General features: G+C 33.9%; 1 protein-coding gene and 1 non-coding gene across 2 annotated transcripts; both read left to right on the forward strand.

Annotated features, from left to right (window-relative positions):
* Positions 1–16,539: 16,539 nt before the first annotated feature.
* LOC126021195 (small nucleolar RNA SNORA51) lies at positions 16,540–16,668 on the forward strand. The gene has a single exon (XR_007499799.1). It is a non-coding gene; the product is annotated as a small nucleolar RNA SNORA51 (small nucleolar RNA).
* Positions 16,669–41,066: 24,398 nt separating this feature from the next.
* On the forward strand, positions 41,067–105,614 carry CDH19 (cadherin 19). Its single transcript, XM_049782178.1, has 12 exons — positions 41,067–41,176; positions 58,997–59,278; positions 61,585–61,879; positions 70,434–70,553; positions 71,757–71,921; positions 72,545–72,726; positions 73,573–73,826; positions 78,273–78,394; positions 90,204–90,325; positions 98,290–98,404; positions 100,801–101,052; positions 104,897–105,614. Exons 2-12 carry the CDS (start codon positions 59,102–59,104, stop codon positions 105,385–105,387), a joined length of 2,295 nt encoding a protein of 764 aa, XP_049638135.1. The 5' UTR covers positions 41,067–41,176; positions 58,997–59,101; the 3' UTR covers positions 105,388–105,614.
* Positions 105,615–144,179: the final 38,565 nt, after the last annotated feature.

The raw sequence follows: 144,179 nt of genomic DNA on the forward strand, positions 1-144,179 counted from the left end.
AATGCACCTGCACCCTAACATAGGCTGTATAAGCTCCAGTATATAGAATAAGCTCATGGGGACAAGGTTCCTGTGACTTCAGCTAGTGCAGTGTAGAGCTACAAAATAAGAGGATAACTTTTAATGAGCTAAATTGTACTAGACATACTTATGTCCTTGACTTGCTCAGGAGATGCTACTAGATCACTTAAACTCATGTCATTCATTTCAATTGTGAGTTTCTGAACTTGTATCTCTAAGAGATAAAACTAACATTTGAAGAAATTAAAACATTCCATTTTCTATTCTATGTGTAACGCTGGTTATGGACATATATTTACATGATGTAAACAATTGAGGCATGCATTTACACACACACTTCAGTCAGGGTTTTACATATTCAAATATATTCAAAAATGAAGGAAGGTATTTCCATCATAAAAAGACTTAGGTTAATATAGTATATATTTATTCACAAAATGGGTTATTTCCCAACTGGAAATAAAATAAATCTTTTGATAACAATAATGCTAATTAATGTATTCTGGCTTATGTGTTCACATTTATCATAACTCTTACAATACAGGCTGATTTACCATCTTATAATATTAATGTATCTAAAGCATAGTAATATTATCTAGCACTTAGTCCATGTTACCTCTGTATACATATACTATGTAAATTTTCTATAAAATTATATTTTAAGATATAACTAGCTGCTTTCTTTCTGACCTTAGTTTCACAACTTGAAGCTGAGTCATCAAAATTGTTACGTCCAAAAACTAGGTATCCATGTTTCTCCTCTCTTTTCCCTACAAAAAATTACAACTCTCAGTTCTCTCTGCAACAAAAACTAACATTGGAATGAACATTCCCTATATTTCTGTATTATTAGAGTTGTCATTCCAAATCCATATCTTTTGGTTTCTACTTTTATTATTACATTCCATAATTGCATTAATTAACTGTCAAATATTCTGTGCTGAAGTTTTCCATAAAAATGGCTTGCACACACATAGGATGCTTTGAATATTCTTTCCAAATTAATATCCTAAAAAATGACACCCCCAGGTTAAAAATAGTCTCATGATAATAGATATTCTGCCAAACAAAAGTATAAAAAATGTCAAAATATTTTGAAAGATTTTTGAAAGAACTGGAAAGGGAAAAACAAAAAATACTTTCTCTAATGCTTTTTTGTTTTGTTTTGGGCCCCACCAAGTGATGCTTGGGGATTATTCCTGACAATGCACCCTGGAATCACTCTTGGTGGTATTCAGAGGACTCAATGGGATGCTAGGGATGAAATCCAGGTTAGCTGCATGCAAAGCAGCACTACCTTCTATACTATTTTTTCCAGCTTTATGTAATTCTTAAATACTCCTTATAAATACATTTATAATTTTATATCTGTTCTTTGGTTATATATATATATAATAGTTTGCTTTTGAAACATAAGTAATTTGAATTTTGATGAAAAGCTCTTAGCTTCTAAAAGAAAAAAATATATGTATATATATGTGTGTGTGTGTATATATATATATATGATTTTCAGCCACAACTGGTGATCTCAGGGGTTACTCCTGGCTATGCACTCTGAAATTGTTCCTGCCTGGCTTGGAGACCATAACGGACACTGGGGGATCGAATTTGGGGATAGAACTGCAGTCCGTGTCAGTTTAATCCGTCTTCTGTGGTTGGTGGTCTTGGTCTTTGCACTGATCCTAGGATGGGGCCTGGGATAGCATCTTTCTTTATGTTTCCAGAAGACCCATTCCGTTGGAATTGTCTCAGACAGACCTCTGGAACTAGAGATCTTGGTTGTTGTGCAGGTCGTAACTCAAATCCTAGACTAGGGCTTTTTTCAGCACAAAGACCAAGACCACCAACCACAGAAGACGGATTAAAATGACACTGAGGGAACAGAACTTCTAGAACCACAAAGAAAGACTTCATCATAAGTTCCACTCCTTGACCTGTGCAGATACCGTGATCTCTAGATACAGAGGTCTGATTTTATCACACAGGACAGAGCAGAAGTCTTCCAAACACCACAAAAGCACCAAGGGGACAGTACATGAACCTGAAAGGAGTCTATAATTAATCCCATGACAATATACTTCAAGGGTGGAGAAACCCTGTATCTCTTAGACCAAGGGAATTCCTTTCCGAATGACCCCAATATTTACTGTGCCTGTGCAGGAGGGAAGAAAAAAAGAAAAAGAAAAAAAGCACAAAACATTTTTATTTATTTATCTAATTTTTGTCGATTTCTTTGTTTTAGTGGGGTTATTGAAATTGTTGTCTCCATTTATATTTATTTATTCTTTTTCTTCTTTTCTTCTCTTCCTTTATGTGCTCTGCCATGTTTTTTTTTTTTTTATCTCAAGACCATGGCTTCTATGTGGTGCTTATCTTTATTGTTGGAGTGCTCACTGGATATTTCATTCGACAATTCTTTTTTACTGTTGCGATGTTTCACTTTCTTTTTACCCTTGATCTCTCAAACCTAGGGTGAGAGCCTCTAGAAGAACTCTGCCCATTTTTAGCGTATTTGGTTTTTTCCCCAGTTTATTACTTTTCTCTTCTTCAAACAAAACCATATAACTTGAACTATCTAGTCCCACCTCCCAATTAGAGGGGGAAATAAGGGAGGTACCGAGACCAAACAGGTGTAAGACCACTAAGTAGTAAGCTAGGCACAGAGGGGACCACTTATTCTAGCAGTCCCGAGGGGTGAGGGAGGAGGATATGGGGAGGTAGGACGGGAACGGAGGTGGAGGGAGGACAATTCAGTGATGGGAATTACCCTGATTTTATGTTAATATGTACCTAAAATATTATTGTCAATGATATGTAAGCCACTATGATTAAAATAAAAATTATATTAAAAAACGAACTGCCATCTGTCCTAGGTTAGTGCATGCAAAGCAGATGCTGTACTGCTTGTGCTATAGCTCCGGTCCCCCCAAAATTTTTATAGAATATAGAATAGAATTTGTATTTTGTTGTAAATGTTATTTCTACGTTATTATGTTAACTTCAACCAAGAGGAATTCTTTTCAACTCTTAAATCAGCAATAGATATAAAAATGTGATCAAAAAGAGAAAATAAAAGCTAAGAATACTCCTTCAGAATTTGCTATATATCGAAGACATCAAGCATGCACTCTGCTTTTTGACAGACACTCAGGGCAGATGAGGTAAAGACACACTTTGCAGTAGAATAAAGGAAAAGCTTCAATTGGGCTCTGATTGGAAGCACTGAGGAAGTGGTAAACGATGAGTCAAGCAAGAGGCAGGTCATTTTGTGATTGGGGAAGTATAGTTGGCTTTTCTATGATTGGTTCAGAGATTGATTGCAAGGAGGGGTAAACATTAAGCAAACAGTCTGTCATTAAGCTAGTTCTGACTATTGGGGGCATATCTCTCTGTGGGGGTTTGACTTTTCTACTGATTGCTGTAGACTAGAGATTAAGGATTATTGTTTTAGTATTATATAGGGCCTTGCCTTTGTCTATCAGTATATTTGCTCTCCTAGTCAATAAAGACTATAATTTAGGGGCATATGAATGCTCCAAGAAAGTATTAAAGAATGGGCAAAAACGATTACAGAAAATTTTTCTTTAATAGAACTTAATTGAGTTCAAAATAGAAGAAAAAACTAAGATATCATAAAATTAGGGGAATTCTGTCAAATAATGGAAAACGTCTTTACAGTCATAGACTAGTGCTCACAAAGACTGATAAAATAATATGGAATGTGGACAAATAAAAACTTCTTAGTGTCATGTAAAGCAATTAAGGTGTGTCTATGCTGAGTTGGCTGGGAATGCTAAAATAAGGTCAAATGAAGTCTTTTGAATAAGAAAAGAAAAGGGGCAAATATAATTATCACTGTGTGTTTGATTTTACTAAGAGTACTAAGGCATTATTGAAGAAATTATAGAAATTAGTGTTTTTTAAAATAAAGATTCACTCTATTTTCTGAAGAATATGCTTGAGAAGGGTTTGAATAGGAAGCTCTTAAAATTTTGCAACATCTTTAATCAAATATTAAGAATTTATGTATGTTAGTAGAGAATAAGAAAGGCAATACTTGAAAGAAATATTTTTAAGTAGTAAAATGAAAATGAATACACTATGGATGTTGCACTGTAGATTCTGCTGAGTAATTCTGGGAGAGATTATTGAGATTATTCCATTTTAAGTGTATTTCACATATATTGATGGTCCAGTGTATATACATCAGCTACAATAGATAAGGAACACCCTTCCTGTGAATCTCAGCATTTTAAACAGTTTAGTAATGTTATTTTGTATCCTGAAAAAAATTTCATTGATTTAATAATACATTAAGAAATGGACATTGAATTGAGTCAAGATAGCATCTAAAAAGTAATTACGAAAAGAGAGAAATAAAAGTTAAATTAAATATAGATTACAATGTATAAGAATTTGAATATAGTTATCAAAGAGGACAAATAGTCATTCTCACCAGTGTTACAGTCAGTATGAATATAAGCTACAAAAACAGGTATAAGCAGGCATGCTGTTTTTGCAACAATAAAACAGCAATGTGCAGTATTGCCATAGTTTACTTCTATCTTCAAAATATTTTGAGAAAATGAAAATGCTTTAAATGGAATAAGTTATTTTCTTACCTCAGCTTACTTAGGACTGATATTTCTTCAGTATATACATGTTCATATAAACACATATACATATAAAAACTCAAATATGTGCAAAAATCTGTGAAATATATTTAAAATCATGTACAGATATATTTTAAATAGAATAGTGTTCCAGAATCCAAAAAATAATATAAGCAACAAGTCCTGTGGATATATCTATTTCTAAAGATATATATACACACATAAATACTTTTTCACAAGAATTTCTTCGAACTGAATTGCAAAAATGAACACCTGTAATTTCAACCAAATATTCAATTTCCCATATTGAATCAATAGTCATATTAGTAGACATTTTGTTTCTTATTTTTCTTTCTAGCACAAATAATATTGAGAATAGGCTCATTGGCTTCTCTGTCGCAAATATACATATGGGAGATTCTACCCAAGTTATCCTGCTTTCTAAGTTTCAAAAGGCAGCTTAGGTAGAAAGAGCTCAAAGGATTGGAGAATATGCTTCACCTGAGAACAGACTTCTGCTCAATTAGTACTTCCTCTACTGATCTTTCTCACATACAGTTCTTCTCATTGTCTTTTCCATTAGAAGGCCCAAAAGTGCAAATCCTTAGTACAGAAAGACCAACAATTAGGAGCTCTAGAATGTTGGATATTAAAGCCAAAGTTCAGTCTTGAGTTAAAGCTCTACCAATTATCAGCACCGATGGTACAGAGCAATGATATAAGTCTGATCAACAAGCAAATAGAAATGATTTTTTTTTGCTAATTACTGATCCCTGAGACTTCTCTTTCAGGGTCTGGTTAAATAGATAAATTTGAGTGAAAATAATAAAATAAGACAGGACAGAGATATCAGAAGAATCATCAGAGTGTGTGTCTTACATATTCAAGTAAACAGGATTTGAATTTATCTACCATGACTGAAGATGAAAATGGGGTGTTGAAAATTTGTTGTAAAAAGAGATGGGGAAATGTGAATTTTTGACCAAATAAAGTATAACCAATGCTCTATAGAATGCATTACTTGAGATTATATTCGAGAATATGAGATGTCAACAATTGTGCCAATGTTTTCTTCAATTGATGTGTACTTTTTATCAAGAAGGAAAAAGGAGTTAGACTTAAACTCAGTGGGAGCTGCATGGGTGAGTGTGGATAAATTCAAATTTCTATGGTTCAGCAGCTTGAGTGATAAATGACAGGAAGACATAGAAATAGGGATTGGCAAAAGAAGAAGCAAAGAGAAGGATATGCAGAGGAATGATCCAGACTTAAAAGAAGAAAGAGGTATGGTTTCCCAGAGAGGAGGTAAGAGAAATGGGTGTCAAATCAAAGCATCTCAGAGCAGATGGTGTCCAAGATCATGAGGTTTTTGGAATAACTAGGGAGTTAGGGCAAGGACTTCAGCGCTAACATTTTTTGTAATTGTTACAAAACCTTCAATGTGACTGGACTAGACCTCTTTTTCACAGAAAATAATTCTCGATTTAAAAGAAACTGTAGGACTTGAGAGAGAGAGAGAGAGAGAGAGAGAGAGAGAGAGAGAGAGAGAGAGAGAGAGAGAGAGAGAGAGAGAGAGAGAGAGAGAGAGAATATACAGTGGGATGGACAATTCCCTTACATGTAACTAACCCAGGTTTGATTCCCAGCACACACACACGGTCCTCCAAGCTCATTGGGTATGATCTCTGAGTGGAGAGCCAGAGTTAATCCTGAGCACCACTGGGTGTGTTTCAAAAGCAAAGAACAACAATAAAAATAATTCTAGATTGTGTTACTAATGTTACTAATAGCAGGGGAATGTGTAAAAAAAATCCTGATCTTTAATCATACCCAGAAATATTCTTTGTAAAACTTACCTTTTGAGATATTCATAGTACAGTGTCCTTTTTCTACATTGAGTTTGATCGTGGCTTATCATAGCTTTCCTTTAATAAAATTATCATTAAAATAGAAAACTGACATTCTGGAATGTGCTCACCATCGATACTGGAAATTTCAGAAGTAAATACAAAAATGAACCTCTATGTGATTTTAGATATCTTCAGTTACAGCATCTTATTTCTCATTAATTTATAGTTTGGAATATATTTGGAAGGAGTGCTGCGGCACACATTTAAATGATTTTCTGACAAGATGAGAATTGGACCCATAGGAAACCCATGAAGGGTGATGAATTTCTAATGTTAGAATGTTTGTTGAGCTATGGATAACTTGAGCTTCTCTAAATCTCTCTTTTAAAAATTTCTCTTTATAAACAAGTAAAATTTATATTAGCATACAACAAAGCACTCAATAACAACTGAATTGAAGCCAGGCTTTCAGAATGTATAAAATATTACCACTATTTCCAAATGGGAAATACCATGTTAAAAGTATATCTGGAGCATACCTCAGCAATTTTCAGAGATTTTTCAAAGTGAAAATAATTTTGTGTATCAATGAAAATATTGTCACAAGAGAAAGGTTTATATTTTCAAAAAAATATTTTGAGAATTTTTTAATTGAATATGGACTTAATTTTGATTTCAGTCTAATTAACTTCATGCATCTGGTATTAATAATTTTGAATATTTTCATAGAAAATGAAGCATAAATTTATTTATGTTTAAAATATTCTTGATGTTTTTGTCCTTTAAAGGCCCTTTAATATTGAACAGATATATCAATTTAATTAAACAGAAATAGAATCTTTAATACTGAAAATATATTTACATGATTTCAGTGTCATGTAGTGTTATAAAATTATTGTACTAAAATTAGTCACTATAATCTTTGGAAATAAAGAATAGAACTCAATGACTCATTCAATGATACATTCTTCTTTATCCCAGTGATATCACTGAATACTCATGTGGCATAATAATACTTGTGCTGAAATAAAAGAGCAATAGACAGATACATGACTACAATTAAACAGTTAATTTAGAAGTCTAAGAGTGTCATTCTTGGTTTTCGTTGAGGAAAATAGTATTTTTTAATTCTTTAAAGAATTATGAGTGGGTAATATGTGAGAGTGAGACAGTATATATACAAGAAAAACGATTTATAATTATTCTGTTAAAGTACAGAATTTTCAGAGTGAATTTAATCCTTAATTCAACTTTTAAGAGTCTAAAATGGTGATAATTAACCTTTCACCCATAAAGCATAAAGGCATATACATATTAACACACATACTTATAATTTCTTATATATGTATTTATCTAAAGGTAAAATAAAACTTCAACTTTACTGAATTAAGTTTTAGTGGCTCCATTAGCTTTGTTTTTCAAAAGTAAAACAAGCAAAATTTGATTTTCTTAATCTTAGTACCTTCAACGGTCTTCAGTTTTGCAAATGCTCAGCTGACCTGCCTCATGTCTCAAAATAAAAGACTGGTGAAATAAATTACACCAATGAATTGGAAAGAAGAAAAGCCAATTTTATGGGTTAAAAAAAGACTTATCTGTCTGAAGTTTGAACACATTTTCTCTGTCTCAATCAATAACAGATCAAAGATATTTCTACTAGAATGTGTCCATCAAAGCGTGAAGAGAAAATTATGTATTCTGTGTGACTTTTTAGTACTGGACATGTTTTCTGGGTGGATTACCCTTGAATTATTGTGATGAAAATAAGAGATGATAGGTCATTCACAATGTAAACAACAGAAAACAAAATATTTTCATCAAAATATGTCTGTTGAATGTTACCTCCAATGCAAAAAAGTTGAATAGAGCTGTATAAATCAGAATAAGTGAGAAATAGGTTGCTTTCTACAGGAGAGGCCAGCAGAGAATTCTCGGACATTTTTGCTAAAATCTAAAGAGAGGTAAGAATTTTTGTGAAGAATAAATGTGTTTGATAGTTGATAAAGGGTAAGAGAGGTGGAGGCAGTGAGGAAACACAATTTTTTTTTGTTAAGTAATGGAACAGATAATTACTCTGAACAGAAAGTGAGAAAATGAGGGTGGGCTGGAGTGAACTACTGGGGGCTGAGTTGGTCAGGCAGGGTAGGAACTCAGAGGGGATGCTAATTTTGCTTTTAGTCCTAATGAAAATAGAAAGGTATTCAATAATGCAAAGATCACTGAGGTGTGGGGAAGAAAACAAAGGAAGCAGAAAGGAGTTCACTTGAGAGGTTATGAGCACTGCACCAATGAGCTAGGAATAATTCAGCAATAGTGGCCAAAGTCAGAAAGATTTTGTTACTGAACATATGTTTTATTTAAAAATCATACTGTGAAAGTGTGTTCAACATATCTCGTGTTAAACAACATTTTCTATTAATAAGAGTGTTAATTTTTATATTGAAAATAAGAGTATCTCTGTGCCATTTTTTTTTTTAATTTGGATTAGTTTGGGACTACATTGGACTGTGCTCAGGCTTACTCTGGCTCTTTCAGAGATCATTCCTAGTGAGTTCAGGGGAACATGTGGTTTGCCAGGGATAGAATGTGGATTGGATATGTGAAAGGCAAGAAATCTACGTGCTACACTTGCCCTCTGGTCTGGTCCCTTTGTGTATTGATGCTAACATATTATTTTCATGCACTTAAAATTGTCTTTTTACTCCATAGCTTCTTGTCAGTCATAAATGAAACTTGTCATTCAAATCACCAAGATTGCACTGACTTGGACACATATATTATAAATTCTGCTTAAATGGGTTTCAAATTCCTTTTATCAAGCTCCCAGGTCCCCAGAATATATAATATAAATTTATATCTTTATAAATCCTATTTTTAAATAAAATTGATTCTATATCTAATGAACCAACAGTTCAAAACCATAAGACATATAGGGCATTTCAAATATAGGTAGTCAAATATACTTCTAGCAATATATCATTTCACATGGCATTTACATTACTTTGTTTTTAAAATACATAAAACTTTACTTACTTGACCATCAGTAATTGTCCTATGGAACATTATAAAAACAAAAGTCAAACAATATCAGAAATATCTATGAGCCTCAGGCAAACCTAGATAACTGTTTCAGAAGGTAGATTCTATTGTTTAGCTGTTTTAAAATTCAACTTTGAAAAGGTACTATGGAGAACATACATTTACTTCCAGTTTTTCTTGAGATTTTTAATTTCAATTGAGGATAATTAATATTTTACTAGTGAATAGTAGGCAGTTTCATGATTTGCCTGTCGAAATATTATGCAACTAAAGAATATGTCTATTTTGTTTAAGCTTTACTATTACTTAAAGTATGAATCTTCTCATCTCCTCTCTATTTAACTTCCTCTCCAAAGTCGGATTCTCATGACAGAAACATATGAAGCTAGAAAAGTGTTATAAAAGGTATAGTTCTGCCTTGCATGGAACTGACATAACTTTGACAGATACTTTTCCATATACCACAGGAGTGCCTCTGAGCATAAGGAAAGGGTAAATCTTGGGACTTTAGTGGTGTAACTCATTTGGAGAAGAATGGAATTTGGATTCTCCAGGATATAAATTAAATAGGGTTAAATTCTACGCTGATAATACAGCTGGTAGAACGTTTTCTTTTTAGAGGGTCAACCCAGAATCCCTGTGGTGCAAGGAACATTAGGAATGAACCTTAAGTTACAGAGTACTGAGTAGGCTTTGACTACCACTGGATATGACCCAAAACTACACACATAAAGCCGTAGAAAGGAATTTAGTGTAAATCTGAGGTACTTAGATTAAAAAGTAAGTAGAATATATGTAAATTCAAATTCCCAAACATTTAACATGGGTAGGCAATTGTTTAGGATAGCCAATTCATAGCACCAATGGAAACCAGTAAATTTGTTTAAAATGAAAAAAAAAATACAAAAAGAAAAATAAAAGCAGTTATGCCAAGAGAAAATGCATTAAGTAGTCTATTGGAAGTACAAGGATAACAAAGCAATCAATACTTCAAAACATTTTTGAGATCGCCCAGTGGTATCAAATCCCAAGTACCACTGTGAATATGTATTTATATTAAATTATTATTTTTCTATTAATTTTATCACATTTTTGCAACTTTAATAATATAAATCTGGGCCTGGAGCATTAATAAAGCAGTGGGTATTTGACCTGCAAGAAGCTAACCAATGATTCATACCTGGCACCCTATGTGGTCCCCTAAACCCTACTGAGATGGTTCCTAAGCACAGAGCCTCTGAGTAAGTGGGATTTTGCATACCCTAAAAAAAAAAAAGCATTCAAATATCATATAAGATTCTAAATTTGTTAAAGCAGGTATAGGTCCAGAAATGTTTAATATTTTAATTTGTGAGATGTGAAATATAAATTTAGATTCAAGGGATGTGTTATTTTTTAATTGGATACAGACAGCAGTGTTTTATTTTTTCAAAACAAACATGTTATTATAGTTACTGTAGCCAATAAATAATTTCCTTATATATAATATATATGTGTGTGTTCTGCTACATATTCTCATATAATGAATTTCTCACACAAGAGAATTTTAGTGCTGGGAACCACGAGATAGTACCATTGTGTCAAATATATTTCCATTTTTGGCCCTTTTCTTTTGTTCTTCTTTCCAAATTGGAATGTCTCTGATTTTAGGAAAAGCTAAAACAGACAGCTTGGGTCTATTGTTGAAATATATAAGATCTCTCTCTGACTATTGTATTCAATTGGCTCAGATTGGACTAAAAAATTGTGGAGCTTTTTAATTGTTTGTTTTGTTTTTTTGGTTTATGTCTTTTTGTTTTTTGTTTTTGGGTCACACCCGGCAGTGCGCGGGGTCACTCCTGGCTCTATGCTCAGAAATCTCTCCTGGCATGTTCGGGGGACCATATAGGATGCCGGAATTTGAACCACCATCCTTCTGCATGCAAGGCAAACACACTACCTCCATGCTATCTCTCTGTCCTCAAATGTGGAGCTTTAAGAAGGGGATATTAGTAATCATTGTTCTTCAAAATACTCTAGTCCCTTGGCTTGACAATTAAACAAAAACATTTCATATTTCACAATGTGAAATGAACACTGATTGTCAGTTGATTCTGTTACCTTTCTGCTATGCTTCATAGCTTCTCTCTCCTACAATTGAAGAATCCAGAAAAGTTCATGGGTTTGAATATCTATACCAATCTCTCAATCTCTGTTCTTTCCATAGTTTTACTCCTCCAAGACCAATTGCTTATAATCAGTTAATCTCTGTGTTTGTTGCTACAGCCTGTAAATTGTTGAAAGCTCTACTGTTTCCTCAGCCCTTTGGAAATCATCTGATTTAGTTTTTGTCTGCTTACCTTTGCCAAGTAATTGATGAAAGAGAATTTTATTAGAAAATGCTGCACGTGGGGCTGGAGCAATAGTATATAGCAGGTATAGTATATAACAATTGCCTTATAGTTTCCTCAATTAAGTCATTAATACAGTGGCTGAAGCTCTAAAAAAAAAACAATTGCCTTATAGTCAGCCAACCAAGATGTATTCCATATGATCCCAAGGGAAAAAAAAGAAAAAGAAATAAAAAAGAAAGTAAAGAGAAAGAATGGGAGAAAGAATAACGAAAATATGAAGAAAAAAAAACAATTGCCTTATAGTCAGCCAACCAAGATGTATTCCATATGATCCCAAGGAAAAAAAAAAAAAGAAAAAGAAAGAAAAAAAAGAAAGAAAAGAGAAAGAATGGGAGAAAGAATAACAAAAATATGAAGTAAGGAAAGAATGAGAAAAAGAAAAAGGGTGGAAGATAAAAAGAAAGGGTGAAAGAAACAGTGTAAGAAAAGAACAGAAAGCTAATGAGAAAAAGAAAAAGGGAAAGAAGAAAGAAAGAAAGAAAGAAAGAAAGAAAGAAAGAAAGAAAGAAAGAAAGAAAGAAAGAAAGAAAGAAAGAAAGAAAGAAAGAAAGAAAGAAAGAAAGAAAGAAAGAAAGAAAGAAAGAAAGAAAAAGAAAGAAAGAAAGAAAGAAAGAAAAAGAAAGAAAGAAAGGAGAAAAAAAGAAAGAAAGAAAGGAGAAAAAAGAAAAAGAAGGAAAGAAATGAAGGAAGGAAGGAAGGAAGGAAGGAAGGAAGGAAGGAAGGAAGGAAGGAAGGAAGGGAAGGAGGGAGGGAGGGAGGAAGGAAGGCAAAAGCAAGGGATGGAGGAAGGAACGAAGAACAAAACAGATAAAAAGAGAAATAAAGTTGCAAGGACATAACAAGGTTCAAAATAGTCACCCAGGTGATCTTCCCTTTCTTTGAGGACCTTAATCCTTAATCCCTCGAATCTTCACTTGTTTCCTTGCAAGCTGACATGTGTTCATTGTTCTATGCATTTATTTGCTTCCATAGTACTCATTCAAGGGCAAAAGTATACTCCAAAATACTCCACATTCACATATGTGTGTGAACATCCCTCCAATACATTCTGCCTCCAAACTGCTTGGATTGATGGTTAAATTGCCAACATGCAGCCCCATTTCTGAGTTCTGGTCAGAACCTCAGACAGATCTGCTCAGTGAGATGACACCTTGTCCTTTAAATTCCCACAACCATGAAGTCTTCTAAGTTCATCTTTGAGTGAATGTAAGTCACATAAATTAGCCCTTCTCAGTATGTTTTCTACAACTTCTCTTTGTGATGGTTATAATACAACTGGCACCTCTCAATCAGGTAAATAATGCTTCATTTAAATAAAAGGTGTTACATCTACCTTTCTCAGGGGGTGCACTTTAACTCCCAGCTAATGCCAATGTCAATGGGGTCTCCTACTTATCCCCAGTTTATGGTTTGTAGAAACTGCAGCATTGATGTGTTTGCTGTGATGATGGTGATAAGATGTCATCTGCTCCCCAGAGCGTATCATATTTTTCAGGTCATGGGTAGAGAAGGTCACATTGAATCCATCTGTTCAGTGCTGTGTAAAGTGCCATTACCCATATTGAATCTATCCAATCTAGCTTATCCCTGTTAGAAAACACTTAGATTTGCTCTAGAAATAAATGTAGTTCTATTAAAGTTTTGTAATTGAAAAATATTTATAGGAGAGAAATAAGTAATCTTGAAGAATAATGCTTTCTCTGGGTACTAAAATATCTCTATTTTTCAGTCAAAAAATATGACAACGTGTCCACTTGCCAATTGGGTTGATGTTACAGCTCTTTTGCTTTGTCTACTAAACTATTTAAGAATTTTTCTGATCATTCTAAATAGAATCCATATTGGCAATTCTACTATGTCACAGTGCAGGAATTCAGAATTAACACTCAGATAGGTTTGGTCTATGCTCAATAGTGGTTAATGTGATTTTCACATGGCAATATATTATGGATATAAGTTGGTGCATTAATTGTCAAGGAGGCCAGAGTGAACCTACGTTGCCCAGTGATGGAAAATCATGCTCAAATCTTCTACTCAGGGTGCTATTGGCCAAATGCGAAAAGGCAATTTTCTTATATCAGATTATTTCAGTTTTGGGCCCATGATGTTCTGTACTCTCTCAATTTCAGACTTTTTTAAGGCCAGATTGATAGGACAGCATGTAGGTTGTTTGCCTTGAATGTGTATGACCTTGGTTTAATATCCAGCATACAGTATTGTTCTTTGAGCCCACCTGGAGTGATCCCTGAATGCAGTGTCAGAAGTAAATCCTCAGCACTATGGCTTGTGGCCCAAAAACAAAAAAAAATTGTCTCAAAGTGAGAGTGAATTGAATACCCAATATGAAGTATAGTAGATGCAAGCCGTGGAGGCTAGAATAGGGAATCTGCTATTGGTCTGATGGATGTTGGATAAAGCTGGCTTTTCTTAATCAGCAGAGATGGAATCTCTACCATGATTTGGCAATAGTTTTTGACTTGCTGTGAGAATGTATTCACTAGAACTCAGCTCTGATGTTTCTTTTAATATGAACACCCTTACATCTATTAACTCTCAAATGCTCTTATCTATTCAAGGCCAGCAAATATAACTTCTGAAAATGCTAAAGTTTGTCCTGTATCATTAGTGCTATATCCAGAAGCCATCCTTGACTTCCAGTGTTGGGTTAGACAACTTTACATTTTATATAATACTTTTATTTCAATTTTAGTGATGATGAAAAGGCCATACAGAGGGTAAATTACACCCTAGAAACCAAGAAGAGCCCAGGAGAGATAGAAGTGAGGGGAATGTAGTCTCATGTTTGGGTAGAAAAGAGAGGGACTCCAGTCACCGTGAACTTACCTCTGAAGATGCTCAGGGGTTAGGTTCCTGCAGGGCTTGAGACCAGAGTCAGTTATCCAAGCTCAATTTCTGGAATAAATAGTTGAAAGAAATGAACAATTTTTTTCATTTTTCAGTAGATGAAAACAATGAAGCTTCTAGTAGATAACTAAGTATTAAGTGAGACCAATTTTCAGACTCTTTTCCATATTTCCTGAATGACCAGTTTTACACACTGATTGCTGGGAACCACACACATCATAGGGACTACCATGAACACCTTTTGGGTGATTGGTTCCCAGGCATTCCATGGGTTCATATGCCATTAACTTTCATGGGCCCAGTCAAAGATGTGTTATACTGTAATTTTCTTTTTTACTCAGGAATCACTGTGCAATGTTGCTTCGCGCACAATATTTGAACATCCCTGTTCTATACATTTTTCCTTTACTTTTCTATTTTGGGTGATGTTCATGTAAACCAATTTTTGTCACTTTTTCTGGAAAGAGTTATCTTACACACAATGTAGCATATTGATACTACATCTAGAGCATTAGGCCCCTTAGTATTTTCCCCAACATTTTTCATAACTGCAGCAAAACATCTAAAAACACTGTCATGGCTTTGGAAATAATATGTTCTGTGAGTAATTTACATCTAAAATAAATTCTTCTTCATTTCTACTTCTTTAATATTTGTTTTAAGTGGGGACAAGAAGACAATATAAGGTTTACAAAGTGTTTGCATTGTACACATTTACCTTGATTTAATCTCAGTACACATATGGTTCCTGAGCCCTATTAGAAGTGATCTCTAAGCATAGAGACAGGTGTAAACCTTGGGAATAGCAGATGTGGCCAAAACCCAAAAGAGAAATGAAAAAAAAGTTCAAGTTATGTTTATTCTTTCTCATTGGCTTTCTGATACATATGAGTAATTATACTTGTTAGTGACACGATAACTACTGAAAAAAATGTTCAGAACTCCACATTTCTACACTTGTCTGTAATATGGACTATAAGTAGTATAGAGTACTTCTTGTGTAGATGTACTTTCACTCTATGTGTATCTGTATCAAATACCACTGTCAAATTGCATATAAATGTAATGCTGATCAGAAAGATATTTTTCTTTATTTGCATGGATTTAAAGTTTAAAAATATTTTCCTGAATTTTCCTACCATTTACTTTATCATATACCTTTATAATTTATCTCATTTTACATATTTCATATTAACCCAAAAAATACAATTGAAAGTTTGGTAAGGTGTCCATCTAACACATGCACACATGGATTCAATCCCCATTTGATTCCGTAAACACTATTAGGAGTGAATCCTGCGCGCACAATCATAAATAAACCCTGAAAACTCTCTGATGTGAACCCCAACTTAAGAGATATAATTAAACAATGCATTCTGTATTATTCTTGAAATTTTCTGCTTGTGATACATTTTCAAAGCTCAAATCAAGGACAATTTAAAAATTAGCAGTCAAACAGTTAACTTATTTTTAAAATAGAAATGGAAAAGCAAAAGTGTCTTCTCCTTAGCAGGAGAAATAAATGCACTAATACAAATTTTGTAATGCCTACATGGTCAAAACTACTGAGGTTGGCCTCCCAATTTTTGGGGGGGCCACACCCATTTGATGCTCAGGGGTTACTCCTGGCTACGCGCTCAGAAATTACCCCTGGCTTGGGGGGACCATATGGGATGCCAGGGTATCGAACTGCAGTCTTTCCTTGGCTAGAGCTTGCAAGGCAGACACCTTACCTCTAGTGCCACCTCGCCGGCCTCTGGCCTCCCAATTCTTACCACAGGCTGTGTTCTTTATACTGACTATAGAAAGAGGAGGTACAGTAAATGCACCCATATACACCTCAACCCAGGCCCTTTGCCTGGTCTGTATGTGAATTGGGGGACAAAAAAATAATTCATTGAAGCACCATGATTACAGGAATGTTTGTAGAAACCCATTTCAGTCATGGAATGTACACCACCCTTTACCAGTGTAACTCTCCAGCCACCAATGTTCCCCATTTCTCTCCTGTTCTACCCAACTGTCTTTGGGACAGGCATTCTATTCTCTCTCTCTTCCTCTTCCTTTTCCTCTTCTTCTCTCTCTCTCTCTCTCTCTCTCTCTCTTTCACTATCATGGTAGCTGTCAGTACAGTTAGTGTTCTAACTGCAGTCACTACCCTTTTGTGGCAAGCTTCATATGAGGAACTGGTCTGGCCCTCATCTTAATTGTCTCTGAATATTTTTCCATACTGTCTTTTATTTTTCTTAAATCCCACAGATGAATAAGACTATTCTATGTCTAAAAAAAAAGAAAAAAAACATCAAAACAACAAAAAACTACGGAGGTTTAGAAAGGGAAAATGGATGAACCATTTGCTATTCCCTGGAGACTTTTTCTTGAAAAAGGGTACATTAAAGGGTATAGTTATGTATTTCCTATTTAACAAGAGATTTTCTGCATTATGTAGAGACCTTTTTATCCTAACCTTTGCAGATGCAATGACTGTTCCAGAATCATCTTGGTTTTCTTCACTGGCATGGAAAAAGGATGCAGACATCTGAGAGGAACCCATGAACTCAGTAGAGTTTCTGCTGAACTTCAGCAAATGCCTCAGAGAACTCAGTAGAGTTTCTGCTGAACTTCAGCAAATGCCTCAGACAGTCCCACAGCAGAAATGATTAACCAAAGGCAATAATGATATTTGTCTGCAAAAACAACAACAACAAAAAATGCTGGAAAATCATTTTGAATATCCAATCAGTTCAATACATATATCATCCCTTGAAAACTGTTTTTTGTATGAAACTTACAGTTTTATAAAACATTTAGTATCTGTTTGTAAAATTATCTTGTTCTTCTGAAGTATTTATTATGTTGAGCTTTGATGCTGAGGAAATACGTAAAGCTGCATATTAATAAGTGTAGCATTTAGTTTTAAATGGATATTTTTCTTGGATTACAAAAAAACAATTGATGGGAAAAAGACTTGTTCAAGATCGACTAGATAAGTCTACTTTTTAGTTCTACAACTCTCTAGATGAAAAAGAAAACTCCTAAAACATTGCATTTGCATAGGTAAATTCTACTAAGCATAGCTGTAGCTATACCCAGAATCAAAGAGAATAAAACACTACATAGAGGTGTTTGAGCAGATGGAAATTTAGGACTATATCCAGCTCTAGACAGAGCAGGGAGTTGAACTTGTATCTCAAGAGGTATGTGCCTTGGCATCTGTACTCTCTTGGGTGTCAATCAATAATCAGGCTTGGACAAGAAGGATCAAGCCAAAGTTACTGTGCCCACTACCCTGTAATATCCACTGTGTCTCTGACTTAGTGGAACCCATTGGTTTGCATGACTAGAGACAGTGAGCTGCAGGAGGAAGTTGTTTACCTTTCATGAGGTAATATTTTCTAATCTAATTTAGCTCAGGTTAGAGAGAACAACACATTTAATCAAGCAAAGGGGAGACAACTAGAAGCATATTATACCAACAGCTTCAGAGAAAAATAGATCTGGGGGTGAAGGGTTCTGTCCTCAGAGCAAAACTCAAACTTTATTTGGAAGCATTCCCCCTTGTCTTTCCAGATGGGCAAAAGAGAGAGTTCAGAATTGCTGCAAATAACCAAAAAATGGTGTGTGCTCCTTGAATTCTTTCCAAATCTAAGAGCCTGATTCGAACTCTGTACTGATTCTGTGACTGTTTACTTTGAGTTTTGAGAACAATTTACCTTGTTCCTACATAGATATTAAGACAAATAGGAGTGACACAAATAGGAGTAGGCACAATGTAAACAAAAATAATCAGATAGCTCTGCAACGTTGGGAACAGTGGTTCCTGGCTGGAAATTGTGTGTTATTTCCTCAAGGAGGAAATTTCCTTGAGCCAGTCTGCATGGGGGAAGGGGGGACTTGTAGCGCAGGAAGCAGTGTAGGGAAGTTATTACTATTGGGCTTCTCAAATTGCAGCTCTTTCAGGTATCTGATATGATTTTACTGTCTTGCTCCATTGATGGCATTAGAAAATGTGAACAGTGGTGACATTTGTCAGGTCCAGGTGGAAATTTAAATAAAACTAGTGGACAACCCATCAGTCTTTTTCTACCAGTCCTGTCAAGTAGTATCAATTCAATAGAGTGTCTACCACAATACGTTGGATTCAGGTGATAGGGCCAGATGTATAAAATTCAGATATGGGAAAGTAGCATTGCTTTTCAGCCACTAAGATTTCACTTCGTTGTCAAACTAAGCCTTACTTAGTCTGACATAATACATATAATTAGTTACTGAAAATGTACTCTCAATCCAATGAAAAATAAACATTTTTATTCAACGCTGTTTTTGCACTTGTTTGTTTAGCCATCAGTCCTAAGCTAATATTACTTTTCAGTCTATAAATTTACTTCTTGATTTTCATAACATATAGAGGAAGCAGTTAACATATGATTTATTTTGTTGTGATCCATATTAAGGACCTGGATATTTTGCTCACTCAATTTATTCATATGGAAAATGTTTTTTCTATAATAGCAAAGGAAAATGTTGTTATATAAAACAGGAAATCAGAATATATGGTGGACTCTAATGCTAGCAAGCTTCCCAGATCCCTGCATGCCTTGACAACTTTTTTAAAACGTTGAAATAATACATTTTGTATTCCTTTTTGCCCCCAGTGAAAATGTGTTTCTTAGACACATAAAGTACCTAGATTTTCAATTTATGTGTGTTTCCCAGTGAGAAGCAATCAGTGAAGCAGTTTTTATCTTTTTGCAAAAATACCTACCCAGAGACTATAGAACAAAATATATAACTTGCATTGTAGCTATCAATTTTATCGGTAAAGAAAACAACTACTATTCATGGATTTACGTTAGAAATCTTTTGGTACAGATTTTCTTAATGTGAAAATGTTCTTCTTGGGATTTTCTAGAAGATGTATGGAAATGGAAAAAAAAGGAAGTGCTTGGATGTAAATCAATCTTTACAAGGAAATCACTTCCTTTGAAGCAACTTATGATTTACAATATATAATGCACTCAACAATCTACTAAGAAAGAGCAGGACTTCTGAGCATTGAAATTGATTCCAGTCTATCAAAAGGCTATTATTTTTGGAAATTAATTTTATATTTGTTATTAATAAAATCATATGCCAAATAATATTTGAATAACTAGATTTTGCCTTAAAAACCTCTACAAATGCTCATTATTTTGCCTGGACAGATAATGATTATATATTCAGGAATTGACTATGGTAGAATTATACAATTACACTCATTTGATCTTAATTATATTTCCAATTTCTACTTGTTATTTGAACAAATAATAATTGTTATTGAACAAATCTCAGTTTTACATGCAAATGAATGGAAACATGCTACATTTAGTTTTTCTGTCGCATTTTCAAATAATTTGTAAAGAATACTCCTATATCTGATCTTAAATCTACATGCTAGATACAATATTAATAGGGAAGAAAACTTGGCAAAAAACCTAGAATCTTTGGAAATCCCAGAGTTGAGATTATTGTTTTGTCCTAAAATGCTCCCCTTTAGGAAAGCAGATATGGCTTCGGGCCAGCATTATAAAAATATCTGGGGCCCGAAGAGATAGCACAGCGGCGTTTGCCTTGCAAGCAGCCGATCCAGGCAGGACCAAAGGTGGTTGGTTCGAATCCCAGTGTCCCATATGGTCCCCTGTACCTGCCAGGAGCTATTTCTGAGCAGACAGCCAGGAGTAACCCCTGAGCAACGCCGGGTGTGGCCCAACCCCCACCCCCAAATGTTATGTAATAATTTGTTGCAGAAAACTGCCTTTAGTACATCTTATAAGCTTTTCTATTTTTGATACTTTATTGAATAACCTGTGCTGCTACGGAAGCAACTTAATCCTTTGTGCCTTCCAAGTCAAGTGCCTCTTAATGGTTCAAGTACACACATCAAAACTAATGAATTAAGGCACGCATTCTCCTATGCAGGAGGTGTGATGTATACCTTTGTGAAACACCTGGTGCTCATTTTAATATGAAGTGCAAGTTAAGTTTATAAAAGTACTATTGACTATAAAGCAAGTGCTTTTGACAATACTTATTATCAAGCACATCACCATAAATATACACTTACAACACAGGGAAACACTTGGGAACAGAAGTGTTTTATTATATGTGAAAGAAACATCTCTGGCCACTCTATTAGAAGACCTAAGTGCTTGCCTTTCGAGTTTCAAAGTAAATTCCAATATTTTAAGTTTACAATTTTTAACGTTCTTTAACATGAAAAATTTTTAAGTAAAGGCATGCTTATACCCTCCTCATTTTTAACTTGAGTCTTAACACTGTCACAAGAAAAAACTTTTCCTATCTATTTCCTTTATTTGTCAAACTTAAAGTGTTCTTTCTTCCCATCATCCACCAATATATGTTCCAGAGTTTGGGATGGAAAGTGATCATGATCCTGGCTGGTTACAGGGACTTAAATAATAATGGTAAGAAATCTTGGGCTCCTGGTCAAGTTTTTGAAGATATGAAATAAAAATTATTGGGGCTTGAATAACAGTACAATGGATAGAGTGTTTACCTTTCTTACATGACACTGCCCTGGGTTCAATTCCTTGCATCCCATATCATTCCTAAACCCTAACAGCTGTAGTTCCTGAGCACAGAACAAGGAATCAATCCTGCGCACCATTGGATGTGGCCCCAAAACAAATGAACACAAAAATATTGCTGATAATACATTCTTAGCAGTTTTTTTAATCCACCCATATATAAGTCAACTGGTAATTAGGTTCATTATTTGATTCTATGAATATCACTCATTTCTTTTGAATCTCAGTAGATGTTAAAAGACAGCAAAAAATAATGTCTTCCTGAAAACTCTCTGAAGTGTGATCATGGTGACTGGTTAGCAGAATCCCAATGAGAGAGCAGAGTGAATTGGCAGTTCCCACTAATATCCATCACCATGTTGTATCCAAACTCAAGGTTCATGCAGGCTGTCATTTATCAGTCGTTGACTTTGGCAGAGCTTATTTTTCAGATCCATTTCCAGCAAATTCTTTTGACAAACAGTAAAAATTTTCCAGGAGCTCAACCAAAAATTTGTAGTACTGGATTTATACCTGAAGTCTTCCATCCCATCTTCTAGTTCTTCCTTTTCCATTTTAAAGCCACAAGGCTCTGCGGCTACTTATGATTCTTAACATTTGCAAGTACTTTTTAGCAGGAGAAGTCAGCATATCTAGTTCCAACTTGCCATTTGTCTTTTAGAAAAAGTCAATTAAGGGTCGGAGAAGTAGCATAGCTGTAGGGTGCTTGCCTTTCAAGCAGCTGAACCAGAACGGACCTCGGTTCAATCCCAGGAGTCCCATATGGTCCCCCAAGTCAGGAGCGATTTCTGTGTACGTAGTCAGGAGTAACCACTGAGCATCACCAGGTGTGGCCCAACCGCCCCCCCCAATCAATATATGCTGCATATTTCTGTCAACATCTGATTAGTATCATTCTCTGGACTTCTCACAGGCTCTGGTAGCTGCAAAGGGCCGGCATATATCAAAGTTGAGTTACGTGCCATAAAATATTTTCAGGTATATAGTGGGATCTGCATGTAAGTCTGTTGGTATCTTGAATGAACATTCCAACTGTGTTAATTTTTTAAATGCCCTTTAAAAATATACATTTTAGGCATGCTTATTTAGTATCTAAAATTTATTGAGCAAGGCCCCATATTCTAAAAGAGGCCACAATGGCTTAAAATATTTCCATTCAATCCTGCATGGAGGATTCATAGGAATATGAAAATTAAGTAATATTCCAGTGTGCAAGAGTTGCTGTTGAATATTATTCTGGTTTGGTGGAAGGAAACTGTAGATTAATTAACCCTTTCACAGACCATATAAAATATATGATTTTCCCCAAAACTCAATACTTTCTGAATATTTTTTAAAATATCAGACCAGTGTATTACCCGTGTATATGAAACCACTCAGTCCAAATAGCCATAATTCAGATACAATGAGGAGTTACATTATTCAAAGATTTTGCATTGGATTTTGCTTACGAATGTAAAATTCTCAAATTCCTTTCCCTACTTGAAAGGGAAAAACAAGTAAGCAATTGGGCAAAAGGGCAAAGGAGCATCAATTTGAGGTCACAGCACAATTGTGTAGTAGTGAAAGGAAACAGTGTGTTTAGAAGAAAAAATAAATTTCTCTTTGGGCAATGATTATTAGATTTTTATAATATAAAGTTTTCAGCTTGGAAAATGGGGATTTTGTATAATGTAATGTTGGAAAATAATTTCATCAATAAGTATCAGGCAATGGTAACAGGACAAAATTTATACAGAACAAAATTTATATTAATATAATAAAAACTCAACTAAATCAAAGGTAATGAATAAAGGAGATCATTGTAACATATTATGATTATGTAGAAATTGTTGAGGCCTATGAGAATTACCTAGGAGAAACTTGTAAAAGTTTCTTGAAAAGCTCAGTAAATGGGGCTGGAGAGATAGCATGGATGTAAGGCATTTGCCTTTCATGCAGGAGGTCATCGGTTCGAATCCCAGCATCCCATATGGTCCCCCGTGCCTGCCAGGAGCTATTTCTGAGCATGGAGCTAGGGGTAACCCCTGAACACTGCCTGGTGTGACCCAAAAACCACACACACACACACACACACACACACAATCTCAGTAAATACAGTAACTATGCATCAACCTAAAATGTTATGATACAAGACACACTGACTTAATATTGTTCTATGATACTACATAAAGTGCTGTGTAAATGCATAACACTTTTGGTATATATACAAAATGGGATGTCCTACATTGTTATGAGGAAAGATAGTACTTTTCAGTACACTGCAACCTGGAAGGAATAGAAGGGAGTGAAATGAATCAAAAAGTAAGAAAAATATTGGCTGCTCTCATTCATATTTGAAAATGAAAGGTAGAGCTCAAGGACTGAAAAATTAAGGTTTGGCATTACTTTTGAATTCTTATGTTTAAACAGTTAAGATAAGACAGTTACTATATTAGATCAGATAATCCTATAGATTTTTGAGTTGGGCCTTCGTTGGCCTGGGAAGGAGAGGGAGGAATTGAAGTATTTTCAAATTAGGAACTATTTGCTTATAAACACTTTCTCTCCTTGACAATGGTGGTGAAGAGGAGATAGGTTGCCTGTATTCTAGAACATGCTGTCTCATGCTTTTCCAATATTAGCTGAGGGTCAAGGATTATAATTGTTTTATCCTTATCTCATCATCCATCTCCTCTCACTGAATAGTATTTATATCTAATAAAATATCACTTATAATTAGTTGTTATATTACTTATAATTATAACTTTAAGTAATAACAATTATTATAAGTAATATTAATTACTTATATAAGTAATAAAAATTTTCATAAATTTGGATTGTACTCAAAATTGACTTAAGTAAATTATGCACAATGCAGCCCTCAAAAGTATTTACAAGGAAAAAAAGTGCTTGAATCAAAAGAAAAGGAGCATTTTAAAAGTATGAGAATTATGCTGAGTGATATGTGTCAGAGAGAGAGGGATAGTGGTGAAATAATTTCGCTTGATTTTTTTATATAAGAGCAATAAATGACTGAATAATAAAGGTGAGAGTCAGAAGAATGAGTCAATGGTAGGAAGCTTGCCACAAAGAACAGTGACTGCGGTTATGGAAGAGACTATGTAGTGGTAGACACTATGACAATGACAGTTGGAACTGATCACTCTGGAAGAGAACTGGATACTGAAAGAGGATAAAGTGATAGGTATGATACTTCTTCATTAACAGTTAACAATTAATAGTGGGGGGAATAATTGATAGTGTCAATAAAGATGAGAGAGAGAGAGAGAGAGAGAGAGAGAGAGAGAGAGAAAGAGAGAGAGAGAGAGAGAGAGAGAGTAAAATGCCTGTGCAGAGGCAGGAGGGTGCAGAGAGATTGGTGGGGGGAAATATGCCCAGGTGAATGGTGGTATATATTCTGTGATTAAAACTCAATCCTGAATAATTTTGTAACCACAGTGCTTAAAGTAATATATACATTTAAAAAATAAAAAATAAAAATAAATGCATACGCAAAGTTTCTGTATCATCTAGATAATTATTACTGATAATACTGATTTTGACAGAAAATTTAAAAATGCATGATTTTTTACCTATCTTATATGCAGATGAACCAAAATTCACCGGAATTCAAATTTCATCATGATTTCTTGCTTTACTTTTCTCCTTGTTCATACCACCACAGAACAGATGTTCCCCAAGATACCTTAGTTACTTTGCAAGACTTCTATACTCTGAACTTATTTTTTTTTGTTTTTGTTTTGTTTTTGGTCACACCTGGCAGTGCTCAGGCATTACTCTTGACTCTGCACTCAGAAATCACCCCTGGCAGGCACAAGGGACCATATGGGATATCAGGATTCGAACCACTGTCCTTCTACATGCAAGAAAAACATGCCCTACCTCCATGCTATCTCTCTGGCCCCAAATTTAGTTTTTTTTTTACTTGATTATTTGATCAAATTTAAAATAACTGTCATGTAATACGATAGAAAAATTGCAAAGTCATAGAACTCATGCTCTGAATAGAGTCTGTATATTCAATGTACCCAGATTTTTACAATGAATTATTTGATAAACTAGACACGGAATAATTTATTTTTTCAATTTTTTCCTTGAGTTTTTCAACTGTACTCTATAAAATTGAAATTTTTATCAGAATATAAAGCAGGTCAGAGTTAGTGAGAGGAGTTAGTGTGATTATGTGGAATAGCTAAGATAATGTATTAGATAAAATGATAGTCCTTCAGATAAAAGTATCCACTATATTTTTTTCTTGTGGGAGTAAATCCCATGGGCTAGTTATTCTAACAGAAGAAATTTATATTCCACTGGAAAATGAAGTATTAAGAGTAATATACTTATCTGTAAGAATTTCATTGCCACTTTACAAGAATACTTAATCCATTTTTATTTCCTTCCGTCTTACTCTCACCAAATTGTATTAAGAGTGAATAATGAATGAACATAAAATATAACTTGAGGTAAAATCAACATGTACTTCTTCCATATGTCCTCAATCAATCATAAAAAAACAAATATAAGATTATTTTTATATATTGTTAAATGAACAAATCCGTTTAGAGGAAGCATGCTTTGGGCAGAGAGAAACATTATAAATATTAATATTTTCTATTGCCACATAAAAATCTTAGCATATGGTTCCTTATTTTTATATTCGAATTCCAAATATACTTAGAACAACTTATTTGCTTATTTTGACATACTTCATTTCCATCTCAAATGTTCTCTTTCGTTCTAACTTATGTGGTAAAATAAACTAAAAAAATGACAGAATTATAAAGGTGAAATAATTTGTTTTATCATGGACACACAATTGTATGACAAAAATGTAAAGATTTTTATAAAACTTTAGAAACTTTATGTATTATGAGTGTAATGAAGAAAAATAACTGACTTTTTCTCAAGGCAAGTGCCTTATTTGTGCATAAGACTTGATAACAATTATCACAGACTGTTAAAATAGTAAAATAGCAGCATGTTCATTTTCAATTCTTTGTACAAGTTAATTTACATGAAGATGCACTTATATTAGTGGAAGTTTGTTGATTCTGCAGTAATCTCTTTTCTGGCATGATTATTTTATAGTTTTGGTCAATAATACTTAAATTTTTTCTTTCTTTTTTCTTTCTTTTTCTCTTTATTTAAACATCTTGATTACATATATGATTGTGATTAGGTTTTGGTCATGTAAAGAACACCCCCATCACCAGTGCAACGTGCAACATTCCCACCACCAATGTCCCAAATCTCCCTCCATCCCAACCCACCCCCACTTGTACTCCATATAGGCTTTCCAGTTCCCTCATTCATTCACATGATTATGGTAGTTCTCTGTGTAGTTATTTCTATAACTGCACTCACCACTCTTTGTGGTGAGCTTCATAAAGTGAGCTGGAAGTTCCAGCCCTCCTCTCATTGTCTCTGAGGATTGTTGCAAAAATTACTTTTATTTTTCCTAAAACCCATAGATGAGTGAGACTATTCTGCGTCTTTCTCTCTCCCTCTGACTTATTTCGCTCAGCATAATAGATTCCATGTAATCCATGTATAGGAAAATTTCATGACTTCATCTCTCCTGATGGCTGCATAATATTCTATTGTGTATATGTACCACAATTCTTTAGCCATTCATCTGTTGAATGGCATCTTGGTTTTTCCAGAGCCAGGCTATTATGAATAGTGCTGCAATAAATATAGATGTGAGGAAGAGGTTTCTGTATTCTACTCTTGTGTTCTTAGGGTATATCCCTAGGAGTGGAATAGATGGGTCTAATGGGAGCTCAATTTCCAGATTTTGGAGGAATCTCCATATCCTTTCCATAGAGGTTGGACTAGATTGCATTCCCACCAGCAGTGGATAAGAGTTCCTTTCTCTCCACATCCCCGCCAGCACTGATTGTTCTCATTCTTTGTGATGTGCGCCAATCTCTGTGGTGTGAGGTGGTATCTCATTGTTGTTTTGATTTGCATCTCCCTGATGATTAGTGATGAGGAGCATTTTTTCATGTGCCTCTTGGCCATTTGTATTTCTTTTTTATCAAAGTTTCTGTTCATTTCTTCTCCCCATTTTTTGATGGGATTAGATATTCTTTTCTGGTAAAGTTCTGTCAGTGCCCTGTATATTTTGGATATTAGCCCCTTATCTGATTGGTGTTGGGTGAATAGTTTCTCCCACTCGGTGGGTGACTCTTGTATCCTGGGCACTATTTCTTTTGAGGTGCAGAAGCTTCTCAGTTTAATGTATTCCCATCTGTTGATCTCTGCTTTCACTTGTTTGGAAAGTGTAGTTTCCTCCTTGAAGATGCCCTTAGTCTCAATGTCGTGGAGTGTTTCACCACGAGGTGTTCTATATACTTTATGGTATCAGGTCTGATATCAAGGTCTTTAATCCATTTGGATTTTACCTTCGTACTTGATGTTAACTGGTTGTCTATGTTCGCTTATTTGCAAGTGGCTAACCAGTTCTGCCAGGACCACTTGTTGAAGAGGCTTTCTTTGCTCCATTTAAGATTTCTTGCTCCTGGGCCCGGAGAGATAGAACAGCGGCGTTTGCCTTGCAAGCAGCCGATCCAAGACCAAAGGTGGTTGGTTCGAATCCTGGTGTCCCATATGGTCCCCCGTGCCTGCCAGGAGCTATTTCTGAGCAGACAGCCAGGAGTAACCCCTGAGCACTGCCGGGTGTGACCCAAAAACAAAATAAATAAATAAATAAATAAAATAAAAGATTTCTTGCTCCTTTGTCAAAAATTAGGTAATTGTATGTCTGGGGGACAATGTCTGAGAACTCAAGCCTATTCCATTGATCTGAGGGTCTGTCTTTATTCCAATACCATGCTGTTTTGAATAATACTTAAATTTTTAGTCAGCTTTTTTTTCCTTGTAAGGAATGAGTAGAGCATAATTAAAAATTAATTTTTAATTAAAAATTGTAAAACAAATATTTTTGACATTATTCCTATATCCAGGTTTGCTTTTGCTCTCAACCACACAATTATTTGCTCCTAAAGGAGCTACCATATTTGCACAGAGATTGCCATAGTTTTATTATTGAAAATAGTTAAATTTAAAACATACAAGTCATATATTAAACAGCAAGTAGTGACAATATATGTTCTTGGAAATATGTATTTAAGTATCAGAGCTTTATTTATATTTTTGCAAACTTGGAGGTAACCAAGATATGCCTCAAGGAATGAAAGGATAAATGAATTTCTGTTCTTCTGGACACTGGAGTATAACTCAGTTAAAATATAATAATCAGTGAAAAGTAGAAAAGTCTATATTGCTAAGTTAAAAAAAGTATGCTGAAATGGTTACATATGATATGATTCTTAGAAAAATTTGGAAAAGGTATAATAAATATAAATATAAATAAATAATATAAATACATATATGTTAGTGGTTACCAGAGTCTTAGGTGTGTTGATTAGAAGATATGGAAGATATTCTGACCATATTTCTACTCTCACTAGTGGTATTTGAGAGCTATATGCTTAGTACTTAATTTTGCTACAAACAGAACATGATATTAAAAAAAATTGTTAAAAAGAAAAAAAATTTAAAGCAAAAGCAGATTGTATTTGGAGATCCTCAGGAAGAGAATGGAGGAAATGAGAAAGGATGAGAGAGTCACATGATCAAGAGGGCACAGGTTTCTCCAAAGGCAGAGAGCCTCATTTAGTCCCAGAGCTAAGGTAGGAAAGTCCTTATCTCTAGATGGGTGGCTAGGGTGAGATGTGCTCCGTTAGCAATACATGTGCCTAAAAAAATTGTTTTTACCTAGATGTTTTTAAAGGACTTTTTAAGTTTTCCCTTAGAATATACCAACAGGAAAACAGGATTAATGTGCCTCATCAGTTGAAAAGATTCAAGTAAATGGCATATGAGGTCAGATCTCACAATTGCCAACTTCCCTTGGGCTGGCTACTTTTCTCATATGGCACATGTCAAATCTGCATAAGCTAGTATGATGTGTTAATAGGATTCTCAGTACAGGTATACCAATTTATTTATTTATTTATTTAGCAGCAAAGGGAGTAAGGAACCACTTTGAGAGACAGCAGAAACACACGCATAAAATAATGAAATTTTACCAATTTCTACCATGGGTGGGTAGAAAGGCATATGGAGAAGGGTTACTATGGTAATTCTACATTTTCTGAGTGATTTGCAGAATTTTGTTTCTTTACTGATTTTAATTTTATGTACTATGTATGTATTCTATTGGTCTAGTTGTACTCCTCCTCCAGGTCTATGTTGACCATGCGCCACCAATCAACACCAAAGTTCCAGTACCTTCCACATTTCCACACATTTATTGCTCATGCACCCTGCATACTCCCAGTGCCTCATTTCTGTAGTCAGAGTAAACCCATTGTTCTGAGGCCCTGTGTTTTACTTCACTCAAGCTCAGATCTGAGTGGCACTGAGCTTTCTTCCTTTTTCTGACCTGACTCTTATTTCCTCTGACATCTTTCTCCTTCTGACTTCTGTCTCATAGCATGACACCCTCTCATCTCATCCTATAGAAAAGAGAAATCTTCCCTCCCTTTTTCAGTTTTGGGATTTGTAGGGTTACATCTTATTTTGCCCAAAACAAAGATCATCCCTGGTTTCTTTGTATATATTTGTTTACAGCTTGGTTTCACACAAAACAAAGATTGTTTTATATGTAAACCTGGTCGAGGCAGGCTCAGGATAGCTGCTCTTTTGTCTACCTCCAATATAAAGTGTAGTTCTGACAGGCAGCATGTGCTTCATATGAGGAAGAAGATTACATGTGTTTCACCCTCAGCCTGTTTGGTTTATTTCATGCAAGATCCTGTTTCAGACTCATTCACCTGGGGTTCGAGATACAGCATATAGGGTGATTTTACAATTAGTGCCTGAACAGCATTCTAGAACCCAGAGACTGGAGAAGACCACAAAGATGGTGAGTGAATATCACCAAAAATGCACGCTTCAGCTGGACTGAAATATGCTGTGCCTTTCATTGAAAATCAGTAAACCTGGCTCCTGTTTTGAATGGCTTCATGTTGCTCTAGTCCACCTGCATATCTCACTCTGGACTGTAAGCTCAAAGTTCCCGAGAGATTCTCCTGTACACATGCCATAAGAGGTGAAAAGAGCATTCCCAGTGGTGACACGTTCTCTATCTAAAGGCCTTCCCAGGGCTGACTACTGACACTAAACCCATGCTATCTCTCTAGCCCCATAAACAGATTATTTTTATATTTGTATTTATTTTTTGGGGGTGTCACATCCGGGAGCACTCAAGGGTTACTCCTGGCTCTATGCTCATCAATTGCTCCTGGAAGGCTCGGGGGACCATATGGGATGCTGGAATTCTAACCACAGTCCTTCTGCATGCAAGGCAAATGCCCTACCTCGATGCTATTTCTCCAGCCCAAACAGATTATTTTTAAATAAATCCAATGACTGCTTTAACTAGAATATAGGAATAAATCTTAGAAATATTGCCATATTTTAGGAAATATCTCTTTAATTTACCTTTTCCTGAGTAAGACAAAAATATTTGTCATTACTTAAAGCAAATGTGTTGCCTAGTTGTTTTATTTATTGTTGTTTTTAAAGCAATATTTTATTTTCTCCTGTGCAGCATAGTGACACATATTCAATAAAAAATCAGCAAATAAGACTATTAAAAAAGAATAATATCCAAAAGTCATCTTTAGTAAACAATGTTCTTAATTTCAGCTTTTATTTATTTTTCAATTAATGATCCAGAATTTACAAATTGTTTGATATTTGAGCTCTAGGCCTATCATATTTCTAACCAATTCCACCACCAATGGCAACTGCCCTATGATGTGTCCCTAAACTATGTCCCCAGCCTCACTAAATTCCCTTTGTGCCACTTTGCAAGTCACAGAGTTCTTTGCTTGCTATTTAGGTCTCAGATTTTGCAGTGAATATTGTTCATTCTCAGCTGTATCTAACTACCTTGTTCTGATGTGGTCAACTCCATATGTTTCTCATCAAAAAGTTCCAAGTTTCTTGGGGATCCAGAACAATAGTAGAGCAAGGAGAACACTCGTCTTATATGCAACATACCTGGTTTAGATCCCAGCATCCCTTATGGTCCCCCAGGAAATGTCAAGAGAGATTCCTTAGTGCAGAGCCAGGAAGTGATGTGTGTGTGGCCAAAAACAAAAAACAAACACACATTAAAGAAAAAGTCTGAGTACCCGGAACAAAATTAACTTATCTATTCTTAGTCTTTTCTTGTGCAATCATTTGTCCACATACAGACTAATGAAAATCATAGTCAAAATGGACAAAGTATAACGGTGTTTTAGGCATATTTGTGAAAATTATTACTCTTTCAGTGTTTCTCAAATTAGAATATACCAACCATGGGGGGTTCTGAATGACCCTGCTATGCTTGGAAACCTTCAGGACAATTGGAGGGATTGCTTCCCTTTGTTTTCTTAAAGATGATTACCAGGCTCACTAGTGAACTTATTTTGTCTGAAATGAGTTTGGAACCTCTGTGTAAAATGAAAGAAGAGGAATAAACAGTTTCAGAGTGGATGCCAGTAGATCAAGTTGTCCTTTGCTGCCTTTTTCTTTGTAATGAGGCATATTTACAGTTATAATCCTTTTTTCAATGTATTTTAAATGTAAATTTATTTGAAAATTTAAAATGTATTTTTATTATTATTTTTAATATAATTTTTATGTTAATCATAGTGGCTTACATATCGTTGACAATAATATTTCAGGTAAATGTTAACATAAAATCAGGGAATTCCCATCACCAAATTATCCTCCCTCCACCTCCTTTCCCGTCCTACTTCCCATATCCTCTTCCCTCACCTCCAGGGCTGCTAGAATAAGTGGTCCCCTCTGTGCCTAGTTTACTACTTAGTGGTCTTACACCTGTCTTAAAATACTTTTTAAATGTATTTCATTAGTTTGCCTATATACATTCAAAATAATGCTAATAGATTGCAGTGAGTTTTGATAATAGGTACATTATCAGGATGTGTTTGCTTATGTGTCTTGGTGGGAGAGCACAGTAAGATGTCTTCAGAGATTATTCCTTGTCTGTCCTCAAAGATCACACCTGGCAGAGCTCAGGGGACCATATGTGGTGCTGGGGATGAAACCTAGGTGTATGGAAAGGAAAATTATTATTATCATTGATGATAAAATAATGATAAAATGGTTATCATTATTTTTCTTCTCTGTTTATACCATGAGTTTCTTTTAATACCATTTATGAATATAATAACTGTCATTTGCAAGTTTTCATATTCCAAAACTGCATTAGTGGGGATAAATACTTTTGAGCAGAGAATTTGGGGAATATTTGTCTAGAAGACACTCTGCTTCATGGAATAAGGTAGGTTTTAGCCTCCTGATATATAGTTGACTTTTAAAGAAAGAGTCAAATTCTGATTCCACTTAGATGTTTCTTCTGCCTGAAGTTAGCTATACATATTACATGGTACAAATTGCAAATTGTAAACAGATTTACATACCTGAATCAATTGGTTTGTTTTAACATTTCAAATTGTATTGTTATTAAATATCAAATTGCTGGCTCTTCATAGAATATATGAATGCAATATTTTAAGTCAAGTCATTTGTGAGATGAGCTTATTACAATCCTGGTGTGAATATTTCTGAAAATCAAGCCCTAGCCCTTAGCTGGAAGATGTGATGCCATTATCACTCCTATTAAATGTGAGGAGTGATAATCATATAACAGAATGTGTCTAGGTGGCGATGAAACATCTCTTTATCTGGAAGTGCCCACAGCAGTTCACCCTTATTCTAAGAGCAGAAACGTCCAGTCACTCTTAGCAGGATGGCTTTGACTTTAATATTGATAGTGCATATACTTAATGCTTAAAATTGTCCACTTTTGTAACCTCATATTCCTTCCACTATTCAAAATTTCCTTTTATCTGGGACATCATGTCTGTCTTCATCAGTACAGTATCTAGTTCCACTCTGAATTGCTATGACACAGGCTGAACCTGAGAATGTATGCCTGACACTATATCCCAAGGGCTAGCCTTCCAATATAAGGAACAAATATAGGTTAGCATTCGCTGCACCATCTGTGGGACTTCTCAAAGGGCAATCAGAAATTTAAAAGCCACATTGGGACAAGATTTAATTTACTGAATAATGTAAAGTTAGAAGATAATATCTATTCTACCTAAAATGCCATTACACAACATTTGAGAATTCATTAAATGGAAGATCTGTCATAAGCTATCTATGTAGACTGACCAAATTTTATTTTAATAAAGACACTTATTGATATAACTAAGAGAATATGTGTGTTTTTTGGAGAAGGAGTAAAAAGGTTACATCAGTTCATTTGGAATCCTACAAAGCTTTGTACTAATGTACCAACCAAGAGCAGTGGACTTGCTTTTCAAGTAAGTTTAGCACTCACTTTAATTTTGTCCTTGTCTATCAGAAAAAAGTATATGGAGATATGAAATTAGTTTTAGGTCTGAGAGAAATAAAATTTATCAGTATTAATCTGTGAATATAGGATGAGATATGTTCTAGAACAGTGAAATATTTAAAGAAACATTTTTTATGGAATATCAGTCTTTTTCATATTATTAAAAAGCCATGGATATGACTCATGGCTCTTTTACAAGACGTTGAATCCAATTCTTTCTATCACATTGCCTTCAGTCACTTCTGAGTGTAATGTTGGTGACCTGTGACAATCTGGTGGTTCCTAGCACAGCTGAGAAAGACTGATTCCTGACAGGTATAATCACTATAAAATATAAATGTTCTTAAAAATCATGAGTACTCTTTTTTATTTTTTAATAACTTGAAAATCCTAGGAAGCTTTCAATTGAGCATATTAAAATAGTGTTTCATTACTAACCTGAGGTAATTGATAGCAGATGAGTTTTCATCAATCCATCTCAAGATTTGTCTATAAATCACTATGTCCTCAAACATAGCATGCCTTTCTTTGATTTGCATTTGCAGCTGTGGCAACAGATGAGGGATATTTAATTAAGTCACTTCATTTTTTAATCACTGTTTTTCAACATCTTGCAAGTTTATAAATTCACAAGAACAAAACGTGAGCAAGGAGATTATGGGAATAAAGTAGTGAAATTCATATGCCCAAGTAAGTAGGAAGTCAGAAGTGTTTGGCATAGAATGAAAGTATGTAAAACAGTAATAGAAAATTTAACATACATAAACATAATAGATAACATGAAAACAGCAGAAGAATACTATGGCTAATAATTGACATTTTCAAAACACTAAAAAAGTTGACAAAACTTTACTAAAGTAAGAAAATAAAAGAAGATTCAGAAAATAACATTCAGAAATAAAAGTTGAGACATTGCAAACAGTACAAAAGAAATCACAAAGGCTCATAGGAGACTACAATAAAAACAGTAGGTTCAAAACAGCTAACCTAGAAATAAAGAATGTGCCCCCAGAATCATAAAAATGACAAAGACTCAATCATGAAGAAATAGAAATTCTGAAAGTCTAGTAAGAAATGATGATTAATATGATCTTACACCAGTGAGAATGGCACATATAAAAAATACTGGGAAACTATGTGTCCATAGGGATGTGGTGAGAAAGAAACTCTCATCCACTTCTGGTGGGAATACTCCTTGGTCCAACCCTTATTGAAAACAGTATAGAAGGTTCTCAGTAAACTTAGAATAGATCTGACAAATGACCCAGCATTCCCACTTTTGGAAATCCACCACCAGAACAGAAAAATATTGATCTAAAAAGATGTAATTAAACCATCATTCATTGCAGCACTCAGTATAAGATCTAAGACTTAGAATCAGCCTAGATGTCCAACAACAACATACAAGTGGATTATAAAGATGATATATATATATATATATATTCAATGAATAGTACATAACTGTAAGAAATAATATAATCTGAAACCCAACCATAATCATTTTTGCAATCAAGGTGTTTAAATAAAGATATTAAAAAAAGAAATATAATCATGTAATTTGCAACAAGATGGTTGGAACGGAAAAAAAAATTTTTGTTTGTTTTTTGGGCCACACCCAGTGACACTCAGCAGTTATTCCTGGCTACGTGCTCAAAAATTGCTCCTGGCTTGGGGGACCATATGGGATGCTGGGGGATCGAAATGCAGTTCGTCCTAGGCTAGTGCACACAAGGCAGATACCTTACTACTTAGCACCACTGTTCCAGCCTCGAAAGATATTTTTTTTTAATTTTTAAATAATTTTTATTTTGACCAAAGTGAATTACAAGTCTTGCACAGTAATATTTTAGGTACATAGTGACATTGAATCAGGGCATACCCACCACCAGGGTTGTCCTTCCTCCATCCCTGTTCCCAGCATGCATTCCAAATCCCCCTCCTCTACCCCCCTAGTATAAGTGGTCCCCTCTGCCCCCCTAGTCTAAGTGGTCCCCTCTGTGTCTGACTTGTTGTAGATTGGGTATTGATTCTTTTATCATTGGCTTTCGATTTGGTGTTTAAGTCTGATCATTTTTTATTTCTACTCAATGTTCATAAGATTGTTAGGTCTTGGTACCCTCGATTATTTCTCTCTCAATTTAGAAACATAAAAGATGATTCAATGTTGTGGTTCTCTTTGAAGGAAAGAAAAAATGGGGCAAAATTAAAACAAACAAACAAACAAAAATGGGAGGAGTCCTTCTAGAAGCTATACATATGAATTTAAGAGAAGAAAGGGAAAAAGTAAGAAAAACATAACAACAATTCAATGATGATCACACAATTTATAGTCTTCATTTTGTTGATGTGGATGACTCATTTATAGACATTTTAGTGCTAAACTAATTTAGCCTCACAGATATAAATAAGTTTATCACAATCAATCAGGTGACAATTCACGGGATTCTAGAACTATAATGTTTCTAGACATTGAATGAAAACCTTATTTTGTTGTAGAATTTTGCAACTGTTATCATCAAGAATAATAAGGGTGTAGTTTGCTTATATTGACTATTTTGTTCTGGCTTTTGTTTCATGATAACACAGATATGACATGAGATGAATTTGAGAGCCTTCTCTCAAATTTAACTCAATTGGAGCATTTGGAAACCCTAACCCTGTTTTAGAATAATATATTAATAAATAAGATACACAAAGAATGCAGTTCAACAGTTTAAATATTCTTCAGAACAAGTTCACATCTTGAACCATATTCATTTTTTGAAAAAACAAACAACTAAAGTTTCTATACCAAAGGTTACAAATAGGAAATGAATTTATATATTTTCAGTATAAGACTGAATGAAAGTTATAGACCAGCCCACGATGTATAAAATTCATCCACATATCTGCTTATATCTCTTAAATATATCTATATAATATTTTCATTTGTTTTGGGGGCACAACTAGTGATACTAAGTACTTACTCTTGGCTCTGTTCTCAGGAATCACCACTGGAAGGCTTGGGAGACCAAATGGGGTGTTTTAGATTAAAGTCCTATTGTCCACAGCAAGGCTAGCAATGTGCTCACTTTACTATCACTCCAGCCCCACATATCCTATAAATCTTAATTTACATATAACATAAATAACTATATATAATAACTATATGTTCATATATTTTCTATATATTCTCTAATATATATTAAATATATATGTATATATATTTTTTATCTTTCATGTATCTTTATTTTTATTTTTCTTTTTTTCCTTCCTTCCTTCTTTCCTTCCTTCCTTTTTTATAATTATCTTTATTTAAACACCGTGATTACAAACATGATTATAGTTGTATGATTACAGTCATGGAAAGAACACCCCCTTCACCAGTGCAACATTCCCACCACCAATTTCCAAGATCTCCCTCCTCCCCAACCCCTACACCTGTACTAGAGACAGGCTTTCTACTTCCCTCATTCATTCACATTGTTATGATAGTTTTCAGTGTAGTCATCTCTCCAACTGCACTCATTACTCTATGTGATGAGCTTCATGTCCTGAGATGCACCTACCAGCCCTCATCTCTCTTGTCTCTGAGATACTGTTAAAAAATGTCTTTCATTTTTCTTAAAGCCCATAGATGAGTAAAACCATTCTGCGTCTTTCTCTCTCACTCAACATAATAGATTTCATGTACATCCATGTATAGGAGAATATCATGACTACATCTCTCCTGATGGCTGCATAGTATTCCATTGTGTATATGTACCACAGTTTCTTTAGCCACTCATCTGTTGAAGGGCATCTTAGTTTTTTCCAGAGTCTGGCTATTGTAAATAGCACTGCAATGAATATAGGTGGAAGGAAGGGAATTTTGTATTGTATTTTTGTGTTCCTCAGGTATATTCCTAGGAGTGGTATAGCTGGATCATATGGGAGCTCAATTTCCAGTTTGTGAAGGAATCTCCATATGGCTTTCCATAAAGGTTGTACTAGATGGCATTCCCACCAGCAGTGAAAAAGAGTTCCTTTCTCTCCACATCCCCACCAGCACTGCTTGTTTTCCTTTTTTGTGATGTGTACCAATCTCAGTGGTGTGAGGTGGTACCTCATAGTAGTTTTGATTTGCATCTCGCTGACGATTAGTGATGTTGAGTATCTTTTCATGTGCCTTTTGGCCATTTGCCTTTCTTCTTTTACAAAGTGCCTGTTCATTTCTTCTCCCCACTTTTTGATGAGGTTAGTTGTTTTTTTCTTGTATAGTTCTGTCAGTACCTTGTAAATTTTGGATATTTTCCCTTTATCTAATGAGTATTGGGTGAATAATTTCTCCCATTCAGTGGGTGGCCTTTGTTTTCTATAATAGGGAAGAAATGGACATTAAGAGAACAATCCCATTCACATTAGTGCCACACAAACTCAAATATCTTAGAGTCAACCTGACTAAAGATGTGAAGGATCTATACAAAGAAAACTACAAAACACTACTCCAAGAAATAAGAGAGGACACGCAGAATAGGAAACACATACCTTGCTCATGGATTGGCAGTATCAACATCATTAAAATGGCAATACTTCTAAAAGCATTGTACAGATTTAACGCGATTCCTCTGAAGATACCTGTGACATTCTTCAAAGAAGTGGATCAAATACTTCTGAAATTCATCTGGAACAATAAACAACCTCGAATAGCTAAAGCACTCCTTGGGAAAAGGAATATTGTTACACCCCACTCAGGAAGGGCACACATCAAAAAAGTGTTGCACTCCTGAAAGAGAATTATTTGCCAAAAAGGCCCGCTTAGAGCAGTCAAAATCAGTTGACCCTTTGCTTAGATTGTTTGGCCATAATTCTAATATGTGGCTGTAACTATCTCTCTCTTTATTTTTAACCAATATTAGAAATCAGGCCTTAGTAATTCATTCTAACAAAGAAGGACAGTACAAATCCCACCAAAAGTCTCCCACTAACCAACTCTTGTGATCTTTGCTACCTTGGCGCCAAGATCATGTTTTTCCCAAAAACTTAGCTCATAGTAAAACAATTTTCAGTTTTCCCCCAAAACTCTAAAATATTTCTCTCTCTTCCCACTTCCCTGAAAATTACCTGGTTTCTCCTACTTACCCAAAACAAAGCTAACCCAAAACAAAACTTCTTTTCACCTTCAGTATCGGTTCTTTAATGTGCAAATTTTAGCCATGGTCTTTCATTCTGTTTCCCTAACCATCTCCCACTCTCTTTGATGTCTAAAATTACACCCTGCATTCCAAACCTCAACCTTTAAAAGTTACCCAGCTCAAAAAATAAATTTGTCTTTGTCTTTCTAGATGCAAGTCCCCATGCATTCTGTGTGGTCTCATTCATTTCATATTTCATAATTCATTATTTCATATTCACCTCTTCGTGCTCCCGTTTGACTCTCAGTGGGATAAGAACCCACTAAGGTTATGCTTAGGGACTTTTTATCCCATTAGGATAAAACAGTCCACAGCAGAATATGGGAGGCATTACTTTCCCCAATTTCATGCTGTATTATAAAGCAATAGTTATAAAAACAGCATGGTATTGGAATAAAGACAGACCCTCAGATCAGTGGAATAGGCTTGAGTACTCAGAGAAGGTTCCTCAGACATATAACCACCTAGTTTTTGATAAAGGAGCAAGAAATCCTAAATGGAGCAAGGAAAGCTTATTCAACAAGTGGTGTTGGCACAACTGGTTAGCCACTTGCAAAAAAGCGAACTCAGACCTCCAGCTAACACCATGTACAAAGGTAAAATCCAAGTGGATTAAAGACCTTGATATCAGATCTGAAATTATAAGGTATATAGAACAACATGTAGGTGAAACACTCCAGGACATTGAGACTAAATGTATCTTTAAGGAGGAGATAGCACTTTCCAAACAAGTGGAAGCAGAGATAAACAGATGGGACGATATTAAGCTGAGAAGCTTCTGCATCTCAAAGGAAATATATGTATATTTATATATAAAATAATTGTTGATGAATATTTGTAACAAAATTGACACCAATTAGTGAAAATATAAAATAATGCTGCTAATGTAGAAAAAAATAAGTACATTAAACAATTTAATTGGAACTATCATATTATTCTCCTTATTATATGCCAACAATAGTCTAAATAAAAAAATCTCAAGATGACATGAATGTTTCCATGTTCAATTTAGTTTAATAGTACTTAAGCTATAGAAACTATTGTCCTGCTCATTGGTTAATACTTAGATAAGTGAAATGAATTATATATGCATAATATAACATTAGATTGATTTTTAAAAAATGGAATTCAGAGCCAGAGAGAAAGTACAGTGGGTCGGACCAGTACTCTGCATGTGACCTACTTGAGCTGGAGTCCCAGCACAAAATAAGGCCCCTAATCATAACCAGCAGTGATTCCTGAGTGTAGAGCCAGGAGGAAACCCTGAGCACTGCAGCTAAGTCTCTTAAACAAACAAACAGCAGCCACACCTAAGGTATGGATTGATTTCAAGGATTATTAAGAAAATGGAGTCTAAGAATCCAGTGGGTAAATCATTGATAGTTGCTTGATTCCATTGTATGAAACCCAATGCAATTAGTGAGATTCACATTATACTTTTAACATTTTATTTTGTTTTACTTGAACATTTGATGAAACATAAAAAACAACTGAATATTATATACTACATAATAGAGAAACTATAAGACATACAATAATTGTGACGACTTAGGCAATAAATAGAGCAAGAAAAAAGTAATGGATTTTAAATTAGGCATTGTCCTCCCTTTTCTGGGTCTTACTTGAGTCCCAAGAAGAAATGACTGAATTAAGAAAGCAGCCAAACCTCTAGACACATTGGGAAAGCCCTTTCCTTTTTAGAAACTTTTGTGCCTGCTATAAATCGAACATTTGTTTCACCACCTAATCCTCAAGCAAAGGGCATGTCCTTTCCATTTGCAGAATTTTCTTACAGAAGTTTGAATCCCCTCCTTATCACTTCAAGCCATTAAGTACTTTATTTTCTTTTTGCTTGTTGTTGGGGGAAAAAGGAACAAGTTAATCAGCTCATACTTCTTGATGGAACTGTCTGTATTTTAATCCCAGACTGAACGGACACTAGAGCTTCTTATAATACTTTGCACAAAAGAATCAGTGTTCGTGCCTCAACACAGAAAACCCAAAATAGCCTTCAGTGAGCTGCGACTGCTGTCCTGGTACTGAGAGCACAAGCATCTGCCACTTAGAGCTACAAGGCCTGGAAAGTCGGGTGAAAAGCTTTTGAGGCCAAAAAGAAACATCTCTCCTAATTCCAGTGTGTGGAAAGCAAAGTTTGAGTTTCAGTTTTCACGGAACTCTTAGACCTGGAAGAGACACAGGTAAGAGAGGGAGGATGGATGGGGCCATGATTGAAGAATAATGAATGTATCTTGGAAAAAGGCTTGAAACATGATGGTTAGTTTGCAGCTCGTCAAGAAAACCTTTCCAATATTTCTATACTCTAACATGTATATGGAAATGCTTCTAAAACAAATATTTGTTTGTTTTAGAACTGCACACCCAAAATATAACTCAGGTTAAGGAAATATTACTTTGAAAGATTTGTAATCTACTTTGATCAAAATAAAAAAATAAATTAAACTTTCTTTTCATTAAAGCAGTGTTATGTTTTGTGGGAGAGTAGCTGGAGACTTATAATTACATTTTTTTTCAGGATTTTGTTTTTTGATTCATTATGTATCATTTATCTTGATAGTAAGAGATACTGTAAATGGTAAAATTTTTATACTTAGATAAATGACAGGAAATTTACTTACATAGTTTTTAAAAATGTAATTATTTTTCTAATAATTGATTATCCTTCTAAATATTGATATTGGAGCTTCCCACATACTATATGAACATTTCTACAAGTCTTTCAGATAATTGATAATTAAAGTTGACATAATTAATTTTTCTTCTTCAACAGCAAGGCTTCTTCTTGAGAATCAAACTTTATATTGACATCTGGAAATTCTCAAAGTGAAAATTTTATATAATTTTAATATTGTAATATTCCAATAAAATTTATTATTGATAGTAATGGTAAATACACGTATAAACTTATGTATTAAATAAAACAAATGCATAATTAATCAAATATAAAAATAATTAAAGAAGAAAATAGAAAGGCATTCAGAATTGTTTTCAGTTTTACTTTTTACAAAAAAGGTAAGATTTACATTTGAATTTTACTAATTCAAAAGAAGCGAGCCAAGAAGATTTCAATAAATTCCCAAGTAGCATATACAAAATATCTAAATAAAATTAGCAAACCAAATATATCTAAGAAAAATAGAAAGTGCTTTTTTTGAATTTGTTTATATTTTAGGTTCTTGTTTGTTTATTGTTGGCCACACCCAGCAGTAGCTCAGAGGTTATTCCTGGCTCTGTGCTCAGAAATCACTTTTGGCAGGCTTAGGAGATAATATGGGATGCTGAGATCAAACCTGTATCAACACTTGCAAGGCACAGGCCCTACCTGCTGTGATATGCTCTGACTCCCTAAATTTTAGCATTATCAGAGGATGTTTGGAATGACTATATCTTTAGAGAATATATTTGCATTTGAAAATTTAATCATATATGTTTATATTTTGGAAGAATTTGATATATTAAGTAATGTACATCTGTAATATAAAGTGTATATATTTATATTATGTTTTATTCCAGTTTTTAAATATGTGATGTTTAAAAGGCAGGGTATCAAAATTTACTTGTATAGTTATTAATTTAATCATATTTGGTTTTATTCATTGAATATTTCTATTAAACAAGTTTTATAGCCTATAATTCTCATAAAGTAACTTATGATTAAATTGATAATTAGTACATTTATAAAATTTTATGAAAGTTTATTAGTACATTTATGGCAATTTATGAAATCTAGAAATCATTTGATTTTTAAATGTATATTGTAATATACCAAGATTTCCAATAGTGATTATAAACTATGAGATTATAACATAACGTATACCTGAATTTACCTTTTCAATTTTTATAAAATAGCATAGTCGAAAGAATTATATTGTTATACTCCTAACACATACATTCACTCAACTCATGGAAGTCTTAGAGAATTATAATTTACTTATATTTTTGCTTTGTAATTTTTTCCCATTTAGAATCTGAGCAATGTAGTATTTCCAGAAATGTCTTCAATTAATTCACTATAGTTTAAAATAATTTGGTGAAAAGTAAAATGCTCCTTCCAGATTTTTAGTAAAGTAAAATCATTTCTTTCAGAAATTTGTCATAGTCTAGATACATTTATTTTTACACATAAAATATAAATATACTTTGCTTCTGAAGAGTGTATGCCTATATTTTGATGGGCTTTCTTTTACAGAGTAATGATAGATTAGGAACAAATAACTTGCATAGACTGACCTTTTAAGGTTTTGTGTTAATGTTAATTTTTATTTTCATGTTAATGTTAGTTTTAATTTAAATTCTTAAATTTGTGACTCATATAGCTCGAGATAAGATTGGTTCTTAAATCTGATTTATATATTTTCTTGAATGTCTATTATCATACATTATCTGTATCTTTGCTTGGCATAAAAAATAAGTCAGAAATACAGATGGACCTAATAAACTAAAAACATGAAGAATTCTTTTTAATTCTTTATTTCTAGCAAAGCTAGTAACTCTTGACAGATTTGAAAAAATTAGGTATATTTAACAAAGTAATTGGAAGAATATTTTATAATTGTTTTCTCCAGAGAATCAAAAGTACAACTAGATTTTATTATGAACTCACTACTGCAACTTAGAGTTCAGTTAAATGCTCTAAAACCTGCATTATTAATTTCCAAAATTTGTCCAGTTATTTTATTAATTTTCAAAACTTATAATAAAGAATTTTATTTTTAATGATGCATGCTCTTCTAAATTTTCTGAGATAACATTTAAAGAATCATTTCACACTAAGTCTGCTTTAAAATTAGCAAAGTAGAAATTGTCTCATCAAATATTTGTTATAGGGCCAGAGCGATACCACATTGGGTAGGGCATTGGCTTTGCAAACAAACAGCTGACTTGGACTCTACATCTGGCATCCCCTATGATATCCCTATACTGCCAGGAGTTATTTCTGAGCACTGGGCCAAGTATGATCCCTCTGTGCAAAGGGTGTGGCTCCTCAGAAACTTGTTGCATTGATTTATTTTTTCTTTTTGATCCACACACGGTGATGCTCAGGGGTTACTCCTGGCTCTTAGCTCAGAAATAGCTGCTAACTTTGAGGACTATATGGGACACAGGGGATTGAACCGCAGTCTGTCCTAGGTTAGCGGTTGCAAGGCAAACGCCCTACCACTTGAGCCACCACTCTGGCCCCTGTTACGTTGATTTTTAGTAAAAGTCATTGAAAACTATACAGTGCCTTAATATTAAGTCAAAACATAAAACTTTTTAGCTGCTTTCTTTTCTCATACCACTTTAAATTTTAAGTAACTTATCAACACAGAAAAATCATGTTTCATCTGTTCTTTCAAATAATTTGTATGATAGATGAACTTTGTAATATTTCAATATGGTACATTAAAGTGAGAATAATTTTGGCTTATGCTATGAAATAGGTAATTTTCTCACAGTGCAAAAATTAGAAATGCCATGCTGTAAAATTGAGCAAATTTTACATTAATCATAAGAGAAAATGCCACGTTTATTCTGCCTTATAGCTCTGTGTTTCAGAGAGTTTGCTGATGACTTTGTTCTAAAAAAAATTGTAGCAAATAGAATGGAGAGAACAAAGTGGGTAAGGATCCTGCCTTAGGTTAGGAGCCAGCTTGGGTTATAACTCCAGAGATGCAAAGGGATCCTGAGCACTGCCAGAAATATTCCTTAAAAAAACAGAAGTAGTTTATCAGGAGTAGACCATGAAAAACCTCTAGTTTTGCCACTAGAATCAATCCCCAAATCACTTGCAAGAATGTAGTCTTCCTTTATCTAAAGAGACAACACTGTAGCTTCAGAGATAAACATAGAATTTGGCAGTTGTTTTACATGCATCTGACACTGGTTTTATCCTTATGGTTTTGTATGTGCCCTGATCCCCACCAGGAGTCATCAGTAAACACAGAAACAAGAATAAATTGCGACCACTGCTGGGTGTATTCTGGAGTTGCCCAAGACAAGATATAATTAAAATGATAAATTAAAAGAAATGCTTAAATTTTAAGTATGTTCTCAAAGATTGTTTTAAATACCCTGTGGAGGTCCTCTGAGTTCTTCAAATTTACCCAATTACACAGTCTAGAAGGCTTTATTCACAGAGTCTCTCAGAACCAGTGTTCCACTGAAGACAGTTTGAGAAATAAACTTCCCTCCTCTTGAAAGTGAGCTACCTTAGCAGGTAGAAAAATATAAGTGATACTTTTCTCAAAGGAAGCATCCTTGTCAACTAAATCGTAAACAATTTATTTTCATTCCATTGCTTTATTTATTTTTAAACAGGATTTCATCCTTAGTTTTAATCGGCATTCATTTTATAAAGTAAAATGTAAATTTGTTATTGAGCTTCTCAAATACAAATATTTAATGCAGCAACTTTACTTGTTAGTTCTTGTCATAGTACTACATCTCATGGTACACAGCGTTTATTCCTGGCTCTTTGCTCAGGGATCACTCCCTGTAGGATTATCCTGCCAATGCTCAGAGGACCATTCGGGGTGTTAAAAAAAAGAAAAAAAAAAAAAAGAAGAGTAAGGCCTGAGTCCCACAGGTGTATAAACTAATAATAAATAAGACAGAGAATAAGAGAGAGAGAAACAGAGCATTAATGCATGAACTAAAATTGCAGAAAAATTGATTTGCTGTTTACCAGTAGTATTTAATAAATATTTTAATCTCAACAAATTTAGGAATTTTTGTTATAAATATAAACATAAATTAGAGAAAGAAACTTTTTGCTGATATCTTTTATTTGGCTCTATGTAATCACTAACATAATAGCTACAAAATACTATTACTGTTAAATATTAATAATAGTAAATGACTTATTATAGTGACTAAATATGTTCAAAAAAAAAATGAAAACACTATCTTTAGGGCCCGGAGAGATAGCACAGCAGCATTTGCCTTGCAAGCAGCCAATCCAGGACCAAAGGTGGTTGGTTCGAATCCCGGTGTCCCATATGGTCCCCATGCATGGTCCCCCGTGCCTGCCAAAAACCAAAAAAAAAAAAAAAGAAAACACTATCTTTATAAAAATTGATTATATGTATATAAAACTTTTCTCTACATATTGGAATATCTGTTAATAAGAAAATGTTTTTGGTCATCCTTGATAAATGGTGATCTATAATTTTAGTCTATCAAATGCTATTTATGTGATAAAAATAATTTGATAATAATATGTCATAATTAGCCAAAGCAATTAAATATTACTCAGTGGTAGAGAACTTGTGTGATTTCTGTGGCACTGCCAAAAATAAAGAGTTAAAAAGATACTAGCTTGGATTGTTTTTTTGTAAAATTCTCCCTACTTGACATATATAATTGCTAATGCTTTTGTCCAATTATAATGATGTATTTTATGATTCATGATGCTGGTTTAAAAACAGTAACATACTCCTCAATCTTTTTTAAAAGTTTTATATTTTTACAAGTACATAATAATTATCATCACTGAAAGGCATTATTTGTTGGTCCTATTCTGTTTAAAACCTGTTCATTAGGACTAATCAAGTACAAAGAAAATCCTGGCTAGGGTGAGATTGTGTTAAATAGTTATTGATTCAGTGTATAGTCCTGGTAGTTATGACTAAAGGAATTTATTTTTTAATTATAGATTTGGCCAACTACTTTATAAATTGATAAATATTGATATATATAATATACTTTATACACATATATAGTATAAGAGCATGTAGATATTGTTCTAGGCAAACTAAAATGTTAAGATAATACTCATGGAACCTAAAGAACTCCATATAATTTAAAAATAAGTGGCATCTACAAATCAAATAATGTAAAACATCAGTTTAGTATTTTTTATTTTTTCTAGGAATAAATCCAAAATGTAGGTGCAAGTAAGTTGGTATAAAAACTACTTATTAAAATTGAGTATATATAATAAAGATAAACAATAAGCATCTACCTTGATAGACAATAGTTATGTAATTGTGATTCCTGCAGGTCTGAATACAGATCACAGAAGTTAAAATGAGCATACTAGTTCTACATATATCAATAGAGACCAGGCTAAAATTCTGATTGATTTTATCTGTTTCATTATCTATAATCACTACTAAATCATTGACAGTGAATGTAGACTCATATTTTGTTGTATATATGCTCCTCTTAAAGAACTTACATTTTATCATTATTAGTAAAACACATATCTATCACCTTCTTTTCTCACTTGTACTTAGGAAGTGTTATTATTACCATCACAAATTAAGAATCATTAATGAAAAACATTTTCTACTGTCACCTTATAAAATCAGTACTGGGTCTAGTTCTTTGAATGTATGTTTATATGTAATTATTAATTATTTAGTTATTTTAATTACAACTCCAAACTGTTTATATAGTTTGTTTACTAACAAACCAAGAGATGAAATAAAGTATTATGTGTTCTTCAGTGCAAAAAAAAATAAAAACAACTGTTCTCTAGAAAATTTATTATCTTTTATATCTAGCTGATATTAACTTTAACAAAATTTAGCAGAAATCATCATTTAGTATATAAAGATGAAAACATAATGCTACTACTGAAACATCACATGTGCTGCTATATTTTATGGTCCTCTCAGTAACATTTTAAAATGTTTATTGTAATTCTGAAGATAAAGTTTTTCCATTTTTATATTTTTCTTTTTTTTTCTTTTCCTTTTTTTTCTTCCATGTTCCAGAACATTTAGATTTTTTAATAGCATAAGCCCAAACTGATCTGACTCTGTCACTTAATAGATATGCTCAATAATGTCCTAATTAGAGTATTTAGGGAATGTACCAGAAGCTAAATGCACCAGAAATTTGAGAAATCAGAAGGAAAAAGCAGCTCAAATAAAAGGTTCGCACATTTGTTTTAAGTCCAATGAAGATTAAATAGGCAGTGGGGTTTAGAGTTTGATCCCAATACTCTATAATTTTAGCCACTGCCCCACCAGTTGGGGCCCTAGTTTACACCAAGACCGAGCACTGTTAGGGGCCAACCCTAGACAAAGCAGTAGAAAAAGTTTATTTAGCATTCAATGTGCAAAAAATATTCTAGAATCATCTGGGTTGTGTTTCTAAAAGTAGGGATTGTTCAGGTAGTAGAAAGTGTGTAGGCTATTGAAATACTCTTTCTTGATGTGGGGAATTTCCAAAATACTTTTATGGCCTCAGCAACTGCTGGTCACTCTAAACATAATCAGCCTAACTGGCAGAACACCTCCAAACTTCGTTATATTGTCCAGCAATCTGGAGATATCTGGTGTGAAGAGCCAGTAAAATGGGAGGGCTACTGACTGATGATCAATAGCAACTTTGTTATGGCTCCTTCTACTTTTTTTATTCTATCCTCTTTTCCTGGTGTATGGAGCTATAACCTTATGTCTATTAATAAGTATAGTTAACCACCAGGGCCAAAGAAAGATTAGGAAGCCAGCTAAAAGAATGAGGCCAAAACTAAAGATGTTTTGTGCTACAAGGAGACAGAAGCCAGATACTAGCATAAGAAAATTGTGAGTGTTTATCAATGCAGGAAGTTGGAAGCCAGATACTATCATATGAACTCCAGTGGTGTTTGTCTACAACTCAATCTAATTGCAATGATTATTTGGGGATAGATCGAGTCTATACACAGCTTGTGTCCTGGACTCAATGTCATTGTCTTAATATGCAGAGAGTCCTCACAGATCTCCTTACCAGGATGCTGGTTCATGCCTGGACACCAACTCTCTGCACCTTACATTGTGGTACTGGTTAAACCCAGCAACAGGGGACTCAAAAACTACAGAGAGGGGATTGAACATGAAGCATGCAAGGCATGTACCCCAGCACTAAAGTTTCATCTTAGTTTCTAGAACTATGCCCATGATATTGTAACAAATATTTTTGATAGTTGATTGTATTAGAAATGCTTTAAAAATTATTAAGCAAATTTACATCACAACAGACACATCCTATTTTTCCCCATCTTCAGATACTTCAGTTGAAATAGTTCAACAATGTGCCATGTTTCTCTAGTATTAATTTCTCTGCTACTGTTTCTGTAAGGGAGATGAGAGCTTCACATAAATAGAGTGCTTTAAAAATGTGGCAGTTTATTTCTGTGACATAAAAAAGCAGTCTATATCTATATCATAAAAATTAGACTTCAGTGTGTCGTCTGTAACATGTTACCAGCTGCCCATGTTATTTTTTAAATGAATTATAAAAATCGTTATAGGAGGGTCAGAGAAATAGTTCATAGCCTTGAGTATAGCATACCAGTATTTAATCTTTCAGACCACATATGGTCCCCTACGTACTGCCAGGAGGGATCTCTGAGCCACAGAACTGGGAATAAATTCTGAGCACCACCTGTTGTGGTCCAAACACTAACCCATCCACCACGAACACCAAAATCAGTTATGAAATGAAAGGTGGACTATTAGTAGACATTTTAGCCTTTTTTGTTTCTGTTAGGAACAATCCTTTAAAATAAAATTAAAAAAAGGAAATAATCTCAATTTATCTAAGAATATTGTCACTCATAATCTCCAAACCTATGTGTTACTATTAGTTTAAAACTGAAGTTTTATAGAATATGCTTACCTGCACAAGATCTAAATCTCACATAAGACATTCTATATGTTTATTAAAGCTTATAAAGAGAAAATGATAAATAATTTTTATTTACCTTTTTAGAAATTATGATGTTGGTGTTTCAATGTTTTAGGTAGAGGTGTTCAAACTTGCTAGTCATCAAACTATGTTTTGAAATATTGTTTGGTGAAAACTACTCATGGTTTGCTATAGAGAGAGACATTATATTAATTGCCATCTGTTTTTCTCCCTGAGAAGCTGGTTTAGTTGAGGTTAGTTTCAGCTTTCCACAACCATTCTGGAATACATTATATTTTTATAAGTTTTCACAGATGGAATAGTTATTCTTATATATCCAAGAAGAGGTCATAGAAAAGACACTTTCTAATTAGATTCAGTTATAAACTCTATAAATGCATAGATACTAATATTTTCAACCCCTAAGTCATAATTAGTTTTCTTTGAAAACATAATTGTTCTGAAACACAGGGGAATAGTTTTCAGCCTGTATATGTCCATGCTGCTTCAAGCATGACAATGGGTCTTTGTTATGGAACTTATCCATGCTTTGAGAAAAAAGAATGGCAAAATACACATAAATGGAAAATACACATAGGACACATACAGTAGGGGCAATTACATTCGAAAGAAATTACTTTTTCAAAACATGTTTGTCAGTATTTATGTGTGTTGCAGAACTAACAATACTCAGATATTTCAGTTTCTTAATAAGTTATTAGATTTTTACCAATACCTTCAGTAAATAACTGTCTTTGTGGATTCACTTGCTAACACATTCATTTGTGCTACAAGAAACAAGCCAGATACTAGCATAAGAAAAATATGGGTGCTTACCTGCTGCAAGGAAGTAGAAGTCAGATACTAGCATATGAACTTAGTGTTTGTCTACAGCTCAGTCTAACTATAATGAGTATTTGGAATTGACAGAGTCCATACACAGTTTGTGTGCTGTCAATATCATTGTTTTTCTTTTTTCTTTTTTTAAAAATTTTTCTATTTAGGCACTATGGTAGCAAAAGTCTTTTTTTGGAGTTTTGTTGTTTTATTTTGATTTTTGGGTCATACCCGGTGGTGCTCAGCTGCTTCTCCTGGCTCTGTGCTCAGAAATCACTCCTGGATCAGGGGACCATTTGCGGTGGTCGGGATCAAACCTACATCCATCCTGAGTCAGACACGTGTGAGGCATGTAAGGCGAGTGTCCTACCACTGTGCTACCACGCCAGCCCAACAAAAATATTCTTCGTTGGGGTTCTGTCATCTAATGTACACCTCCTTTTATTGTTGATTAAAATAAAATATAAAGCATAAAATATAAAGTCCACATGTTGGGAGAGGTCACCCCAGACACTGAGTTTCTAATCCCTCAGGTGAACAGGCTTGAAGATGCAGGATAATGGCAGAGAAATAATTCACAAACAGTCAGTTAAAGTTTTATCACAGTCAGCTCACTTTACTTCATGGCTTTTCTTCAGCCATGAGTCTTTGCACCATGTCTTTGTAACTCATGTCTTTCTCTCAGGAGCTCTGTCTATCTCCCTTGCTGTTTCTCCCTATGCTTCCTCGCTTTTCCTCTCTTGCCTTCCCCAAGCATTCTTTTATTCTTTATTCAAAATAGCTGGCCCCATCCCAGGTGAGGGCTGGTCTGATTCTCCAGGTGGGATTAACATCTCAAAAGGAAGTTTAGGTAAGAACCTTGGGGGAAGGAATACTTGACCAGTGTAACTTTCCACCAAAAATGTTCCCCATTTTTCTCCTCCCTCACTGAATGCCTGTGTTCAAGACAGTCATTCTATTTCTCTCTCTCACTATCATTGTCAGGGTAGTTATCTATGCATTAATTTTTCTAACTGCATTCATCACACTTTGTGGTAAACTTCATATCATGGGCTGGTCCTATTTCTATTTTCTCTGGGTATTATTACTATACTCTTTTTATTTTTCTTAAATCCCATAAATGATTAAGACCATTCTGTGTCTGTCTCTCTTCTCCTGTCTCATTTAACTCAGCAGAATAGACTCCATGCCCAACCATGTATAGGCGAATTTTATGACTTCATTTTTTTCTAACAGCTGCACAATATTCCATTGCAAAGAGATACCACAGTTTTCTTAATAACTCATCTGTTGTCAGGCACCTGAGTTTTTTCCACATTCTGTCTATAGTAAAGAATGAACATAGGCATGCAGAAGACATTTTTGTATTGTGTTTTTGTGTTCAGAAGGTATATTCCTAGTAGTGGTATTGCTGGATCAACTGAGAGCTCACTTTTCAGTTTTTTGAGGAATTGCAATATTGTTTTCCAGAAATTCTGGACTAGACTGCATTTACAACAGTGTGGTAGAACTGGTATCATGAATCATTCATTCTAGCTTCACCAGGTGACACCCTACAGACCACTAAGCTGATTTTCATTTTAATTACTTATTTATATATTTTTTTAAATTTTAGGCACCATGATTTACAGTACTATTAATATTAGGGGATTTTGCATACAATGTTTCAGCACCCAACCCTCAACTAGAGTCACCCTTGTCTTCATCTCCTTGATTCCCCCTGCTCCCCTTTCTCCTCAGTAAGGGAGTAAACTCATTTTAGAACATTTCATTTTGCATATTTGGGAACATCAACCCAATTTCCAAATATCATGGTTGGGGTAAAAAGTAAGTAAATGCTACTGTCTAGAGTAGTAAATAGCAATATCTTAATCTTCATCTGGTACTTTATTTCCAGTAAAAAGAACCTTTATTATGGAAATAGTTTTTTATTTATCAAAATAGTATATGTATGTCCATATTAGATGAATGCATAATTAAACAAGAACACGGGTGAAGTTAATTTTAATACATTTATAACTCTTTAATTTAGGGATGATCACTAGCCATATTAGAAGACATAGTTTTCCAATCCTTCTTTCTGCATTTGTTTATGTGTGTTTGCTTACCTTGATGGAATAATTTTTTATGAGTTTTATTCCCTTTCTTTACCTCCCAGTATTGCAAATACAGTATAATCAGACAGTTTTTATGTTATTAAATGTCTTTACAGCACCATGCTTAATAAGTAACATTCTATTATTACAAAATTTGAAATTTGGGGTCAGAGAAATAGCACAGTAGTAGGGCATTTGCCTTGCACTCAGACAACCCAGGGCAGATGGTGGTTTGAATCGTGGTATCCCATGTGGTTCTCAGAGCAGCCAGGAGCAATTTCTGAGCAAAGAACCAGTAGTAACTCCTGAACCTGCCTAGGTTACCCAAAAAAGAACAAAAAAATTTCCAACAAAATTTTAAATTCATTTTTGTTCACATTCTCTGTCCTCTGTAAAAAACCACTGTGATACATCTTCTGAAAATAAAAGAGATTTAGGGTGCTCAGGGAAGTTCCAATGGTTTCATCTTAGAAAATGAAAAGTATAGATAAGTGTATGTGGATTTATCTCCTATGTAGTGTGATTGTCAAAATAGTATTTTTAGATTATAAAGCATTGTTTTCAGTTTATCTTCCCTTATGTTCACAAAGATAGTCTCTAAAATATTTAGAAAAATGTTTATAGATTGAACTGCAGCCATCCAGAATAAATAAGTGTCATAAAAATATCCCATGGACTACAATGGCTGAATTAAAATCAGATAAAAAAAATGCAAAGAGAAAATGATGGTGTCTACAGATTAACCATAAACATATATATGATGTGGATGATGGCCCATAACATGTTTTAGGAAAATCTTCTCTACAGATGAACACAGAGATTTAATATTTAAATAGCAGTGAGAGGTCATATTTTAGCTGCTTAAACAATGAGACCCCTGATCATTTTTTTAAACAATGAGATTGTGTCAGTACACATTTTACCAATAGGAATCTGTCCATTTACAGGAGAATATTTCACAGACTAAGTCTCAAGTTTGACAGTTTGTCATCAGTCCGCTGATGGCTAAGAAACAGAAGTGACAAACACCAGTGAGGGGTGGAAAAGCGCATGCATGTGACTTTACATATGTTTTTGCCTCTCAGAACAGATCATATTTACCATGAATGGGGGAGTGGGGATACTTTGGCCAGACTTATGCATAGGGGTGACCCTACTCTATGTTGCTTTGTCTGTAGGATGTGTCTTTCATTCATGACCATGCATATGCAAAGTATATATTTATAGAGAGTTTATAAATGGGACAAAGATGGCTCTATGAAGAGTTGGCAGATAATTGCTTCATTATAAATATTGGGTGCAGACATTTTGCTCTTTTCTCACATTGTATGCAAACTGGTCATATTTTTGCCTGAACTTTTCTTGCAGAGTTGCTGGGAAAGCCATTCCAAAGCCTCTTTGACATTTCATGAGGCTCCTATTGTTCCTGTGATTTTGAAAGGTTGACAAATGTGATTACTAATGAATTCCTCCATATCTCACCACTGATTCTATTTTAATTTTCTCTAAACCTCCACAGTTACTGAATTTGGGAAATACCATGACTTGTTTCTCTCTAGGACCATTTTTTCCTTATGCTAATTGTTAGCATTTTTTTCTCATTTTCCTAGACTATGTCCAGAGTATTTTGCAGTATTGTACTGTTGACAGCTGCCAGTCCTCTTCAATCAGAAGTGGACAATTGTTTGAAACAGAAATGTTTCAACATTTCTTCCCCTGAAATGTATGACCATTATAAAAAATTTGGAATAAAGAAGAGTAAACAAAACCATTATATTTTATCATGTAGATTCATATACTTCCTGCTATATATAATTTTATTATTTATAAAATAAATAAAATTTTTATTATTTTATTTTTATAGTAAGAGTTCCTAATGAAATGGTAATATTACGTTTTACTATCATTGAAGTGTATACTATTTACTTTTAATTTAAAATTTTATTGTGAAATGTTTTATTAGTGCAATTAGTCTAAAAATATATATCATATGATGGGGGAAAATCCCAAATACTTTTTGTATTTTTATTTGGCTTATTTTAGCATATGACAGAGGAAAAATCTGAGTTATTTCTAAATTTCTATTTTTAAGCCAATTGTTCTTGCTATGATTATGGTCATAAACCATAATAAATTTTGCATGTCATTTTTCTATGCCAACATTACTATTTAACAAAATTAATTTTTTTTTTTTGGTTTTTGGGCCACACCCTGTGACGCTCAGGGGTTACTCCTGGCTATGCGCTCAGAAGTTGCTCCTGGCTTCTTGGGGGACCATATGGGACACCGGGGGATCGAACCGCGGTCCTTCCTAGGCTAGCGCAGGCAAGGCAGGCACCTTACCTCCAGCGCCACCGCCCGGCCCCAAAATTAATATTTTTAACATATCTGTTATATAATATTATCTTGAAGCTTTTATAATTTGTAGTATATAAAATCCTAATTTACACATTCTTTATTCATATATATTTTGAAATTAATCCAATATTATATACATCTCAGAAGAAGACAAAATATTTTGTAATACTGGTAATGCAGATATGTATTATGGTATTGAATATAATTAAAATATACAAGTTATATATTTAAATATATATATTTAAAATATATTTAGATATTAGTTTTTTTTTTAATTTTATAGCTTGGTAAATTATATTTCTGTATGTTGTTATTGATTCCTTATTAAAATATTTTATACCTTTTGTTTATCATTTTGGTTTTAACTACACGATATTGTTTATTCTGTTCTAAACATGTATCTCAAACATAAATAAAGAAGGAATAAGATATCTATGTAAATAATCATGATCTGATTTTATAAATTACTATTTAGAAGCATTTGCTGTAATGTTTCACCAAATCTTTTGTTTCTATTGAAGGGGATTGTATGTTCTTTTTATGACTGAAACCAAACTACAATCATTATGCAAACATGGTTCTTAAATAAAGATATGTATATATTTACATATATATATATATTTTTTTGGATTTTGGGGGCCACACCTGGTGACGCTCAGGGGTTACTCCTGGCTATGTGCTCCGAAATTGCTCCTGGCTTGGGGGAAGATATGGGATGCTGGGGATAAAACCACGGTTTGTCCTGGATTATTCACTTGCAAGGCACATGCCCTACATTGGGCCATCGCTCTAGCCCCAAATAAAGATATTATTAAAAAATAAAATGAATAAAAATAAACAATGAAAAAAATAAAATAATTTAAATAAAATTCTAGACATCAAGTAATTTCTAACAACCACATTTTTAAATTTATGTTACCAAAGGAAGACTGTAATTTAGCACAATGGTAAATAGCTTTTATATATAACACAATGATCAATAGTTATTTTTTTATCAATAGTTATTCTTAATAATTTTACACAAAGCTCATATAAAATTTGACAAATCCATACAAATTTGAAAACAAATAAACAGATGTGTACAAATCAAGATTTATGTTATCATTTTACCTTTACCTTTAAACCTCTTAATTGTCTTTTAATCTAGAACTTTGTATTTTCTCTATCTACTAAAGAAATCAGATCAGCTTCTAATAGATAAGTACCAAGATAAGTATGTATAAAACTTAACTGTAAACATATCTCAGGCACCCTGGGATAAAATGCAAATTCATTGTCACTGGATAAGGTCAAGCTCATGATAATGAACTTCTAATAAAGTTATTCTAATATTTTGCAAATCACAATGAGTGTGGAAAAAATCTATAGAAGACTCACAATTTGTGTTTGTTTGGTTCTTTTATTTCATTATCTGTTTTTTATATCATAGTTTTATGTCCATTAACCTGAAATAAAATTTCAATTTATTTTGGTATAAATACTTAATAAATTGTGTTATTTATATCATAATGTAACAACAGTGTACATCAAGTATCTTTTTTAAGACAAATAGTTGTTTAATTAGTGATTAACAGTTGTCAAGCATACATAAATTTTCAGTAGTATTAATAAGGTATTAAAAAAATAAACTGAAAACATTTAAAGTGAATTTTATTGGGGGGGATGTATTTATACTTCTGTAAGAGTACTGCATCTTAGAGCAACCACACTTGTCAACAATATTCTATAAAATCAAAGTAAAATGAATAATTAATAATAATTAAACATGGTTGTTATTTGGTAGTACATTTAAATATAATATTCCATATGGTATAAAATATTTTATTTATATATTTTCACAAATATCACTTTTCTGTTAATTTAAATATGAGGACAGGATATATTTTGCACTCATTAAATTATTTTATTTATTAAAGAGGGTAGCAGGTCTCCTGAGCTTTGCTCAAAGTTCACACTGCAAATTCTCAGCCAACCAAGGTAACCATTCTGTGCAACAGCCCAGGGATGTAATGCTATTTGGGTCTTGTAGTACTAGGGATCTAGCTACCACCTTGGCAGTATTATTAAATTATTAATAAATAAACTAGAGTACAAAATATGTCATATTGAATAAAACAATGGACAATCATGATTTGCTCAAAATTTATTCTCATTTCAAAGACCATTGAGATACTGTTTCTTTGAAATTGTCTACTGGCCATTTGTTGTAGTTTTCTCAGTCAGGCATCTTAGCCTTCATTTTAATGAGTTTCTCAGTTTCCCTACTATGCCTGGTTTGGGTGTCTGAGGGGATTGAGTTCTATGGGCTTGTGTGACGACCAGATATTTTGCATTTTCAGAAGGGTGGTCCCAGGCTCAAGGTAGAACAGACATAAATAGGAATTAGTAGTATGAAGTATTGAGCTACTAAGTGTGGTTGTATATTAAGTTTGAGACCCCCTAGGGAGTAATAGGGAGTTAAACGGCACAAGGGTCCAGCACTTATTATTTTTCCAAATCATGTAGACTTGGTCATTGGCTGGTGAACCTGTCAGAGTATCAGGAGAAAGTTGGGTTCTTAGTTTTATTTTACCATTGACTAGTAAGCTATTGCATAGAAGAAAGGTAGAGTTGAAAAACATATTAATTTTCTTTCTTTTTTAAACCTGTGTCTGTCCTGGATTAGCTACATGCAAGGCAAAATGCCTTACCACTATGATTCTACTCTGGCCCCTAAGTTGCTTTCTTTATATCTAATATATATCTTTCATGTATTCCTTTCAAAAATATTAAGACACTTTTACCCAGTTACTATTACTTATTGTCTATTTTTTGAAGATTATATTATTCTTTAAGACAAACAATAGTTGTCACATATTTCTGAATATAAGATGCTAGTATTTTTATATAATTTATATTCATATCATTTTAAAACATTGTATAAATGATTATTAAATCCTTTTGACCTTAAATTGCATTGTCATTCTAATTTAAATTATCTGTTAAAATGTTTGAGGAAGATTATTTTGTTGGTAGAAATAACTGTAAAAAGTCATAAAATTGACATTCTTACAAATGTGAAACAGGGTCAAAAATAGGAAACTTACAGCAGAAAAAACAATAAACTAATTTAAGTCTGATTTCCTGATTTGAGAATCCCCCTTTATGTTGGATGAAAAAACATAAAGAAACAATTGCAGGGCCTGATTGCCTTTATATTTTAGCTGATTAAAAAGCTTTCATTCTTAGAAACGATAGCATTTAGTCAAAGAAGTTTCATGGGTTCTAGGAAGATGGTTCAGTAGCTTAATCTAATTTCCTTGAAAACACAAAGTTTTCAGTGCAAATACAGTTGCATTATGCATGCATGGAAATGATCCTGGTCTTTCCAGTTAGGGAAAAACAAAAATTGCCTCCTGAGGCCTAAGCAATTGCACAGGGAGTGGGACACTTACATTGCATGTGGCTGACCTAGGTACAATCACTGGCACCACATATGGTTTCCTGTGCTCTGCCAAAAATGATTCCTATGCAGAGAGCCATAGTGAGCCTTGAGCACTGCTAGGTGTAACCCTTTCTATAAATAAAACAAAACAAAACATAAGTAATTCTGATGTAGTTTGGCCTTTATCTTCTTTGGCTCCACTTTGGCCCTATAAAGTAATTTCAACACAATATAAAACAGAATAATTTTGGAAAACTCATTTTCTTGTAAACAAGAAAATGAGTTTTGAGTCTTACCTACAAGGGTCAATTGCCTTTCTATTGAGATAGTTTGGGCTTTACAGAAATAAAGGGAAAGAATCAAGCAGTATTTTCATATAACTTAATTTTTTAACATGTTTTAATGTCAGTAATCAATCAAGGAGATAGGCAAAACAACTTTTCACCCTTTAAGCAGATTTATGACTCAATTTCAAAATGATGGACAGTGCTGAAGCAGAAATTTTATAATTATTCCACTCAAATTATTACTGAGCTACAGAATATAATTAAGTGGCATAATTAAAAGATGAATTAAATGTATATTTGGGTTTAATTTTTAGGGATGTCAAACGTGTGTCCCATCTTTCATCATTATAGGAAGAAGTGTTTTAAAAATGTCAAACTTTTTTTTTTGTCTTATAGGTCAATAGATGATATTTCATGGTGAATAGAATTATCCCAAAGTATAGGAATTTTGTTTTCAAGACCTATTTTCTCTAGAGTAACCCTGGTCATATAATTTACAGGATGAGTCCTTGTTCCTTGCTACCTGTTATTCTGGGAATTCCTGTCTTCTTGCCTGATTCAAAGACAGAAAGCATTAAGAACCCAAGACAATCTCTTTTGAGAGAGAAACGAGGCTGGACTGGTCACTCATTTTATGTGCCTGAAGAATCAAACATCAGTTATTATTACGTTGGCCAGGTACTGCTTTCCTGAACTATAGTCTAAAATGATGTGTTTGTGTAAAGGAAGCTCTTGAGAAAGTGCTATTTGATGAATCCCATGCCTTTGCATATGTCCCATTTCTAGTGGAAACTTTACTTTGTTCCAAACACAAGTTTAGGAAATGATTTGCATTTGGAAGCACCTGGAATATTCAGAAAAAAACTTGAGAATATGGACAGCTCAGATGATTAACCATTTATTTGATTTTCAAATCTTACTTGAAAACAGTCATTTTATCTAAATCTGGGTGGTCTAGTCTGTTCTCTCTGGTAACATCAAAACATCCATACTGAGAACCACTGTGTTTATCCACCATATTTAGCCTAATTTGCTCATATGCTAAGGAGATGTTGATTTACCCCTATTTAATTTGTAATGAAGTGAATTCATAAACAGTCCCTTTACCATTAAGTAGCTCCAAATGCCTACATATTACAGCTGATTAGTGAAGTTGAAGTACAAAGAATATTTTCCCTTTCTTACAAGAATGTATTTTAAGAACATCACCTTAATGAGACAGCATGTTTCTGAGATTTGGAAGAGAGATTTCATTATTTATTTGGTTCTCTTTAAACAGAGGTAATTACAGTATCATGTCCTTTTCTGGGCGGCTCTGTCTCAAGATGAATGAACTGAAATAAGTTTAACCACTAATTAACCGGCACTAAAATTTAATTGGGCCCAAAGGGTGATGTGCTCAAAATTCATTAACTCTCTTTCTCTAGTCCTTTATGGAGAAAGAACTTCAGTGTTAGTGCACTGTCCAGATTTATTTTCAACAAATAAAATGAATACATTCAGCTAAAATCTTACCATAGGTTCCTAGATAAACAGATTTCACTTTTTTTGTTCGTTTGTTTTTTGGGCCACACCCGTTTGATGCTCAGGGTTACTCCTGGCTAAGAGCTCAGAAATTGCCCCTGGCTTGAGGGGACCATATGGGACGTCGGGGGATAGAACCAAGGTCCTTCCTTGGCTAGCACTTGCAAGGCAGACACATTACCTCTAGTGCCACCTCGCCGGCCCCACAGATTTAACTTTTATGTGTGTTTGTATGTGTGTGTTTTTGCATGTGCATGCTACACATCAAGGCCTTATCTTCTAATAAGATTTTCTAAAGACACTACAGGTAAATCACATGTTGGGCAGCATAAATGCAACTACCATTGCCTCAGCTTCAGAACTGAATTTTGAGCCACTTTTTCCATGGCTAAAATAAAAAAGCTCAAGGACCCTATTACATGAAACTCTACAGAAGAAATCTCAGAATCAGCCAAGTTTGAAGATTAAGTTAAAAATATTCATCCAAGCTCCTTGATTCTAAGAAGCTTATGAGAGCCAGAGAGATAGTAAGTACAGTGTGGCAGGTGCTTGTCTTGCAAGGTGCCAACCAAAGTTCAATCTCTGGTATCTCAGATGATCTCTTTACCACTGTTAGGAATAATAGTGAGCACCATTGAGTGTAGCCCCAAAGCAAAACAAAAATAAAATTTAGCTTTCTTTCTTTACTTAGCTTTTTTGGGGTAGGAGGTTTTCCATAGAGAGTGAAAAATTCTGGTTGTTCTTAAGGGTTACTTCCAATCAGCATTCACAGACAACTCGCATTGGTGCTCAAGGGACTGATCAAGATCTACCCCAACCTGCCTTATCAAAGCAGACATTATCTCTTTGAGCCTTTTCTATTGTCCCTTACTTTCCTTCATAGAAAGGATTGATTAGATCAATATATAGATCACATGCCATTGTAGTGGATATTAACTGGGGAAGCAATAGAAATTAAATCACAGACTAACATGAGTGACTGAGATTATTACTCTTTTCTCTATAGCTTATGTTATTACTAAAATTTTCATTTGCTTTTCTGTATTTTTTACCTTGAAACAATCTTTGTCTACATTCATGTAGATTATTATTTTCTGAACCACTTCTAAGATCCAGTCTAATATAGATTATTGAAAGTGTATTTTAAGTGTCATAGAATATATTCATGAAAAGCAATGAACCAACTATGCAGTGTGTAATTGATAAAAAGGAATATTTTCCCAATTATTTTAGTTTCTAATTGATTTTTTATTTCTAAAGTTCTTTACAATAAAAATTTAGGTACTTCTTGGTCACAAATTTTAATCTGAGGATTTTTCTTGTGTCTTGTACCATATACTGTGAGGGACCAATGTCAGTATTAAATTGAAAAATAATTTGCAAGCACAAGAATAAAATGATGAAAAACAACAAATAATTTTGGGGGGTCTGAAAAGTAACTATCTGCTTTGCACTTGCAGATAAAATCTGATTTAGATGATGGAAGTGAGTTTTTTCAGTATAGACTTTTGGGAGATGGAGCTGAAAGCACCTTTGTCATTGATGAACGAACAGGTGAAATATATGCCATAAAGAAGCTTGACAGAGAAGAGCAATCCCTCTACACTCTGAGAGCGCAGGTAATCGACACCATTACTGGAAGGGCAGTGGAGCCTGAGTCTGAGTTTGTCATCAGAGTTACGGATATCAATGACAATGAACCCAAATTCCTAGATGAACCTTATGAGGCCATGGTACCCGAGATGTCTCCAGAAGGTAATGCATGTTCATTTAGAGATCTATTAACAACTGCATCAAAATTTGAAGTATGTTTTGAATGATGTAATGTTTTGCTCGTATACTTTCTTCTACAACATGTTAAACCAAATATTTGAAAAAATTAAGATAATGAGTTTGTAAACTATAAATCTATACATTTAATAATTCATTAAAAGATGATGTCTTCAAGGTCACTTGGTAATTTGAATTTATAAAATTCTTTAGCTTGTTGATTTTTTATTTTTCTTAATATACCATTTTTTCCAATGCAAAATACTCCTATTTCTCAAATTTAATGCTTTCCTGAAATAGGTGCAAGAAAAATAGAAAAATATTGTAAGACTACAACCGTATATATGTCTGTAATCATTTTTAAATTTATCTCTAACTCTAATGTTGCTTTTATAAATATTTAAAATATAATGCCCATAGAAGAGAAGAAATAATTAAAAGCTTTTGAAAATGGAATGCCTCTTAAATTGAAGAAAGTGAGTACATGTCTATGCAAAATTAGCCCAAAATATTGATAGCAAAAATATAAAATTAAGTTAAATTATTAAAAGATAAAAATGTGACTGAATTATTATCAAGCTTGATAATTTTATTTGTAACTGTTCTCTAAACATTTGATTCATTAATCAACAAATCTAAAAATACAGATGATTGTACCCTCATTATAGAAACCTATCAGGTGGCAATTCAACCCTATCTTTGTGCATCTATTCAGAGCATAAACCTTTCCTATATAAATTTAGCTTCGAGGCAATCCTTATCACATTATCATCCTCATCAACATTTTTATTATTACTATGAGTGATATTTAGTTACTAGTTCATAAGATAGTTTCTGATCTCCAGCTCTCTTTCTTGTTTTCTTCTTAGTCCTCCTTTTCATTTTACTGTGAATTTTTTTATGGATCTAACATATTCTAGTAACTACACTTGAATTTTGAAACTGGGGATGAAATTGGAAAATAGATGGGGCAAACAGGGCAATAAAATGGTAGGTCAGGTATATGCCTTGCCCATGGCCTATCTTTGTTTGATCCCTGGCAAAAACTCATATTGTCTCCCAAGCCACACCAAGAGTGATCCCTAAACAGAGAGCTAGGAGTAGGTTCTGAGCACTACTACCTGTGGACTAAAATATTGTAAGGCAATATATAAAGGAAATAACTACCTGAGAACTTGTCTTTTAAACAAAATAGATCAGCATCAGGTAACTATTTTTTTAAAAAGAAGAAAATAGTTAATATTGCATCTTAGAAAAGTGTTAGATAAGTAAAAATATGTTAATTATTTTTCCATAGAATGGGAAGGGATTTTTATTTTCCTTTGATATCTTGGGCCACACCCGGTGACTCTCAAGGGTTATTCCTGGCTATGCACTCAGAAATTGCTCCTGGCTTGGGGGACAATTTGGGATGCTGAGGGATCGAACCTCAGTCCTCCCTAGGCTAGCTTGGGCAAGGCAGACGCCTTACCACTTGCCCTACTGCTATGGTCTCAATTGGGAGGGATTTTAAAAACAGTTTTTGAAGGGAATACTACACAAAAGTAAATCATGTATATACTAGGACAAAGCTCCCTTAGCAAAGGTGATGGCATTTTCATATGTACCAGAAGAGTTACTGGCCTGTCAAAGCATGTTTTATATGACAGTGTATGCAGTCCTTTTGGTAGGGAATATAGGTAAAGGTAATTAAAATATAAAGTAATTAAGTAAAAAGTTAAGTAAAATATGGAGAAGTCAAAGGGGATTGATTTATATTTTAAACTGAATGTGATTAGCCAATGATATATGAAAAAGAGAGAGACACATAAAGAAATGTGAAAAGGCTTTCATCCAGCTCTCTAAATTGCTCCCCAGAAAAATGCAGCCAAAACTAAATAATTATTTATGATTTATAAAATTAACAGTTTCTATTGTAATAAAGGACAATGCAGATGAATTTGTACAAATGCCATACAAGTTGTTGGGGGCTAATTTGAAGGAGAACAGAAGATAATATTAGATTTAACCAATTTTTCAGATGTTTTGTAATAAGGACAGTAGAGATGTGAGGCACTGGATAGAAAGAAATAACAATTTGTTTGCTATTTACTGTTGTTTATTAAGAACTGAAATGTTAGACATCATCGATACTTGATATAGAGTTAGTTAAGAAATTATAAAAAATATATAACTTCAGAAAAATCATAGTATGTAACAGGACCATGGATTTCAAACTATTAAGAGAGTGGTCATATTTAGATAGACTATTGCATTGGTTTATAGCAAACCGAGTAACATATTAATGTTTTGATTTAATCAGTGAATTGTAAGAGAATGGTAATTGAGAGTAAATGATACTGGTATTAGATAGAAAAGAGGAGCACATTTGGTTAATTTGCTTGACTGGAAGGAACCCACAATAGGATGATAATGTATGTCATATACGTATTATGTCATAGTATCAAATGGAATCATAAAATATTACTCTATACAACATTTCCTGACCACAAATATATTTATGGATCAAAACTCTGGGTGCATTTTTATTACCTCAGTATGATTCATTGTCTTCTTTGAGGATGCAGATCAGGATTTGAACTTTATGTGGAATAACACTAATATGATTGAGCACGTTTTCATGCCATCATAGAGTTGGAAAAGGTGAACAAAACAGTGGCTGCTATTCTCAGAAATGTTGTTTATTATAAAGAAGAAAAGAATATACCTATTGTTCACTCAAGCATTCTGTCACTGGCTTTCTTCTAAAGCCTCTTTCACTATTTGAAAAACCAATTAGCAATGTTTAACATATCTATATTTATTTTTGTCAATATCAATATAAAGTTGTACATAATATGTATATTTCCTTGTTATACATCCTCCTCTTTTTTCTCAATGCTGACATTTTATAGGATTATTAGTATTAATGTTTCTCCTAAATTTTCCACCTTGACACATACTAATAAACCAGTGTACATTTTGGAAAAATGTTTTACTTGTATTAAATATTATTGTGGTTTGATGAAGCCATCTACCAATTACTATACTTAAATATCTACTTTCGATGTAGATTTTGATAAACTGATTTGAACCAAGTTACCTATAACTATACCATCCAAAGGAGAAAAAAAAAACCAATAACAAGTAAAAATAACAAAAAGACAAATAACAGCATTATCTTGCTTAGCAGTATGGTGAGTTTTAGAGACTGCCTTTATTTGTGAATTGGCATTGTTTTCAGACAAAAGATCTTAAGTGGGGCTAAAATTAAACATTACTTTTTTTTTCCCTTTTAGCACTGTGACTGCAAATGCATCATGTGTTCTCAGAAAACTTAAGACTTACTAGGCAAGGAATCAGAGATAGGCTTGGACAGGTCTGGAGATGACTGAAGGACTAGGAGTTGTAAAATCCTCAGACAACACAGATAGGGGTTGATGAACAAATGGTGAAAGTGCAGAATTTAAAATAGTGATTGAATAGTTGAAATAGTGATTCCCCATTCTAAAACATCACAGTACAAAAGCTTAGCATTAATTGTATGTCCTTTGAAATGCCTATCAACAAATATCAAATATCAAAATATAATCTTCCCTTTCATTTAGTGGCTATTAGCTTGAACTACAGAATAAACTCATCTAAAAGACACATTTGGCATAAACTTAGTTGATGTTAAAAAGCAAAGCGAATTATGGCAGAACCCATCCAAGAAGTATTTATTACAAATATCTTAAGTCCTTCACCAGGTCATGAAAAAGCAGTTGCGATAATAATATGCGGCAAACCTAATCAAATTCTACAAAAATAAATAATTAAATAAATAATTGATGGGAACAGGTTTAAACAAATATTTTTAAAAAATTTACTATTTGGGGCCATAGAGATTGCATGGAGGTAGGGCATTTACATTGCATGTAGAAGGATGGTGGTTTGAATCCTGGCATCCCATATGATCCCCCAAGCCTGCCAGGAGCGATTTCTGAGCAGAGCCAGGAGTAACTCCTGAGCGCTGCTGGGAGTGACCCAAAAACCAAAAAACAAAAAGTTACTATTTAAAGTCTTATATTAATATCAGTAACTTTTTTAATTTTAATGTCAGTAACTTTTTTACTATACCTACTTATTTTAAACTTACCTTTATGCCTGAAAATATGTTTTGATTTCAAGGATAAAACAAATTAAATTCTACATGCATAGCTAACAAATGATAAATACATACATAAATGGATGAAACTATCCAATGTCACTACATTATTTATTATTTATGCAAAAGTTATCCATTTCCCAGTACTGCTAGACTGAAGGAAATGGAGATGTAATATAGTGTTTTAGAATCTCTCCTGATTTCATCAATTTTATCTTTGTTTCTCCAGAGGACAATATTATTATTCCATTTCATTGTAGTTGTATTGCTTTCTATCAATGCTATACTCCAGACAGTCCTGTTCATCAGAACTATCTTGGCTTAATTCCACTATGTTTTATGATCCACTTTTCAAATTGTTTATGGATTTCAGTTATTAAAATTAGTCATTAAATTTATCAAATTAGTTATAAAAGTTTTATTAAGATAGCATTGATAGTAAGATTTTACTTGTTGAAATGTATCTTTTTGATTTTGGGCCACACTTGATAATGCTCATGACTTTCTCCTGGCTCTTTGTGCAAGAATCACTCCTGGTGGGATTGGGGCTCCATATGGAATACTGGGTATTTAACCTGGCTATCAACATAAAAGGAAAGTGCCCTACATGCTCTATTAACATGTGATCCCTGACTCATTATTATTTCTAAGGACTCATTTGCTAAATTTATAAAATAATTTTGTCCTTTCCATCCATTCTGATAGATTTAATCATTGGTTTACAATACTAAATTTGAGAATTTGAGGGTTATAATATTACATTATCATATGTGTAGAAGACTTACAAAGTCCAATACTAAAATCCCCTTTTATTATTAATTTTTTTGTGGTTTTGATTAAGAGGTCTTCAGTAGCACTTGTTCAGAAATGACTGGACATTTTATTTATTATCATTTGTTACACATTTCATTGACATATTTTAGTAAATGTATGTTTTGGTATAAAGTAAATGTTCTTTATCTTCTCAATATGATTCATGTTTTTAAAATAATTACTATGGCCTTTGGTTTAAATAATTACTTTGGTTTTGTAATAAGCTTGTCCCAAATTATTCCTGACTAGGGCTTTCTGTGAGGTAAGAATCTGTTGTGAGTGTATTGTCAATGACAAGACCCTCAGATTCTTAATGGCCTTTTCCATATTCTTCTCATGGCTTTTTGTTTCTCTTGAAGCATTTTCTGTGTGGCAAGATTTTGCCCTTCTCTGAGTAGTACCTCGCTAAGCTCCTCTGGATGATGGCTGTGATTCAATATGTCCAAAAAAGCTCACTGTTAGTATCTCAAAGTCCTTCCTGCTGAGTCTAGCATCAGGGCTTGAGACTAGACAACTACTCACAACTATATCTAGCTTTTATTATCTCTTAAATAGCCATAACCTACCTGACCCAGAAGTCCTCATCTACTTGCTTCAAATACTATCCTCACCATCACTGATGTCTGCTATTGCTTTCCTGATCTGACCTTAGCGGTTTGTTGAGAACAAGGGGAAAAGCAGCACTGATAGTAAATTGATATTGTTTCTTAACTATTTTTGAGAAAATATATCAAAATTCTCAAAAATTTTGATTTCTATTAATGTTTTTAAAATGCCTTATTAATCTTAATGTGGCTTCATTTACTAGTTGTCAGCAATTTTATTAAAACTCTAATTGCATTCTTTGTTAGTTATGTTTTGGGGCCACACCTGTCAGAGCTGAGGACTTACTCCTGTATCCTCAAACTCAGAGGTCATCCCATTCTTGACATAGATTGACAGATCAAAATGACATGCCAAGGCTTGTGCCCTAGTTGGTTGCATAAAAGGCAACTGTTTTACCCAGTGAAATTTCACTTTGGATTCAGATGTTAAAATCTTTAGTTCAAAAAAATAATTAAAAAAAATCTTTAGTTCAAAAGTATTTATTTTTTTCTTCTCTATTTGACAACACATATCATCATTGTTTAATTGTCAATTAAGTAATCACTATTTAATAAGGAGTCAGTTGGACAAATCTTTTAGACCTCCCCAACAGTAATCCCTTCCAATGGATCTTTACCTCCTCCCCAACAGTAATCCCTTCCAATGGCTCTCTACCTAACTTACTGCTGTAAATTTTTTTTATTCCAAATATTTACTTTTAGGTTATGATTAAAAATTCAAAGTGCATTTCCCCATAAAAGTAAACATTATAGGGTCCATAGCAATAGCACAGAGGTAGGGCATTTGACTTGCATGATTTTGATCTGGGTCAGACCCAACTTTGATCCCCGACATTCCATATTGTCCCTGGAGTCTATCAAGAGTGATTTCTGACCGCAGAGTCAGAAATAACCACTGAACCCCACAGGGTTTGACCCAAAAACCAAAAAAAAAAAAAAAGGAAATATTATAAATGAGCCACATAAGTATACAGACATTACCTTTAATAGATCCTATCAAACAAAGAAAACCAAACAAATACCAAAGGCCTTTTTCAAAGCAACCTTCACTCCTTACTGAGTAGCTCCTATGAAAATTATCCCTTTACCAAATACATATTTTAGATAGGCAGATTTTCTCTTTTTTTACTAACATGTAATCCTGTTTACATTTTATATCTTTTTATTTGATTTTTTGGATTACATTCATTGCCACAGAAACATATTTGTTATTAATGTAGTTGTCACTTGTGTTTGCAGTGACAATTTGGAAAGTCCCACCTCTTAGCAAGCAACTCCAGGAATATAATACAATATTTTTTTATAATAAGCATTTTGCGAGGCATTTTTCTCTCCAGCACATATCACTTTTTTCTCTTTGAGGTAGCCCTCTTGACTACCCACTGAACCCTAGCACCTGTCACCCTGAGTCTGTTCTGCTCTCATGATTTCAGCTGTCTAAGCTTCCACCAATGAGATCCCATACTGTCTTTTTTTTCTACATTCTGTCACTGATGCCATCAGGAGTCATCTTTGTTGTCTCAAACCATAAGTAGGTCGTTCAAAACATCTCCAAGTCTCTACATGCTGGGTGAGTGTGTAACTTAAAACAAGTGTTAAGTAACAAAGAAATAATAAAGTATCACATTAAAATATATGTTCATAAAACTTTGAAATTAATTTTATTACTAAAGTAAAATAATGTTATATGATTATTTATATAATTTTATTAATAAAGACTAAAATTTTCAATGAATGTCTCAATTGTTAGATTATAGCTGAAAAGATCTCTTAGAACAATTTGATTTTTGTGATGTCTGTTGCTGTCTTATTAACAGAGAAAGAAGGCAATTTAAAGAAATGTTAATTGCTACAAGACTTTTTAAGTTAACTCCAAATAAAATGTAAAAGCTTCATATTTTCTAAGAAATATTTTAAATTATAAATAACTTGAAATGTATGCTTAGCTTTACAATTTGTATTATTACTAAAAGATAATAAAAATACTTCTCAGTTTCTTTTCTTTAAAATCTTTTTTGATGTAATTACATGTGATTAAAGGGAATTTAAGAGTAAAATAGCTTGACGCAATAAAATAAATTCAATATTATTTTAAGTTAATTTCAATAATATTATTATTTTATCAACATTTAATTTTTGGCATCATACATGGCCTTGCATAGGGGTTACTCCTGATTCCATGCTCAGAAACAACTTTTTCAGGCTCAGAGAACTATATGGAATTCTAGGGATCAAACCCATGTCTTCCATATACAAAAGGGCTCCTTACTTGCTTTACTGTCTCTTATGTCTCTCAACATTATAATTTTTAAGGTATGTTTTACAATATGAATACTGGGCTGTAGACCACACTAGAGAAACTCAGGAGTTATTCCTAAAAAATTTTCAAGGGACACAGGGTGATGCTGGTATTTGAATCATGATTGGCTGGCCACAAGCTAGACAAGTAGTTTTCTTTCTGTACCATCCATCAGGTCCCGACAAATGACTGTAAAGTCAAGTTTCCAATATTTCTTTTATTTAACAATAACTTTTTTTCTGAAGGATCTGGACAACTTGTTATGATAAATTTCATAATATTCTATATATAGAGAGAAGTTCTTATTATACAAAGATAGATATGTTGTGTGTAGGGTGAGATCCGTATGTAAATCCCTGAGTTTGATGCCTGGATTTTTATGACTCCACGAATGACTCTGCAAGTGGCCCCACAATATCATCTAAATGATTATTTTTAATTTTTATAAACCAAATTATAAATTTAATGTGCAGTTATAATTTTGATTACAACAGAGTTCTTCATCAATGTAATTAGACCTCATTAATGTGAGAATATATTCTCTTGTTCACAGAGAACAATGCATAATAGGTTTAGGCCACGAGATGGACTCATGATCGATATGCTCACTTAGGGAAGGTGAATCTTATATCTCTGAATTCACTGTCCAGTAAAAAGACCATTCTTACCATTCTCTTGTTACATTTTTCTCCTCAGGAACATTTGTTATTCGAGTAACAGCAAGTGATGCTGATGACCCATCCACTGGCAACCATGCTCGGCTCCTGTACAGCTTACTGCAAGGTCAACCATATTTCTCCATTGAACCAACAACAGGTATTTCTGAATCTAGCAAAGTCAAAAATCAACTTTTCAAAGTAGACACATGTTAATAAAAACAGTCTCTACTTTCAAACAATGAGAACTTTTATATATTAGTAAATTACGTAAAATATTTTGCAATACAGAATTATTTTAAATGTCTCAGTTCATATTTATAAGTTTGAGAGTTTAAATATTTCCACAACCATACCACAAATGAGTTGGGCTTGTAACATCTAACAATATAGGGATTCTTCAAAACAAAGTTTTTAGAAGTTATATATGCAATTTAAAAATGAGAAGGAAAGATATTCACAAGCAGTTGACTCACAAATATCACGTAAACATCTTAAAACTCATCAGTCATCCTGGAACTGCAAATTAAAACCACAGTGAGATACATCTGCATACCACAAGAATAAATCTGATTTGCCTGAGTTAAGCAGGCAAAAGTGATAGAAAGTGACAGGAGAGAAATTTAAACAATGTAGTTCTAGATTTTACATATTTTTATTTAATGTTTTGATATCTCTAACATTGCTTGTTTTGGGTTCATTTAAAACTTTTAATTGGAAATAATAAGGAATTTTTCTGTAAGAATCTACTGAATACTTAAGAATTAAGAAAATACTTTCATTAATAAATGTTGATAATTTTGTTCAAAACAAAAAGTGAGATCTCTGATTACTGCATTTAAGAGTCATATTTTCCAAAGATAAACTGAAAAATGACCTTATAACTATGAAACTACCCTGCAGAACTGAAATAGTTCTCAAAGGAAATACATGTTTATTATTGTTAATAAGGTGCAATATCTAATCATTTTGAATACCCTAAATTCTAATCTGAGGTGATTTTTATATTTTGATTTTTCTCTAAGGTATCATCTATGTTTGTTTTTTGTTTGTTTGTTTGAGGGCAACACCTGAAGGCTCTCAGGGGTTACTCCTGGCTCTGCATTCAGAAGTCACTCCTGGCAGGCTCAGGGAACCATAGGGGATGCTGGGGATAGAAAGTGGATCCGTCCCAGGTCTGCCTCATGCAAGGCAAATATCTTACCACTGTGCTATCACTTTGGTTCCTATGTATTGAACTATTCCAACATGTGTTAGTTAAAAAGAACTAGTTTAATGAAATAAAATTAAAAAGAAAACTAACCAACTAGAGAGATGGTGTGATTAATAATAAAGTAATTTGAAATTTGGCTCTTTGTTAAAGGAATCATAAGAATATCTTCTGAGATGGATAGAGAACTTCAAGATGAGTATTTGGTTCTTATTCAAGCCAAAGATATGCTTGGCCAGCCTGGAGCACTCTCAGGAACAACCAGTGTCTTAATTAAGCTTTCCGATGTGAATGACAATAAACCGATATTTAAAGAAAGTAAGTAGAATTCAACTTAAATTTTCACTATAGTTTTGTTCTAGGACAGGCACTTCCTGCTTTTCTCAAGTTCACATTATATCGATTGACTTTAAGGAATTACATGGATCCTTGTTCATTCTAAGAGTGGAGAATTTTTTAACTTTATAAAAAAAGCAAAAAAAAATCAATGTTAGTTTTTCAGTGAAATTTAATTAATTAATTTAATCATTAATATTTTTATTTGTGGGCAGCACTAGCAATATTCTGGGTTTATTTCTGCTTCTACCCTCATAAATCACCCTTGGTTGGCTTGGGAGACCTTATGTGTTGCAGGAATAAAAGCCACATTTTTATGGTCACACATAAGGCAAGTACTGCCCACTATCCAATCTCTCTGGAGAAACAAGCTCCTGAAAAGATAGCGCCACCAATTGCTTCCTTCCCAAAATATTGCATCACTCCCCAGTTATTTTTAATCTGTGCATTCCTTTGTAACATATTCAGGTTAATTTTAGAGACTGAGGAAAAAAGGACCTAAGGATTGTGAAATGGGATTCACTGCAACCCACAAATAAAACAGTTCTATAATTAAATACTACTTATTTTGTTTACTTTTGCAAAATATCTTGACTCTTTCAAAGCTTTTTACCGCCTGACTGTCTCTGAATTGGCACCCATTGGCACGTACATAGGAAAAATCACAGCATATGATAACGACATAGGAGAGAATGCAGAAATGGAGTACAGTGTTGAAGATGATTCCCAAACATTTGGCATCGTTACTAATAATGAGACCCAAGAGGGACTTGTTCAATTAAAGAAGGTAAATATCTTACAGTGTTTGCTTTGAAAAAGAAGTGCAAACCTAATCAGAATTACATTATTTTGTGTAGCCAGTTCGTTTTTACAATATTAAGCAATCGAAATGAGGACTGATCATTTATCATTGGGAGGGAGATTTAGAAATGAAAGAATTACTATAAAGCATCTCAAATTACTTGTGGAATCATTGTTTCTCGTTAGGGAGTCTGCACCTAATAGATCTTGAGGTTCACCATAACTATACGCTGTGCTGTTGGGCATGACCTTAATGCTTCATCCATTCAGACTCTGCACTCAAACAGTTGAACAGAAAAGGAAGGTTATTCTTACATTATTAATGATGAACACAATAAAATAATTAAATAACAGAAAATTAACAATTCTATGTGAAACATCTACCAAGAATGGTCTATATCAACCAAAAGGCAATGTCTTATTAACTGTCCTCGTATCTTAAAAGAAAGCACCAAAAGAATGTGCCAAGTAGATGCTTCATGATAATACCAGATGATGTTATGTGCCTGAGTATTAAAAATCTGACAGTGAAGTAACTCATACTTCATTAAAATACTAGAACTAGTGCAACATTCCCACATCTCAATCCCAAATCTCCCTCCTCCCCACCCCACCCACACCTGTACTCAAGACAGGCTTTCTACTTCAGTGTTCTTTACATGACTGAAATCATACAACTACAATCATATTGTAATTATGGTGTTTAAATTAAGATTTAAAAAATAAATAAATACTAGAACTATTTCCCCTTAAAGCAAAGCATTGAGTAATTGAAGTTCTTTCTTCTTGTGAAGGATTTATTGTTTTATTCTTTTCTTTTTTCTTTTTGTAGAAAGTAGATTATGAGCTTCAGAACCACTATAGAATCATAGCAAGAGTCAGAAACCCCCATGTTTCTGAGAAGCTCAGGATTTATCACACAGAAGCAGCCAAGGCTATCATTAAGGTGCTTGTGAATGACGAGGATGAACCTCCCGTTTTCCTGCTCTCATACTACATTTTTGAAATCTTCGAAGAAAGCCCCTTAGGGTCAGCTGTAGGCATGGTTTCTGCCATAGATCCGGATGCAAAGAAATCTCCCATTGGGTAGGTGTACAACACCCTGACAGAATGAGTGTCTTGAATGATTGCAAGTGAGCTTGAAATTCTCACTGCCTTGAATGACCTACAAGAGAACGTAGGATTAAATGAATATATGCAAGTGATCTTGAAATTCCCATTGCACACTTGAAGTCCAGCAGATAGGTCCAGAGTAACCACAGTTCTTTATTGAGTACTGAGCAACAAGTGAAGCTATAAGGTCTCACTATTGCTTACCATAAAAAGGAGAATTATCAAGAAATAGACATAGTTTGTTAATATTCATTGCAGTCATTGTGAAGAGGAAGTGGCTAAAAAATACCATTGAATATCTCATGAGAGAAGAAACAAATCTGTTCAAAGTGGAATTGGCTTAAATATCATTTAAGGAATTGAGAATGTTTTTTTCTTACAGAAGAAGTCTACTTAAACAGGTATAAATGAAAATAGTGCCCAGTTAAAAATACATGTTTGTCAAAATTGAATATTTCCCACCCATTAAATAATAACAATAAATGTATAGGCTTGTTTAGATAGAGGATCATAATCTATTCAATGCTTCATTCCACAAAATTTTCTTACTCATTTTCCACAGGTAATAGTCCCAAGAATTAAAAAATAATCATGTATTAAGATATTTACTTTTGCCTGTTTTTTGAAGAGCTTTGTGGCAAAAATATTATGTCATGGAATGATAGAAATTATATGTAATTATTGCTGTATGTTTTCTATAAGTAAAAATATTTCACTTATGAGACAAGGTCATGATTCATACTAAAACATCATCAGAAGATATGTGTTTTACTAATATCATTTCTGGTGGTTGCTTGCCTTGTTCTCTACCAAAAATATTTTAGCTGAAATAGTTTTCTGTATACTGAATAAGTTAGTTTTAGAAGTACTTGGTGTGCATCTATACAAAGAATGACAATTTTTATGGACATTATTACATTTAGAAATGATTATTTTAAACCACACCTAGCTAAACTTGGGGGTTATTCCTGGCTCTGCCCTCAGAAATGAAGGCATATATGTATCTGTATGTTTGTATCTGTATGTATGTATCTGTATGTATATATGAGATGCCTTGAATTGAACGCAGTCAGGTGCATGCAAGGCAAACACCCTACCTTCTGTGCTCAAGTACCTAGAAGTGATTTTTAAATGAGTGTGCTTTTATATATATATATATATATATAAATTAAAATTTTTCCCATGGGGTACTCTTTGACACAGATTCTAAAAATATAATACTAAAATAAAAATATACAGAAATATGCTATTTGATTTCTGAAACTTTCTCTTTTTCCCTGTGTCTCTCCTCTCTCTCTTTATCCTCAACTTCCTTATTATTTATTTCTTCTTGGAAGCAAAATGAGAAAAAGTATAAGAAAACAATTCACTTTAAATTAACGCTAAAGAAATTAACTTGAATTCGAATAGACAATGTCTCTTCTTTTATAATTTGTGGTAATATATTTAGAAAAAAATAAGAAAGTACAGTCCTTAAGAATGCACTGTTATTTGCAGGAAAATATATTAACATTTGGCAGAGAAAATTCTTCTTGATTCAAAGAAAGTATACTACTTATTTTAGCTTTCCTTAGAAGTAATCATAATCTAGTGTTTTTTGGAACTTTGGATCATTCTATACTTAAATGTATTGAGTTCAATGGTTAAAGAAACTGGCCTAACAAAACATTCTTGACACTCATTAAGAGAAGACAAGCTTGAGAATAAGACATTTTGACCTGTGTTAAAATAAGAAGCTGTGTGGTAAAAGACTACAGAATTCGCAGTTCAGTACTGAAGAGAAAATTACAATAGCTAGAACTAGAAATAAGGGAATCTAGTTTAAGGGACTTAATTCCATTCACTTAATTCAATTCTCAGAATTGAAATAAAGGACTGAAATTTGTATCACAAAAATTAGAGGAGATTCAGAAGGCTTTTTTCCATAAGAGTTTTGTTTTGGTGCCAGAGTGGTGGCACAAATTATAGGGCATCTGTCTTGCATGCGCTAACCTAGGATGAACTGCAGTTTGATCCCCTGACATCCCACATGGTCCTCCAAGCCAGGAGCAATTTCTGAGCACATAGCCAGGAGTAATCCCTGAGCATCACCATGTGTGGCATCGAAACCAACCCCCCCAAAAAAGAGAGTTTATTCTTATCGACATCTTGTCTGGATTTCAGCTGTACAGAACTTTCTCTTTTTCATATACTCTTCATGACTCAATCCTTATATACCCCCCCCCTTTTTTTTTTTCGGTTTTTGTGTCACAACCAATGGTGCTCAGAGATTACTCCTGGCTCTGTGCTCAGAAATTGCCCTCGCAGGCTCAGGAGACCACATGGGATGTCTGTCCCGGGTTGGCAGCTTGCAAGGCAAACACCCTAACACTGTTCTATTACTCTGGCCCCTCGTTCATTAAATTTTATCAAACTTCCGATTTGAACTAAAATCTAAAATCAGCTTGTAAAAACTTGTGTAAATATGAGAAATATAGTGGATCCTGTCAAGTTAGAACAAATTATATTACAGGAAAATATTAAAAATATAAAAATATCACAATGCAACTATTCTAGTTCCATTTAGGGCATCAACATCATGGTGTGTGGGTTCAAGGCTAAAAGGGAAGTCTTTGAGCTTGAGACATCTCTGTAGGGCCATACAGATGTGGTTTGGTGGAACACCTGGCTACATTCAAGGAGCTTAATCCTGCTCTGCACTCCTGGTGCAATTTATATGAGGGACAGGTATAGAACCCAGGTCAGCATTGTGCAAGGCCTGTTTGTATCTCTCCAGCTTGCCAATTCACTTTTTGGGCCACACTCTGTGACACTCAGGGGTTACTCCTGGCTATGCACTCAAAAATCACTCCTGGTTTGGTGACCATATAGGACACTGGGTATCGAACCAAGGTCTGTCCTGGATTGGCCACATGCAAGGCAAAAGCCCTACAGCTGTGCTATTGCTTCTGCCCAACAAAATATTTTTAATGAGTAAAATTGTCAGTAATACTTATGACTAAGTGGGATGAAATAGGTATTAAAATAGCATCTCTTACTGAAATATTCATTTTTTAATGCTTATCTTCTACTTTTCCAAATAAAGTTTAGTGGAACAGTTTTTGTTTCTAGAAGAGATGAAAGAGGATGATGCGTGTATTACATTATCACTAATACATGATTGTTTTCTAGGTTTCCTAAAGAATAAATGACCTAAATCAACTTTTAGTTTTTTCCAGTGAAGCCTGAAATTTTTTACTATAATATTGATTTCTTTTGCTAATTTCTAATAGGTACTTCCAAAGTTTCTAGAAGTCATTCACTTATTGCCAGTCATTTGATTTGTTACAGAAACTGGATCTATTCTAACGATGTTAGGGGAAATGAGAATTGTTGAACCCCTATTTACTTTGTCCACCCAAATCAAACACAGGAACTGTGGAAGAAAAACTGCTTAGAAACATGGACCAACATGTTTTAGCAGAATCAAAACTGAACTCCACTAACTCCTAATTCTCTGTGATTTCTATTTTAATTCTCCTCTGAACACCCAGCTACAAATTAGTATGATATTTTTAGAGACCTGTCAATTGAAGATTAAAATATTCTCCTCTTTTGCCACATAATTATGGTGAAGCTCATTGATGTCTCATCAAAGTCTTCAGGAATGCACAGGCAATGCAAAACTATCACTGAACCCAAGCTATTACTCTCCTTTAATTTTTATTATTAATCATTTGCAGGCAGCTGAGCCATGCTGAGTACTTCAAAGGCTTCTTTCAATGTAGAATTTGAGATTATTTCCAGACTTGTTCAGGAGGGAATTTTATTATCTGGTTTCTTTCCATGCAATATCTAATAATTCATTAGATCAATTGGCCTTACAGTTGAGGTAGTCAGTTGATATAGACTCTACTTGTTTGAATCTGACCAAGATGTTTCAACAAATAGAAACAAACATTTTTCAGATGCTAATCATTATCTATTATATGATGCACATATTTAGCAACTGGTTGTGTGGTGTTTAAAACCATTATGAGAATCAATATGTTTTACATTGTTTTGAGAGAAAAAAATGATTGTGCACCACAATGTTCACTTTATTTTGATTTTTCTTTTTACAAATGGTATTTTGACATTTAATTTTAGCCTTGTTATTCACATATTTTACGTCCCTTTGGGGAAATGAAAATGAGACGTCTGTTTTAATTTAGAATATGTTGATTTGAATCTAAAGTCATTTTTTAAATTTCTACTGACTAGAATCTTAAAAGATAAAACCATCTCTTTATTCTTTTTATTTATTTTTTGTTAAATTGGGCAGCATCACCTGAGCTTTGTGGAGGATGCATCCAACAGTTTGTCATTGCCTCAAAATAGTCTTATGTTTTGAAGCTATCATAAGAATCTGATAGCACTAATAGATGTCCATTTTTACAGGTATTCTGTTACCGATACTAGGAGGTTCAGTATTGATGACAATGGCACAATCATCACAGCACACCCTCTAGATCGAGAGCTTAGTGCCTGGTATAACTTTACTATTTCAGCCACAGAAAAATGTGAGTATACATTAGAAAATTTATATATATTTTAATGCAATGTTTAACTTTATAAATTCTCTCTGAAAATAAGGACCAATGCTTACCTAAAATGTTCTTGGTGATAGCATTAAATTATATTTTATATGTCAATTAATATGTATGTCTTTATTTTATTATTTCAAATTAACATCGTCAACTCACTCCTATGACAGCATATTTACAGCATATAAGGAAATACTTCTTCAAAATATTTGATTATAATAATCATGGAGTATAAACTTCCAGTTGCAAAACACATGCCTCAAATATGAAGTATGCTGCAATGTTTAGATGCAATATGATTGTATTGCATATTAGAAAAATTATGAGAATTTATAAGTAGATTTTTATGCTGATCACTGTATGTTGTACACATACTTATAATTTTAGTTAATACCGGAAATAATATTGTTGTAAGTTTTACTTCAATTAAAATAGAAGAACATAAAATCAGAAAATAAAAGATAAATATAAAACAAATATCACTTTCTATTACCTAGTAATAATTTCTGACAATAATTTACATGGACACATTTTTATATGAAATTTTAAATATTTAAGTATATCAACTTTTTAGCTAAAATATTATATATGACATATATAATAAACACATCATATTCCTTCTGATTTTCTTTAAAAGTTATGATCTAATGAAAATTAATGTTTGAAAAGTTATAAAAATATATATATACCTAACTTATGATGCAAATATGTTACTTAATTTATATAGTAATTATTCTTTTGGAGCAGAAGTTTTTATTTAAATAAATGAGTAATTAGTGTTATAAATTATTTTTGGATTATAGAAATTAAAGTAAGACTTCAGTAAGAAAATGCTTAATAATTAAATATTGACTATCAATAGGGGCCAAAGTGATATTACAGGGGGTAGGTGTTTAATTTGCACACAGCTGACCCTGGTTTGATCCTGTCATCCCATATGGTTCTGTGACCCTGCCAGGCATCATTTCTGAGTGCGTAGGAGTAACCCTGAACACTGCCAGGTATGTCCCCAAAACCAAAAATAAAAAGACTATCCATAAAAATATCCATAATCCAAAATTATATATTGACTGCTAAGTAGTTAGGAAATCATTCTAGAAAATCAAAATAGTACATATAGTTTGTTCTGCTTATAGGATAAGAAATTAGACGTAGTTTTGAATATTAGTAGAGTCAGGGTGACACTTCCAAGGTAGATTCCAATTTTCAGACAGTGAAATTAATCATATTTCAATGCAATTATGCAAAAATATCTGATTGAGTTGAACAATGAACATTCATTGAATGTATAAGTGCATGTCATCAAAATATTAATGCTATTGTAAATTAACCTGATAGTGTTGATCATTCTACCAGTCCAATCTTTAAGTTTTTAATTTACTTATTTTATTTTATTTATTTATTTTTTTGGTTTTTGGGCCATGCTCAATGATGCTCATGACACTCGATGACACTCCTGGCATTGTGCTCAGAAATTGCTCCTGACTTGAGGGACCATATGGGATGCTGGGGGCTTGAACTGAGTTCTGTCCTGAGTCAGCCACATGCAAGGCAAATGCCATACTGACTGTACCACCGCTCTGGCCCAATAATTTACTTATTTAAAATTTTTATTTTTAGTGCTTTATTTTTATTTTTTTAAATAGATTATATCATTCTCATTTTGTCAAAGATTGATCATAATCATCCTAATTCACTGCTTGGACCAACATAAAATTTGACTACATGTCTCATTATTTAATTACAGATTGAGTAAAATACAATCATGGATTCAATGTGTGAAAAGCAATGTTTCAGAATGCAACACTTCTTATGAATTTTTTCACAGAATTTGTATACCCCTGATTATTTTCTTTTTTGTTTCCAAATCATATTGGGTCCTCACTGTTTCCAGCAGTTGGCAGATGAGAAGGTAGCTGTAAACCTATCTCAGACACATGCTTTTGTGAGACATTGAATAGCTCTATTGAAACCCTGCAGGAGGTCTTGGGTTTGGGTTTTGAATCTTCCATTTAAGGAAACAATAACGACCTGAGGAGCAAATGTTACAAGGAAATATATGCTGGCGCACATAGAATAAATACCAAGGCTTTGGTGTCAGGAGACATAAAGATGTTTATTGGGAAAGCAAGATTATTATTTATAATGTCACTATTTATAAAGATATCGAAAATGAATTTAAAGTAGTTTAAGAGGAAAACTGGGTATTTATAAAATATTCTTCTCCATAATATAGTTTTAGTCATAAGAGCATGTTTTAAGAGGTAATGCTAGTAATAACTAAGTATAATTTTATTTTGTATATCAGGTAGCAATTTAGTAGGAATGGATATGATATGATATGATCTATAAGCACTACAGTGTGATGTTTTAGATAGAAACATTTTTAAAATTTGCATATCCTTTCATACAAAAAAAGGATTGATGGATAGACAATTGCAATAGAAATTTTACTAATTAATTTCATTATAGCCTATCCAATTAGCTTATTACACTTTATCAGAAAGATTTTATGAAGCAATTTGAAAAATATTTTTGATTAAAGAAGCAATATGTATATAATTAATTTTCATACAAGATACATGTTTAAGTTTCCCATACATTTCTAATATTTTGAAACCTATTGACCTACTTCACAAGTTTACTCCCATTATCCTTTTAGGTTCCTTTTAGTGCAATGGTTCCCAAACTTAGACATACATATGAATCTTAGTAAGACAGAAAAGAACATGGTAGCAGAGCTCATTAAATCTGGATAAATTCTGCACGTTAGTACATCTAATACATCACTAGTTTGTGTGAAAGACTTTTGTCTACATCAGAATTATAAGTACCCAGTAGGATATTTTTACAGTTCAATATACTGTGAAAGACTGGTTTATTCTATTGGAAGAAAAAATTTTAATTTGCGGGGGGCTTTTAAAACAAATTGAAATATCACAAAAATCAAACAAAAACAGTAACAAAATATTTGGGTTCAAGATAGCAGCTTCCCAGAAAAATGATCAATTAAACACATGACTATGAATTCCTTTATGTAGCAGAAAAACATCTAACCTTTCATAAATATTACAATCATGTTACAATCATTTTTTAAAGGTAAAAGCCAAATACTGTAGAGCCTTTCAAGGAATTATATTTTATTAATTAACTTACTTTAATTCAATATAGAAAAATATGGCACAGCTTTGTTAAAATTAATCATCTAATAATGTTTCATAGTTGATAATAAATGAGAGAAGCTATACTAATTCATTAAAATAACAAAAGAAAAACATTCAAGATTTATTTGTTTATCCCCTGAAAAAGGTTCATTGACAATTATGTTTTATCCGAAAATCTTGGTATGAATTCTAACAATCTTCGTGTGTTAATTGTGTGGATGAAAATCTGTCCTGGTCTCCACTCAGTCTTTTCTCTCTAGTTGTGTTTAATTTTAGTTTGTTTGAGGGCCACAACTGATGGTAAGATAGGTCAGATAGATATCAAACAATAAATATTAAAGAGTATACAAACACATTTTGTGAAGGGCATTAGCGATGATAATGGAAAATCGGGGTTTTAGTGATCTCATACAAAACAAGGGGTAATCTGTTTTCCAGATAGAGAGCAGGAAGCAGGAATTTGAGACATCTATATCACTTGGGTCTGAGAAACTGGTTACCTCTTAAATGGTTTTCACAGGGTTATTTTGTTCTCAGTTCTTATTGTTCTTGCTGAAAAAAATTCTGCCTTACTCCCTGAGTTTAACCCTTAATACTCCAGCCTGGATAGTTCTCTGACATCAAATAAATGCTAGTTATAAGAAAGTTGTTTAATTATAAAGAGAAACATCAATTGAAGGTAGAAACCTAAAATGGCAGAAACCACTTTAGTTAGATGAAATAGTATTTCAGAAAGAAACATAAAAAAGAAATCAAGAGACAAAACTAGACACTATGTAAAGATAAATGGATTAAATCAACAGTGAGATAGAATACTTTGCTAATATATGTGCACATAACATCTTTTTATGATCAGGAGCTCTTGACCTAGAAAATATAAAGAAGATAAAGCAAGAAAATGATTATATTGAAATTAACTCTTTATATTTGAGGATAAATAAAAATTAAAAATAACATTTTAAAAAACTTTTAAACTAATGACTTGAAAATACTTTAATTCACTTGAAAATAGATTAATTTACTTTTAAAAGGAAAAAATATGCAAAGGATAAAGTATGATATTTTATAAAATATGCATTACCTTTTAAATATGAAATTTCATAAAAATAAGATACCCATAATGATTTTGAAAACTGAGAGCAAAATTTATTTACTTAGCGAAGTTTTTTTGTTTGTATTTGGCCACACCCATTTGATGCTCAGGGGTTACTCCTGGCTAAGAGCTCAGAAGTTGCCCCTGGCTTGGGGGGACCATATGGGACGCAGGGGATCGAACCGCGGTCCTTCCTTGGCTAGCGTTTGCAAGGCAGACACCTTACCTCTAGAGCCACCTCACTGGCCCCTAATTAGCAAATTTTTAAAAATAATAATATATCCTGTCTCAAATGCAGGCAAGGGCTGGGAAGGAGGGAGGGGGGACTGTGGTTGGAATGTTGCACTGGTGAAGGGGTATGTTCTGTTATGACTAAAACCCAACTACAATTATGCTGATAATCATGCTGCGTAAATATTTTATATATTAAAAAATAAATAAAAATAATAATTTTATTTGAACACAATGGTTACAAACATGTTCGTAATTGGGTTTCTGCCATAAAATGTACGTAGCAAATTCCTTAATTTATGATTTTGTAGGTTACAGAATTTTTTTTATAAAATAATTTCACTCTAACATTTATGCTGATTAAAGGAAAGATATTTTAACATTTGTTTTTCCAGCAAAAGATGCACATTCAGTTGAATCTCTTGGCTGGAAATCTTCCCAAATTAAACACTAAGCTATTTATCAATTTGCCAGGTCAATGAATAAAAATCCAAAGTACTTTAGAATCTGTGAAGATATATGTTTTTTTTTTTTTACACAAATGCCAAAAGTTTAATTTGAATGTAATTTTAAACAAACTTTTGGTTTAAAGATAAAACTTTTATGAACTTTTCACTATTTTGTAATTTAAATTAATTTGTGCTCCAGTTATACCCCCCCATTTTCTTTACCTAAGCAAAACTTATTTTATGGTGAAATATTTTGTGTTTAGTCATAAAAAAAATAGCTTTAAGTTTTGAATCTTTCCAATTTGTAATTTTAGAAATATATTTTCGCATTCTAATGTTTATTCATCTATTTTCATCCTGAATATAATATGATACAATTTAGTAAAGTCAATAATATAAAGTAACTCAATAATTAATTCTTAGTAATATTTCCTAAATGTCATGTTGGCACCTATAAACATCACAATTCTTAATTACTGTAATAGAAACTTCTTATTTCTGTCTTAACTGTAACTGTCATTAGCTGCAGAAGTTGCATTATATACAAAACCTAACCCTATTGCAGAAAACTTTCACCAAAAAAAAAAAAAAGGAAAGAAAAAGACTAAATTGTTTAAAAGGTAGTAAACCAAAATTCAATGCATAGAGCAGGAAATATGGAAAAGCGTTTTAAATATAAAATGATTGCAAAATTGTAATGTAAGGATAAGAAATGTTGGCCTTGCCTCAGGGTTCTTCTCAGATGGTTCTGGAAACCACATTAATAACATGCATTATGAGACTAAAAGATAAATTTATTTAAGTAAGCATGTAGGTTTCAAAGTCAATGAGACAAAGACCGAACAATAAAACTTGAGTTAAGCACAGGACAGAGAAAGAATCTAAAATAGATAATGAATCATAAAGGGAGTATTATATGAGGAGGATCATTCTCTATGTGTTTGTCCTCTTTATAGATATATTATTGATGATAAACATCTAAATTATGCTTAGGATTCCCAATTTTTATGCTGTTTAGGTAGTTAAAGTGAGAGCTAATTGTTTCTCATGAGACTTTAGGACATGGGGTGAACTTGGTTTGAAATAACATATCCCCAAAATGATGCTTTAAGGGGGTTAAATCATACTGTTCTGAATACCTTCAGGTGAGGGTTTCCGGGGTGCAAAGTGCACTGCTCTGGAATAAACACAGATTCAGCTGTGCTTGCACCTTCTCAAGATAGTGACATGCTTACAAGTAGGAACACTTAATAGCCCAGCTTGTTACACAAATATCATCCAGAATTCACTGGGGCATGAACTATCTAACCATCTATATTTTGGAATTGGCTTTATCTAAATGAAAAGTCGATTTTTGTTACCTTTAAGACAAGAGATGGTTACACAACTTGGGGTAAGTGCTTTGCTTCCAGGTGCCTTCCCAATCTTTGGGGGCAAGAATATTTTCTTTCATTGTGATTCTGTTTCAAAGAGACAACAGGGTGAGTTGTGAAGATGTTCCTTTTACTTATTTATTGTTTCTTATTAGCATTTATAAGATTTGGATTCATTTCCAAAAGAAGAGTTACTTGTAAATTGTGCTCAAGAAAAAGGAACACATAATTGACTCACCTCTTGTTTCAAATAAGGAGATTAATGTCTTTTTGAAAAAAGAAATTGTATTTGCCCCAATAATTTACACTCACAAATGCTATGCTTTTCTTGATCCAAAGAGCATGCAGATTATAAAGACATTTTAACAATTGGATTTCCTTTCCCCAGTTTTACATAAAAAGCTTTAAATTAAATTTTAATTATTCAATAATTTATGCTACAAATGTCTTTATTTAACTTCACTAAAGAACATGATAACATATCTTTAGTAGAAAATTACAATATTCAAAATTTATTGAATATTTATACTAAGTACTTAAGCTAAATAATTTTTAACACTTTTTAAATAATTGACTACTATTAAATAATAATTTTCTAAGTTCCATTTAAGCCTTTAGAATAAGTCTTTAATTACCAATGCAATTTCCATTTTACAGAAACCAACAATTGATTAAGCAATTTTCTAAAATTGAAAACCTAGTGGTGTTTTTATCTATCTATCTATCTATCTATCTATCTATCTATCTATCTATCTATCATCTATCTATCTATCTATCTATCTATCTATCTATCTATCTATCTATCTATCTATCTATCTATCTATCTATCTACCTACCTATGGTGTTGGTCACTCCCTGTGATGCTCAGGAGTTACTCCTGTCTCTGCACTCAGACATCACTTCTGGCAGGTTCGGGGGACCATATGGGATACTGGTGATCAAGCCAGTGTCAGTCTTGGGTGTGCCACATGCAAGGTAAATGCCCTCCCAGTGTGTTATTGCTTTGTCCCCAGTAGTGTGTTTTTAAACTCACAATAATTGTAAATTTATTAAAGTAAATCAAAATACATCACACTAAAATGCATATTCCAAAATTTTGTTACAAATGTAATTTATTATCTCATATTTTCTTTTAATATGCATTATAATGATTTCCAGTTCTTGGGTTTGAGGCAAAACTTCTGGAAAAAATTAATTGTATTACTTAATTTTAAAAGCAAGCATCATAGACAATAACATGGGTTATTATTAGTGGATCAAAGATATATAGACTTTAAGAGTTATGGTAATTTTTGCTAATCTAGCTTCTAGACATATTTATCTATGTTTATCTAATACTCTTCATCATTGCTCTGTTTTTTTTTTTGTGTGTGTGTGTATGTGTTTGTGTTGGACATAAATCACTGGAACAAAGCCATGATCTTTGCAAATGATAATAGAGCAGATCTGCCTTTAGAAGTACATGAAATTGCCTTGTCTGAAAACAAATTTGAGCATCAATAGAGAGGCGTGCTTTTTTGGCATTTACTTAGACATCTGGAATGCTGTTAGAATTAGACAGTAGGAATGTAGAGATAATATAGTAGGTCAGTTACTTGCTGCTTTTTACACAGCCCATCCAGGTTTTATCCCCTCACACAAATTGTCCCATCAGCACCAACAGGAGTGTTTCCTGAGTACAGAACCAGGAGTAAGCCCAGAGATCTGGTAAAATATCACCCCTCAAAAAATTTCTACAGTGAATAGGATGGACTCCCAAAACAAAGCATGATCAAACCTAAAATATGTTAGGAGGAGAAAGCCTGCTAATAGATCATAGTTCTCAAGATGTCAGCCAGGAACTTAATCACACCTGGACAGTTTACAAGAGCAGCAGAATTCAGAAGAGGGCCTGCTAATATGGCAGAGGCCAGACCTGGAGGTAGCTGTGGCCTATTTCTAAAGAAGGGAAGTTCCCTGTATTGTCAACAGAGCTGGCTCAAAAAAAGAACTTAAATACAAGGATTCATAGCAGATCCTTCAAGTAACTCTGTGAACCAGAAAAAAAAAAAATGGATCTAGTATGAAAACTTCATGAATTCAACATGCATGAATACTCTATTAAATAGTTATAATCTATGTTTGGAAGAGCGATGCTCTTCTCTATGGTAAGTTTAGGGAATTCATTGGGAATTCATGAAACTAAGAAAATTTGTGAAACCAGTTTTGCAAGAAGCATTAATCAGCTTCTTGAAAACATAAGACAAATTTCCCAGGATGTGGCATTAAGTATGGCATTCACTCTTGGTGCTTATAGTTAGCCTCTGTCAGATTAAGAAAGATATGTTTACTCCTCGCTTGCCAAGAGTTTATACATTATTAATAGTGAATTCATACTTCATTTGTATAGGATCTTCTAGGTCTGATCAGGTGTTTTAGGTAATCTATAGCTTTTAAATTAAAATATTTATGCTATATATGAGTTGAAACACTTAAGCAGCATCTATAAACATAAACACATAAAATATTAATGCAACGCTCAAGCATTATCCATCATACTAAAGTTTCTATTATTAAACATGTATTCCATTTCCTTGGAAAAAAACACATTTTTACCTTTTTGTTTGCCTGTTCATATTTTCCCTCTTAATTATCTGTTCTCCTAATAAAATTTAAATAAGAAAGATTTAACTCTAATGTAATTTTAAATTGTACTAGCATATGATTATTTGTCTTACTAGTATTTAATTTATGTACCTCTAAAGAAAGATGTGCTTTTGAAAAGTAAACATCAATGATTTCAGTGGGGTGACCTTTTATCTCTATGACTATATGTGTGTAGGTGGCACCACTTCCACAATTAAGAGACAGAGAGACACAGAGAGAGAATATTCCTTCTGATATGTAGATAAAACAAGAAAATATAATAAGGAAGTAACAAATTTCCCAAATCTTTGGAATTGGAGATTTATCTCTAGAATTGGGCCTACAAGGGACCTGGTATGGGAAATCATCATATCTCAGTAAAAATGGCTTAAAAAAGGGCCAGCGATGGGCCCAGAGAGATAGCACAGTGGCGTTTGCCTTGCAAGCAGCCGATCCAGGACCAAAGGTGGTTGGTTCGAATCCCGGTGTCCCATATGGTCCCCTGAGCCTGCCAGGACCTATTTCTGAGTAGACAGCCAGGAGTAACCCCTGACCAATGCCGGGTGTGGCCCAAAAACCAAAAAAAAAAAAAAAGGGCTGGCGAGGTGGCGCTAGAGGTAAGGTGTCTGCCTTGAAAGCGCTAGCCAAGGAAAGATCACGACCATGGTTCAATCCCCTGGCGTCCCATATGGTTTCCCCAAGCCTGGGGCAATTTCTGAGCGCTTAGCCAGGAGTAATCCCTGAGCATCAAATCAAATGGGTGTGGCCCAAAAAAACAAAACAAAAAAAGGCTTAAAAAAACATCATTGAGATATTCATCCACAAAATGTAGATTGTGATTGTCCCTTTAAATTCCCTTGCTCATATTAATTACAAATGGTTGTGAATTATAATTTATGAACATTTATATGGTGATGGGATTTTTGACCTAACACTTTGATCCACATTTACTCTATTCAAATAATGTACTTAACTTTATCTTTCTATTACATCATGGTTTCTGTATTTCTGAATTCATTTAAGAAAATAGTTTCATATTAATCTAATGTAAAGCCACATTATAGTTAATTATAATTTATTTTGTTCTACTTCCTACACATCGTACATTAAATTTACCTTTATTTAATTTATGCCTGTAAATTTTAATTTCATCTTCATTTGTGTTTTGAAAAAGTACACTAAAATATGCAGGCATTTAAGAGCATTGGATAGTGACCTTTTTAAATTGAAAAAGAATTAATTTGTAACACTTATTTTCAGGTTTACAATATGATTAAATACTTTTACTTAATCCAATATGCTCATCCCAATAAGTCTAGTGTAGTGAGAACTTTCTTATTTACTTTCAATTATGCTTTTGGGTACTATTAATTTGTTATGTTATTACTGGTTTCCTAAATGGTCTTTCTTTTTTTTAAATAGTCAGCTTCATTTGAGAAAAATCCTTGATGAAGTAAATACTATTTATTTTATTTAATTTTAATTTTCTTTTTTTATTAATAATTTTTATTTTGACCAAAGTGGATTACAAATCTTTCTTTCTTTTTTCTTCTTCTTTTTTTTTTTTTTAACTTGAGGTACTATGCAAGGCTTCTAGAAAAAAAAAGACAGATCAGGCAGTGAGGGACAGTTAGTGTGGACGAGAAGAAAAAATAAAAATAAGAAAGGAGTGATAGCACAGAGGTAAGGCGTTTGCCTTGTATGCTGCAGACTCAGGATTGGCCTGGATTTGATCTCCGGCATTCCATGTGGTCCCCTGAGCCTGCCAGGAGCAGTTTGTGAGTGCACGCCAGTAACCTCTGAGCACTGCCTAGTGAGAAAAGGAAGAAAAGAAGGGAAGGATGGAGGGAGGATTAGAGAGAAGTCCCTAAATACCAGTGGAGCAATGGAAGGAAGAAGGAAGGGGAGGAGGGAGGGAGACAAATACAGATTACAAATCTTTCACAGTAGTATTTTAGGTACATAGTGACATTGAATCAAGGGCATTCCCACCACCAATGTTGTCCTCCCTCTACCCCTGTTCCCAGCATGCACTAAACGGATTTTCTTATCTGAGCGGGGATTCACATTTTGATGGCATTCGTGGTGTTGTAACATTTTAGCTCTAAACTATAAAACATTTGCATTTGGGCCAGAGCAATGACGCAGCAGGTCGTAAGGCCTCTGCCTTAAGCACCTTAGTCTAGGACTGACTGCAGTTCCATCCCGTTTCCGATATGGTCCCCCAAGGCAAGAGTGATTTCTGAGCACATAGCCAGGAGTAACCCCTGAGCGCCACCGGGTGTGGCCGAAAAACCAACAAACAAAAACATTTGCATTTGATTTTAAATAATTCACTAAACATATTTTGTGAAGCTTTATTTCTTGCAAATGATTTTAGAAGTAAGCTGTATTCTAGTCTTAATGAATATATATCATATACTAAATATATGATTTGTACATTTACTAAATTTTCTTCATAAGGATTCTCTATCCCCAAATAGTTCATATTTATTTTTATTTAAGCACGTGGTTAAAAGGTTGTTCATAATACAGGTTTTTTTTTTTTTACAGATGAAGTTTTTTATGATAAAGTTACAAACATAGAATGCACAACAACCTTCATCAGTACACATTTCCATTGTCACCAAGGTCAACTGTTTCCCTCTCACCTTCCCTGATTTCTTTTTCCCTTCCACCTACCTGGTTCTGGGGCAGATGCTTACTTTACTCTATTTCTCTCTCATAGTTTTTATCCATGTAAAATGAAATTAAATTTTCAATATTTAGAATATTACTTCAGTCGCCTTTGTTTTCTTTAAAGACCATATTAATGATCATGATTTTCATTCTGGTAACACAATTTTGCAGACAATATGCAACAAATTTCTACGGTTCCTGTGTATGTGAGAATTCTTGACATTAATGATCATGCACCTGAATTCCCTGAGCACTATGAACCTTATGTTTGTGAAAATGCAGACACTGGTCAGGTAAGAACCTAAAATAATGCCACAGTTTAGACTCATCCGTGCCTTAGAGGAAACACATTTCCGTTTGCTATGTATCTCTCCCATTTTGAAATGATAAAAATCACCTTTAATAATACTATTTATGTGATTTTATGTTAATAAAATGCCTTTAAGTTAAATTTATATTCCCATTTTACATTAAAATTAAACTTAAATATTCTAATTTCACATTTCTCAATATTTAAAAATAATCTGCTAATACTAGAAATTTAATATGAGTCATTTATCAATGAAGCCAAGAAGAAAAAATAGTAATCACATCATATTTAAGTAAATTTATATAATCACATTTTCATTAATTTTGTTGATTAAAATATAATGATATGTAAAGTCTTTACTTTATCGCTATATCAGGTCTGGAAACAACTAGGTATATAAAGATTTATGAAAATATACTTATTTTCAATTTTCTTTAAAATCTCTATCCCCAAACACACATTTTTGATGCAGTATACTCTAGCAGGGGTCCTCAAACTTTTTAAACAGGGGGCCAGTTCACTGTCCCTCAGACCATTGGAGGGTCTGACTATAGTAAAAAACAAAACTTATGAACAGATTCTTATGCACACTGCATATATCTTACTTTGCAATGAAGAAACAAAACAGATACAAATACAATATGTGGCCACGGGCCATAGTTTGAGGACCACTGCTAGAGCCATACTCAATATAAAACAGTATTAAGGATATAGTATGTCCATTGTAAAGATTGGTAGAGTGATTTCTACTTATCTTTAAAGTCTTAGGTAAATATTTTAATGATAATTTGTATGCTTTTATTGATATTTTTAACCCTCATAAAATTTGTCACTACCAATTTTATCAGAAATTATACACAGATTATATTTCATAGCTAAAATGTTATTTATTTTAACTATATTTTAGATATAATAAAGAAAACACATCCTTAGAGAATGGAAAGATGTTATAGCAGGTAGGGTGCTTGCCTTGCATGTGGCTTACCTGGGTTCAATCCTTAGCACTTGATATGGTTTCTCGGAGCCTGCCAGAAGTGATCCTTGAGAATAGTCAGGAGTCAACCCTGAGCACTGCCAGGTGTGTCTCAACAGCCAATAAATATGTAAAGTTACCTTTTAATTACATAGTTTTGACTCATTAATATGAGGTAACAAAATGAATCACCTGCACACATATGCAACAGGAAGCTAGGTAACATATGGCTATATAGAACACTAAAAAATTTGATTGCAAGCAATTTCAAAAGTTCTTACAAGGGTATCTGCAAATAGAGGGAGTGTTTTGAATTTTAGGTATATAATATTTCAACCCCATTCTCACCACAGGTGTCAACTCCCATCACCAGTGTTCCTATACTCTATCATCTCTTACCTGCTATTTTAACAGGCACACACTCTACAAAGTGTGATTGTTGCAGCTAAAATATCATATTTTCACTCCTGTTGAGTCTATTCTTTGGGTATATAGCTATACCACTCTTCCACATCATCAATATAACCCAGTTTCCCCAATACTTCTCTTTCTCATATCTTCCTTCCTATCTAATTTTATTCCTTCTCTGTCCTTTTCCTCCAGCCTGTAAGGTCAAGGGTAATTCGGGCATCCTCTTTTATAAAATTATTATTATTTTACAATACATTTATTTTATACCACAAATAAATGAGATAATCTGTGTTTTTTATCTCATCTCTGTATTACTTTACTCAACATGATATTGTCTAGTTTTAACCCAGTTGCAGCAAATACCATAATTTCATTGTTCTTTGCAGCTGTATAATATTCCAATGTGTAAATACCACATCTTTATAATCAATTCATCTGTCATTGGACACCTAGGTTGGTTTTATTTCTTAGCTATTGGACAGCTGCCTAGTATTCTATTGTGTATAATACCACATATTTATAATCCACTCATCTGTCACTGGACACTTGTACATCAATTAATAATGGTGTGCATATGTTTTTGAATGAATGTTTTAAGCCCTGGGGCAGATACATAAGAGTAAAATTGTAAAGTCTAATGGTAACTTAATTCCTAGTTTACTGAGAATTCTCAATACCAGTTGTGACAGTTGAACCAAACGATTTTCCCACCAGCAGTGGAAGCAAGTTCCTTTTTACCACATCCTCACCAGAATTTATTGTTTCTACTAATTTTTATTTGTGTTATTCTCACTGAAGAGAATTAAATATATATATGAATGCAACATTTTCAAAAAATAAAGATATGTAAGCTTTCCTGAAGACAAATTTAAAAATGTTTGTAAAATGAGGAAGGGAAAAATTTCAGTTAAGTAAGGTAGATCTGTCTTTCAGGTCTGTCATACAGAAATTAATTCATAACTATCACTATATTGTATACATGAAGTTTTGTTTAGGGCATAGTATTTGTGTTAAATGTTCTGACAAAGTTAAGTGAACATTTAAAAAATGTAAAAAGAACATGAAATAAATTGTAATATATGGCATAATATATTTAAAGCAATAACCTCACAAAAGTAAGCGCAAAAATAATTGAGTAATTAATATATATAATGAACATAATGTTTGTTTTATTTCCCATACTCAAAGAATTGGCCTTTTCATGACAAATAACAGGACTCCTATTATTTATATTGGTTAGATGATATATTCATTATGGATAATCAAAATATCAGCAGTTTCTCTTTATTCTCAAAGAATTTAAGCATTTTCTTAATGATATATGTGGGTAAACAGGATTTTTATTTTTTTGTTGTAATGTAAGTGGGCCAGGATATGGTGGAGAGCAGTAGAAAGAATTTTCAGTGATTTGCAAATTGAATATAATAAATGAACTGACATTAGGGCAATTTGGCTCTCTGTTTGTTGGAAATAGTTATCATTTTTCAAATTAATGATTTCCATTATCTAGACTGATACCAAATATATTTTGCAGAAGTTAAGGTTTATCAGTGATATGATAATATATAATGTAAAATTACTTCATACTGACTTTCTGTATAATGATAAAAGATTGACTTCGGGCCCATTAAAACCTTCTTTTGTCTAAATTTCTATGATCCCACATTGCAATCTTGGATGAACTTGCATTCCCTTTCCTCCTATGTGTATTCTTTTTTAGCTTTTTCATACACATTTCTTTTGCTTTCAACCAATATTTTGCCTAAAAGTCCTCATTCAGACAGACACTTCCACATCTTGATGGCAATTATTTGTCCAGTTTTCAAATTTTATATAAAACTAACTAAAGAACTTCTATCCAGATATCTTGTGGTTACACAAACATTTCTTCTTAATCTCTTTTTTTTTCAGTAACTCTAAAGAAATTACTATTTTTCATCAAATTTTTCCTTAATTTATATCAGTCTTTCTAACTCTATCTCTACTCAATATATGGCATTCTGTTGATTTTTATCTCCTAAACATCTCTTTAAGTCATAAACTTTACTCCATTCTTATTCTCTCTTGCTCAGCAGGGACCTATAAATTCTCCTATCATAAACCCTTTATGAAAAATCAAAAGTTACATTATCTAATATCACAATCAGCACACAAAACTGTAGTCATTTTTATCAGCTCTTTTTCATCAGTAGTAGTAGTCATTTTCATCCATTAACCCTATCAGGTCATTCAAAAGGCATAGATAGACAAACATTCTATTTTAGTGCTATGACCTTGGCCAGAAGAATATGTATGCACTGCAGTCACTAAGAAAAGAAATCATCTTAATTCTGATGACCTCATCATACACTTCATAATATTTTGGAGCCAAAAATCTGTATCTTCCATTGGGACGAATGCTATACCGTCTTCAGTTCATGTAAACACTTCACCAATGTCCCTATTGTTTTGAACACAAATACCTTCCACTCCATTACTGTCACCGACAGAGCCTTTTTATAAACAATGTTGGGAAGTCGGTTATCAATAAGTTATTCCATGGGTCATGGTTTAGCTAACAAGGTTCTCCATTCATCAAAGCTAATCTCAGAACATACATTTTAAAGTAAGTCTTTTTCAATGATTTGGGATCAAAGGATCATAAGAAAATGATCATGTTTCTCTCAATTAAGATCTACTAAGTGGTCATTATTGCTACTCACCTCTGCAATAAATTTTAGATTTTCATTTTAGAAGCCTGACTATCTGGCCCTATATATTTATGAATTAAGTTCTTTAGATATCTTAAGTGGATTTTAACCTATATATGAGATGTTATGTATATTTCCTAATTCTCCTTAAATCTGAAATTCTTGCAGTCCCACTTGTTCCCACCAATGTAAACTATGGTGATTTTATTTTCCCAATCATATTGTATAATTGACACCCACCAAGTCAAAGTGCCAGGGCTATGAAGTGGCAAATTGATACATGTAGGGAAATAACCAGATATTTAAAATTTCATTGGTTTCTACTTATAGTAGACTATATGACACATTACACTGTATATTAGAAATTATATATGAATACTGTAGAAATATGTTAAGATTTTAACATTCTATATTGATAGCATTTATCATAATGATTTTGTGCAGATTTCTGGTAAGAAACTTGTTTCTTGGCTTCTGTTCAGGATCAAGATGTTGGAATGAGTTTGTTGATTTTTTTTTTCCTAATAGCCTGCTAAACAACAAAAGCAAACAAAAATCACGGTCCAGATTTTCTTACTGACTCTGTTATTATTTTTAATTAGTGCTTTGATTTCTTTTCTAACACATATTCGACAACTTTTTGTTTCCATAGATTGATTTTGTCAAAATAGGTCTAATTCAGAATCATTTTTTCACTGGAATGACATGTCTAATGCATGTCACTTAAATTTATAGGCATTCATTTTTTAAGGGTAGGAGAAATTATTTGCAAATACAGGATGAGTCAATGTATAAATCTTAAACATACAAGCAAATAAATTTGCTAAGTTTTTATATAGAGAAAATGATTACCATTTAACTACTCTTAACTTACTTAACACTGTATTATAAAAAGATTTAATATTAAAAATTCCATATTCTTATTTGTATTTAGATCTCACAAATAATTTATCTTTTAGGTGTATCATTTAAAAGTGACGTGGGGGAGACAATGGTTTCAGAGAGAATATTGTGGTGGATATCAAATTAATGCTTCAAAACTTCAAGACATATTCTTGTTTTTTATTATTGTAATGTAGGTAACACAGTTGCAATAGTGCATATATATGGTTTTGATGTACAAAGTCACCGGCCCTCCATCACCTCTAAGATGTCTAAGACCTTTCACCAGTTTCTCTGTGTCATCTCTCCTTCTCTTTCCAAAACCCCCAAGACTCTTGTACACCATGGCAATATCAATTTTATAATTCAGGGTCAAGAATTTAAAATAATAAGATGTCGTCTGTTCTCTAAGGCAATTGATTAAACCCTTGAGTTGCATATGATCTCCATTCTCTTAGTAAAATGTAAATATATATATATATATATAGCAAGGAATCACTTACTGCAACTGCCATTTTTTGTTGAATATATTTTCAATGAAATTTGTTTATTAAGCACATTTTTTCAGTTTTGATAATTAATGCCTACTAACGCTCGGTCCATGTATTTAATTTATGATCTATTTAAATCCATAATGTATAATCATATTTAAAAATGTATTCTGTAACTGATTCTGGAAGTATATTTTATTAACATCTGTTCTCAAGGCAAGGAAACAGACTCAAATACTTTAAAACTGTACTTCAAATTCATTTGAATAACTGCTTTTTTATTAGATTACATTACAAATTTACTAAAGACCAAACTTTTGTCTCTACTTGTTTGCCAAACTGAACACATTTTACAGTCAGAATAATTACTCCTGGAGAGACAGTTTCTTCACACTTCTCACATTTTTTCTAGAAATAAGGTCATAGTACAGAGTAAGCAATAAAGGAAAAATTATTCTATTGCTTTTCATGTTTATCTTTAAAGTCAAATTATATACACATTACAGATATGTGAAATGATTAAATTAAAATTTATGAATCTTCCAATATTTGATCATTTTGACCAACAAAATATGTACTTTATTGATTATTACCTAATATCTTTCCTTTTAATCATGTGCTATACTTTTGTTGGTATTATACTTTCCTCATAAAATCATATTTAATTTTTACTCAAGTTTTAATGGTTTATTTCCAATTTGACACTTTCCTATTTTCCCATATCACATCTCAGATTATTTGTTTCCTTTTTTGTCAGCCACTATATTTTGGTTTAAATCTATTGTACAGCAATGTGGAATATTTCTATTTTTCTGCATGCTTGTTTTTGGAGACTTGAAAAGATGAATTATACCTTAATATAGTTGATGGGATTATTGCTATAGTTTGAATTTGTTAAGCCTATAAAAATATGATTGCTCTCACATAAAAAGATAAATATGTGAGGTGGTAAGTTTGATCATTTACTGTGTAGCCAAAATATTTTCTCAAATCATGACACACACTCCCAACCCCAAAATTTTTGCTTCTTTTACCAGACCTAGAAGTACTTAATAAATCAACTTGTTCTTAGGGGAACCTGCCATGTCAGAAATTTAACTCAAATTCTCATAGTAGCAAGACACGTGTTCTAATACTAAGCAAAACACCCCCAAATCTTCATTTTTTTTTAAATCATAAGATTGGTGGCAAATCAGAAGTCAGATTAAATCACATTCTGTTCTTCTCTCTGGAGTTACAAAATCATATGAAAATCTAAAAACAAAAGCACTATTCAGACATCATGCATATTTATTATTGTAGGCATATATTAAAGCAGAATAAACATTTGATTTAATTAACACCAGAGGTTTAGGATTCAATTAAGTGTGAGATCAATTACAAACCATTGTATACAAGTATCAAATGCCTTTAGTTTTATAAGGTCTTTTCTTCTTGTGCATGGCTATCACTTTTTAAAATAGAACATTAGGGAGTCAGAGATATAGCACAGCAGTTAGGCATTTGCTTTGCATGCAGAAGGACGTTGGTTCATATCCAGGCATCCTATATGGTCCCCCAAGCCTGCAGGGGGCGATTTCTGAAAATAGAGGCAGGAGTAACCCCTGAGCGCTGCTGGGTGTGACCCAAAGACCAAAAAAAAAAAAAAAAAAGAATTAAAATTGAACATTATAAATGTGGGTCTATCATCTTTCAGATGAAATGGTCTTTGTTTGACATATTTCTCCAAGCATTTTTACTCTAGAAAATTTAAAACAACAAATTCTATAATCAATTTTGTCTAATTTTCAGAATTAGTCACAATCTCACTATGAGATCTTGACAACCTATCTATTTTGATAATATCAAACCATTTAACTGACACATACATGTCTTTAAAGAACAGAATTGATTGAGAACTTATTTGTTCATAACTGCACTTTTATGATTTGAAATGTAGAAAAAAACTTACTTATGTAAGACAATTTTCCTACAAATATTATGGGTCAAGGAAATCAGGCATATTACCCCTAAACTTTATATGTGTAATATACTCAAGTTATTTCTAAAAAACTCATAACCTTAGCAAGACATTAACATTCCCATGTTTTATTTCTCAACATAAGAAGGAAATAGATAACATCAACAAATCATAATGACCGAATCACTTAAAAAGGCCAGGAGAAAATGAAAGATTGAATAGATAGAACAATAGACTAATAACAATAGAATCTAAATAGAAACGTTGATAGAATATATTCATCTTGAATAACAAATTTAAATAAATTTGAGCAAAGAGCCCAGGGAAACCATAAATTTATCAAAAGAATTTGTTATTTGAAATTAAAAATATTGTTGTATTCTTTATGTTTGACTGTGTTTCTCTGAAATATACATGAATATTTTGGGAAAGCAAATTTATTAAAAGATAATGATAACAGTAACAGTAGAAGTGTTATTTATCCAAACAGGAAACAAAGAAATAAACTAAAAAAAAAATCACCATTTCTATTTTTTATAGATAATCCAGGTTATCAGTGCTGTGGATAAAGATAAATCTGAAGAAGTTCACCATTTCTACTATAATCTCTCTGTGGAGGACACAAATTCAAGTTTCATAATTATGAATAATCTAGGTAATCAGTCTTTCTCATAGTGTCTTTAATTTATATTTTATGAATTATGTTTAGAATTATATTGCATAGCTTGATCACTTGATGTTATTTAAAATTGGAGCAAGCAGTGAAAATAATAGATGGCCTACTAACAGTTTGGAAACTATTAGCTCCATTTTATACATTTTTTCCAAATCTTCAGTGGCCAAGAATTTTGCCACTCAGTTCAGTTTTGACTCTGTTTCCTTTCATAATCTCACATAATTTAACCTAGAATCAATGCCTGGCAAAGAAAAATGCTCTATATTAATATAGATTAATCTGAGCTTCATCCTTTCAAATATATTTGGAAATATATATTAGGAAGTTATAATATATGACTTTCATATATAATACAAATATTTTTCTTTAAAATGTTATAAAAGACATAAAAATGTAGTTAAATTATCAATAACTTTAAGGATATTGTAAAGAGTTTTATGTAGAAAAACAGTATTTGACTTTCTTTCATATAGAAGTAGATTAATTTAACAAGTAACTTTTTTACTTCACTTCAGTCAAATATATTTTCATATTATGGATTTCTCTTCATATTTCAAAAATATAAAATATTATAGTTGTTATTACTGTAACCTAATATTACATCAGTCCTTCCTTATTATTGAATTTACATGCCAATCTGGGTATTTTATGAAAATAGTAATTGCAGACATATAATTTTTCTTTTGTATTGTCAGATTCCCCTGTGAAAAGAACTCAGACTTCTGCTAAAAAGTACAAATATTAATATAAAACATAAGCTGTGGCTTAGATTTGTTTATATTAAAAGTAAGATCCATTACTGATACAAAATATGTATATTGAATCAACAAAAATAATTCATTTTGTTTCATGGTTTTATGAAAACTAATAAGTTAAAATATATTAAAAATATGCTGAAAATAGATGAAAATTATTTGAATTTTTAAAGTACATTAAATAAATAATATGTTTTGTAGCATTTGTGAGCATAAAATGTGTTTAAATAAAGATAAATTGGAAAAATATTAAGTAAATTTCAAGGGACTTCTATTTGCATTTTATTGTTTTATTATCTTTTAATGTTTTAATCTTACAGTATTTATTAAAAGGAAATACAAATAAAAATATTGAGTTGAAATAAGTTAAAATAAAAAGGGTTAGAATATTTGGAGCTTCAGGTTCTGGAGCAGTGGTGCAGCGGTAGGGCATTTGCCTTGCACACAGCTGACCTAGGATGGACCATGGTTAGATCCTCTGGCATTCCATATGGTCCTACAAGCCAGGAGCTATTTCTGAGCACAGAACCAAGAGTAATCCCTGAATGTTGCCGGGCGTGCCCCCCAATAAGAATATTTGGAGCTTCAAAATAAAATTTTTTAAAGTATAAATGTTTCTGGAAAAAGTTTTTTGTTGTTGTTGTTTGTTGTTTGCTTTTGGCCACCCCTGGCAGTGCTCAGGGGTTACTCCTGGCTTTGTGCTCAGAAATCTCCTCTGGCAGATTCAGGGGACAATATAGGATGATTGAACCCAGGTCCGTCCAGGACGGCTGCATGCAAGCCAAACTCCATATTGTTGTGCATCACTGCAGCCCCATTTCTGGAAAAAGTTTTTAAAATATAAATTATCTATAAAATGAGTGACTCGATGATTTTCTGAATTTAAATTTAAATAGGCAATGAGTGAATAAATTATGTTATTATGATCTTTCCTATTAAGAAAAGTGAAACTTCTATCTCTCTAGTATAAACAAATTTTTAGAGATCAATTGTTGTAATAAGTAAATGATCTTTAAACTCTCGTAAACTTTGTATTGTCACAAAACTGATGGTCCCTCTTAAAAGAAAGCAGCACTTCATAAGTAATAAACACAACAAAACTGCCAACATCATCTTAAATTCAATGCTAGGAGTCCCTATGAAACATGTTTTATTTCCATGTTTCACGCAGATGTTTCTTACTTTCAATCAAATGACATATTGAAACTGTTTTATATAATTCATGTAATTTCATAATTAGAGTTTAGCAATGTGAAAATTAATAATGCCTATTTGAAAGGATCTTGTAATTGTCATTAAACCAAAAATTATCTCATCATTATATTTAAGCTGAAGTCGTTAAAAATGAATATTGCAAGGGGTGAGTTGGGCCACTACCAGTGGAACTCAGATATTACTCCCGCTTTTGTGCTCAGATAACTTCTAGGGAACCTAGTTAGCACAGATTATCAAAGCAGGTTCACTCCCATGCAAGCCAAGTGTTTATCCCCTATCCTATCTATACACCTCTCATTTGGCCTTATTTGATATCTCTATACTGCTCTGGTGTCTATGACATATTCACATGACATGAATATCTCTTACATTATGAACGTGACGTGCATGCATTTTTGTTTTTAGATAACACAGCTTCAATTGTGACAAGTAAATCCGGTTTTAACCTTCAAGAAGAACCTGTCTTTTACCTGCGCATCTTAATTTCTGACAACGGAGTCCCCTCTCTGACAGGCACCTGCACCCTGACCATCTATGTCTGTGACTGTGATGGCAATGATGACAATCAGGCCTGTGACAACAAGGGGTTCATAAAGTCTCTGGCATTCAAGACTCAAGTGGCAATTGCATCCCTGATAGGCATGATGTTAATTTTTGGTAAGTGGAGATGAATTGATCATATCATCATTGGTTGAATGATAAATATAGGAAAAAACTCTTTGTAACCTGGCATTACAGTGTGAATCTTTGTATATTAGTTTAGTTACTTTGTGGAGCAAAAGACAGCTCATTTATTTGAGTTTTTAGGGTTTTTGTTGGTGTTATTGTTGTTGTTGGGGCCACATCCAGTGGTGAGAAGGGCTTACCCTTGACTCCTTGCTGAAGACCCTATCTTGGACATACTCAGGAGATCATATTTAGGATGCTAAGGGTTAAACCAGTACTAGCCATACCTAAGGCAAATGCCATAATCCCTGTGCTATCTCTTCAGTCTTAACTATTTTACCATTCTTAAACCATATATAGCCAACTGTAACAGAAAAAAGAAGTAAATATGTATTTAAAACTTAAAGTAAGTGCTTTCTGAGTTCAGTGAAGTGACATCTCTGAATCTATGCACATCTGCTAAACATTGTTTCTTAGGCATATCGTTTGTGGAATATACAGGTTTTATTCTTTGCTTTTTTTGTTTTTATTTTGTTTTTGGGCCACATCTGGCGACTCTCAGGGGTTACTCATGGCTCTGCTCTCAAAAGTCGCTCCTGGCTTGGGGTACCATATGGGACATTGGAGGATCGAACTATGATTCGTCCTAGGTCAGTGCGTGGAAGGAAAACACCCTACCGCTTATGTTATTGCTTCGTCCCAAGCATATACAGGTTTTTTCTTGTTTTTTTTTTTTTTGTTTTGTTTTGTTTTGTTTGTTTTGTTTTTTTTTGATGTTGTTGTTTTGAGTCACACCTGGCAGCGCTCAGGGGTTACTCCTGACTCCACGCTGAGAAATCGCTCCTGGCAGGCTCGGGGGACCATATGGGAGGCCTGGATTCGAACCAATGACCTTCTGCATGAAAGGCAAACTCTTTACCTCCATGCCATCTCTCTGGCCCCTGCATATACAGTTTTAAGAAAGTGAATGATTCTGGTTGGCTTCTGATGAAGGGTTATCACACTCAAGGAAGTCATGAGTCAAATTATGCAATTTGATTCTCATAATACACTTATGAAATAGCAACTATTACCCACAGCGATTTATAAACAATGAAAGTGAAGCTCCGAGTAATGTATTTTACAAAGAGTAGCATAGCTATAAATCATGTGCCATGAAACCATATTCATCCTGCACAATTATTCAACATTAGAATGCAAAGTACTTCGATTTAGGGTCTGGGAGCATCAAAAGGCAAAAACACTTGTGAGGATGGTGAAATGTAAGAGAGTCTTAGATAAATCATCAAACACACATACGAACTCCTAAGCAATTTATCTCCACTTGTTTGGTTTCTTAATGCTCATTGTTTATTTTTTTAAAGTAGATAAATTATTCTCATTTTATAGATCAGATAAGTTCATCACACAAGATTTTAATCAGAAACCTAAGACTAAAATTGATTTATGAGCATGAAATTTTCCGTCCTGTAACATATCCTCATATAAAATGTACACAGCCTGCTCCCCTTAGAACTTCATACTGAAAAGCAGCACCACCTTATTTTCCTGAGAGCAGGCATAGTCCAGGACATTGACTCGATTCCTCATGTTCTCTGCAGTTCAAAAACCACCTCCTGGTTCTCTAACATTGCCACCTTTTATTTCCAGCTTCAGTTTACAAAATGATTGGGAATGGTTTTTGTTGGACTGTTTGAAGGCTGCCCCTGGCTTTGCTAATAAACTTACACAGAGTTCTGAGCTCAAGATTGAGTCCTGGGTGTTCTCAGGGGATAAAATATTCTGAGCAACATATTGCCAGCTGTTGAACCCTGGTCATCTACACACACTTACTCGACTTTAAAATTTACTTCTTTGACTAGCTTTCCACTCCTATATTCAAATATTTTTAATTATAAATGTAATTTAAAATTACATTGCTTGTGTTAGTAGCAAAAAACGAAACCTTGGGTTGGAGCAGTAGGGCATTTGCTACTGACCCTTAAAGGACGCAAGTTTTATCCCCAATGGTATCACCATTGAACACTCCCAATGGTGCTCGGTGTTACTTCTGACTCTGCACTCAAGAATCTCTCCTGTTGGACACAGGGGACCATATGGGATGCAGAGAATGGAACCTAGGTTGGTCCTGTGCAATGAAATGCCCTGTAATACCTATTGTATTATCCCTCTTTTCTTTGAAAGGTACATGAATACATTTCTCAGTTCATAGACTGAAATGTATTTTTGAGGTAACTTTCTGTCTTAACCATATATCTCACACAGGTATAAAATCACATGACCTGAATAGAAACATGATTCTCTTACTTCAATTCAAGGGTATTATTTCAATATAGTTATATATATATATATATATATATATATATATATATATATGTGTGTGTGTGTGTGTGTGTTATATTACAATGCCTTCTAATGTAGTTTTCTTTGTGATAATATTACATTGATTTGAGTTTGTTTCAATTATTATATATGAAATTTTGGGCAGTTATATCTCTGAAGAATAAAATTAATTTATCTGGGGCCTGCGCGATGGCACTAGAGGTAAGGTGTCTGCCTTGCCAACATTAGCCTAGGACCTAAGACGGACCATGGTTCGATCTCCCAGTGTCCCATATGGTCCCCCAAGCCAGGAGTGACTTCTGAGTGCACAGCCAGGAGTAACCCCGGAGCATTACTGTGTGTGACCCAAAAAATAAAAACAAACAAACAAACAAACAAAAGAAAACAAAAAAAAGAAGAGAAATATATTTGGAGCCGATGAGGTGGCGGTAGAGGTAAGGTGTTTGCCTTGCAAGCGTTAGCCAAGGAAGGACCTCGGTTTGATCTCCCGGCATCCCATATGGTCCCCCAAGCCAGGAGCGACTTCTGAGCACATAGCCAGGAGTAACCCCTGAGCATTACCGGGTGTGGCCCAAGACCAAAAAATAAAAAAAAAAGATTAATTTATCTATCTCAGACACAGAGTATAAATATAAATATAAAATATAAAATTGGTGTAATAAAATGTGTCTTTTCCAATGTATCAAGATCAATAGTGACTGTAGGCAAGTTGTACAACCACTAAAACTCATGCAAGTTTTAAATTACGAATAAATATGGACTGAAATGGATCCCAGGTTTCTGAACAACCTTTCTCATTTGAACAGCAGCTTTTGGTTTCTCAGCTTTTTCTGGCTCAGGAATTGTGAGTTGACCTCGTTAATGCATCAGTTTGCCTATATTTAATAGGAAATAATAGCTTATGATACTACAGTGATAATGATGATAAATTTTTTCTATGTACCTGATATTTAAAAAAATAGTTTCCATGTGCATCTTTTGTAACAAAGAAATGTTAACTTAGAAAATAATGATGCACATACTATCCCTCACAGGACACTCATGCAGAACCATGTGCATAACTGTCTATTAACATACCTCATGGACCTAAAATGGACATGATGCATACAGATTATGAAATAATATCCATTCCTTTACTTTGTTTCATTTCCAACATACATAAAGATCAGTTTTTAGATTTCAACAATATCCTCATCAAAAACAATTCATCAGGGTTTGTAGTTTCTTTTCACTTTTACCTTCCCTAAACCATTACCCAGAAAAATTGTTTTACTTGCTCATAGATCACTCCTCAATCCCCTTTAAATTTTTCCATGGAACATACATCTCTTGCCTAGATCCTGTAACAAAAGTTAAAGATTGTGAAGTTTATCATAGAAGCAGATGCTATCACAATTTCTTTTGCCATTATGATGTATGCATATTTATATTGTAGATTCTAGAATATGTCCTACGTGTACTGATGTTTACTTGGGTGTACTTTCTTACTCAGGGCTTGTATTTTTGATCTTCGTTCTGAAACAACGACGCAAACAGTCTCTGTTTCCTGAAAAAGGTGAAGATTACAGAGAGAATATCTTCAGGTATGATGATGAAGGGGGTGGGGAAGAAGACACGGACGCCTTTGACATAGTGGAGCTGAGAAGCAGGACCTTTCTGCGGCAGCCCAGGGCTCGGAAGGTCCCCAGCGAGGACATCAGGAGCCTGTACAGACAGTCCTTGCAAGTGGGCCCCGAGAGTGCCCTTTTCAGGAAATTTATTCTCGAGAAGCTCCACGAAGCCAATACAGACCCCTGTGCCCCACCTTTTGACTCCTTGCAGACCTATGCATTCGAAGGGATGGGCTCCCTGGCTGGCTCCTTGAGTTCCCTGGAATCAGCCGGCTCTGAGCAGGATGAAAATTTTGATTACCTGAATGAATTGGGACCTCGCTTTCAAAGACTAGCCTGCCTATTTGGTCCTGCCATGCCAACCAACCAGTAAGAGCTTCCTGAGAGTATGTCAAGGAACTAATATGGAAGTTGACTGGGTGCTGATTTGAGGCTGGAAAGCGGTCTTCTCTGCTGTCTGCAAAAGAATAACGTTTATAACAATAGATTTCAAGCTTTCTGATTTGCTTCCAAGATGCCAATTTTCAGATGCCAAACCTTGCTAACTCTGCACATCTTTGAAATGCTCCTCTAGTATGTGTATATATTATACACACAATATAAATACACACAATGTATATACATATACAGATACAAAAATATACAACTGAATGAACATTGTCCTATGTATAACATGAGAAAGGCCTGAATGAGAGCATAGTAATGCTATATAATTTCCCCTTATTTTTAAATCTTAAAAAATAAGCACAGTACTAATACTTTGGTATACTTTGGTGCTCTGCATCAATAGAAGAATCTATTGACTACCAGAAGTTTTGAAAAACTTTTATTGAAATGAATAAGCAAATATCGGAGTTTCTGTAATTTGCCTTAGCTTGAACAATAAAAATCATAGTTAAGAGTTCATTTTAGGACTTTCATATTTAGACAGATACAGGACATATGTTAATCCAAGAAAGTATGAATGCATTATTTTATTTTAAAGTACGTTAAAATGTGACATACAAATAATGTTTAGATATTTTTATAATTATTTTTACATGTCATACAAATATATTTTTATCATTATCGCTATATAATGACAAAAGATGTGAATAAACTCAGTAAACTTCTATGGAAATGGCAGAAAGCAATCAAAATTTTAAATGGATTTATATTGCTCCTGAAAGAGTTTCCAATAAATGTAGAAATGCTGGATTCAAACTTGAATTCATATTAATTCTAAATATTATGGTTAAATGCACTCTTGAGAGTCACTCATAAAAGTAAACATCATCAAATTTGCAGATTTTGTGTTTCTTTAACAGTGGTTTAAAATGGAGCCTATTCCTGATTGTCACTTTTTTATTATAGAATATAAAATTAGGGGCAATAGTTACTTTGATTTTAATACATAGAGGAACTATGCTCAAGCTGCTGGACATAAAGCTTTATAGTAATGTGAGATAATAAGATAATAAAATATTTCATTTTAATCACCCTTTAAGAATCATCATTATTATTCTCTCCAAAGCAAGGTAAAATGAAAAAATTATAGTATTCTCAATGGCTGAACACTTGCTTTGCATTTCTAAAACCAGTAATTCAATCTCCAGTACCACAAAAAAAATTTTTTTTAATCAGTTTCAATAGCAGAAAAGTGGGTTATTCAAGAGCCTGGAAATTACTTAAGATCCTCAATTTTTTTAGAGCTTGTGAAGTTGAACTGAGCTAAATTGGTCATCTATATTAAAGCAACTCTTGAATAATTTTAAGCTAGTCTAGTTGAGTGGCCACACTATTATTTTCTCTATACCTGCAACATAGAAGCCAACCCCACAGGCTAGAACAGTTTATTTTTTATCATGTTGAGTGAAACCCATGATATTGGTGATACAGATGCCATGATATTATCAAAGGCTGGGGGAAATCGGTATTGAAATACATATATCTTGGAAGTTAGTAAATGAGAGGAAATCAGCCATGGGAAATCTTGATGCCCACATGATAAGGACTCAGCAAAGAATAAAACTACGAGAGAGGGCAAGATATAAGTAGACTTTAAGTAATACATGTGTGAGTTGAAATGAGATAAAATTGAAAGAATATTATTCTTATATTCACTATATAAACATAATATTTGAAAATTATGAAATGTTTCACAACTTATTCCAAAAAGTGTTGTTCCTAATATTTAAGAAAGGTAAAGCTGTGTCACTGTGACTAATGAATTGAAAATTATGATATCTTTAAAAAAGAAATTGGAGGGGCTGGACTGGTGATAGAGCTTTTGCCTTGCACATGGCTGACCCAGGTTCAATCAACAGCATCTCATATAGTTCCCCAAGTGTGCCAGGAGCGATATCTGAGTGCAGAGCCAGGAGTAATCTCTGAGTGCTGCCAGGTATGGCCAAACAAAACAAAACAAAATGATAACAAATAGAAGAATTAGAGAAAAAATGCAGCTTTTTGAGGCTCTTAGGTGATTCTGTCATGGAGAAAAGGATTAGTGGCTGACCCAGGGTGGACCTGGGTTTGATCCCCGGCATCCCATACAGACCCTCAAGCTAGGAGTGATTTCTGAGTGCCTAGCCAGGAGTAACTCCTGAGTGTCACCAGGTGTGGCCCGAAAACAAAACAAAACAAAACAAACAAAAAACTTCAAATTAGGATAAATACCTTCTTAAAAGCACATAGTTGCAATATAGCTACATATGTATGCAGGTTTATCATTTGTGTCCTTTGGCATTATGTAAAAGTGTTATAAGAAATTCTCATTTAGTTAATGACAGGAGGGTAAACCAGGTATTTTTAAGGAAAAATGGCAAGGAAAGTTGCATAATCTTTTACACAGTATCAGAAAATACTGCTAAAGCTAGTGGAAAAGTTGCAATTTCCTGGAAATGATACTTAATATGATTTCAATTAAAATTTTAGTTTTTTTATTTCTCTTTCTACACAAAGTGGTATTGCAAGAACACAGCTGAATTCTAAGCTAAAACATGACATTGAGATCTCATTTTTGTAAATTTTAATGAAGGCTAAACCAATGAAAATATTTATGAAAATAGCATGGTTTCACATTAATACCTGTGGTGCTTAACTATAACCCTACCTTAACTCGCAGATTTTTAAGTAAGTCTTAAATAACTAGTGGTTGAAATGAGAAAATATGTAAAGTCCTTGATACAATTCAGAAATTGATCATAAGAATAATTTTGCACTCAACTGACTGTCTCATGCCTTGCAGATACAAGTGCACTTAATGAAACGAATATGTGAACGTGATCAAATTGCTGAAACTTGCTGGGTCTGAGCTTGCAATATTGGTCAATGAGGGTCAGTGGCCTTACATACAATGATGGCTATGAAAAATATGCAGAGCAAATAGCACATTCTGTCCCTGAAGAATACAAGCTCTCAACAAACCACACAGTACATTATCTGATATTAAGAAAGGCCGAACTCACAGATCTCTCCTATTCCATGCACTTAGTTAGCCATTGAATCAAGACTCATCCAAGATGTGACAACTTTCTTTTTTTTTTATTTAACCAACTTTATTACATACATGATTGTATTTGGGTTTCAGTCATGTAAAGAACACCACCCATCACCAGTGCAACATTTGGAACTTTCTTACCCATATGCATGAATCCAAGTGTTAAACAAAATGAGGACAACTTGTTTGACTCTTGACCTTTCAACTCCTGCCATCTCATAGTCTGGGATTGAAGCATTCTTCCTTCAAACTTTGCTATTTTTTATTCCTGATATTATTCATTGATCAGTTGTCCTCAGACTATGACCCGAGGGCCACATATTGTATTTGTATCTGTTTTGTTTCTTAATTGCAAAATAAGATACATGCAGTATACATAAGAATTTGTTCATAAGTTTTGTTTTTACTATAGTTAGACCCTCCAATGGTCTGAGGGACAGTGAACTGGCCCTCTGTTTAAAAAGTTTGAGGACCCCTGGATACTCATCTTTGACTTCTCCAGAAAGGCCTGCCTGGCCCCTGGCCCCCACAAAAACAATGATTTTTGCCTTGTTTATTACAAAATCACTCAGGAACCTTCCATCACTGCTATGAATGATTTATGTTTCTCTTCATCCTTTATGAGAATGGAACATGACATGAGCAAGGCATTTGTTGTGCAACTTTTGTCTGGAATAACCTCCTACACAGAAGATAGGGTTGGTATTTAGTCAATGAAATGGTAAAGCCTAATTGAAGCCATATTAGCTCTTATTAGAAGTGATTTGGATTTATGGTGCTATGGAGTATATTAATATGGACATTTTGAAGATGTGTTAAAATGGGATGATTTGTGGATATAGATTTTTCACAATCTTTCTCAAAATCATTATGAGTTTGGTGTTTTAATGTCTTCTGATTTCTATTGTCCCCCCAAAGCTTCTTAACTTACTATAGTAAATTCACATATAAATATGTTCTGTGAATGAGATGAAACCCACAATTCTGCTTCATTTTTTGAGGTACAATATGGCAGTACATACACTGTTCATTTATCTCATGGGGCTATCAAGGATCTGCAAGGTGCTTTATGTTTTTATCTGATGTATATAGGTGACATCAGTTTTGAAATATCTGGAAGTCTTGAGGACCTCAGAAAGACAAAGAGTGGGCTGGAGCAATAGCACATTGGTATGGCATTTGCCTTGCACGTGGCTGACCCAGGATGGATCTCGGTTCGATTCCCAGCATTCCATATGGACCCCAAGCCAGGAGTGATTTTTGAGTGCACAGCTAGGAGTAACCCCTGATCTTCACTGGATGTGGCCCCAAAACCAAAATGAAAAAAAAAAAGAAAGAAAAAAGGAGAAAAAGAGTATGTGTGAGTTTTTTTGAAAAGATAATATTATATTGCAACCATGTATATGTATATACACACATATCATTTTTTTGGCCACACTAGGTGACGCGCGGGGGTTACTTCTGGTTCTGTGCTCAGAAATTGACCTTGGCAGGCATGGAGGACCATATGGGATGCTGGGATTCAAACCAACATTTGTCCTGGATCATCTGCATACAAGGCAAATGCCCTAGCACTGTACTATTATTTGTATATATTCATAATATACCTCTATCTTTGTCTCTGTTCATTATCTATTCTATATGGAGAAATCAGGATGTGCTGGAAAAAGGAGATGATCAAGTCAATCACAAAGTAAATTCTTGGTGTGACCAATGTTAATCTGCTACTCATTTTCTCTGAAGAGTTCTGAGGAGGAGAGCTTGATTGATCAGAAAAAGTGAGAGAAGGATGCAATTGGCCCAAATGTCTTTCTAGCCTCTGACAAGGCAAAACTGCATGAGATTTCCTAGGTTCAGTGATTGTAGATGTACAATTTTGCACAGAAGGCAGGATCTGTGAGGGAACTTAATTTGTCATCCAAAGAATATGTCACTGATGCTAAGAAAAACAGAAACCTCAAGAATTAAACTGTCCCAAATACTTAATGCAGCAGCCCTGGGATGGAGTTCCAATAGCCAAATGCCTGTCACCACAGTGGACTCTAGCTGCGAGATGATGAAGGTGCCCACTGGGATCCCATTGCCCTTAACATTCATTTCTCTTCTCTACTCAGACACAACATTTGGAGTAGCAAATAGTAAGTAAAACTTATCTTAGGTAACTCTAAGAGTAAGTCTTTGGGCATAGGAATTTTTATGAATAGTTGAAAGTGACCATAAAATTTCACTTTGCTAAAAAGATCAACGCAAAGGTGAAATGACCACATAGTGAATAATATCAAAATGTTAATTCCCTTTAAGATCGGAATCAACCAATAACCTGAATACATTCATGTATCAAATACATTTTACAGTTCCTGAAATTCAGATGTCAGTTATAGATTCTTTATGTAAACTATTATCAAAGTACAGTCTAAATTGGAAGTTCTTCTTTTATTAAATTTGTTCAGAGTATATTGAAATAGTTATGCTTTTCTTTATGCCAGTTCTTTCATTGTATATTAATTTTACATAGAAAATGGAATTGTTCCAATGTATTTTACTGTGCTAAGTGATTGACCAGAGTTGTGTCAGACTAGACATGAAAAGTATGATATAATGACTTTTACATGTAGTACCAGATTCTAGTGTTTTGTCTAGAAGAGAGTGAAGATGATGGTATTCAGGCGTTCCCTCATCTGCATGAACAGTAAGTATATTCCCAATTATTTTCCATATATGGACATTTTCTTTTAAATAAACTTAGGAAAAAATGTTTATTTTTTTAATTATGGTAAATATATATGTACAATGAAGATAGTCATACTATAAAATTATTGGACTCTAGGAATTCACTAATATATGTGAATTTACTAATAAATGACCTTGAGGGCTGCAGAGATAGCACAGTCAGTAGGATGTTTGCCTTGCATGTGGTCATCCCAGAAATGATCCCATATGGTCACCCGAGCACTGCTAGGTATAATCCCTGAGCGCAGAGCCAGGTGTAATCCCTATCCACTGCAATATGCACACATATTATTCCTCTGAGCCTTATTTGAAGTATCCCCAAATGCAGAGACAGGAGTAAATCGCAAATACTTCAAGGTATGTTCAGAATTTCCATCTGTATATAGGAATATATAATTATAAAAATAGTTGTGCCTCCAGAGTGATAGCACAGTAGTAGGGTGTTTGCCTTGCACGTGACAGACCCAGGACAGATGAGGGTTTGATTCCTGAAATCCCATATGGTCCTTTAAACTAGGAGAGATTTCTGAGCAGTGAGGAGTAACCCCTGAGCACCACCTGGTATGGCCCCAAAATTATATATATATAATATATATATAATAAATGTATATGTTTGTGCTTAGAAATGTGGTAACAATAAATATCTTTCCCCAAAAAACGATGCCCAAAAGGAGTAATTTTTAGATTTTAAATCTCAGATTTAATGTATACTTGAGAAACTAATCTGTCCTTTGGTAATATATTTTCATTAATAAATTATATATTATTAAAGCTACTTTGACCCCGAGACAGGAGACAAATTGAAAAATACTAATAACAAGTTAATAGTTGTCCTGAATAAGTTCATTTTCTTATTGTCCACAAGAGTGAGAACATCCACTTAAAAGTATCATTGATAATAATCTAATAATCTTACTATTTATTAAATGATTAAATAATTATTAATAAAATTAATAATATTAAATGATTGTCTGCCTTGTGCAAGGCAAAAATCCAATATTTTGTCTCTCTGGCCCCATATTTATTTATTTATATTTTGGTTTTTAGCCACACCCGGTGATGCCCAGGGGTTACTACTGGCTATGCACTCAGAAATCACTCCTGGCTTGGTGAACTAAGATGCTGGGGGATCGAACCACGGTCTGTCCTAGGTCAGTGCATGCAAAGCAAACGCCCTACCGCTTGTGCCACCGGCCCCTAGATTTAGATATCTTTTTGTTTTGGTTTTGTTTGGAGCTAAATTTGATGGTGTTCAAGGATCACTCCTGCCATTGCTCTGGGAATCTGATGTGATGCTAGGAACTAAATCCAAGTCAGCTGCATGTAAGACTAGTGTCTTACTAGCTGTGCTCTCTCTCTTTCTCTCTCACACTCTCTCTTTCTCTTTCTCTTTCTCTCTCTCTTTCTCTCCCTCTCTCTATATGTATATATAAGGTCCCTTTATGTGTATATATACATATTTATATACTTCCAAGAGAGACTTGGAACTAAATCCAAGTCAGCTGCATGTAAGATTAGTGTCTTACTAGCTGTGTTCTCTCGCTCTCTCTTTCTTTCTCTCTTTCTCTCCCTCTCTCCCTATGCATATATAAGGGCCCTTTATGTGTGTGTATATATATATATATATATATATATTAAGAAAAAATACAAGAAAGGCTTTCTTTACTCACTTTGAAACTAAGAGAGAAATATTGCAAACTATTTCAATGTTAGATTAGAACTATGGAAAAAGTGATTTGAATCTGAGATAAAGGTTTCAAGCTTATTGTCATTCTCAAAACTAGGTATTCAAAATTGAATGATGCATTTAAATTTTTTTTAAATTATAAAAGAGATCATTGCTATTACCTCTTGACAATACAAAGTGAAAAGCTACGTCCTTAGTTTCTTCTATCCCCTGTCTTCTCTTGCCTCTCTTTTTTTAAAAGTAAAAAAATAAGCTCACATGGCCATATGTTCTCTGACAAGAAATTTTTAGCCTTGTTTTTACTTTCATAAAATCTCAGAGATCAGGCAAGTTCTAGGCAATTGTCCAGATTATACTAGCACTTCCATTTTCAATATATTCTTCTTATTCCAGATGACCTCAAAGCTATTCTGGAAATGTCTTCTGCAAGGCAAAGGATCACATTTTAACTCTCTTCAAAACTTAACACATATCTGTTATAGTAACACTGGAGCTATTACATTTATAAGGAGCAAATTTTATCCAATTTTTGAAAATGCTTTCTGTTTTACTAATTGTACAGATAAAATCAGAAGTTGACACATCACATAGTGCAATATTCATGGTAACAACTACTCATCTCACACTTTGTAAAAATAACTTGTTGAAATAACACAGTGTGAGAACCGAAATTCTTTTCTACTTTATTACTTATTTTTAATTTTGTTACTTTACTACTTTGTTACTTTATTACTGTTACTTTATTTTTCTTTACATGAATACCAACTATAAAATTGCATATCACAAAAAAATTGGGAAAATTTGCAAACTGTGTCTCAGTAGGTTTCATACTTGTGTTTATTTATCAGTTATAAACAGCCTAGAAGAAAGTATCTGTCTACTGGTAGTATCTACTGGGCATGTCCATATAGGGTGCTGAGTAATAAACATGGAAGAGGATTTTTAACATATAAAACATGTTTTCTGGGTTGACAAATAAAGATGTTGAGGAAGATCGGTGTTTGGACTACGTGGTGATAAGACTGCCAACTTGGTCTTAGAATTATACCTTAGGGGCTGGAGAGATAGCATGGAGGTAGAGCATTTGCTTTTCATGCAAAAGGATGGTGGTTCGAATCCTGGCATCCCATATGGTCCCCCGAGCCTGCCAGGAGCGATTTCTGAATGTAGAGCCAGGAGTAACCTCCTTAGGGACCCGAATGACAGCACAGTGGTAGGGTATTTGCCCTGCACATGGTTGACCCAGAACGGACCTGGCTTCAATCCCAGCATCCTATATGGTTCCTGAAGCTAGGATTAATTTCTGAGTGCAGCACAAGGAGTAACCCCTGAGTGTCATGGAGTGTAGCCCCGCCCCCCAAAAAAAACAAACAAAAAATTGAATAATACCTTGAACTGAGTTTTCCCTGACAAACGTACAGAGCTGGTCCCAAATAACTCCCACTAGGAGCCAATGAGCTGCTGAAGATGTTGGACACACTTCCTATAATGTTGGAACCTACTGAACAAATGATTCCATCTCATTATTTTTTTATTTTATCGAGGTGCTATGATTTACAATACTATCCTAATAGTTTCAGGCAGAAATTCTACCATCACAATGATTCTCAAAATGCTACTTCCCTCTACTGGTATTCAAGCTGACTCCCGTTCTTTTTATAATTTATCAAATATTATCATTTATAATCATAGTCCAGGGCTCACTCCTTGCTGTACACTAAAGTTTCACTCCTGAAGAGCTCAGGAGTCCACGTTGGGTACTGGGATTGACAAGTACGAAAATTTATAATCCCTGCTAACTATTCCTTCGTTGCTCATCCCCAGATCCAGGTGTGTGCACCAACACTCTAAATCTGTTACGACTTCCTTACATGTGTATATACTCAACATAGGATAAAAGTTATATGTCCAAGTCTTTTTCTAAATACAGTGCTTTCTTTTATAAGTGCTGCTTTTTAAAATAAAAACAAAAATCCTCATTGAATATTCTCTCCTATGATGCAGCTAGTAACTTTATTTCTAGAATACAAAAAATGAGATAAAGATAATTATTATTATGGTTTCTCTTTCTATATCTTAAGTTTTTCATCTTTTATTGAAAAGTTCTGTATAGAGGAATAGTTATGTATTTTAGAACCAATTTTTGAGAAATTGGGCTTGAAAAAATAAAAATAAGAAAAAAATGAAAAAATGAGTATATTTAGGGCAATATTATACCTAATATCTTATACATTGAAAATTCACTCCTAGGAAAGTTGGTTTGATAGGCCTGACTTTTACTTTTACTTATTAGAACTTGCTGATTCTTTGTTTTTGTTACCTTCATGACTTATAAGAATTTCATTATATTTTATGTCTAATTATTTTTTTGGGTGTTTAAACTATATATTAACTAATATGGACACAAAGGATGACTAGTTATCAGTGTTGCTTTTATCTAACATTCATTTTTATAATATCATTGCAATACTGGGTTCCTATCAAAATTAATGACAAACAGTTCTTTTTCCCCTTCAACTTTATCATACAAAGCATAAGGTCCATTTCATTCACAGTCATATGTGATTTATTATGGCCCCTGAGCACTACAAGGAGCATTATCCATCACCTGACTTTTTTTTGCACATCTGTATTATAATTTAACTTTTAGCTTCCACATAAATATTCAGGAGCAGGCTTGATTTTGAAGGGTGTCAATATAGAACAATACAACTCTGCTCAATTTGCTATTTTCACTTGAAATTCTGTAACTGAAATGGTCTTTTGGGGCTGAGAGATACCTCAGTGGGCTGATTGCATGCTTTACAGAATTGCTCTGAATATTTCTGAAAAAAAAAAAAAAAAGCAAAATAAAATGAGTTTTAAAAAGTGTTTTGTTCACAATTAAGGCTGCTGAAAGCAAGTACATATTTTGCAAAGTAAACCTGCAGGGGATGTGTGTGTGTGTGTTTTTTATCAGACAATGAGTCAGGAGCCATGCATCCAAACATCATTTGCAAGGGGCAAGTCAGCAAATGCCAGTCTCTCTTTATCTTCTTCCTATTCTCTAAGTGGATGGAGTAGCTCTACAGAAGTCTTCCTTTGTGCTATTTTCAAAAGCAATATTGGAACAAGGGTCCTAATGGGCAATTAAATTGCCTTTTTTCCTTTTGCTGACATGAAAGTCCAATCCAGCAAAGACAAGGTCAGCATGATCTGACCCAGCAGGGCATAGATTTTACCCACTTTTTCCTGCCATGAAAAAGTCTGTTCCTTTCTCTGTTTGATACCAAGATGCTGTGTGTCAGCTCTAGGAATCAACATGGTTGACCACGTAGAAAGAAAGTCACAACCATCTATATCCACCACAGTGGAGATATATGCAAAGCCTAAGTCTTTGAGAACTTTTCCATCTCTATGGGTAATTACTGTTTTGGTGTGGCTGATAAAAATGAAGAGATTGTGGAAAAATCAAAATGTGAAACGTTACAGTTAAAACTTTCCTGTGTGATCAGCTTAGTCGAATGTGGCTGAATACAGAAGGGTCCTGCACTTGTAAATCATTTCTTATTTTATAATGTGCCTTTTTTCTGAATAAACCAGCTGCACTGAGCTCATGATACCTCGGGGTTTGAACTCAGAAGAGCATTGTGGGGCCAGAGCACTTCATTTGCAGACTGGTTCTTAGGCACTGCATGATATTTAATTCCAAAAGCTGAAGCTGCTTCTTAGAGCTGAATGCTCCACCCCTAGGCAGCTTACCACTCCCCATTTGCCCTTCCCTCGACACTTCCATTTAGTTTTGTCCTGTATCTAACATTAAGTAAATCAGAAGCTTTCCATTCTGACCTCTAATTGCTTTTCTGAATGGCTGAGATGCTTAAGTGGATTAAAAATGTTAAATGGGCCAAGAGTCCCTTTGAGAGAAGCTGGGCATCTCAGCACCATCATCAGCTTTAGAAAAGCAATTCAGGAAGCTGCGCTTTGTTCTAGGTGGCTCCTTAATTCAGGTAGAAATTATTTCAGATGTGGTGCTGACAATTAGCCTTTGCCTTAAGACATGTTCCAAGATGAGAGGTGATCAGCATTGAAATAAATTTTTAAATAGCAAATCTCTACGTAGAAGTGAATTTTTAAATAGCAAATCTTTAGGCTTGGTGTTAATACTAAAAGTCTAAGGATACATACTGGGAAGACTCACGTATTTCAGAGCTGTTCTTTGGAGGAGACGTAGTGTGTCATAAGCATTGTGGGTCTTTGCACATGCAACGCATGTAAGTCTTTAAACCACACACAATGAAACCATTGGTGAATACCAATGAGTTAGAAGCACCAGAAAGTGGACTTCAGCTACTCAAAGCAGCAAAAGGGGGTGAGAGGATATGCATATTTAAATTCATTTGTTACTTAAGAAAGAACTTTCTTTAAAAGAGCCTTTGGGCCAGAACCATAGCTCAGTGGGGAGGGCATTTGCCTTGAACACAGCTGACCTGGGTTCAGTCCCCAGCATCCCATATGATTCCCTGAGCCTGCCTGTAGCGATTTCTAACACAGATTTAGGAGTAACCCCCGAACACCACCGTATGTGCCCCCAACATGAAATAAAATAGCTGCTGAAAGATAATAATGCATGTCTCTCAGAGATAGAACCAAAAACAGAAGTTTGCCATGCACTCTGCATACCTGGGTTCAGTACCTTGCACCACAAACAGTTCTCATGAGCATCATCAGGCATGATCTCTGAGCACAGAGCAAGGAGAGATCCCTGAGCACCTTTGGGTGTGGTCTAAGTACATACCAATTATAAATTGATGGACAGATATCAAAAATAGTATCTGCTCATATTTCTTTTTTGTTTTGTTTTGTTTTTTTGGGTCACACCGGCGGTGCTCAGGGTTACTCCTGGCTGTCTGCTCAGAAATAGCTCCTGGCAGGCACGGGGGACCATCTGGGACACCGGGATTTGAACCAACCACCTTTGGTCAGCTGCTTGCAAAGCAAACGCCACTGGGCTATCTCTCCGGGCACCTTCTGCTCATATTTTATCACCAGTCAAAAATGGCTGCCCAAGAATCACTGAATGAGGCCCCAAACTTAAAAAAAATGTGTCTGTATATTCTATATTTATTGCACGATAATGATAAATTTAGATTCAACATACTAAGTACTGATTTATATGCATATCTACACCCCTGCTCTAGTGCCTCTGCTCTTTCTCTCTCTCGTTCTCTCTCTCTCTTGCACATTCATACTCATACGTACCCTAGATACCTTAGATACCTTAGATCTGTCCAATAAAAACTTACAGATCAAGAAGAAATAGGAACATAGATAGAAATAACATTTTAGATAGACAGTGGACATTTGTTCTGCTGTCAAGTCATCTTCTACTCTTTCAGAGGACAGGAGCTAGCACAATTATTTAGTTATTCAATTTTCTCTTTGCATCTGCATCATCTAAATATTTCTTGAGCACTTTGTAACCTTGGCACTGTGGTAGCAGCTGTGAAAGTGCAGGACAGAAATGCAGGTGCCTTAATACAGAAAAACATTGCAAACCAGAGACAGGTGTGTCCTGTCACATCTACCCTCATCCCCAAGCAGCCCAGATTAGTGAGAGGCAGAGGGGAGGTGAGTTCAGCTTCGAATACCCTGGCTGTCTCTGAGCCTAGTGTGGTAGACAGAGCCTGTTTGTTGAGGAAATGCTACCTAAAGAGGAGATTCTTGGCTGACAAACCATCTCTGAATCTTACTGAACATTTGTTCACAGAAAGAATATCATACCTCAGAGTCTGGAGTGATAAGTAAAGCAGATATGATGCTTGCCGTGATGACCCTGGTTTGATCCTAGGAACCCCATATTGATCTTTGAGCCAAACAGAAGTGAACCCTGTGAGTGTTAACCTCTGAGTACTGTCTAGTGTGGCCCCAAAACGAACAAAATATTAAGAATATCATACATATATATCATATATGTGTCATACATACATGATATATATTATATATAATATATATTAGTAAGCTATAAACTTAGGACACTTTTTCAGCCAGAATTCCTCCAAGTGAGATCTACCAAGCCGACCAGTAGTGAATCCCAGTTGAGATGGAGAACAGCACAGTAGGGGGCGCAGTGACACCATGGAAGACTCCAGGGTCCCAGAGTTCCAAAGATCATATGGCCAGAGAGGTTCCTTTCAATTAGCAGGTATTGCTGTAAAGATGCCATCACACTCCAGTTAAGTTTCTTAACAGGACATTTCTCAATATAGCTTATTCTTTAAAGCACTTTTAGAATAAGGCAAAATTTGTGACTGGACAAGCTTTTCACTAAACACACATCTGTTCCCAGAAAAGTGATTTTGTTTAGCAAAGTCCCTTAACTACAATTCATGTACCAATCATTCCATATCAATATTTAATAAAGGCCATGACCTCACTGAGATAAAGTGCTGCTTTCTTTGTAACACATGGGATAAAGTGTTTCTATTGTTAACATGGTTTCTTACAGGTGGATGTGTTTCTGAATTAAAACTAACCAATGATTGCTTTTTCTTTCTTTCCATACTATAGTTTTACAAAAAATCAAATAGCTATAGAGAAATAATATGTGATCCAGTTAAAATATGGGCACAGGTGTCTGAACAAGTCCCAAATGAAGAAGACAGATATCAAATCAGTGTGTCAAAACTTTATTGTCATTTGCAATTAGTAAAATTACAAATTTAAACAAGATAGAATGACACATTTATTTGGATGATCAGTATAAAAATAAGTCCCAGGAGCCAGTATTCCTAGTAGTACAGAACAGAAAACCTCTCTCATTAAATGTTGGCAGTAATTTAAAATTATAGCCACTTTGGGAGAAAACTCAAACTTATTACATGACCTATCACTATGCTCCTAAGAATTTACATAGTTGATTTATATATGTCTATCATCACAAATACTTGTACAGGAATGTGTAAATTGGCTTTACTCCTGATGGTCAAAAAGTAAGTCACCAAGATGCTATTTATTAATTTAATGGATTAAAAGCTTCAACATATTCAGTGGAATGCTCTTAGCAATAAATATTAGGAGATATCCAGCCACCAAAAAAAAATGACATGGAGCAACATTCAGTGTATAATTCTATGTGAAAGAATCTAAAGTTCTAGCTGTTTCCATATGATTCAAAGTACAATAATGAAAATAAAACCCACAAAGTTACAAAGAAAGTAAAATAATTAATAGCTGCAAGATTGACTTAGAGAAAGAGGTTTAAGTAAAGAAAATACAAAGAAAAATTTAGGACAATAAAACTATTCTGTATGAGAATGCACTTCAATTACTTAATACTATCATTGTGTTAAAACCATTGAACTGAGGGCTGGTGTGATAGCATAGCAGTAGGGTTTTGGCCTTGCATGTGGTTGACTCAAGATGATGTTGGTTCAATTTCTGGCTACCTTATAATCCTCAGAGCCTGCCAGGAGAGATTTCTGAGTGTAGAGGCAGGAGTAACCCCTGAGGGCTGCCAAGTATGCCACTCCCTCACCAAAAAACATTGAACTAATAGAATAAACTGAAATGATACATATTTTCTGTTTATAATTCATTTTTCTACATTGTATTAGAATTCAAGTTCTTTTTTTAATCTAATAACAACAAATCTTTCTCATCCTTATACTTACCTTATTTGAATCTGAATATTTGGATTCTATGATATATGATGTTATTTTTAAATCCACCGCTATATCTGTTTTTAATGGTTCTTCTCATTCCCATTGAAAGTGATCATTGCTATATTTGTGCTCATATCTACTGTATGAGTAGTTGTTGTCTATTCCTTAAATTCATCAAGTGGCCTTTTTGTCACTTATTTTCTTAAGTGACAAAGACCATGTATTCTGACAATTTTATTTATCATCCACTATTATGTAATGAAATAATGATGTAATATGTATATATGTGTGTACATGTCTGTCTGTCTGGGGGAGGTGACTGAATAGTATGATTACTTTTTGTAATGATTATTCTTTTTGTCTTGGCCCTGTGTCCCTGTGTTTTGATCTTCTTAAGCATTCCTTAATTCTTCACTGCTTTGGTTGAAAGGGAAAGTTCACACCAGGTTGAGTGAAATAATCTCATCTCTAAGAGTTAAGTCTTTTTCCTACAGAATAGGACATAGGGATACTATTTTCTGGAGAGAACTTTCTAGAATTATATACACAGAAGTTACTCTTTCTTTCCTACTAATACAAACACAAGAAATCCTTCCAGGTTATAACATTTTATTTCTTTACTTTATTCAGTTTTTTCCTTTTTTCTTTTTCTTTTATTTTTGTTTAATTTTGTTCTTTTAGCTCTCTTTACCAGAATAACCAGATAGCGTTTCAGAGTGGCAAATATACAGAAGACAACAGCTCCTACACAGATTCTCACTCAACTCCACACTTAGTCTCCAAAAATCCATCCAATTCACCAGTTCACCTTGAGATAGGCACAAGAGTGTGTGAGACAGATTTCAGGTGGGTCTTCACTGCTTTCAATCTATGGCACCCACACTGCATAATCAGCTCTAATATCAGAATTTCTTAATTGTTTAATAAACTTTATTCATTTTTAATTTGTTCTGTTGATTGACAAAGTTGGAAGAATGAGTGTCCCTAGCCCTTTATTGTTTGCTTTGCTGTTTATGCCAAATCTTTCTCTCCAAAGTCTAATCACAATATAGATACATGCAAAAGAGTTGTCTGTCAGGCATTTTCTGGAAGCTAGTTTATTGGTATCTGAGCCCATTTGGAGGCTGTAAGTTTAGTCAATGAATTTCTGCCACATTAAGTTGAGAAGCCTTGAAAAGACAACCTCTGACTTAGGTCAAAACGACAGAATAGAGGGGAGGATGATTGCCTTGCAAGCAAGTGATCCCAATTCTATTCCCTGAACCCCATATGATCCCAGGAATACCTGCAGGAGGAATTCCTGAATGCAGAGCCAGAGTAAAATCTGAGCACTACTGGGTGTTACCCAAAACAAAAGCCCATTAAGGCTGGACCTGAAGGTGTTTAAGACAGAGCTCAAAAGGCCTTTGCTCATTTATTAGTTGGTGCATTTTGTGGACAAAGACCTCACTGGCTTTTAACACTAGATGTTTAGTATACAGGGTGCCCCAAATTCAAATTTAGGGTGCCTTGTATGGGGACAGGTCTTTGTTCTTCAGGGAGCATCTAGGGCTCTGAACTTTCTGGAACTATCGTAGAGGTACCTTCTCCATATCAGTTTGTTGGTCTCAGATTGTGACTATGGTTAATGTCAGGCCCTGGCCATTACATCTCTCCTGCTGTGTCAGATTTACTCCTAGACGGGTTATCAATGAATCCTCAAAGAGCTCCCAGAATGAGAAATTGATTTCTATTCCCCTACCCCCAAGAAAGGGGAAGAGATCTTGTTAATATATTTTTTATAATTTTAAATATAGCTTTATTAGATCTTGGTAATATTTATCCGTGGCAAATAATCCACACAGACAGGAGGGTAAAAAGGGAAGAAGTTCGGGTGCAGAATCCTTTGTCAGCCTACCAGCAGCTCCAAAAACCTCGAGTTCGCTAGTTAGCTGCCCCCAAAAACTCTGAGCACCTCGTTCGAAAACTATTTATTAGGCTCTCAACAGCACCCCTCCCTGGAAGGTCGTAGGTGGGACAACAGACAGAGATAAGATTTTATAGAAGTGCTTCCATATCTAACAATTCCTCCCTTCTTTAGGAAAGCCTCTCCTTCAAGTGGCAGCTGGACAACTGTTTAGATTTGTGCTAATGATCCCTGATGCCACTTTGAAATAATTGCAATGCTGTTATAGAATAGCTACACACAGTAAAGTAGTGACTCTGTGCAATAAAAAATTATTTGCAAAATGAGGCAGCAGATGCACAGACCATGGTTTTGCAGGCATTGTTTTAGTCTCAGGGGAAATGCAAGATACAAGTTGCTGTATTTGAGTACTTGAATGTTGTAAATAATGGCTTCATTTCAGTGTCCTATTAGTTACATAATATGTTATCGGCTTTGCCAGGATTATGCTTAGGGAATAGGATTTAGTTTGGATTCTGTCAATTTAGTTTGGATATGTAAGCAGTTAATTCAGATTTCCTACTGTAGTTCATTCATGTGCAAAAACAAATATAATAATATGTATCTGTGAAAGGACTTCATATTCAGAAAAGCAAATTATTGTTAGAAATTACTGATGCCTATAACTATGCTTTCTCAGAAATTTTTAATCCTACTTGGTGTGTTTTGAAAGAAAAAAATAGAAAATATCTCTGAAGGGGCCAGAGAGATAGTACAGAAAGTAAAGTGCCTATCTTACATGCAGCTGGCCCAGGTTCCATCTTCCCTCTTTTCCCACCACCCTGTCCAATCAGGACTGATTTGAGCACAGAATTGAGGACTGAATTGAGCACAGAATGAGGAGTTAAGTCCTAAGCAATGTTGGTTGTGACTCAAAAAATTGGGGAACAGTAAAAACAATGTACCTGAAAACATATCATAAATTATAATATGATTCAAAAACATAAGGTTTATTTCATTTTAGCTAGAAAATAAATCTGTGTTTTATATGCAGATAAGAATTTCCTGAGCTGCTCATATTTCAGTGGCTTGAAGTAGTAGTGGATGCATTGTTTAGTTGATTAACAATGATTTATTTTCCATTCCAGTTCTCTACTGTCTGTAGTACAGGCTTTGTCTGTTAGCTGTACTTTAACTTGGCTTTCTTCAGAGAGATGGCATGACTTTGAAATAACCTAGAATCTCAGCAGATAACTCCACATTTCATTCATAATTCCTCCCAAAGCAGCCATTCCTTTGAATGGACATATTTGGTAGAGTGATTATCATATACATTACTTCACAAAAGATACAGATCTCCTTTTAATAGTGGCCATCCCTTGTCATTTCTTTAAAACAAAAACCTTTAGTTGCTCTTCTTTTTGGTTAGATAATTTAACAGTGAAGTGGGTTTAATGATGTACTAAAGAATTATGGAAACTTTTTGAAAGCATGAATTTGTCAGGATGGATGTAGAGTCTATTTATGGGCAATTTTACATAAAACATAGTCCAATGTGAATGAGCCCCTGGATTACAAATGAATAGCAGCAGAATATATTCTGAAATAGTGCTGGAGGCATTATCTCCTTCCACATTCACTTTTGGAGATACAAGTCAAGGAACAGAGAAGTACATTTAAAAAGGTGATTAAATACAAGTCACTTTCTTCACTGAGTCCCATTGTAACACTTTACAGGACACAGGACACAGGAAGATAGAGTGGTTACTGACTTTTTTTTTATCATGAGTTAGCTTAAATTTTTTTGAATGCATATATTGTTACTGCTTTCTGAATTGATCCTAATTTATCATGTCCGAACGTTATCTCTTTCATAATCACAGGGCATAGTTCAGAGCTAAATGCTCTGAATATGTCATCAGTGAAATTATAAATTAGGCTCTTATGATAGGTATAAATTTACTTTAGGAAAAAATCATTTATTCCAAAGAGGAATGGTTAAATCAGGACAGAAAAAAAGGAGGTTGCTCTCTTTGGTTCACAAATACCTCTTATTTACTGATAATATGTATTAAATGAACTGCAGCAGACTAGAAGCTATCATAAATATATATTGCTTAAATTTATACCAAAATTATTTTCCTAGTCTTTAATATGAAAGATGTGTCAGGCAAGAGAAAACTCTTATGACTTCTCATATACTAAGATTTGGATAGGACAAAATAAATTGAATTCAGAGACAGACCTTACCCTAGCTAAGAAAAGAAAATTTTCGATAGCATGCAGTTTATTCTTTCAATGTCTTAATGATTGGATCATAAGACAAAATATATTTTATTATAAAAACCAACATTTTGGTCACAAAATTTTAAACTTAAAAATTCAGTAGTAAGTTTCTGTCAACTATCATTCATAATGTATTTTTAATATATCAACTTTTGTACTTCAGCTGGAATCTCTCAGCATGTATAAGCACTTCTAAAATATTGATTATGGAATCCTTATTACTCAGAAGTATCTATAAGAATATTATAAAAAGTCATGATTATTATAAATGGTTGTTGAGATTGAAATGCTTTATTATATGACTCTATGGTCTAATAAAATATATGATAGATCTTATAGGGCTGAGCATCTATTGACATGAGATTTAAATATATTTACTATTGTAAATAAAAAAGAGAAAATTATCACCCAAAAATTAAATGATGAAAGTTGTTAGAAGATTTGATTTACCAAAGTTTAGGAGAAACTTTCCTGGGAAGTTTTATTTTACTTTTAAAACTAGGTAGTCAAAAAATGTTATCTAATAGAAAATTGTTAATGATCTCAGATGTCTATAAAACTGGACAAAAAAATTGGGGGGCAGATAGTAAAATCTGGAAGGGCCGCATGATATCACTCACACAAACCTAGGGTCTGCCCTTCACAACTGCAGTAATTGCCTTCTTTTCCCTTTTTCACCTTCCAGAACTTACATAACTACTTCTTATCAGTTCAGTTAAGACAGAAATAATGCAGGCTGGGGTATGGGGATTACAGGTCATTTCTGACATAGAGAACAGTCAATCTAGAGTTAGATAAAAAATAATAGGAACCATTATTATTTACAGAGACAGATTTAAAAGAGGGAATGATATCCTGAACATTTCTGCAGATTACTGGAAAACTCAAGGATTGGAAACCCCTTTCTAACTTTCTATTTCAATCTTAAATTTTAGACAAATTAGTAGATTGTCTAAAGTTTCCTTGTATATTTTCTTATATACAAGAATAGCAACTGCATATATAAACAGACAGGGATATTTTCTGGGAAAACCAGGAAACTACATAATTTTATATCTGCCCAAACCCAGGCTCATGCCTGAGGTCATTAGAGGAGAAGTAATTGGTTTCTACTTCCTTTCAGTGTTCTGCATTGTCTTTGCTTTTCTGCTATTCAAGATTTCCCTTTGCTAAACTTCTGAACTGAAACTAGGATGTCCTATGTGGGGAAAGTGGAATCTAAGTGAGTGTGATAGATTGCTAGTTGTGATATTTCTTCTTGTCCATTTCTTACTTATTCACATATGGCTTATAATCAACTTTGTTGACTCTACTTGCTATAATTTTAAAACTATTCGCTAGTACGGGCCATAGAGATAGCACAGTGGTAGGGCATTTGCTTTGTAAGGGGCCCACAGAGTATAAAACCCTGTTTGATTCCTGGTATCCTATATGGTCCCCCGTGCCTGCCAGGAGCGATTTTTGAGCACAGAGCCAGGAGTAACTTCTGAGTGCTGCTGGATGTGACCCCAAAACAAAAACACACAAACAAAAAACTATTCAGTATTAACACATTATTATTGTTGTTATTATAATTATATGTTGTTATAATTATAAACTATATTATAAATTATTCTTTCTTCATGAACTTTTACAATAATTTTGAATGGTTTCTAAACAAGAGTAATATGATGAGACAAGAGGGCTACATAAATAGGGCTGTTTCTGGAACTTTATATGGCAGAGCTCTGGTTTACTCTCAGCAACCTATATGGTCACTTGAGCACCAATAGGTGTGATTACTATGCACAGTCAGGAGTAAACCTTGCACACTTTCCAGATGTGGCCCTAAAATACAAGAGTGAATAAATATTTTCAATATAGAATTCAAAATATGTTTAGCTGGCAAAGTCATTGTTTTTGAAAGCATATTATGTTATATCAATCACTAAATCATTTCACACCTTTCCTTGCATTTCTGATAAAATCAACTTCTTAAAATATTGCCAGTAATAAGAACTTATTAAATATTAATCTTTTGCTGTGTGATTGCTACACGATAGATGTGACTATTGATCATAGGAAATGAAAGTAGTTGAATCAAGATGTTATATAAGCACAAAGTACAAGATTTCAAAAGTGTAATGTGAATACAAAGAATACATATCAATAATATTGATTGCCTGCTGAAAGAAGATAGAGAATTGTTAAACTTGTTATTAAAATTAACACAATGATTTTTTTAACTTTAAAAATACAGCTACTAGAAAATTAAGTTTGTATAAATAAATTTCATTTCTTGACTACAATATAGTTCTGTTGATCAGTGCTGATTAGTCTCTTTCAAAGAATGTTAATTCTGTTACATTTTTTGTTTGTTTGTTTTGAACCCACACCGGGTGATACTCGAGGATTACTCCTGGCTATGTGCTCAGAAATCGCCCTGGCTTGGGGGGATTATATGGGACACTGGGGGATCGAACAGCGCAGTCCATCCTAAACTAGCCAGTGAGGGCAAGGCAGACTCCTTACCGCTTGCAGCACCGCTCCAGCCCCTATGTTACATTTTTTTACCTTCAACTTATTTCTCTTAAATTTAGATTGTACTGGGGTCTATTATGCTATGCAAGTAACTGTCAGCATACAGCAATTCAGTGTAATATATATTTGTATTACTAACGTATGAGATAGTTAACTGTACCTGAATTTCTTTTTCATATAACATTTCCTTAAAGAATGTTGTTCGTGACTTTTAATATAATAGGTTGTTTCATTCCAATCCACTGAATTCCCAAGGTCAGAATTAATTTGGTGTCAAGGAATATATATATATATATATATATATATATATATATATATATATATAATATACATTCTGAGTTAATGAAGGATATAAAAATAAGTTCAAATGAGTAAGTGAAAAATAGCTTAATTAATTTAACTCATCTATACAGTCCTTCATTTCAACATAGAGACACATAATTGGGAGAGTTTCTGTTGTTTGTTTTTACTATCCAGAACACACTTAAATTAGATATTATACCTATATGTTTTCTCCTTGATTTATTAAAAGGAATAATACTTTCTTAAATAAAGCATATGTTTAATTGTACTGATTCTTTTGTTTCCCAGAACATATTTCTGAGGACTTATTTGAGATTGATATATGTACACTCTGTAAAATATTAGCATTTATAAGAATGAATATTATGAGGCTTTCAATCTTTAAAAATGTATATATTTATTGTGTGTGTGTGTGTGTGTGTGTGTGTGTGTGTAATTCCACACTTGGATGTGCTCTGGGTTTCCTCTAGACTTAGAGGTCAAACTGGCCAAGCTCAGAGGACCATATGTATCAAACTATATAGGTCAAAGCCAATTCAATCTGATTTGGCTGTGTACAAGGCAATCAATCACCCTACCTTCTCTCCTAACACTCTGGGTTGAGAATATTCTCAGGCTTTATACATTGCAGTATTGTCAGTTCTATCTATAGAAATGATAATATTCCAGCCACAGATGTAATATAGATCTTTTAGCAATTTTCCCCCTGGTTTAAAATCTCAGAATTTCATATGATCCCCAGAGCCCACTCAGAAGTGATCACTGAGCACTGATTCAGGAGCAAGCACTGAGCACTGCTGGGTGTGGCCCCCAAACATTTGGTCCCCTTCTACAAGTGGCTTATTATTATTTTCCTATATCTCTATTATAGTTCAATGCATACTAAGTAAGTCTTCCATCATGGATATATAATGATATATTTACTACCATATCATGTCACTTCTTCCATTTTTTGATAGTCCATTTCATATATTAACTTTACTGAATGTGGTTCCTAATTATTTGGTCAATAACTAATATAAGTGCTCCTATAAATATTTTTAAATCTGATTTACACTTCATTGAGTAACTTTGAGTGAAACAAATTACCTTCCATGAGATGGGTTGAACTTTTTCAACAACCACTTAAGATTACCAGATTGATCGGTTTGTATTTCATTTTCTTTCTCTTTTTGGGGGGGAGGTACACCCTCTGGCACTCAGGGCTTACTTCTCACTCTGTGTCAGAAATTACACCTGTCAGGCTCAGGTGACCAAATGAGGCCATTTGCTATCCTCCATAAGCCATGCTCCAGTCTCATTTTATTTCACTTTAATTTGCTTGAGTTTACTCAGTTTACTCTCATTCTATACCAGTGTTTCTTTAAGTTTGATCCCTCTGTGCATGCTGGAATGACTCAGGTGAGAATAGTAGTGACTGTCCTTGATATTGTTCCTTTCAGTTTGGTAAATTTTCTGGGGTCTAGGAGATGGAGAGAATGTTGGCATTGGATGATCATATTTTTTTTTAAAAAGAAAGTGATAAGGAATATAAATTTGCGTATTTCTAAAAAAGTCAGCTCTTATCTCTTCCCCTTTCTCCCAGACCCCCACACACACAAATAAACTGAATCTTGGCAATTTTCTTCTCACAAAGGGAACTGATTTAAGATTCACTTGCAATAGTTATTGAAATTTTCCACCAGCTCACTCTATTCAAATCTCTTTTTCTTAATGTTTTATGTAGTAATTTAAACTTATTAGCAATACAATAGAACTTTTGTTGTTTTGTATTATTATTTTTTTTTTTTTTGGTTTTTTGGGCCACACCCAGCATTGCTCAGGGGTTACTCCTGGCTGTCTGCTCAGTGTTGTTTTGTATTTTTGTCATTTTAAATAAATTCTTTGAACGACCATTAGATACACAGTTACAAAGTTGTTCATGATTGAGTTTCAGCCATACAATATTCACTACCATCCACCAGTATATATTTCCTATCACCAATTTCCCCAGTTTCCCTCCATTTTTTCTTTGTTTTATTATTTGCTTTAAGACTCTTTTCCAATCTTTTCTGTTGTATGGAGTTTTATGCATCTCATCTTCCAGTTCACTGATTCTGTCCTCAGCTGCTATTACTACTTTAAAGAGGTTTTTCTTTGAGGTTTTCTCCCCTGCCCAACTCAGTAAAACTTTTATCTTATTTCTTTGAAGTTTGCTAGAACCCAAGGTCTAAAACTTATCCTATATACTCATATATATATATATATATTCTTTCTCTTTTTTTTGGGGGGGGGTCGCACCCAGCAGCATTCAGGGATTTCTCCTGGCTCTACGCTCAGAAAAAAGCTCCTGGCAGGCTCGGGGGCCAAATGGGATGCCGGGATTTGAACCACCGTTCTTCTGCATGCAAGGCAAACACCCTACTTCCATACTATCTCTCCGGCCCCACTTTTTATTTATATTCTTGCAAATTTATTTCTCATAATAAGCTTCTCTAATGAGATTTGATGTTTATTAAAGAATAACCCTAAAATAGTTCTGAAAATCATGTGTACAATTTTTATTTATATAAAAATATTAATTTATTTATTTACCTATTTATACACTTCAGGTGTTACCTTAGGAATAGGTAGATGAAATAATATACTCATCTGTATTAAAATTTTAGACATCCTTACTGAAGGAAAGATTTGAATATATAGAAACCTATGACAAAAAATGAGGAATAAAACCATAAAATTAGTGGACAACAGAGATATAAGGAGAGGAAAGTCAATCCAATTGTACTCATAGATGAACTTTGTTTAAGGTAAATGTGATGTGAATAAAACAAGAGATGTATTAACCTGTCTGGGGATTCCCAAAGAAGCACTATGAGGGAGAACTAAGAACCATTGATATTTCAGGAGGTAAAGGATTGTGTGTGAAACTGAAATTCAAAAGTTCTATTAGCTCCTTTTGGGTGGTTTAAATATCAAAAATCAATGATCTATTATAAAAAATAATGCAAATATCAGTTTTGGAACAGGTGTTACATACAATGTGATATGAGTGATGAAAACAACAGGGCCAGGGACTTGATCAAAGGGAGCATGTGATGTTGAGGCTGAATTTGATCCATCAAACTATTTGCTTCTCTCCTCAGTGCCAGTGAGTGTTTGCCAAGGTGACTCAGCATCACATCATGTGACAGACCATCAAATACCATCAGGATCATCCAGCTAGTCTAAGGATCTTAGAAATGGCCCCAGCTTTAGTGTATTATTGGGGAGGCCCCTATAAAAAATTTTTTTATAAAAGCATGTTAAAAATGAAGACATCAACCAATATACTCTATCACTAACATATTTGTTTTAGTCTAGTAATAAGATTTATGTTTTTGTATTGGAAATTTGTAATGTTTTCTCACTTCTTTTTAAAATATCGCCTCTATTAAATATTCCTATTCTACATATAATTAAAATGTTGAAAGAGTTGTGATTTTGCAAACTTTCATGAGGTCCAATCCTCTGGTTTCTCAATATATCCATTCTCAGGTTTCTCTTGATTTCACATGTATCTGTCATTTCGTTTTTATTAGAGAGGTATAAATTATGTACAGTAGCAATGTTGACCCTTTATATTTAAATTATTTCAATTAAAGTTAAAAATTTATCACAATCATGCTATGAAAATTAATGAAAAAAATCTCTAAATGATTTTACAAGATTAGAAAGTTTGTTATATCTTGATAGATCATAGATTTTAACTACTTGCATTGATGAATAGATGTTTATATAGAGAAATGGATAAAGGTCTCAATTAAAACAGAGTCAAGCTATACATCATTCATACTTAAATTCTTTATATATGAAATTAGTACTTTTATTTATTTATTTTTATTTATTTATTTTGGGGGGTCACATTCGGCCTCGCTCAGGGGTTACTCCTGGCTCTGCTCTCAGAAGCCACTCATAGCAGGCTGGTGGATCATATGGGATGCCGGGATTCAAACAACCATCTGTCCTGTGTTGGTCACACGCAAGGCGAAAAAAAAAAAAAAACACCTTACAGCTGTGCTATCACTCCAGCCCCAAATTAGCACATTTTAATTATATAAAATGTATTCTATAAAATAGTCCATAAATATAGTACTTAATTTTAATGAGAAGTATAATATTTTCATGGGCATGAAAAGCACTTTCTAAGGCATGATAGGGCCTCAGAGTCTGGATGTGAAACCAGATTATCTATTTGCAGCTGGAGTAAATACTGCTTTCAATGCTGTAAATTATAAGTAGTATGGGTCTAACTAGAAAATATACCATAGGGGCTGGAGCTATAATAGAGCAGTGGTAGGGCATTTGCCTTTCACGAGGTTGATCCAGGATGGACCTCGGTTAGATCCCTGGCATCCCATATGGCCCCCCAAGCCAAGAGTGATTACTGAGTACATAGCCAGGAGTACCCCCTGAGTATCAGGGTGTGGCCTCAAAACAAAGAACGAAAAACAAACAAAAATATTGTTGTGCTTTCCATCCATGTTATTTAGAAGTTTAACAAAGAAAAGTAGAGCATTCTGCTATACACTTTAATAAGGTCTGTCATGATTAGTTCACTCATCCCTAAAAGAAAATCTACCATCGTTTAGTAGTTTCTTGTAGATAGAATATGTCAGATACTTTAAAAAATAATGGTTCATTAATTAATTGATATGATATTCAAAGTGAATTATTTTAATGTGTACCTATGTTACTTATGTGCTTTGTGCACAGAGAAAATCAATCCCAAATGTGTCAACAATGGAGCTTATTTCAGTCACCTGGTCACGTTCAATTAATTTCCTCTAAATATAGCAGAGAGTCAGAATTGAAAGAACATCAGTATCATCAGTATCAAAATAAGTAATTCCACACTAAACCTAATAAGACTCTTATTTTTAGTGAGTGTTTAATAAAAGGAAAGTGGTACAAATAATTAAGGAAATCCTAAAATAATCAGTTACTTAGAATACATGACATGAACTTTGCTAAAAGCTTAGGTTGCATAGAAAAATCATGATGTAATACAGCCCCCCAAAATCTTAAAATGAATTCAGTACTTACTTTGTGTAAGCATTTAATTGAATTCTATGTTGAAAAGAATGTGTAAGTAAGCCCAAAATTCCTCCCTCAAATGTAATAAATTGAGGTAGTTTCAGTCCATATTTCTAATAAAAACTAGTAAATTATTCATAGTCTAGCCACTGCCAACTTACAATAATGATCCTTTATCTAAAATTTACTTGCTATGATGCTATAAAATTTAAAAAAGTTTTTAAGATGTGCCAAAATTGCTTTAGAAAGCAACACTATTTTGCTCATCCTGTGTAATTTTGCTCTGAGAAGTTACCTGTGCCAGGGACTCAAACCAAATAGACCACCTACAAGGTACATGTCCACTCTTTTGTTTGTTTTAGTTGTTGTTGTTGTTGTTGTTGTTGTTGTTTTCTTTGGATATACCTACCTGTATTTTGGGATTATTCCTAGCTTTGTGCTTAGTTATAACTCCTGGTGGTTCTCACAAAACCATCCATAATGCTTGGGATCAAATCACATTAGGCCATATGCAAGTCAAGTACCTTAACCCCTTAATACTCTCTCTGTGCACCTTTCTTACTGTTATACCTGGATATGCTCAGGTCTTATGCTCTAGTTCTGTGCTCAGAAATATCCCTTGGTTGTACTTGCAGGGGAGAGAGGGAAACACATTTTTATCCAGTTTGTTCTTTATTTTTATTATAAAAATTGTTTAGTCTAATTATAGTGGTATCAATATTGTGAGCGTATAAAGCACAATATTTCATTCACTTTTAATGGTACTTGAAATGATGAGATGTGGGCCAGATTGATAGTAAAACAGGTAGAGCATTGGAATTGCATGTGGCTGATCCAGGTTCTATTCCTGGCATCCCATATGGTCCTCTGAGCCTGCCAGAAGTGATTTTTGAGCATAGAGCCAGAAGTAACTATGCTGCTAGGTATGGCCCCAAAGGAAAAAAAAATTAGATGTAAATATATCTATCTCAATTTGTAGTTTTCATCATTATGACTAGGATCGACCTTGGGTGCTTTTATTTGCATCTCTTTTAGCTGGCACTCTTTGGGCATCCAGGATGTAGTTGCATGTATTCTTTAGTTCTGAGAACTTTACAGCAATGATGTCTGTGACTAATTCTTCATTAAGGTTTTCTTTCTGAATCTCTGGGACTCTGATTATTCTTACGTTATTTCTGTTAAATTTAATCCAGAATTCGATGGTTGTCTTTATGCTTGTTTGAGGATTTTTTTCCCATGTTTTGTTAATTTATTTTAAAGCTCTTTTATAATCACTTTTGTTGTATGGAATTATTATGCAGCACATCTTCCAGCTCATTATGACACTTATACTGTTCTCAATTGTTTTTATCTGTCAGTAAGGCCTTCCAGTGAGTTTTTTATTTTATCTCACTAGTCTTTTAGTCCTGTTAGTTATGCTTAAAAATTTCTCATTTCAACCTTCATTTCTTCTTGTGTTATTTGTGATTTGCTTGGTTTATTCCATTGTTTCTTTGAGTTCTTTGAATATCCTTTACATGTCCACTCTAAAGTACATATTAAAGAGGCTATAGAGGTAGCTGGTACTTTTTGGTCTTCAGAGATACCATCTTTATTTTCTAAGCATAGTGGATTTCTGCATTGCTTCCCCATTATGAACTTTCTAGGATGGTGTTGCTGTTTTTTTTTATATGTTGTGTTGAGTCTCACTAACTTAAAGAAAGGCACAACAACATTTGTCCCATCCTGGGAGAGGCCATGCTAATTTTAATCGTTGGTCTTACCAGAGGTGGAGCAGCAGAGCTAATTCTTGGTCTGATTTTATCCCTTAAAATGTAAATATTTTGGGCTGGAGTGATAGCACAGTGGTAGGGAATTTGCCTTGCACGTGGCTGACCCAGGATGGACCTCGGACCTTGCTTAGATCCCTAGTATCCCATATGGTCTCACAAGCCAGGAGCAATTTCTGAGTGCATAGCCAGGAGTAACTAAGCCCTGAGTGTCATCGAGTGTGGCCCAAAAAACCAACAACAACAACAACAAAAATAACTACCAAAAATTGTAAATATTTCATAATTCAAATTTTCCTATCACTAATACTTAATGTTTGTCGACTTCAATTCTAAGAATTCGGGATAATGAAAAAGTATGAAAGTTTAGATATTTTGTTATGGAGATTTTTAAATATTTCCGATGAATTATCTGATTTATGTAGGGTAATTTAATCTGTATTTTTATTCAATAAATAAAGCATTAATTAATATAATTTTATGCAATATCATATCTAATAAATATTAACATATTTAGTCACTTAAATATATATTCTTGAGAGTTTTACTTCATATATGCATGAAAAATATTAAGACATAATGATGCCATAAATTTTTGCAAATAAGAATATAATTTTAATATAGTTATTTAATATGTCATTAAAATTAACATGACATGGTTTCTGGGTGAGCTATGGTATTGCTGGAAATAAAATAATATACATTTAAATAGACTTATATCTGAGTTATCATTACTTTATATTGTTTTATGATTAAAAACTAGCACAAAGACAATATTCTTAAAGCAAATCAACAATTTTACAATACTCTCTGAGGTTTTCCTCAGTACAAAGCCTAGCACATATCTAATATGCAATGAATATTATACTGAATTCACTTCTGGCCTGGTTTTACAACATATAGATAGAGCAAGCTTTCAAGTATATTTTACTAAGCAAAAAAGAATCCTAAAATCCAGGGTTTCAAATAGTATTGAAGACAGTTTTCATTATCTTAACAATTTTTTTATGTAGAGTATACCATTATTATAATGTGACCTGACTTTTCATAGAATATTTCTTTGAAACTTACTTTCACCAGACCAAATTACTTTTATGAAAGTACATTTTCTTATCTTTTCCTCTCATTGATCCCTTCAGTCATATAAAAAAGTGATAAAATTACAATATTTAGCTTAATAATTATCACTGTAAATTCATCTAATTATATCAAATTGTATATATTAACAGAATGAAACAAAGACAAAGTATTAGCCATGTATTATGTAAATGAAGATAAAAGGTGATCAAATTAAATGTAAAGGGATAAAATAATCTAAAGGATCTATTGGATGAAGGACTTTGCAAGCTTGAAAGGTGACGAGTCAGGAAGAGTTAACCTTGAATGTGACATCTGAAAAAACTAGATCATGGAGGCATGGATATAAGAGGAACATGTGAAAAGCTTACCCAGCAGAGGGATATTGTGTGCAAGTGTTCCAAATTCAAAATACATTTAAAATATTTTAAAACAATTGGAAAGTTCCTGAAGTCAGGGCAGGGTAGCATGTCACCAATAGTATATTCAATCAAAATGGTGTTAGACTAGATAATAAAGCTCACATCATTGTGAGCTTTTCGGTTTCATTATTTGTAAAATGAGGCTAAATGGGGAACCGGTAATATAAATAAAAATTGAAAGTATTGTAGGACTTCCAGGTTTCAAGTCTACTGAGGAACATTCATTCAAGGGCATTAATGGTACAGCTTAGTGACATGGCAGGATCTGATAGAGGTTCAAACCAGACTTGTAATCAAGACATGATTGAGATAATAATGAAGCTGTCATATCCCTTCTTGAAGATGGAGCTACCATGAAACACGAAGATTTAAAAAATATTAGTCAAGATTCCAAGGAATTTTCTTTGAGGAACAAAAAGAACAAAACATGTAAGGAGAGCAATGAAGAACCACCCCATGAAGTAAAACGCTTAATAGACCACTTAAAGATCCCCTGCAGCACAGCCTTTTTCATAGAAGAGAAGATAATCTATTAGATTCAAGAATATGGAGATTTTTGGTACTGTTGAAGTCTGTTTTACTTTCATAATTAGTGTTAACTGGGGAATGCACTTCAACAGAGTTTGAGAGATGCAGCGGCTACTCCAGTAAAATACACGTGAAAATTATTTTGCTCAACCATTTTAATCACCTTCTTGTCCCTGTTGATAATGTATTTCAGGATTTGGGGTCCATTGGAGAGGCTACTTTCATTTTTGTGTTCAGGGGTCTCTCCTAAGCAATGTTCAGGGAGCCACATAGTACTTGGGTCAAACACAGGGCTCTTTCATGAATATCTTGTGATATAGCCCTTTGAATCTACACCCACAATTAGTACAGAGTTTTATCAATAGAATTACATAGAGAAAAAACCTACTTAAATTGAGCATCAAAGAAAATAAAGAAACATCTGAACAAAATTGGGCCAGTAAAAGAGGATAAGTTGAAACTCATTTGGGTTTTTAAAGGTATATTCTGCTGGTATTTTAATTGTTTTTAGGTCTAGGCTTAAGGAATACATGCATTTTAAAGGTTTTAATTGAAAGACTGTGATTAATACTATTATTTTTCTCCAAAGATAATAAACCTTATTGATGTGTCTGATATGGCACTAAAGAAAGGTCAAAACTCTCAGGATTTTTTTTTAACTAAAAATGTTTAATGGTAGTTAGCTTTGCAGTGGCCTTATTATTTATATACCTATCATGTTTTGAAGTACTTTTTTAAATTTTTTTTATCATTGTGAACAAGATGCAAAGACAGAGGACAAGGTAAAGTTACAGTGAAAGGACAATCACCCAAAAACAGAGTTCTCAGAAGAAATCCCCCTGCTGACATCTTAATTTTGAACTTACAGTCTGAAAGGCTCGATAGTCCAGATACTGCTCCGACACGAAAAAATGAAGAGACAGTTACTCAGGCAAAAGCTCAAGTGGGGTTCTGGGGTTCTTTATTCTGGCTGGCCAGGGTTCAATGCTTGTTCCAAACCAAACAGAGGCAAAGGACCACATGGCATTCTACGTTAGTTCTTATATACCATAAGAAGAAGGAGGGGGAAGGAAGTGGTAGTGATGACTTCCTTAAGGGCATGACATCTGCCAAGGTAATACAAGTTATTGGTGGGGTGGGATAGTGATGACTTCCTTATAAGGGCGGAGCATCCGCCAAGGTTGGTGGTGGCGGGGTAGTGATGACTTCCCTTTTCAGTCAAAGAACATTAAGAAAAATAAAACCAAACCCATGTACTATTACTTTGTCCCTCAAGTCCCCAGATTGTAGTACATTATAACATTTCTTAGTGGTACACCAAGCAATCTAAAGCCATAACATTTATGTAACTCCTTAAACTTGAAGGCATAGTAGTTTTTACATTTCCATGCACATGCATGTTAGTTTAAGTTAACCTCAAAAGTTTAAGTGGGTTCTTTTTTAAGATTGAGAGTCAAAGGAGCACAGTAAAAATGGTGTTAGAGTGGCAATTATTGTTTGCATAGGCCCACCAAAATATGGGGGACATGGAAAGGAAAAGCTTTGGCCAAAATACAAGGAGACCCTACCCCTGAAGTTTCCTGGCATAAGACCAACTCTAGGCTCCAGGAAAACTAGTTTGTCCAATCCAGGTCATTGTCTGTATATCCACTAGTTTTATTTTTTACACAGTCTCTGTTATTGATATCATGTTTCTATATTGAGGATCCTGGAATCTGTATATCCTACATTGAAATCAGAATGGTGCAGAGAATCCTCTAATTTCCACTCACAATTAAAGAAAAATGCAGAAAGCCCTGTTCAGTAAGCAGGTCATTGTTATTAAGTCTTCTCAGTGTTAAGGGAAGACTCTTGAGTAGATCGATGTCAGAGCAGCAGTAGGGTCTTCCCTGGTAGAGGATTGCTTCCAGGTGATGTTATAGACAACTTTGGATGTTTCGTAGATGGCTTCCCTGATTCTGGGGTGAATGGAAAGCACCCATTCTTCTGAGGCCTGTTGTTTTGAAATATTTTTAATTAATTAGTTCAAAATGAATTAGAAAATAATGGTTAAATTTGGCCCACATATTTTTGAATCTGGTCATAATATAAATATGGTTATGTAGATAATTAGATTATTTATTTTAGGCATTGTAAAAGATATCCATTTGTAGAACAAGGGAGTAATATCTAGTTGAGGATATAATCAGATAAAACTTACATTCAGATTGTTATTCTTTAAGAAAATCTTCACAATTCAAGTAGTTATTTTTAATCTAGGTATAGGCCTATTGTTGCAATTATATATGAACTAAATTTAATCTCTACATATTCTGTATATTTGTTGCTTTGGTGACCCATAGTTTCTCTAATTGAAAATAGTTAATCTTGGGCCCGGAGAGATAGCACAGCAGTGTTTGCCTTGCAAGCAGCCGATCCAGGACCAAAGGTGGTTGGTTTGAATCCCGGTGTCCCATATGGTCCCCCGTGCCTGCCAGGAGCTATTTCTGAGCAGACATCCAGGAGTAACCCCTGAGCATCATCGGATGTGGCCCCAAAACAAAACAAAACAAAAGAACTAAATAGTTAATCTTGATTACCTAAAGAATTAATAACGATGGTGACTAAATTCAAACTAATATAATATAACTGTTTGTTCAGGTGGTTTTGATTTATTGTATGAATTGTGCTTGTAGTAGCTAAATGTTTAATGTAATGATATAAGAAACTAAAGAGCTAAATGGAAAAGCAGTTATTGTTGTATGTTCCTGAAGCTATAAAAGTCTATCATTGATGATGTTGAAACATGAATGCCTAATTGAAATGGCTGTACCAGAAAGGTGTACATGTTTTGGTCAAAATAGATCTCTAAAAAATGTTTGTGATTTTGTATTAATATCTCACTGAGAAATGGTTGTTATAAAATTGACTTTAAATCAGTTAGGGAAAGTTCAATTTTTCTTTAAGCTTATTTGAGTTAGTTCTTTCTCTTGTGGGTGACTACCAGTTGTGAACTAAATTAGTTCTCCAGTTAGTTCTTCAACTGTATCTGGTGGGTGACTTCCTTGAATGCGCTTTTGCTCTGTTGTTGACACTTTTCACTTGCATGCAGTTTTTGTTTTCATTTGTTTTGGTTTTGAACAACATCTATTTGTGTTCATAAATTACTCCTGACTCTGCACTCAATGATCATTCCTAGTGGACTTAAATGATCATGCAACCCCAGGTTAATTGTGTACATGGCAGATGTCTGACCCACTGTACCAGAGCCCCAACACCTACAGGCAAATTCTTTTTTTTTTTTTTTTTTTTTTTTGGTTTTTGAGCCACACCCGGCAGTGCTCAGGGGTTACTCCTGGCTGTCTGCTAAGAAATAGCTCCTGGCAGGCACGGGGGACCATATGGAACACCGGGATTTGAACCAACCACCTTTGGTCCTGGATCGGCTGCTTGCAAGGCAAACGCCGCTGTGCTATCTCTCCGAACTACAGGCAAATTCTTATAAAAATGATTGATATCATTGCTGCCAATAAAATCACTGAATACAGGAATAATATTGTATAGGGTAATCTCAAGCACAATATCCCTGGAAGATGAATAAATTGCAATGAAAGGTCATGTTCACAATTTACACATGCAAATAAAATAAAGTAGTGTTCTTGTTGGATTAAGAGTATAATAAAAATAAGGTGAATCAGTGAAACAGACTTTCCCAAATCCCAATAATTATTTTTCTGATAAAATATAACAATAAAAATGTGTTATTTCATAATGTGAATCAAAAAGTATAATCTGTTAGGATGAGTTAGCTAAAAAGGATCTAGATGCCACACTATAAATGGGGAAATAAAATCTAGGCCTCATTAAATGCTGCCTTCATGAAGGATTCTTAATGAATAAAGACTTTTACTCCATAGGGAATGGTAGTAATTAGACTAGCTGATGGAAAATCATATTAACATATAAATGTAAATTGCAACTGTAAATATGTAGTAAATGTATGTGATAAGGACTTGGAAATCAATAAATAAGATTTGAGCTAGGGGCTGGAGAAATAGCATGGAGGTAAGGCGTTTGCCTTTCACGCAGAAGGTCATCGGTTCAAATCCCGTCATCTCATATGGTCCCCCGTGCCTGCCAGGAGCAATTTCTGCGCATGGAGCCATGAGTAACCCCTGAGCACTGCTGGGTGTGACCCAAAAACCACACACAAAAAAAAAAAAAACACTTGAACTATATCAACATACCTTAACATTTTTCAGTGATCTATAAAAATTAAATGTATCACTTAGAGTAAGTCTGTAATCTTCAGAGTAGAGGAAGATTCAGATTATGTGGTGATACAAAGCTGGAACTTTCTGTCAGACAAGGTTGAAGAAATTAGAGTTCGATTGTGACCTCTACAGAGAGTGATTCTAAATGGGGCTGAGAGGAGTAACAGTATAGCTGATATTAGTATGCATTCAACAAATAATGGATGTATATATGTATTTTATCATATATATACAAATATATATATATAGATCTTGGAAGCTAACTTGATAATAATAGAAACAGGAAGATAGATCAAAGGACTAGAGCACATGCTTTTCATGAATATGGCCCCAATTCAATCCCAAATCCAACAAAGCATCCCCAAATTCACTGCCAGGAGTTATTCTGAATCTTTTCTTTCTAATTAAAACTGGAACTGACCTATGTATTTTAAAATTAGTTCAAGTTTTCAATCAGTGAACATTTCTTAATCTCCATAGTGCATGAATAGAAAAGTAAATAAATTTAGTTTCCTTAGATGTGACTTATTGATAGAGTACTTGCCTCATATGTGATAAGATCTGAACTCTGTCCTTCAAACAAGTTTGAATGTGATTCCCAGAGTCTGAAATGCATATAGCAACTATTCCACTTCTAAGAAAATCACCATAACAGTAAGTAAATTATATTAAAAAATTCCAAAAGCAAAAATCAAGGACCCAGGCCTGTGGTTCAAGTGGTAAATTTTATGCCTTGTAATTTTCATGTCCTTGATGTAAACACTGGCATTACAAGATCCACAGAGAGAGCCTGGTGTAAATCCTAACATAAATGTGAACAATAGGCAACCAAGCAACAATAATGATAAAAATCCAAAATACTTGCACATACAACAAATTAAAGAAATTTGTTGCTACAGGAATACAAAATAATGGCATATTTGAGCTGTGATCTTGTCACTTATGTAAAGAACTTTCTTGTAGAGTGTTGTATTGCAGAGTCATTTCAATTCTCGAGTTGGTTTACTTTCAATCTTCTAGAAATAAGAAGCTCAAAACTTTTATTTACTCTATCAGAGTTACTTTTACATCTGACAGACATAGTTTGTGGTGAGATGCTTGAAAGCGTGGTGGGTAGTGATCCGTGTCATCAACGAAGCTGTCATGTTAAGAAGGAAAACTGCTTTTTACGAGTTGGTTATATCAGAATTGTGAATATAATGTTCAAATCTCATAGGAGAAAATATTTAGAAATAGGGTATTGAAAGTTGATTATCGAATATATTGCTGGTATGTGAGGGTTGTGAAATACTTTAAGGGGTAAGATGATGTGAAAATGTTTATTATGACAAGTTTAGGATATTCTTTTACAAAAATTTAAAAAATGAACTTGATATTTGCAGAATCAGTTTTTTTTTACATTTTTATTGTGGAAAAAGTGAATGACAATTTTTCACAGTAATATTTAAGGCAATAATGATAATGAATGAGGGGCATTCCCACCACCAGTGTTGTCCTCCCTCCATCACTGTTCCCAGCATGCATCCCACATCTCCCTCCTTTCCCCCTCTTAATGCTAGAGGAACTGTTTCCCACTTGTACAGCTTGTTGTAAATAGCAGATTCAGTTTTAAGTAGAACATGAGGTCTAATCCTTATTTATTAGAACTTTGATGCTGCTGGAGTTGGAAGAAGATTGAATCTAACATGAATCAGAGATAATTAATCACATACATTCTTTAGTAATTCATTTGAGCTGATTAATAAAATGTTATTTATTAAGAATGAATCATTGCTGTGTTAATTCATATGAGATTTTTTATATTACTCTAGTGAATGCCTATTTTGAGTTTGAGGCTTAGAAATCTGGCTTTTGAAAGGAGAAACTTGTTTCTAAAAAAAAAACAAAATTACTCCACCCAATAGAAAGATCCAATTGCCATTGGCATTTCTTCCTCTTGTGGCTTTAAGTCAGACAAAGAAATGGGTCATGTTATTGAGTGGGCTGTTGATTCTTATTATCAAATGAAAATGGAAGTTCTCCTCCTGAGTGAATATAGCAAAAGCCAGCATCAGAGGACAGAGGCTACACAACTTTGAGGCTTTCAATCAAATTCATATCTTCTGATTGCAATCAGGGACAATTACTAAGAACCCAGTTCAGAACCAAACTTACATGCAAGTTACACTCCTCTTTCACAGTGAGTATCAGTTGTATCATCTCAGACAAGGGTGAACACACTATATATAAGAGCTTACTGGGAGCAGAGGGGATACAAAACTTAACAGTGACAATTTAGATATAAATATTATCTATAAGCAGACTAGATAGTTATTAAGGAATGTGTCTTTTATTTCTGTGTTCGTATGCCTATTCATTGAATTGTTTCTTTTTCCTCCTTTTTATCTCACTAAATAAATGTGTTCAAAAGAGTAAACTTTATATCACATTGAGTTACATATAAAAAAAAAACTTAAGTGAGTATCTCCTACACACTTTATATATTTTTTTGTAGAGAACTGTAGTAGATTTCCAGTTACTTACACAACATCAGGGCATGAGAAATGACGGCTTTGTCACTTATGTCTTTGAAATATCTGGTGTGAAGAAATGTATAAGGGGGCTATATTGGCAGGGGGTGACCTCTAAGAGTTGTTTTCTGTATTAGTTTCTAAAGTTGCAGGCTCAATTTTACTTATTCTAACAAACACTAATTTTTTTTTTGGGGGGGGCCACACCTGGCGGTGCTCAGGGGTTACTCCTGGCTGTCTGCTCAGAAATAGCTCCTGGCAGCCACGGGGGACCATATGGGAAACTGGGATTCGAACCAACCACCTTTGGTCCTGGATCGGCTGCTTGCAAGGCAAACGTCGCTGTGCTATCTCTCCGGGCCCAACAAACACTAATTTTGATGTTGCTGGAAAGGAATTCTGTGGCAATCAGGTAATTCCATAATTAGTTAAGTTCTTTTTTTGTTTGTTTGTTTTTGGGTCACACCCGGCAGCTCTCAGTGGTTATTCCTAACTCTATGCTCAGAAATCACTCCTGGCAGGCTCAGGGGACCACATGGAATGCCGGGATTCGAACCACCGACCTTCTGCATGCAAGGCAAATGCTTACCTCCATGCTATCTCTCTGGCCCCATTAGTTAAGTTCTTGACACAGCAGCTTTGCTAGTTTATCTGGACAGTACTAATAGAATCAGAAAGACAAGAATTAAGGAGTCCTCATGAATAGAGTGAATCTGCCTGTAAGTAGTAGCTTCATTCCATGTACCCAGAATCCCAGCCTCCTTCCTTATAACCCCTGCTATAGATCTCAGAGCTGGCAGACATCTCTTCCTAGTCAAGTCTAAGGATCACCCCCACCCCACCCCCAGCTTTTGAATTACACCTTTCACAGTTGTATTTCAGGCATATACTGACAATTAATTAGGGTCATTCCCGCCACCAGTGTTGACATGCCTCCACCATAGTTTCTTATATGCATTCCCCATTTAGTGATAAATTCTGATGATATTGAGCAAGAGTTTCTATTTATAATGCAC

The sequence above is a fragment of the Suncus etruscus genome, chromosome 10 (genome assembly GCF_024139225.1).
Source record: "Suncus etruscus isolate mSunEtr1 chromosome 10, mSunEtr1.pri.cur, whole genome shotgun sequence".
Lineage (NCBI taxonomy): Eukaryota > Metazoa > Chordata > Mammalia > Eulipotyphla > Soricidae > Suncus > Suncus etruscus.

Coding starts and splice junctions, on each gene's coding strand:
- CDH19 (XM_049782178.1), top strand. CDS start 59,102: ATGAGTCCTTGTTCCTTGCTACCTGTTATTCTGGGAATTCCTGTCTTC. Junction 61,880..70,433: donor ACCCGAGATGTCTCCAGAAG/GTAATGCATGTT, acceptor TTTTCTCCTCAG/GAACATTTGTTATTCGAGTA. Junction 90,326..98,289: donor AAAATGCAGACACTGGTCAG/GTAAGAACCTAA, acceptor TATTTTTTATAG/ATAATCCAGGTTATCAGTGC.